Source organism: Miniopterus schreibersii, assembly GCF_964146895.1.
Source record: "Miniopterus schreibersii genome assembly, chromosome: 7".
NCBI lineage: Eukaryota > Metazoa > Chordata > Mammalia > Chiroptera > Miniopteridae > Miniopterus > Miniopterus schreibersii.
In genome coordinates this window covers 49,125,752-49,243,264 of record NC_138108.1, presented here as the reverse complement: position 1 = coordinate 49,243,264, position 117,513 = coordinate 49,125,752, and the positions used below count along the sequence as shown (strand labels likewise).

Genomic DNA, 117,513 nt, shown 5'->3' with positions numbered 1-117,513 from the left:
AAGTTTATAAAATCAATTTTTAAAAAATGAGGCCATTTGGCAGATAATTGAATGATAATTGAGCAAAAATATCATGTTTCCTCAATTATCTAGGCATTACTCTGCTAAGCTAAAGTCAGCATCCGAAATGTATGCTTTCATTAATACAGTTCTGTGACCCACAAATAGTCAAAACCTTAAGTGATTCACTTGATTCTTTTATTCTACTGAGCCATCAGCACTACCAAGATGATATTGTTGATATTATTTGTTCTTATAATATAAGCCTCATCATACTTACCTGGAATAAAATTATAAGTTATTATATAAATAACCAAAATTATTTTAGGTTAATTTTTTCAAAAGTTATATATCTATAAATGTATGGTAACAAATTATATATGTATTGGATGGAACTCTTATGAACTGCTTAATTTAACACATTTCTATGTATCTATTTTTTATAATAACTGAACTCTCCGTGTTTACAAGGCTGTCTGGGGTAACAAGCAAAATACATGTATCCTTTTTGGATGCATGTGCTCATATGCCAAAGTAATTTAGGTCTGATTCAAGACACAAAACTCATTACCTCTGAAAAAATGAAGGCACATTTATTAAATGACCAGGAGAAATTCTACAGTGTGTAGAATGAGAATAATAATACATCAGTTTACAGTTTAATTTTTAAAAACAAGTCCAAGGAAGTAAAAATATTCTTTTAATTAAGATGCTCAAAGAAATAAGAAAAATTGATGCAAGGATTCCTTCAAGTTAGGATTTATGATACAAATATTTTCATCTTTTAACAGGGCAAGCTGGTGTTCACATCTCAGTTCCAAGCTGCCTCTTTCAGGAGGAAACATCAATATTTTTTAAAGTACATTCACAACGCTTTGCCATCACCCTTGCTGTGTTTTTGTAGCACCTATAGCCATAACTGGCACCTGGGGGCCTTGCATTGTTGACAGTTTCCCTCTCATTTCTTTGGAGTCTGTTCAGCAGCTGTGGTTTTACTCAGAAGTCAGTGCTTTGCATATACGATTTCCTGAGACAGTTTGAGTGAGTTGTCTTTCTCAGAAAACTGTGCCATTCTGGCTGAACAGCCCTCCGAGAGGAGCTACAGGAGCCTGGGCAGGTCAGCGGGCTTGGACTCCAGTTCCCAGCCAGGCCGGGCTAGCTTCTCTCCCCACCCCCTCTTACCCCTGCTTCAGTGGCATCACTGCCCACATTTTGCCATCTCTTTAAAGAAGAGAACAAGATTTGCACTAGTCCAGTTAGAAAAAAATAAAATGCTTCCCAGGAAACCTATGCAAAGCTCCCATGAAAACAATTCATAGTTGTCTCAGTGACTGATGTGGAAATGATTTTAAATAATAAACATAACCAGACTGAATAATTCATATTTCTGTAAGGTAATAATCTATTGCAGAGACAGAAGTCCCCACTTAGGGTTCTAGATATGAAATTTGGGAACAAAATTAACCTTAAATTTCTTGATTGGAGTATCTTTTTTTAAAGATCATTTGACAGTGCAGTTTTAAGATAATAAAAACAAAATGGCTTTTAATAAGCTATAAATGGCATGCTGTTTCGCGGTCTAAGGTATAGAGAAACACTCCTTTATGAAGTGGGTCATGTGGGTATATATATGTTGGTGGGCTGTGTTGCTAGCGATTCCATGGTCTTCATCAGTATACCACTGGAGAGAGAAAGAAAAAGGTCTGAATTAGGAGGTCAGTTGTCTTTTTCCCCCCCAATCAATTCAAATGAGCTCTCATGAGCACACAAAGAATAAAACAGGATGTTTTAATTCCCGAATCAGTGTGTGAACTGAAACGTGATCGACAAGGGTGTCTAATCCCCCCTTCTCCCCACCAGAGCTTTTCCAGGGCATACTGTTCTGTCCTACAGAAGGTGCTGAGAGAACTCACTGTGAATTTGGCTTTACTGCACAGTGTTTTAAGGATATGTATATTCTAATAAAAAGATCCAAATCCATTTTCAGATTTGAATCAAAGGACACTTAGAACCATATCAAGCACAGGAGGGAATGTTTATCCCATTAAGCTCACTAGTTTTAATTAAGTGTTAGCAAGTGTCAAATTTCTCCCACACTGTAGTAAGATAAACTGTATTAAAATAAATGAGTTTTTAAAAGGCCATTTTTCCTAATAGATATCAGTAAGGAACTAGAAAAATCTACTTCAGTATTCCATATCTGTGTTTAACATAAGTGTAGTCAAAAGTCAAATGTGTTATTTGGAAACACTTAGATTTTTCACTGGAGTTTTTTTATCTATATGTCTGACATTTATGTAGAAAGTGTTGATGACCTAAGGCAAAAATTTACCAACTCAGACCACATTAAGCAACTGGGACGTCATTATCAGGCAAATATATATTATGGAGACATAAATTAACTTTTAAAAATTGCTTAATTAAAGTATGTTTTTTCTTTGAAGAGTGAAAAAATAAACCTCAACCTCTTATAACAATCTGACCTAAAGGATATTTACCAGGTGTTTTGGTACCAAATGCCTGTCTCGCTCCTGTACAGTGGGCACCGTTTGGATTGAGCACACAGCAGAGTGCGTGTGTTAGAGGAGAGTGCGGGAAAGCAGGCTTTTCTAGCTAATACAGACAGGAAAGCATTTTACACGAAAACATTTAGTGCAACACACATACATATATACACACATACGGATGTGTATTTATATATATATTTATATTTTTTCTTCTTAATCAGAAAAGGTCTTGTGCAGAAAATGAATTTCACTTAATACCTAGAAACCTCCTCCTGTATAAGCAACAGCTACTTTAGCCATTTCCGACTTTATGAAACAAGCCTAATTGTTTATTGCCTGTGCTTGTTTAACAAAAGAGAACATGGCAACTGTAAAACCTGAAGCGTGCTGATTATTAATATTCCACTGTGAGAATGGCTGGTAATACATAAGACAGAGATGGATTTTCATATTTGAACTGAGCTATTATCATGCTGGTTTCACTTCAGAATTACTCTGCCACACGGTTACTGAGTAAGTGATTACTTCTGAATCAAAATAGGGAGAAACTGAACACACGAATAGGAGAGCAGACATGCAGTGGTGTGCTTCTCAGCCCCCAACTCTAATATCATTGAACATCACTGTGTCTGTGGCTCAAGGATATCACTTCCCCAACTTCTCATTGGCACCATAACCCTTTTAATTCCATCCCTGTCTCCTGGGATGGAACAGGATCCCAAAGAGGAGATACACATCTCTCTGATGTACAGTACCCCAAAGAGGAGAAACCAGACCCCACCAGCAAGCGCCCGCCCCTAGCACACAGTTTTGCTCTACCATTGCCTGGAAATCCACTCCAGCATCCACTAAGGCTTTGGTGATGTGAGCTGACTGCTGAAAATGAACGTTATCTGCAGGGAGAGAAAGGAAACATCAAGTCACTAATAGCAGCTCCAGTTTTCTGATACGGAAGGGTGGGAAAGGCCTAAGAAGAAAGGGACTGTTTGAAGTTCCAGGACTCAGCATCCCATTTAGCCCAAGACAAGTGAGTTGTGGAAAGCAACACTGTTTTATTGAAGTAGATGTAACAGTCTTGCCCCTCATGCTTTTGTTTTGTCAGTAGTGAAATTGCAAACCTGTCTGTGATACTAAAAAGTCTAATTAACTGAAACTCACCATCTGCTGTTCCATGAATAAGGAGGTACTTAACTTCTTTAAAATTTTCAGCTCTGCTCATGACTGTTGAATTCTGGAATTGGGGAAAAAAGAATGTCATTATTCAAAAAAAGATCTGCCATAAACTGATTTTTCACTTCAGTTTACAAAATAAAATGTTTTCAGCTGGGGCCCCCTTTGATACAAAATATAGCAAACCGATATTCAAGCAAATGCTGTCTCCAGGCATGGCAGGATACAGAGCCCGCCCTGGGCCTGGGACGCAGGCCTGGAGGGGGGCCGCATCTTCCTTGCACATGTCGGAAGAGGGTACCTGCCACTCAGGCTGCATGCGAAACCCCTTGAGCTCCAGATCCCAGACTGGCTGTGTCCTGTGCATTAGCACAGGGCAGAGTCTCATATTAGCAATGTATGTTCCATGGGCTTATGCTGTAGTTCAGCCAAAAAGTGTATTGCCATGGCAACCGTGTGTCACATGGTGCCATACATGCTACATTTCAAAGAGCCTGTACATAGCATTTGCAACTAAACATACTCTGCAATATGTCACATGAACTTTGGTCCACATTGCTAGGCTCTGGATGAGAAGTGTACCTCTTTTTGAAGCAGATGTTTAAAACCTGGGCAAGTGTAACATATGGGAGGGGGAACCGGTGTAAAAGATCAAGAAGGGCTTTAGGAAACCAGTGGGGTGTTGTCTGCTTCATTCTGTATTGGGGAAAATGCTGCTGTTGGATCAAGTTGTTCCCAAATCAGCCAGGGAAACAGGACCGAAAACTGGGAGGTCAGCCTTTAGAAGGCTGCTTTGTGGCCTCAGGCAGGACTTCCAGAATGAGGGTGGGGTCTTGGATGAAAAAGCCTTTGAAAACATGGAACTGGTCATCTGATTGTAATTCCTGGATGTTTACAAAGTTGGGATGAAGGTAAAAATGTCGCATAAACATTTTAGTGCCTTTGGGAGGGGATGAGCTGGAGTCTGCCTCGACTGTCTTGTTATGGGTTGGGAGGCGAAGGGTCCGAATTCTCGCTACAGGTTTAAAACCAGCCAGCTGGTCCCACAGCATCTTGGTGAGTCAAACTCAACTTTGCGAGAGCCAGGGTTTGTATTTTACAGATATCGCTGTAGCTATCACCAGCACCAGCTTAATATTTTTTATGGGAATGCTGGTTGTCTGGCGGGAAGCTAGATGGGGCTAAGGTCAGAGTGCTTGTATCTAGTCCGGGTTCAGTGTCAATGAGCTGTGCACCTGGAGACAGGCTGGGCTCTGAGCCTTGTTTTCTGTAAAATCGGATGAGAACAACTCCTCTTACTCCCTTACAGAAATAGGAGTCAAGAGACATGGCTTTCTCTGCCACCACCCCTTTTAGTAGATTAAATTGTTGATGCTGATGTGAGAGCACTGTTGTAACCATGTTCCTGGAGAAAAGACATTCTGTCTACAACTTTGAGGACAGAGTTAACCAACATGTTTCAGTTGACAGAGGCTCCCAAGGTCATGGGATCCTGAAAAGCTTAAGAGCGGACGCCCTCCCACTCCTATGCAGGCTGGCTCCACGTGTCCTGACTGTACTACATTCCTGACCCCTGTTGAGAATTTACCCACAAACTTTAGGAATAAATACCAAGGGCTCATTAAAAGTCACACTTTTACTTCATTTTTAAGAAGTGTTTTATCTGGTGAGATGTCCCAGATAATTCATTCATCCATCCATCCATCCATCCATCCATCCATCCATCCATCTCAACATTACCCCATACAATCTTCCACCTGTTCATTTTGTTCACCTAGACAATCAATATTTATTTGTGATATGTACCCCCCTAAACAGTAAGATCCATGAGAAAAAGAATCTGTCTATACTGTTCATCACCATATTCTTAGCATCTAATACAGTGCTAAATATTAATCAAATGAATAAATGAGAAATTTAAGTACCTATATTGTACTATTCATTGTATTTGGTCCCAGTTTTGCAGTGGCAGTGGGAACAGCTGGGGTAGGTGTAATAAAATATTCTGAAATTTACTGAGACATGTTTTGCCCATTTTCAACCCATACACTACGCATTAATAATAGCAGCTAACATGTATTGAGTGTTCGCTCTGTCAGTCACTGCTAAGCATCATAACATTTATAAAAGCACTGCTCTGTCTAATCCCCATAACATTCCTTGAGATCTTGCTTTTTACATGGAGACAACGAGATTTGAAAGTGAGTAACTCCCACTGGGTTCCATCTGTGGGAAGGGGCAGAGCTGGACGCGAAGTCTGACGGAGGAACCCGTTCTCCTCCTGTGCTGCTGGTGCCTGGTCTCCCAGCAGTGGAGCAGCGGGAAGGAAGCTGTGAACGAACTGTCCCGGAATGTAGCGCACAGATACAGCGGGAACCCTTTGGCTCCTGTGTCCCCAGGCTCCCTCAGACTGAATTAATTGGAGGAGATCTTGGTCTGCACAGCCGTGGGAGATTTGCGAGGCATGTTTTCTGACTTTGCCCATGAGGCAGATAGGAGCCTAATGCAGCAATAGGAGCCTGAGCAATTTTCTGTCCTTCAGAGAGGAAAAAGGGTCAAGCTCAGTCTCCCTAAAGGACCTTGTAGGATTCTAAACTGGAGACAGGAGAAGCTGGGGCTTGAACCCCGGCAGTGAACACTCATAACCTGAACCAGGCTCCTCCTGAGCAATCCTTTCTGCAGGTTCTCTTCCCAGGCTGTGCAGAATGTACTGCTGTGTTCTCCACCGTGTTCCTGTCCACATTAAGTCTAGCTCTTTGCTCACAGAAGACAGTCAGCTTTGACACCTAGACCTGCCCCAAATACACATCTGTGTCAGCTCACCTCACCTCCAAAAGCCTCACAGTCCTTCCCTGCTTGGCAGCTTGAGCAGCAAAAGCTGCTCCTACAACCTCCCTGAGCCATAAAACTGAGAAATGCCACCGAAACATCGAGTAATGGTTAGGAGACATATAAATACACAGGACAGTTAGCAAGGAATGTGACAACTACTGGAGTTTGGACCAAAACAGTTTCTGGCTGCCTTTTTTTTTTCTTAAATGGAGTGAATACAGGCTGAAAGAAGACAATTTTTATAAACAAGTAAAACCCCGAGCCTAAGATAAATGTTGTGATGTACACACTGTAGCTGTGATGAACTAGACATGGTGAGAAATGCAACATACTGAGAAAAAGACGAAAACTGTGATAAAAGTGTCATGATGCAAATTGTTTTACATTAACAATATTACACTACAAAGAAAGAAAGACAAATACTTTAATGCAGCAAGAGAAAAATCAAACAAAAGCTTCCCCTGCAACTGCAAGATAAGTGGGCTGTTGCCAAAGCACACTTCCCCTGCGCACGGCAGAAGCCTCCAGAGGGACCTCTCTGTGCGAGGCAGCCCGAGGCACACTCCTGCTTTAAGGCTCTCAGGCTGTGAGAACAGTTTTCCCCCCAAAAAGATGCAGCTGTGTCCCCTTGCCTCAGGCCCTACCAGACTGAGCATCCTGGTTTCTCAATCAAGAAAGACTCTTAAGGGCCCACTGTATGGTGCACTTTAACCTGCAAAAGCCAACACCCAAAAAGCCAAGGAGAGAAGGGCGTGCATGAATTGAAGGTATGATTAGCAATTAGAAACAATTTAATTGTGCTATTTTAACCCACCCAAATTGGATAATCCCCATTTGCCTGTTGATGGAAACAGAAATAAAAAAAGGAAATGGATGACTAAGTTAGAAGCCGAACAGTCTATCACCAACTACTAAAAAGGAAGCTAAGAGTGATAAATGGGCAAGGATGCAATGGTGGTGCAGTTGGCACCCTCCTAGGCTAGAAACTTCCGGAGAGCCCCGCTGCCAGCGACAGCCTGGCAAAGCGAAGTGGGAAGGATTGGTCCAGTGGCAGTGCCGATTCCACAGCATCTCTGCAAGGAGCTTTTCCTTCAAGCCCCAAGGGGAACCATCTGTAGCTGCTCGTTGGATCATGCTGGTTCCTCAGTTACCTTCCAACAAATAAATCTTTGTATTTTTGAAATAAAAGAGAGAGCTGATAAGAGTGGGGAAGTACTGTGAGAAACAGAAGGTCTAACAATTTTGAAGCTACCCCTTGTGCCATCCAGGAACCATAAGGACAGTTTGCTTCTTGAGGATAATGGTGGCAGCTGCCATGTTTTAAAAGTGCACTTCATGGCAGAGGCGCAGGTATCTCATTTAATCCTTGCAATAACCCCATGGGGCAGGTCTGAGTATCCCCATATCTAGATGAGGAAACTGAGGTCCAGATAGCTTACGTAACCTCCCCAAGTTCATGCTGCTAGTAAGTGCTAGAACCCGATTTGGGGTACAGGGCTCATTCCAAAGCCCATTCCCTTCAACATCACGGTCTCGTGTCCCTTCGCATCGCAGCCAGACAACTCATCACCACTTCCAGGACCTTGCAGACAGCCCAGTACTTCAGTGACACATTACCTTGGGCGTACCGACTTCTTTATGCATTCTCCCACTTGAATCTGAGGCCTTATAAATAATATTAAATGATGCTATTTTGGGAAGCACCGTCAACACCACAGAAAACAGAGGCCACCAAAAATATTTAAGAAAACATTAATTCAACCCACAATATCAGATGTTTTACTTGTTTACATCTATCAAACAACTGTCCCCAGGAGATGCCAAGGAAAGGGCTCCCATCAACCCAAAGGGGGGGGGCCCTACCTCGGGCCTCAGCAAGCAACACTGGCTTCTTTAAAGATCACACAGCAGTCAACATTTTATCAGCACTCAACAAACAAGTTAAGGTTTGGCTGAAATCTGAAGGTCTCTCTCCCTTTGGCATATTCTGGGGTAATAGAACAAATGTCAAATCAGTACAAGATGGCATATTTACAGAATTGCACCCTGTTTTGCATAACCTAACGATGCAGCAGTTCTTAAGGACTGAACATTTTAAATCTGCTAGCAGAAGACTGCCAAATCTATGACTGTTTCGCACACTTGCCAGGAGCCTATCAAATTTTGAGCAAAATGCAAAATAAATCTCCTCTACAAGTTAAATCAGTCCCTTCTGCGTGTTCCAGGCTGCCCTCTTCTCCTGGCAACGCAGCTCAGGACTTGGGCCTCGTTTCCCTTGCCCTTGATCTTGCACTTGTGTCTAATGTGTATTCATAAAGCCATTCCCCCCCCAGCCTTATGTCCTGCCCGACTGGCCCCCATTTGGCCTGCTCTTCCCGCAGCCCTTCTTTGGTGCTATCCCTCGGTTCATAGGACCCGCTTCACAAATCCCCATAAAACCAGCCCTGTCTGCTGCTACTGGCTGCCTGGGAGGCTTCGCTGCTTAGTCCCTGTGTGCGGCCCACGGAGGGCACCTACGCTCGCCCTCTCCATCTCCCTAAGTCTTCCCAGAATGACCTCAGGTCAGTGCCCTCTCCCTTTCCCTGCCCTTCAGTATCTGTATGTTATAAAGCACTTTCGGGCCTGTTTCTGTGTTGGTAAAATCGACATAAATTTAGAGCACTTATCTCAGAGAATCTGAGGGAGAAGTGAACCTAACAGTTCATGTAAAGAGCTTAGGATAATATTTGATCATAGATGCTAGCACTTAATAAATGAAAAAAATAAACAACTGAAACTAGATGCTCCTGGTTGAAAGGAGTGGTGGGGAGGTGGAACCCTAGCTTTGTGGCCATTTCCCTTCCCCTCCCTACATGCTTGGGAGGTACCGAATTCCTGGAGCTCCACAGTCACGATTTGGAAACCACTAGTCTTTTTCGTACATATGAGGCACTTTGTCTTATTTATGTTCATGCTTTGTTACCTACTCTCTTTTATTTATCTCCCAGAATTTTGTGGGATGTTTTATCTCACCAACAAGGTAATGTCTGAACAGTTAAAACATCAGCAACCTTAAATGGGTGAATGGAAGTCTACCACATGTTAATATTTTTTGTAGATTTGACTAAAAGACCCATGACTGACCATATGAGAGACTATTCGGCAATGTTAGTCAGAACCCACTCTTCAAGATGTGGCCACAGTCGTTCATTGCTTATTATTGCTACTGGGGGTGAGGGTTGTCTCATGGGCTATCTGATTCCTTTGCTCAAGTCTGTCACCATTTTTGTCTGCTGTGGACTGAGGTTCACTGCAGAAAAAATGTGTACAGAGCAACACTGCCTATTAGCTGTGTTTGTCACCCCTACATTTTGGCTGCCGACTTAGAGCTTCTGGGACCGTCTCGTTGGAGTCGTCAGGAGATGAACGTTTTCCTTCTTTGAGTTCCTGGTATCCTTTAAAAGTGCTCCTGCCTGCGACGTGGCAGTGGTGGGTGATTATCTGCAAAAGGAGTCTGATGGAGTAGCTGTTTTTGTCACTGCATTGGGTTCAGCCTTAGTTGCAAGGTCCCCTCATCTCTACGACAGTTTTGTAAGAATAGGGAAGGGTACTCTCTCAAGATATAGCCTCAGAGGTGCGCACCTTCGTGAATGCATCATAGACTAGCTTTCGGCAGCGCGCAGGCTGAACAGCTATCCGCGGCACCCTTGACTGTGCCACTAGAATTTAAAAATGGTTCCACCAAGTCCCTTTCCTAGACAGTAAGTAGAACCTTTATTTCACAAAATGTGCTTCTCTTAGTGATGTGGATTTCTCTAAATTCTTCCAAATATGGGTCATCAATGACCTAATAATGAATCAGTATCTCATTTGAGTTATATTAAAAATAGTATTCTCTTCCAAAGGCTAATACCCTGATGATTCATTAGCTGGAAACACGGACAAAGATCAGGGCCTTGTTTCTTACACATACTTTGGGCATTTCTATCCTGGACATGCTGAAAAAAGTCATTGGCCAGAGTAAATAAGAATCATTTTCAAAATCTGTCCTTCTGACCCAGGAAATGCACAGGGCAGTGAAAGCCTCTAAGAAATTATCTTCTTTGTCTTTTTAAAGAGGGTGGGAGGATGGGAGGGGGGAGAGAGAGAGAGAGAGAGAGAGAGAGGGAGGGAGGGAGGGAAGGAGGGAGGGAGGGAAAGAGAGGAGGGAGAGAGAGAATAAATATAAACCACCTGGGAAAGAAAAGTAAAAGAAGACAGGGTCCAGAGGGGCAGCTGGGGCCTCGGAGGAAAATAGAATCTTTGAATATATTCTTGCCAGAGACAAAAGCACAGGCTCATTTAAAAAACAAAGGAGGGCAGCTTGATTCTAAAGCCTGCTGTGCACCAAATATAGGCACTTAGATTCAGTTCTCCACTTTCAGAGGAAGCAATAACCAGGGTGGAAAGAATTCTGTGAGTGCATTTGCCTCACTTTCTCCTGCCCACCTTAACGATCGCAGCCCAAATAATTCCTCTGAGTAACACGTTGAGAACCTTTAGCTCCCTGGTACTGGCAGTTTTAATATGTCCATTGCCAGCAATGAATTCCGTGCCAAGAAAACCCGACTCCTGGCGGTGGAAGGATTAAACAGTCCTCGGGCGCCATCTGTGCAGTGAATGGAAGGAGTGACTCCGTGCACCCAGTGCGCGTGTTGCCATTGGCAGTGGGAAGTGACTTCTGTTTACACGGCTACCTCACGCAGCAGGACACCCAAGGGGAGAGGTGGGAGTGGCCACCGCAGCGGGGCGCAGGGCGAGGAAGAGGGGGATCTGCGTGGGAATGAGGAGCCTATGGAAGGACTGAAAAAAAGATGAAATGGCAGATTAAATCAGACTATCCTATAAGGGGAGGCTGGTTAAAGAGGAAACCCCTGTTGGCGGATGTTCATCTGAGGAAGCAGGTTAGGTGCATGGTCTTCCCTTAGATGTCTGGGTTTGGACTTGACCGTACGCTTCTAGGTTCAAAGATTTTTCAACATGGGATTTTAAAAATGAACATTGGACTCATAATCCACCAGCTTCTAGAGTCAGGGTTAGGGTCCTGGGCAGTACACCTTCAATGTTTCGGGAGATGTCAGTACATTGGGCTCTCCGAGAAAGCCCTCTGGCCACTCAGCAAATATGGTATATACCGTAGGAGGGGTGGTTTTCAGACGCAAGCATCCTGGGAGGGTCATGGACAAGACAATTCCATCTGTAAAATGGGAGAAGTGGTGGAGACATACAATTTTTATAACAATGTTTCCCTTCAAAGGGTTTTAAAATTAAATCAGGAAAAGTTTTAAGATTCATACTTCATACTGGGTAATCCAAAGGATACAAGGTTGAGAAACACCTTGAGTAGCTAATGATACTGCGGAGGGGAAATGGGCGTACAAACCAACTATGAGTCCAAGACAGGTAAGTGGATTAGAGAGGTCCGAGGAAGATGTGGCATTTGAAAGGGAGAACAGTGCATGTCTCTTAATAGATGGAGATGGAAAGGAAATGACATTCCAGGCAGAGGGAAAACAGGACAAAGGCACAAATATTCAGAGAACAGTGAACAGTCCAGGTAAACTGGGCCGTTGTAAGAAGGGTGTTGAACGCCCGGTGAAAGTAGAGCACACCAGAAAGGTTCATTAAAGTGTTGTGGGTGGGGGTTAATCTCGTAGCTCCTTGGCGTGTAGGCTAAAGTGGGCAAAGACAGCTAAAGGGAGACCAACTGGATTATTGTAAAAGGGGAGACAGTCATGTGACAGCAACAATGTGGATATGAAGAAGGGAAAGGGCGTCTGAAGCAGCTTATTGGAGGAGAAACAGTGGGAAGAATTGAGGCCACAGTATCATGTGGGACAATTAGCAGAAACGGGGACAGCTTGATTTGTGCATCTCACTTTACAGGTTGTTACTTTTCTATCTTGACTGGAAAACACACACCAGCACAGAGACACATACCTCTCCCCACCTCTCCCCACCAGCCTTGTTAAATAAAGCTGAAAGTAAGAGGTAAAACTACACTGTCTGTGCTTATGTTGCAAAACTAGAAATGTTTAGTTTTATTGTGTTTTGATCAAATGGTTTTAGAATCCATAGTAAAAACATCTTATAAAAATGTACAACTAATGCTCAAAGAAATGTATCAATATGAAACCGGTATCTTGAGAGTTGTGGCACAGATGAATTGTTCTCCTAAATTATTCTTGTTTTGTTTTCCTTTCTTTTAAATTAATTATTCTGGGAAGAGTTTTGAATTTCCTTTGGAGAATGTAAACATCAGATGATTTGCCTTGTCACCTGACGTTTCAGGGTTTTTGACTAACATGACAGAATCAGGAACACTGTGGATGGGCCACAGTGCTAGAAGGGTCCCTCGTACTTAGACTCACACTTCCATCAGCCTCAGTGTGGCTCTGGCTTTGCGGTGGCATCCACACTAGCACATGGGGCTGCCAGTGATAGTGGCACCCAGGCCATATGTCAAGTGCTACAGCCTGTCAACCGAGCAACCTGCCCACTGGGTCTCCTGTAGGGCAACCAGCCCGTTGGTTGCTATTGAGTAATTAGGGTTCAAGGGCTTTTCAGGGTATCGCCCAACTGTATCTACTCCTCACCTGCATTAATCAAATCTAGTGTGAAAAAAACTGTACATATTTAGCTATGAATAAGAAAATTATAGGCTTGTACACACATCTTAATTATGATAATACCATAAAAATTTTAATATATATCTAAAGGTTTAGAATCATCTAGCTGTAAAAAATATGCTGAATTTGACATGTTTTCTAAACTGAAATTTTTATAATTAAAGTAATTATCTGGTGAGGCTTTGTATTTCCAAATGAATGCATATTGTGACCTATATAGCATACGATAAAGACTGTAATTATGCAGAATATAGTAGGGGAAGCTACTGGAGTATCTTTAAACCACCTGTGTTATTTCTTACAACAAGAATTTGTTGGAAATAAAAATATATATATTTTGTAGAATAGATACAATTTAAAATGTTCTTAAACCACTTCTAAATAGGTTATAAAATGGATCTGGTTCCTCATCTCTTACCTTGTAATGGTCAAGGTTGTCTTCTGGAGTTGGGAGACCCATGTAACGTTCTGTGTATACTGAGTCTGTGATGGAGAAAAGAAGAAAAGTTAATTCATACAATTAAAACTGTTCTTCCTTTTATTGGGTTACTTTGTGTGCTTTGGTACGTCTTAACTTTGCATAGGTCTACAGTGTTACCCTCAGAAGTATCTCCCCCAGATCATTTTTATTTGGCTTTTTAATGCAGCCAGACACCTGCTCAGACTCCTGTCTTTCCGCACTCTGCCCTAGCCCGCCCCCACACAGCTCTCATGATGAGGGCAGAGAGAGAGCAAACTAGATGAGCTAAAACCCAATCAATCATCCACCTTCAGGGAAGTCAAATGCTAAGAGGTGAGGAATCTTTATATTATCATCTGATCACCTCAAAGAATCTCAATTAGGAAGTCACTTAATGCCTCAGTTGTCCTGAATGTTTTGGTCCTGACACAGTGTATGTCCTAATTTATAATATGCTGTTACTTTTTGGAACTCTCTAGTAGTGTTCAATTGCTAGTTGCTTACTTAAATCATATTTTGGCAGGTTGAAATTCACTATAATAAAAAAATTCAGTTATCATTTATTTGCTCTATAAACCAGTATCGTCTTAGCTACCCCATTAAAAATGCAAGTTAAACATTAGTTTTCTTTCACTTCGTGGAGAGGTCTCTGTTTTGGTGTTGTAGCAGTTGAGTATTGTGAAACAGGTTACATTAATATCTGCTGAAATGATATAAGCTCTTTTATCTATATATATGGCAGAAAAACATATCCATTATTGGTTTGGTTATTTTGGGTTATTAAACATATTTTTGCCCTGTTTAAAAGAACTGAATCATATATCTTATCTATCATCTATGACATGTATATCATATCATTTATATATTACGTGTATATTATATAACATATATCATATATAATATATATTATATGCATCGTTATATATGTATGCTAAAATATCAGTGAGAAAATATACTGTAGCTGAATTCCAATATAACTTTAAAAATATTAAATAACTGTTTTGAAAGATGCTCCCTTAAATGACCAGATTACAGTAAGTAAAAGTCTAAGAATAATACATTGCCACTGAGCTATATAGGTGTGGCTTAAATTTCACTGTTATTGTACAAGTATTTTAATACTGATCTCATTAATTCTTTAAATGAGTGTAACATCTAAACCACAAGCTTAAGCAACATTCTTACCCTTTCTGTATGGTTGGCATTGAAGATGAAAAACTACATTGATAATGAGTGTTAATTGTTCCACATGTTCTCTTTTGACATGCCCTTTCTATGGAAGTCTAAATATTTTCCTCCAAGATTGGTAAGAGCAATATTTTATCATTTTGATTACAATGAGTACAGGCTATATGACACTAAATTAGAAAATATATTTTAAAGGGTACTTTATGAGATATTCAGAAAATGCTCATATCTTTTTTTTTTTTAATTTAAATATGAGTAAGTTAGGTTGTACATTTGAAAGGGGGGAAAATGTCCTTTAAGGGCAAAATATATCTTTCTTCAAACAGCCACAGACTTCAATTCTTCTTGTCCTAGAACATAATAACCTTTCTTATTATGCTAACCAAATTTGCAAGTGTAAGAAGATGTGACATTTAAAAAATAATATTTTAAAAATGCATAATGCAGTTGTAAACTTTTAGAAATATGCTTTGAAATACCATTTCCGTGGTATCTGATCTGTTATGTAAAATTGTTCAAATTTACACATATATAGGAATTCTAGAAAGTTCCTATGTGTTAGGTTGGTCCATATACATTTAAGGAAGTTCTCTTATCATTACATGTCTCTAAACTCACAAAGTTTGTTTTTATTATTTTATTGACCAGCAGAGGTCTCCAAAAACAAGCCATCCAATAGAATGATTTAAAAAATATATATATATTTTTAAATATGTCTGTTGATTTCAGAGAGAGGGAGAGGGAGAGAGAGAGATAGAAACAATGATGAGAGAGTCACTGATCGGCTGCCTCCTGCATGCTCCCTACTGGGGATCGAGCCTACAACCCGGGCATGTGCCCTGACCGGGAACTGAATCTTGATCTCCTGGATCATAGGTCGATGCTCAACCGCTGAGCCACACTGGCCAGGTGAATAGAACGATTATTAATATTGAGCAGAAAAGTGTTACATGGAAACAAATCCATGGTGTAAGGATCAAATCTTAACTATGTTCTCCAGTGTGTGTTTTTTTAACAGAAAGCTAGCAGTGTATTTTTTTACATTGGCTTTTCTTGATTTGGAGAGGCTTGAAAAAAAGCGTTTAAGATTGGTACAACCATATGTTAGGACATAAAATATTTAATGAGCATATTCATTATCAATGATTGTATCTTTATACTACAGAAAGGACTTGAAGTGGGGTCAGAAGAGACACAGGAAAAAATTCATTTCCGCACCCACCTGTGACTCTTCTCCTCTACCTACTATGGCACTGCTCACTTCCCCCTCCTTGGAAATTGTAGTCTTACATGTGTACGATGCCTGATAAAATAATATTTTATCAACGATGAAGATGACAGTCTAGAGTAGCTTTCACTTACTTAGAGACAATGGAAAAAATAAACCTCCCAGGAGTTTTCTTGTCTCTACTCTCTTCTTTCCACCCAACGCCCTACTTACATTTGATCTTTGCCAGAAGAGAAAGGGACACATGCTTTTTTTATTCTGCTAATATGTGAAGCCCAACACTCAAGTTAGAATAAAGATAAGGAAGAGTTTCTTTATCTGGAGAAATGTAGCAATAGGGATGTCTGGGAATTTGGAAAGCAGAATTTGTTTATAAGATTTGTTGGTAAGAAATTTGGAAAGCAGAATTTGTTGGTAACTAAATGTGTAGATAACATATGACACCATCCAGCCTTTCACAAAAGCAGAATAAGGGAGATTGTTTCATCACGGGTATCCATAAACTACACGTAAGATAAGAGAGCTTATTCACTCTAGAAACACCGAAACCCAAAAAGGAATGGTCCTGTCGTTGGAATGTCAAGGTCGACACTCGGGACCACTTTGTGCTCGATGGTGACTACATACCATAGAATTCCCACGCGGCCACGGGCGCCACGGCGATTCCGCACTTGAACACTCTGCTTCCTGCCCCCAGGACCATTGAGGTTACGTACCCTCCATATGACTAAGGAATGGAAACAGTTATTTTTATGGAGGTAAAGGAATTAAGAACATATGGTGAGCGAGTTGCAGTTTCCACATTTCTCACATCTTTATATACTGTGCCTCTTTAGAGATAGAAAGCATGGCAGAGGAGCTTAAATTGGCCTTAATTGGACAGTATCTAAAGACTACATTTTCAGAGCCCCAGGCCCTTTTCTTAGTACGTGTGAGGGGGAAAAGCATTGAAAAGTTTCTAGGTAGTAGCATTTAAAACAAAATAAAAACAATAAACAATAAATCTTTACTGACTTTGACTCATGAGAAAAGTCTCCCTCCCTCCCTCCTATCCTTGTACCTTCCCTCCTCTCTCCCTTTCCTTCCTTCCTTCCTTCCTTCCTTCCTTCCTTCCTTCCTTCCTTCCTTCCTTCCTTCCTTCCTTCCTTCCTTCCTTCCTCCCTCCCTCCCTCCCTCCCTCCCTCCCTCCCTCCCTCCCTCCCTCCCTTCCCTTTCTCATCATCATAAACAAAGATGTAAGCTTGGCTAGTAGAACTCATTACCTAGAGGTCTAAGACATTTTATTCGGACCTTTTAGATTAAAATGATAGACAGGATTTTCATCTCCAAATATTTACATACAAAAGATATATTCTCCTGCTCTAGGTTGAATTCACTAAGAAACAGATAGAGTGTCATCAGCCAGACAGCTACTCACCCAGCCCCAAATGGCAATTCGTTCCTCGTCCACAAATCCCATTTGTGAAAATTGTCTAAAATACACGGAAGAGGTCCCCAAATTAGTATTACACTGTGTACAGAAAACTAAGATAAATGCACAAATGTGAAGCCCTGACATTTGTTCTCTATTTCATTCTATTAAAAACTAAGATCTATTACTACCAGCAGTCAAATAAACACCTGAGACCGATGTCTATCATTTTTAACTTGAGCCAGATGAACAAGGTTCGCTTTTGTTGGAGTCCATAAAAATCGTGTGTGGGGTGTGTGTGTGTGTGTGTGTGTGTGTGTCTGTGGTGTATGATTCACAGAAAACAAATCCTGGCAGTTTTTTTCACAGCTTTATATAAAAATTTGCAGCCCAGATGCACTTTTCTTTACATAATTGAATTTAAATCTCTCCAGATGTTTTTCACTTTGAGAGAGGCTGCCCTTGCTGTGGAGAAATACAGGGGATAACATCTGGGTAGGGCTTAGAAATGTATCTGAGTTCCCTACCTGAGAATTTAAAAACCATTCTCTAAATGAATCCCTTCTAATGCTGGGATTGATTAGTTAGCTCAGCACCATTAAATCAGAAAGACTCTTTTTCTTGATAGATTAAGAAGTCTTTTTGCCACAAATTGTGTTCAGGATAGGAACCCAGGTAAAGAAAGGAGAAAAATGTTTTATGCTAAAAATGTTCATCTTAGCCTTAAATAAAAAATAACTTATTTACTTTTTGAAAATCTAGCAATTGGGACACAACTTTGTAGCACTGAAGGGTGTGGGAAACCCTTGCTTTGACCTGTATGTGACTTTGAGAATCTGTTTTCAATTGATGATTTATGTCTTAGGCTACCCTGAGTTAAGCAATATTAGCTAAGCAATACTATTAAAAATTTCATGTAGTTTTCAACTCACCATCTTCTTTCTCAGCAAACTTTTAAAACTTAGTATATATATGTACAAAAATGTGCACCAAGTCATGAGTGTACAAGTTGATAAATCTTTACAAAGTGAACATATCCTTGAACAAAGGTACAGTGTTTACTATCACCCAGAAGTCTCTGGATTATATAAAAATCTGGATTCTATAAAAATTTCACCTAAATTTGTGCCATGGTTTTGATTTTATATAAATTGGGTCATGTAGAATGTGTTCTTTCTTGCCTAGCTTCTTCCATTCGATAGTCTGTTTGTGAGATTCATCTATGTGGTTGTGTATAGTTCTTTTTAGTTGCTGAAAAACTATTCCATTGTATAAACACAGTATATCTCATTACATTTTAAAACTGCAGTTGTATATTGTGAATACTCAATTCTGTAATTTTAGGACTGTGTCAGTCAGACTTGAGAGGTCCTAGAAACTATGCCCTTTCTTGCAAAGGACCTATTTGGATAAATAAAAATTTATTTTAAAAGTATTACTGCTTCACTCTTGAACAAATTTGTCTTCTCTTTAATCTAAACCTCTCCTTTTTTGGCTTTAAGGAAAACAGTTAATTGTTGGCAATATAACAGACTCAGGGATACTCAATAAATTGACATCTCTTCAGCTGTTCCTTTTCTTAAAGGCATTTCCTCCACCCATTTAATCATTCATGATTTTTCTACATTTCCTGGTCTATGATTTCACAATATTATTTTAAATCACTTACTTATTATGCTTCTACAGATATCCAAGCATTTGGTTATAGAAACTCAAAGATTACATTTCTCATTTACCAGTTGAATGTAATTGAATGTAAGAGTTAGAGTAAGACCTAGATTCAAATCCCGAGTGACGTTGGCAAATAACCTAACTTAGGAGCCTCCATTTCTTTACCTGAAACATGGAATTCCAACGTCTACCTCCCAAGTTTGCTGTGCAGCTTCAGTGACAATGCAGGTGAAACATTTCCCATGTTACACACACATTAAGGAGTAACCATCATTTATAATTAAAATCTCTCTTAAAAGAGTCAGATCACGTCTATCTATACTCCCACAACTGGAGAGCACAGAATGAAATGTGACTCATATTTCACAAAGCCTTTATAATTGTGAATAATGAGGGTTGTGCTCCACAATTTTCCCAAAATTAGGTGAGGAGTAACCCTCATCCTGCTGGCTGTAGCCACTCCTAGGACTGCATGGCCTTCGCCTTCCTCCATTTTAAATGAACACTGAACTCCTCTACTTAGCCCTGACTGTAGGGATGGTTTGTGTGCTTCGTTAGATGTTTACCCAAGTGTACATTTACCCCTCAATTTGTCCCTGTGTTTGATGAATTTCGAGTCTCTGTTCCTCAAAGGGGGTAGCACAGATGTCAGTTTCCTTTCTAGAGTCACAGGGATTGTGGAAATACCTTTTTTAAACTTTATATAAATCTATAATTGTTATAGGCAGTTAGGCAGACATGAGCAGAGCGGGGATGATGGGCCAGGTACAGAAACTCACCAGGGCAGAAAGCCCCAGGTGCCTAGCAAGGGGCAAATCTGGGAAAACAGGAGCCTCACCCCCAGGGTAACCTTCCCTTCCTTGCATATGCTGGTCATATGGTTTAGACTCCCTGACTTTTTCTCCCTAAAGATAACATCTAGGTCGCAGTTGTGTTTCAGCTCCAGGCCCAGAAAAGCAGCAAAACCAGACAAGTGATGCCATGGCTGCCTCAGGACAGCTGCATTGACTAATGGCCCCCTGCCCTGGTGCTGACCATGACCATGAAAGAGCACCCCTGGAAAGCTGATGAATATTCTATTGAGACCCACCCCCTGAGACCTCCTCTAAGATTTCCATCTGCAAGAGAGGGATAAATACACTCAGGATGAAGGACCCAGCACTAGCTCTTCCCCAGGGGAACATGCCAGAGTCATTCAACTTCCCCCTTCTTCCCTCTAAGGGACCTCATGAGACTTGCAACCAGAGGAGCAATGGGCAGTGGCAGCTCATCCTAGGCTAAGCCCCTGAACCTGTCTCCAAGGCCCCCTTTCCTCTGACTTCCCAGTGAGCCAAAGCAGCCCAGCCTAGGCTCTCCTGTTGCTTCTTCTGTGCCCTTCCCTGTTTCACTGTCCTAAGTATATTTTTCCTGCAGCCAGTAAATTCCTGCTTGCTTTGCTGCACTTTGTCTCTTGATTTAAATCTTTCCTTTAAGAAGACTAGATCCGAGTTTTTTCGCCTCACCAGTAACATACTGACATGCATTTTTTGTCTAAATATGATTATCTCCAAAAAAATCCACCCCAAGGATGAAAGATTACAAATTCATACCAGGACACTTCAAATTCTTTACACTTTAGGAATTTAAAATATAAATCAGGTGGGGGGGTATCAGATGACCTTTGCATTTATCTCCTAGTCACTCACTTGGCTGCTTCAATTTGATCTTCAACTTCAAATGTTCCCAGTCTTCTGTTGATTGCATGCATGATCTTATCTCCTCGGTAACCACTTCCTCTGCCATCAAAGCTAGCTACTATAATATTTTCTGTGCTTGCAAGGTAAGTAGCCCAGTTGAGTGTGAAGGTGGCATCTGCTTTTTGACTACAGGGGCCTGCATACCTGTGGAAAAATACACACACACATTTTTAGCCTGTATGGTTTTCCTGAGTTGAATGGGGAGTGCTTGCATTTCTATTCCTTGTGGACAAGAAGTGTTGATATTTCCAGACCATGAGCCTGAAATCGTGCCAGCTGCTGAGGTGTTCACAATAGGTCCTCTAATACTTGGCAACATGACTATAATGGCTGTGTGTTTCCTTCAAAGATGCCCATCATTTTCACCTTTGAAGACTGTTATCAAACAGACTTCATTGGCCAACATTTTCTAAGTCATATACATATATATATGTATATGTATATATATAAAACTTGGAAATCAAAAAAATAAATTCTCTAGTAGTTGGGATAAGGGAGTTATGAAAAAATAACGAGGATGACAATAAATGCAGCTTTGAAAATACCTTTTCATCTCAGCTTACAAATATTCCTAGACTAAAGTGTATTCCTAGGTTGGAACTTCCTTAAGGACCTTGACTGCTACATGATATGCAGCGAATTTCCTCCACTACTCAGCACCATGTTGTACACTACAGCTCCTAAATCACTGTGGAATGGACCAAAGTATGAATGAACACGATTCTTTAAAACTTCAAAGGAGAAAGAGACAGACTATTGGAAATTGGATGTGTTGTTCAGCATTCTATTTATTAACAAGTTTAACTCCCTTGTATCTGCAACCTTCATAAGCTACAGCCTACTCTACACACAGCAGTGTGCAAAATCTCTCTCAAGCCTTCTTATTTCCCTTTGTTAATCAAGAGGCTCCCCATCACTCGCTCATTGCTTTCCATCTATAGGACTCCTGGACCCAGATCTTCTCCAGTAACTCTTCCCTCCCCAGCCCATTTCTTCTCCTCAGCTGCTCACTGTCCCTGCACAGGTCTGGACAAGACCTGCTTGCAAGCCTTTGCTAACATTTTCCTCCCTCTCCTTAGAGATGGCAGTCAAAGAACTTCAGTTTTACACATATTATTGTGTTACTAAATATTGTAAGCTAAATATTGTAACATTCTAACTTTATAAAGAAGGATGCAGTCATGCATTTCTGGGGCATGCCCACATTTTTTAACATGTGAAATGCTTTGGTTCTTATAAATTTGGTAAAATAATAACTTCCTTTAATAGCAGTTATAAATCAAGTAGCCTAACAGACCCTAACATTAAACAGCAATGTTTTTAAAAATAGAAAACACAGATTTAGACAACTAAGGATGTGAAGAGGGAAATCATTGAAAAGAAATGAGCACCGAATTTACCATTTTAAAGAACTTTTTAAATAGGGAGGCCTAATCTTTACTTATTGAGGAGTCAAAGAAGATAAAATATCACTCTTTTCCAAAGGATCCTTTTTTAGGATTGTGACTAAAGCCTAAAGCAAATTAATGTCACTGTAGTCAAAACTAGGCTTAATGAAAATCAAATAGCACATCTGGAATTTTAAAATACCTCTTTCTTTTTCTTGGAGCTTTTTTGTTTTGTTTACATGGAACTGTAAATACAATGGAACAAGGCTGTATCTGATCTAATATGTGTACCCTTCCTTCATCTTTTTTTGGCTAGTAACAACAGAAAAGTGATGTTGCTGAGCTTGAGCTTCAGTTTTCTCTTCTAGATAATGGGCCAAACAGGACCCACCACATGGGTTTGCTGTGTGAACAAAATAATGCAAATTACCTGGCACGCAGCAGGCACCCAACCCATTTGTTTTGTTTTGAATAAAGGATATGAGTCAAGGTAGGACAGGAAGACTGGCATTGTAGCATTGTGGGTGAAGTTAGCGCAATTTTAGAAGGATTAAAGTTAAATGTATTCCTAATAATTATCAAAGATATTTTATAAAGCTGCCGTATTTAGAATTCACATGAGTTCACAGTTACTGCTCAAAGACTTGTGATTTCAGAACTTTCTTTAAGATTTGAAGAAATTTGGATTATAATGAATACTTTCTTATATCACATATGTTCTCTTCACCAAAAAGAGGAATGGAAAATACCAGGCAGTGATATTTCAGGAACTAAAGAAAAACCTGATGTCCTATTAAAAACAAAGACAATCATGGGAAATGTTGTGGCCAAGTTTGGGGTAAGGAAACTGTAAAAGCTGTTAATACCCATCTTGCTCATTAAGATGTCCACAATGAAAGGATGAACATGGGGACTTGAGAATTCCTTTGGAATTCCCTTAAAAGTTCAGGGAAGCAAATCAAAACAAAATCCATATGCTATTATGATGAAAGAAGCGCGTCTCCTTTCTCCATTAGAAAGAAGGTGGAAAATACATGTTTGGGTTCGTGACTGCAAAATAGAAGAAGGAAATGGTAAAATTGCTGCACAATGATCCAGGAAGAGAGAAAGGATGTGTTTTGCTTTATTTTTCAGTAAGCTACACTAGGGAGGAAAGAAAAGTACAATAGTTAACTTCTGAATTTTTAGCTCCCTCCTCTTGAATACTTACACATCTATTAGTAGAGGATATTTCTTGGATTTATCAAAATGAGGAGGCAAGATCATCTGATACCAAAATTCTAAACAAACAGAAAGATTAATTAGTGAATTAAGAACAATGATTAGCACGAGATTTTGGATTCTTATCTGTTAGTGTTAAGTCATATCTAGAGTTTAACAATGTGTTAAATTAGAATAGAAAAAGAAAGTGAACTGCTTCTATTCAGCATGTTTTTAAGAAATAAAACCATTCTCTTTCAGGTTAAAATACTAGGTCAGATGAAAACAATAAAGTTGTTTCTAACGTATCTATTAAATACATCCGTGCCTTGTAAGAAAAAAGTGCCTTTTAGAATTGCTAATGTTTTGTTTTTATGATTCTGTTCTATGGCATCTGATCTACTTATCTGGTTTGTTTATGGCTTATGTTCTAAATTTGCCTCCAAAATGTTTTCCTCTTCTTGAATTTCCTTGAAGATGTTTAGGATTTTTAGTTGGCCCCAACTCTATTTTAAAATTCTGATTTAATAACATTTTTCTAATTCTTATTTCCATCCCAGACCCCAAAGCCGAGCTCCCATTCTCAGCTGTGTGCTTCATGGCATGAAATCAGGTTTACGTGGAGCAGACTGTTGTGTATGTTCTATATGATCTTTCGCAGACCTGTTTAATTCTCCCTGCTTGATTTAACATCAGTTCAATAAAATGTGTCCATAAATAATGAACTGGTTTCCTTTGCTCCCAAATTCAGAATGATGAGCTAGACTAATAAATCAAAAACAGAAAAAAATGAGAGTTGTTCCATATTTTAATAAGATTACCTCCAGCTTCAGTAGATTTAACTATTAAATCTCCTGAAAAATTTCCCTATCTCTAGAGCTGCTTCTCCCTTACTTTTATCTTTCCTTCCTTACTTTTTTATCTTTGTTTTTGTGTTTTGTTACAATCATTTTAATTGATGAAAAAAAGATTTAGGAGTTAAATCTTTATATAGATTTCTCTTCAATTTGTATTTTCCTGATTATTGTATGCCTTTTAATTAAATGCTTATAAGAACAAAAATTCTAGCATCTATTAGGTTTCGAACTATGAGTTGATCATGTTTTTAATGAATGTGCCAAACCCACCATTTGATCTCGCTTCTGTTTGAATTAGCACTAATTGATTGGAAGTGTCTTAGTTCCACCTTTTTGAAGATGCACAGTCTGTTGTTTGGGGGATTGAGTCTTTCTAATCCCTAAGCCCATGCCCCTTTGCTCCCTCCTCCCAGGCTCTCCCTAGGCTTCCTTTCCTGGAGTTTGAATGGTATAATCACCTCCCAACTGGAGCCTCCCTCTCTGGCAGCTCCCTCCTTCACTCTCTCAGGTTATCTATCCAATCCTGTGGTCTCCCTGACCCTAAAACCTTCTGGAGCTCCCCACTGCTTACCAACTGAAATAGAACATCACATTTCAGTAGTCAGTGCCTTCTGCACCTGGAAGTCCAGTTAGCTCCCCCAAACTCTAAACCCTTGCCAGTTAAGCCTGGTACAAGGGGGGGGGCAGCTCTGGCAGCCCTTGGGAACTGATTACAAACTCAGAATCCTGGGCCCACCCTGACCGGAACGTGCATGTTACAAGGTCCAAGGTGACTCACATGCACATGCAGTGTGACTAGCACTGCTCTAGGCAGTTCTTTAGAATTACCCTACACTTTCCAGTGCTTTTCCTACCATTTAAAATTAGATGAGTTGAGTCTTTTCTATTACTGTCCTATATTTTGAAAAAAAATCTAATACTGTCAACAGTAAAATAAAATAAAATAAAAATAAATCCTGATGGATTTCCGCCTCCTTTATGAGTTGTCAGCCCTTAGAAAAAACAAGCAAGCAACAAAAGTGAACAAATTATAAGATTTCCTCCTCATTGTTAGTGGTCCCTGAATATAAGCCATGATCAAGCAAACAGGCTAAGTAAGGACTAGGCTAACTCTTGAGGCTAGAGGGTTAGGAAAAATTCCAAATTTCTCTACTGACATTGAAGGTTCAACATTTTATAGACAACCCTAATTTTTTTATACAATCATCTTATATACTTTTTATCTCTTTGGGTTAAGGTAAAGTACATTAGGATATCATTAAGTTAAACACATGATTAAGACATATTAGGAGAACAGATTTACTATTGAGATGAATGATGCTCTATTTTAAGACAAAAGAATGTAAAACTAGTAGTTCTTGTGACAGAACATTTCATGGGAAAATAATCTTCAATTAGATTTATATACCCTCTGAAATGCATATTTTCAGATCAAGTTATTGTATTTATTTTTATTTTTATTGGTGTTTTCATGAAAAGTTCTGTTCCAAGAGAAATTTAACTTACTTGTTCCATGCAAACTAATGGTCTTCAGTTCTTTTGTTGGCATCTGGATGTCCTGCAGCATTTTATACAAAGCTGTATTGTTTTCCAGGACTCTCAGTTCTAAACAAATAGTCGAGATAGTGGTAATTCATCACAATGTGAAGAATTTGGATTGTGCAAAGCAATAAAGCACAAGCGGACAACTCAATTCACTGATGGCACTATACATGCGTCAGATTATAAACCTTGTGCTCAATGTCACTGTTAAGACACTCTAAAGCCAAAGAAAATCCCACCACCCTAAGTACACATTGGTCCTATTTATACACACTTTCCTAAAAAAACGAATGGTGAAATAAGAGAGCTTACCTTTATCATTGCTGCTGCTATGCAGAGTATAGAGGGGGAGTTTAGGGCCTGTTAACATAATCAGGGAAAAATACAATTTAGTGTAGTCTTTTTTTTTTTTTTTAAAGGAGATACCATATTCTTCACATATAGCATTTATTACTATTTAACTTTGATAGAATTTTGATATCATTTAACTTTGACAGAATAAATATCATAGTGGATAAGGGGCTTAATAAGTGTTAGCTGTTTCTCCTTCCTTAAAATAAGTGCAATTTGAGTGTGAACCTGAGAAATATTACCAGAAAGGCACAGGGCTCGGGAGAATGAATCAGGAATGAACTTCTGGCCCTGCTGGTGCCCTGGGCACGTTACCATGCCTGTGCCCAACTTCCTCACGTGTGCACCAAGCCATCGGCCGCAGGAGAGCTGCTGTGATTCCCTGCTCCACATCCACGGTCCTGGAGGACCGCACAAGCCCTCAGGCCCCGCACCCCTGAGGGCGGAGCTCGGAGCGACCTCACCAAGGGGAGGGCTGCTGCCCCGCAGGAGCCCTAGAGCCTCAGGGCACATCTGCACCGCGCCTGACTTGGAAGAGCAATTCCTTCCTGGCACGCAAAAGTGTTTTTCTCACCCTCCCATATCTTCACTATTTATCCCAACTGTGGGAGTTGCAGAGTGGAAGGTAATGCATAGCAAAGCTATGTTGTGAGCGATTTAATTTTCTGCATTTGGATAATATTAATTTTTACCTTGGTCAGAACCACAGTGAAAGCATTATACAGACTTGGGGTCTGAATCCTGGCTGACCTGCTCTGTGACTTAGGACAACGTATCTATACTTCACTCTCCTCATATAAAATGAGGATAATATTATCTACATTATAGAGTTTTCTTAAGGATCAAACAAGATCATGAATGTAAAACTTGTAGCACGGTGCTTAGTATAAAACACATGGCTTGGGGGAAGGAGTGTACGGGGGGAGAGGGTCAACAGGGGAAAAGGGGGGAAATCTGTAATACTTTCAAAAGTAAAGATTAAAAAAAAAATAAAACACATGGCCAAGAAATGGTGACTGAAAACAGTCATAGTAAAGAGCCATAAAGAAACCTATGGTAGTAAAGAAAATACACTAGTAAAGAAAGATTCAGATAACTGGTTTGAAGAGCCCTTTTTGGTGAGGAACAGTTCTTTGCAGAATATCCAGATTCTTGTCTTCTTGAGAATTATTTTAGCACAGTGCTTAAGGGAGGGCTGGGGAGACGGAAGCCCCTGTTTGAATTCTGTTGTGCCTTTATTAGCTGTGTGACCTGTGACAGTCCCATTGTCTCTCCTTGTCCAGGTTTCTTCGTTTATAATAAAGAAAACAATAATAACAATAGCGACAGAAGATCGAACAGTGAGCAGGTGCGGTAACAGGCACCATCCACATACATTTTCACATTTAAAAGGGCAAGTGCATAAAATAACAATTAAAAATCCACAGGATGTGCATATATAAGGATGAAGTGCCTCTGCTATACATGAGCTCTGGGATGTGACTGTTTTCAACCTAAAGCAAGCCTCTTGGTTAGAGGGGGAAGGGAAGATGATTAACTCACCAATTATACGTGAGTGAAAAGGACTTTTATGATTTCAAGAACAACTCAGATTCAAAAGGGGAGAATTGAGCAGGGCAGAAAGAATGTTTCCTAAAGTGGACACAGAAAGACTTCAGGGATGGAGATGCTGAGCCAGGACGGTGGTAAGAAGGTTGTCCAGAGAGAGGAGGGACCATCAGCTGGGGAGTGGAAGGGGAGGGAAAGCTCACAAGCTGGGCGATGGAGGGAGCTACTTCAGAGAGACATTGCAGGTACCCGCTGCTGCTAATCTGCCTCCCAGTAGTCAGTTCAAACTTACCTGAACATCTCAGTTGATAGTACTTTGCCTCTTTACTAAATGATACAGAATAGTACTGACATCTTCCTGGATCCAGCTCACAACTAAGACACTTCACGTTTGTATAGTTACTAAGCTGGATTCTGTAAAACCAATGTTGGAAATTGTTTGATTAAAGGATAAATGAAAGAAAGGAATTGAGTAATCCCACATTCCAAGATATCATCGGAATGCCAAAGCAATCCTCGAAAACTTTTAAAAGTAAAAAATATACATTAATTGGTTCATAATAGCCTCAAACTTCCCAGTGTTTGGAAATATTACAAAACATCTAATAAAGTCATTCTCTTTTGTTGACCTGCAGATTGATTTATAAGGAAATAAAAGCATTTGAGAACAGCTTCAGTTTAATATATTAGTTAAGATAAGCCCCCTCCTGCTCCCCAAAAAAGAGTCAAGAAATTGTTCACCAGCTTAAAAGACTCAAGTCAACTTGATAGAGATCTTACTTATAAAGATTTCTTCCTCCTGGCATTTCTTTATATTCATTACTGATGTAATATCTGGGAAGAAAATAAATGAAGTGTATATTAATTATGTTTTTAAGGAAAGTCAAGCACACTCCATTTAACTCAACACCAGCATTAGTGCTCATATGAGTGCACGTGCATTAATGTTTGCCCTTTGGTCATTCTTTCCCGCCCCCTCGCCCCAGAAGCCACTTTCTCGAATCATCTCTAAATAGGAGATTCTTTTCATTTAACAGACTAAAATATCTGAATGCAGGGCTTGCTCCATTAACTAAAGCGGCAAGTAAAATCTCAAAAGAAGTCTTCTGTAAGAAAAATTTAACTGGACAACGAACCTGAAGTTGAGATCCCATTTATCTGTACTGTTTTCCATATTTTCAGTTTTAAAACACAAACTACTATAGGGCAGCAGCCCCATCTTCTTGAGAGCGGCAAAGCCACTTCTAAAGAGAACCTTCAAAAACTGCTTTGGGCAGTGGCCACATTCTTCTGTGGTGAGACCAATCAAGAATTACAAATGCGCCTGAAATTCTAATGAAAATTAACACTCCCTTGCCCACCAACTCGTGGTAGTTGACAACCTCTGCAAAGCTTTCTGTTTTCCAGAGTAAGGCCGAGACACGGACAGATAAAATAGCGGCTCCAAGCCTACCAAAAATTCAATGCCAGCTGAAATTCAACAAAACGCCTGAGTTTGCTAGTTCAGTATTCCAGGATGGTTAAGAAAAAGAGGCTACAGCTCTTCTAATGTAAAGCAGGTAAGAGCAAGAGGTAGAGATGCTTGGTGGCAGGGTATCAAATCTGCTAAGCATATGTGAAAATCATTAAGGCTTCAGCATGTTAAGAAGAAAAAAAATACTGAACACATTCCAAACTGACTACTCTTTCTTTGTATGAGATTTTTCCCCTATTTCTGGGCAAAGAGGGCGTGATTACGATGAGTGCGTTTACTCCTAGAATACTCACAGGTAATCGTTGGTAAGGGCTTCTATCCTGATGACTTCCCAGGCTCCTTTTGTAATAAATCTGCAATTCTGATGGGATTTTTTCAAAAAAAGGGGTTGATTAGAGTCTCTCTCTAATCGAGGTTCAGGGGAGAATTAAATCATTTCTATCAGGAATTCAGATAATCTCAGGTATTTTTCTTGGGTCTCCCCACCCCATTCACCTTACTCCAGACACCACCGAGAGGAATTTGAATTAGTCTGATGATTTGTACATATTCATTGATTTTTTACCAAATGACTTCCACTTCAAGTCAGTTTAAAAAAAAAAAAGAAGCTCAACCTGAAATGAATTGTGTAAGAATACTTACATCCGAATGTATTTGGAAAAAACAAATGTGTTTGTAGCCCTCATCATTGCTCATGATCTTGTAGAAGCTATTCCCATCAGAGGTAAAATGAGGTTCTGCAGGCTTAAACTAGAAAATAATAGAAAACAAAAAACACATTAAAGCACATTAGTCTCATCTCAGTCCCAACTTTAGTTTTAGAAATTACAACACCTATGCTTAAAACCCAGGCTTCATTTGCTTGCCAAATGAAACCAGAGTGTTTCGAAAGAAAATTCTCCTTCTAGAAAATGCAGACAAAAAGATCTAATTCCTAGAGAATTCTTTTATGCGGAGTAAATGACAGAATGCACATAAAAAGGTTTATATAGGATACTCAATACATAGAAGTGGTCACTGTTATTCTTGGACATCTCTCTTTGCAGGATAACTGATTTCTGGTCATAAAGGTGTAAAAATTAGCATTAGTGTTTCAGTGTCAAGAAGTAAATTTCCTCAATGTCACAAATGTGCTTTCTTGAAACAGACTAATATTATTTTTGACTATTTCAGGTTGGAAGGGGTTTGTAATTTGAAGAATTTTTTTTTTTTTTTGGCCTGTCTTTTGCATGGATTTCTTTTTGAAAGTCAGACTTAGAAAGTCTTCAACCATTTCTGGACTACATACCATAAGAAACGTGCCCTATATTTCAATACACAAGCATTCATATAGTTATCATTTTATTATAAGCCTTTTTACTTTGCTGAATAAGATCAACAGTTTACCAAAAAATAGTTGTATGGAAATATAGAACAAAATTTCCATTTTTTACAGTTCAATAAAGATAGTTCTCAGAACAGAATGTAGTTTAAGCAGAAGAGTATCTACCCCAGCCCGAAAGGAATATGTCGCTTTACAACTTCGATTTCCTTACTACATTTGAGAGCAGGTAGGAGATGATCTTTTAAAATCGTTGGTTCGCTTCCCCCTTGATGTTTCCTCTCTCATCAGCTCCCATTTTGGGAATGAAGGAAAATGCTTCCCTGTTCTCTTTAGTGATTCAAAGCGAATTCATTTAGGGAGCAAGCCGAGGCGTGCAGTACACTTGGTGTTCTCATTACAGAGCTCTGAAACACATTCCCCTCTCTAGACCTGTGTTCACAGCCTTATCTTTTTAATACATTTCCCTGTTTCCCCTGGATGGAGTTGTGCCTAGTAGAAATGTGTGAAAAGTGGCATCTGTCTGGTTAAATACAGAGAGGAAAAAACATATTTTTTTCAGAGAGTCGTGAGGAAGTGTAGCATGTCTCTTGCCACGGAGGAAACCACTTTTCGTGTTGGCAAACCTCTCTCCTCTGCCCAACCGATGCCTGAGGAAGGACGTGTGAATGCTCTCCGAGCTCCCAGGCCAGCTGGAAGGGGCCGTGTTCCCGAACCTGGGGGCTCACATCAGTACCCAACGGGATGTGAAATCTTGACATGCTCTGTGTCACTTTGGTTCTCTCTTAAAGAGGGCTTAACAGAAGCGATCACAAAAATTAGGTGAGATTCGTCTTCACGTTTCACATGAGGGGCCACGACGGCTGGAGCTCCCCGGCCGAGCAGCCGTGAGCTTCCTTCCCGGCCGCAGCCACTCGGCGGGCGGTCCCGCGGCGCAGGAGCTGGAGGCCTGGGAAGTCGCTGAGGGTCACCGCGCTTTCTTGGATAAAGCGCTGCCTCTGGGACCCACCCAAGTGGGAGTCCACATGAGTGTGATCGCATCCGAAGAGGGCTTCGGGGGGATTGATGTGTATGCCACTGAATTTCGGCTGGATGCACGTAGTTACATCTCCGTCTGCATTCGTGCAGGCTATGGACGCAAACCATGTTTTCTGTTTCTGAAGCACCTGGCTTCAAGTATGAGGCCAATGAGCACATTCGGCCTTCTGGCCGCCTTTCAGACGGGTGCTTTTAACCTGCCCAGAGCTCCAGTTTGCCTAGAGGATGGTTTTTGTTTTGTCCGCTCATCACTATTGCTTCTTGGCCTTTGGGCTAAGATCAAGCATGTGCTTGTCATTGGCTTTCCACTTGTCCCCTTACTTTTTCCAGCTGAGCATGTTATATATTCTTTATAAAAAGATATCTCTGCAGGGAGCGTTTAAATATTTTGAGAAACAGGTAAACATGTATCTCTGTTATTAGCAAAAAACATAGGGCCCTTGTTGGGTATATCTACATATCAAATAGCTCTGAGTATCTGAGTCATATTACAGAAAAACCTGTAACAAGCACTTACTCTTCCAACCCAGCCAGTAGTACTCGTTTCAATATGTTGCTGTTTCTAGGGAGGGAAAAGAGACAAAGACAGTGGTTTAAGAAGAAGTGAGATACGAATTCAATTCTTTAGACATAATTTGGAGTAATAAGTAAAATTGCACTTAAAATAATTAAAAACGTTCTCCATTCATATATTTGTATCTGTGTTAGTATTTTTTATATAATTATATAATTTACCTCTCTTACCTAGAGCTCTGCCCTGGGTCCATACCCACCTGCTGCCCTGGAAGCCCTACTGACTGGCATTTCAATTCAACAGGTACAGAACGGGGATAATTTTATTATCTTTCTTCCATCCCAACCAGCTTTCCTTATCATTTTTCTCCTGGTTAGTGACCGATTCACCCAAGCCACAGACGTGGGAATCATTCTAGATTCCTACTCTTCTGAGGGGACAGTCACTCCCTCAACCCCTGTCATCTAGCTCTTTGACTTCTCTTGTCTTTGCCCACCACTACTGCCCTAGGTCTTGGCCTCAGGCCTTCCTTGGTACACTGCCCTGATCTCCTGGTTGGAGACCCTGCTGCTCTTCTCTCCTTCCAGTTAGCTCTCCACCCTCTTTAACCCCGAGCCTATCTCATTTGGCAACAGATAGCTCTATGCCATTATGATTCTCTCCTATTTAAAACCATGGAATGGCTCTCATGTCTTACAAGACATGTCCAAACTCAGAATGGCACCTGAGCCTTTTTCTGGACCTCTAACTTCAGTTCTCCCCATTGTCCTTCTCTCTCAACCCTTAGTCCTATGTACCCCCAGACCCTGCATGCTCCAAGCTATTCACACTGCACAACCTCTACTCATAGGGCCTTTTGTGCCTTTATCTGCCCAGCATATGGCACTTATTCCAGAAGGCTCCAGGTCTCCTCCACATCATTCCCATCCCACTGGGTCTGCTCTCAGTCAAGTTGATCATATTTCTTTGCTCTACATTCCTTGTACCTTCCTTATACCCTGCTAGGCATAATACTTTGATATTAGGATGATTTAATTGGCAGGAAGCAAAGAACTTGGGTTTTACAGTTTGCATTCTGGTTGTTGTGTGCCTTTAACAAGCTCCCTAACCTTACTGAGCCTCAGTCTCCACAGCGTGCGGCTACTGTGAGTTTTCAAGAAATGGTAACTATTATTATTGATTTTTTATAATGATATTCCTTACTAGAACATAAACATTTTGGGGAAAGGCATACTGACTAATGATTTATTCCCTTCCCTTCCCTTCCCTTCCCTTCCCTTCCCTTCCCTTCCCTTCCCTTCCCTTCCCTTCCCTTCCCTTCCCTTCCCTTCCCTTCCCTTCCCTTCCCTTCCCTTCCTTTCCCTTCCCTCTTTTCTTTTTTCTTTGTCTCTTTTTCTCTTTTATTTTTTAATATCCAGTGCTTAGCACAGAGCTTGGAATGTAATAGATACTGAATGTTCGTTGCATAAAGAAGTGAATGAATGAATCACAATATAGGGTGCCCAAACTTTCTGAGGGAAGAGTCTGTCCTGCACCCAACCAGGATGGGAACAGCAAGGGTGGGATGGGGTGTAGGGCCCATTACCAGAAAAGCAGTTTGTAGAAGTGTCCCTGACTTATGCCAGGAAACCTATACTAGGCTTTACTCCTCCTGAGAGGGATGGCTCGCAAGGGGTTTTAACCATGATCCACCAACCTGGCTGGTCCTTGTGGTCTCCTGGCTGGACACCCTGCTCCCCCAACCCTGCCCCTCAAGGTTGGATCAACATTTGTATTTGCTTCAATGTTGCCACCCTCTCAGACTGGTAGTTATCTATTTAAACTCTAAAGCTGTTTATTGCTTAAAGACAGTCATAGTGTAGTGTAAATCTGTAGCCTCTTGATGTTTTGTTTCATATATACTCAGCTCGTCATTCCCCATTCCCTGTATTTTCTCTATTGAAATACATTTCATTGACCTCTCAGAGCCCGACTTTCCCAGACTTTTGAATTTTGACATCAAATTCTATCTTCTGGGTTTCAAATCACCACCCTTCCCAAGTGACAGTCTCCAAAACAGTATGACTAGTGAGTGGAGTGAAGTGAAGTAGAAGCACCACCAGATATGAGATTATAGTATCTAAAAGTTAGTCAGGACTACTGCCTCAGGGTCAGACAAAGAGTTGGAAAGCACAGAAACTCAAACTTCATTTCCTGGTTCCCAAACATTCGCTCTCTCCCGGTTTTCGCACAGCCCTTTGCTGATGACTCATGGCTTTAGGAGCAGAATATCCCATTCAACCTTACCACTAAGCAAGGCCACAGTCCACTGGACGCATCATAGTCACAAATATCTATTATTGAATAGTTCTGAATCCTCCGGAGCCACTGCAAAGAAATCCTTTCTTGGGTTACCCATGTCACGTCACACAAGTAGTGATCCCTGGAAGGAAAGAGGAAGGGGAAAATAATTATTTCCAGATCTTGGTACAAATAGATATTCTACTCAATGAAATGAATATTAATGGCAATACAATTTTAAATGGTTGTTGAAAGCATTTAATACCATTGTGAATGAAAAGGGTTCTATGGAAAGTAACCTCACAGGGTGATCTGATCTTAAATTCCTAACTGGTCAGGTGGTGGTGAGTAGTCATGCCCCAGGCATATAACTTCTTGGTAAAAGGTTTAGCTTTGCCTTAAGCAAGCCTTGTTCATTGTTTTAGTGCATCTAAATTAACATGTTTGAAATGTCTCTTTTTAGACCTCTCAGAAGCAAAACCACCACATAATCTTGTTAACTATCCTGTAATCCAACCACAACCTTGCCTTGCTGCCTCCCCCACTTTGAGTAGCTTTCCCTATGTGCCCTCCTTAATTCCAAATTCATAACAGAAGCTACAAACTGCTAATCTCCAAAGCATTTTTTCCCTCAGTCGGGTGAGATCTTGCTTCCAGCTGTATTTTATGTTTGACTCAAAATAATTTTTATAAAAATTTTCTACAGGCTGTGTCAACACCATAATATTATACCTTTTCTTAAAGCTCAAAGGGTAATTTAATTATTAAAAAAATAATAATAATATATATATATATATATATATATACATATATATATATATATATATTTTTAGAGACAGAGGAGGGAGAGGGGGAGAGAGAGAGAGAAACATCAATGTGAGAGAATATCAATTGGTTGCCCCCCACATGTACCGTGACTAGGGATCAAAACTGAAACTTGTGCAAGTAACATTTCTGTTCAAGGGACGACTCTCAACTAACTGAGCCACACCAGTCAGGGCAAAGTGTAATTGAATTTTAAATGGAAATGAAAAAATCTGACAGAAAAAGAGCAGCTAAATCACATGGCGGTCGGCACAGGTGACTCACATCGTGGCTCAGATGTTTCCAGTCCTCACCTTGGCCTTTGGTGGTGCCTAGGAGTCAGGGGCAACATTTCTCCTCGCCTTTCTCTCTTGTGGGAACATTACCAGGAGGCCAGTGACACTGACAGAGTTTTGAGTGTCTTCTGGTAATTTGACATGCTTCTCCAGAAAATTATTCTTATTTGGGTGAAACCACAGCTGATCTTTTTCTCATTTTCATTTACAAAGGGGAATAAGATTAACTCATATCTCTACAAACTTTGAAAATAAAATAATTATATTCTAAAAAAACCTCCCAAGAGTCAAAACGTGAACAATGTGAAGAAATTAAGAAACCCTTTGGTATTTTAAAATAAATTTATACAAATAGAGATATCTCTAGCAGTGCATCCTCCCCCCACATATACCTTTAAAAGTTTTTGGAAGCCCAGCCGGGTGTGGCTCAGGGGTTGAGCATAGACCTAGGATCCAGGCAACTGGGGTTCGATTCCCGGTCAGGGCACATGCCTGGGTCGATTCCCAGTTGGGGGCGTGCAGGAGGCAGCCGATCAGTTACTCTCTCATCATTGATGTTTCTATCTCTCTCTCTCTTCCTCTCCCTTCCTCTCTCTGAAATCAATAAAGATATATTTAAAAAAAAAAAGTTTTTGGAGCTACCTTTTGATGTGTAGTGACATGTACACAGAATTCAGAATTTACTTTTTTCCAAGGACACGGACAATGGTGGGGAGAGGGACTGGGGAGGGTGATGGGATGGGGTGGAACGGGTCATTGGGGAGAAAAAGGGACATCTGTAATATTTTAAACAAAAATAAAATTTAAAAATTAAAAAAAAAAAAAAGAATTTACTTTTCTGCTAGCCTCCCTAACACTATTTGCTCTGGATATTTTATTTGCTCTCCCACAGTGCTTTCATATAACTATTCTTAAATCACTCCTTTCCATTGTCTGATTAAAGCCTGCTTTCAGTCCGGCCCTGTGGCCCTATTCTCTTCCCCATAAATGCCCTGAAACCCTCCCTTGCTCTTTCCTTCACATGCTCCACCCACCCTCCCCTGGTCCCTTAGTGGGCTGCAAGCTCCCTGAGGCAGGGTCACAGCGGCCTCGCTCGCAGGGCATCCCAGGACCTCGTAGAATACCTGCACGAAGCAAGCACTCACTAAAATTCTGAGGGATACAGCACTGAAGAAAGGAAAAACATCCTAGCTGTCCTTTGTGGCCTCACTAGGTCTCTCCTGCCTCAGAATTCACGTATCACTTCCTGTTTCCAGTCCCTTCACAGACACTAAATCAAACAACAGACATTTATTGAGCACTTACCACTTCACTGACCCCCTTTTACAGCTGGGGACAGGGTGTGCTCGTGCACCAGGGTAGGAGGGCCTCTAGGCTATCCCCACACAGGTGGCACTCACTGAGAGAAGACCAACCCCTTTCACCCGGCAGCGAAGCACCTCATTTCCACAAGCAGGGACTCCCCTCCACTTCAGTCCTTTCTCTTGCTTATTAAGAACAGATGGTCACTATTTCGTCTGCATTGCCCATATTCCCAGGTGCCCCCTTTGGTCACCTGTCCTTCAGTCTAAAATGACTGCCATGCTCTAACTCCTTTAGGGCTTACTCAAACATCACCTGTCCAGGATGGTTTCTAGGAAACTCCGCCTTCTATGCCACTCTCACCCGTCTCATGGTGCTTATCCTGAGGTGACAGGCTGCAGGGTCTGAGAGTGCAAACTCTTCACATGCCCAGGAGCAAGGGCTCCCCATTTAGTCTAATTCCACATTGTGCCCAATGCAGAGGTGTTAAATGAGGAAATGGAAAGGCAAATAAATCTGACAGGGAATAAATAATACTTGCAAAGGGAATGGAAGAATGAAACATAAGATAGAAAATGAAACTTTTTGAAATTAACTTTTTAGACCAGGGGTCAGAAAAGTTTTAGTAAAGGGCCAGATAGTAAATATTTTAAGCTTCATGGGCCACATTGTCTCTGTTGCAACTACTCTACTCCGCCTTCCAGACACAGTAAGTAAACAAACTGTGATAGGCAGTTAGACAGGAGCAGAGCAAGGACAATGGGCTAGGTACAGAAGGTCATCAGGGTGGAAAGCTCAGGGTGCCTAGCAAAGGACAATTGTAGGGTGGAACCTCGTCCCCAAGGTGACCTTTCCTCCCCTAGCATAGTGCTGATCATTCAGTTTGGACCCCCTGACCTTTGCTCCTTAGAGATAACATCTAGGCCTCAGTTGTATTTCAGCTCCAAGCCCAGAAATGCAGCGAAACCAGACAAGCAATGCCAAGCCTGACCTCAGGACCAGCTGCATTTAATAATGACCCCCTGCCCTGGTGCTGAGCAATCAATTAGTGGAAACCCTGGCCCTGAAAGGACACCCTGGAAAGCTCCTGAATATTCTATTGAGATCTTCTCCTGGGACCTCCCCTAAAACCTCTACCCTTAAAACCCTTAGGACAGAGGACCCAGTGCGCTTTCCCTCCCAGGAGCATGCCAGGGCCTTCTTCTCCCCCTCTCCTTCCCCTTCCCCCCCAGGCAGTCACCTTTACCTTCCTCACTTCTAAGTTGCAAGGGCCCATCTTTTGCCTCTATAACTTGCTTCCTCAGTCCATTTTTTCCATGAATTACTTCTTCTACCTCTGTGATTTTCTAAATAAATGTTCTCTTACAGTTGGAGTCCTGGCTCGGAGTTCTTTCCTAGCTGGAACTCAAGTACCGAGGTTGCTGAACCCAGGTCCAGTGAGACCCCACCAGTCTAACACCTGGTGCCATTTTCACTACCCCCCAAAGTTCCAATGAAATACCAAAATTTGAAGTCCATGTAATTTTTCCATGTTATGAAGTATAATTCTTCTTTTGATTTTTCTTTCCAACCATTCAAAAATGTAAAAATCATTCGAACTTGCAGATCATAGAAAAACGGTCTGGGAGGCAGCATTTGCCCAGTGGGCCCTGGTATGCTCCATACCAGCAGTTCTCACTGTTTTAGATTAAAAATGCTTTGTACATCTGATTAAAATTATATACCTCTCTTGGGGCGGGGGGGCATCTCCACACCCATGCATACAATTTCCAAGGGTTCCATGGACATCCATTAGGGACCTGGGCTCCAGAAAGAGCCTTTCCCTTTCCTAAAGTGTCCTGGTGGGGGAATGGACAGAGGAGGGGGGAAGAAAACTCTTACACATGATTAGTGGGTCCCCTGATACTGAACGCTTTACCTACTAACCCATAAATTATACTATCGGGTTCGGAAATCAGCCATAGAAAAGTAACTTCTCCCCATTTGAAAACATTGAGCAATGGAATTTGGGAAATCTGCCAGGAAACTCGCACGCATCTGGCATCTTCCCTGCCCATTTCTAGATCAAAGGTCCATGAACCTGTATCCTCCGTTACCTTTGTCACTCTCCATAGCCCAAGGTGCACTCTGCACCCTATGAGTGCCCAGTTAGACAGTTCACCAGCAGGAAGCACAGTAATTTTTTAATTCTAACATATACACACTTCTCTTCAATTACGGTTTCTCGTCAGGATTTGGAATGAGGAGAAGACAGAATAAGGGTGCATATCCCAGCCCAGAGCTGAGATCATGACAGGACCAGATGTCAGTGAGTCATGAAAGAGATATAAGGAAACCAATGGTTCAATGGTACTTTTCACGAAAGGTTGAAGTCTCCTTTTAAAACCAGAAACCCCCAACAAGTAGGATTATCAACTATACTTTACATTCCATGTTGATTTCATTCTGCAAAAACAGAGAGGCAACTATTGAGTAGAATTTGGTTATGTAATGTTGGGGGAGGGGTAGGAGAGGAGCTGGGCAAGCAACTGGACCTCTGCTTGAGACAGTGTCTGCCTACCCCAGGTTTGACGTAGCAGTTCAACCAGCTCTTCTAACTTCTGGAACAGGGTTAGTACAAGGGGAATAGGGAGCAATGGAGTAATTTCTGGACGTAATAATGGGTCACACCCATGTGGAATTTACTAGGTGCCAAGAACTGTTCTGAGTGCTCGATATAAAACTGATGACCACTGTATGTGGAAGGAACATTAGAATTCTTGTTTCGCAGATGAGGAAATGGCAGTGCAGAGAGGGTAAGTAACTTGCCCAAGGTCATGTGCTGAAGAATGCTGGAGCCAGGATGCAAACTGAGCAGCTGGCTTCAGATTTTCTACTCCCAGTCGCTCCCTCTGTAGAACCTCTACCCATCCCTCTGGCAAACAGTGCTAGCTTCACCCTTGTGCTTCTTTTCAGGATAAAATTCCTCACTCTAGGAAATCTATCTATTCCTAGAGAGTGTGTGTAAACTGAATAACTGAATTTGACAAAGCAAGTCATATTTGAATGCACTGGGAGAGACCTGCTTTTGAAAGTCACACTACAGGGAATCCCTTGGTAAAGGGACTGTTGCCTTACAAACAGTAGGTATTTAGTAAATGTCTGTTGAATGACATTAATGCCCTTAATTTGTATAAATGTTTCTTTTGGTATATTAAAGATGCTTAAAATAAGGTATACATAACTAACTGGAAAGAATATTGGAGAGAAAACTGCTACTAAGAGAAAGTGCAGACGGTGCAGTGATTAATTCAGCGAATCACCCAAGGAAGCAGGCGTCCTGCCAGTGCTGGCCTTGGGCTCCATGCCACCCTCTGCTCTGACAGGGATGCCAACCCTCCCAGGGCCGCTGACAGATCGCTGAGGAGAGGAATGGGTGGGGTGAGATGGAGCAAATCCGAGCTCCTAATCTGCCTCCTTTCTGGTAGGTGTCACCAGCTTCCAGGGTACTTCTATCTAGTTCATTCATCTCCTGTGTGATAGTCCCATACCCTGTTGTCCATACTTTATAGACCCAGGGTCACCAACTGTTTAGAGGAGACACAGCAAGTCTTTATCTATTGTGTCCCTCAGGAGCAGAGAACAGGTCATGAGCTGGGTGTGATGGGTCCCAGGAGCCATTAAGCAGATGTTGGGTTGGGTAACCTCAGTAGAACTCTCCCTCCCCAGTCCTCCAGCTGCAGGACACAGAATTTGCAAATGACTGGGAGGAGACAGAACACAGGAATTGCTATGCAAGGTCATTTTGAAGACCATCTTTTGTGCCAACTATATAAACTATTTCACACACACAAAGTCACATGTGTAATGTACCTCATCTATCCATCCACCCATACATGAACTTTATCTATTTATTCTATAAACATCAATTGGGTATTTGCTCTGTCTTAGGCACCCTGCTAGGCACTGGTTATATTAAAGATTGGCCCTTACCTATAGAACTCATTACTTCAATTCAGCAATGTGAAGCACTGCTCTAAATAAAGCAGTTAGGAGACTGATGATTTTACATTATATGTTGTTTTCTCCCAAATATTTTGAGGTCTCAAATTTCCAGCATAAGTAGTCAATACAAAAGCCCAGCTTAACAAATTCAGTCAATTTGAGCTCTGAGTCAGTGAGGGTAGTAGGGAGGCTCACCCTGATTCAGATTCAGGCTTGGGTGCTGGCAGAGTGACCCGGATGCCCTTCTCACTTGTTATCAGGGAAGCACATTCCTGACAAACTGCAAACCAGCCTTATCCTCTTGTAGGATTTCATCTGCTGGAAGCTTGGTGGTGCAAGGTCGTGGCCTAACAGGAAAGTTAGTGTTGGGCGCCTGGGCGGAGGAGGAAAGAATCCTGGCAGGGGCACACTCCAGGAACTAGTGACTGCCAGGCAGCGCAGCATAGGGTGCTGGGCAGGTTACTAGGAGGCATAGCTTGCCTAGATTAACTTGGCTTTGCTGGATCTTTGCGTGAGGCCAGAAAACGGAGCATCACCATGTATTAGACCGTTTTCCACAGAGGGAATCTCAAGGCGGATTTTTGTAAAGCTGGGTCCTTACTGGTATTAACAGACCAGAGCTAGATTTGCGGTTTCCCATATAACATATCCTGTGGCATTTCCAAAAAACAATTCTTTGGTAAAACATGTTCCACACAAATATCCCCATTGAGTGAGGCAGCCCTCATTATGAGTGTGGTGTAAAGAACTACAAAGAATAGCTACAAAGAACTACACAGGCAAAAATAAGCCCTTAGAAATACTGAAGTTTCTTGGGCTCAGAGATTTACTCCTGCCCCTTGGAAAGTGATTTCTAAGTGGGGAGGACTCCATCTCTTCATCTGTGAAATGGCCGTGTAAATGACACCACAGGGAGTATGTGGGGATTAAATGAGAAGGAGGCAGACACCAAGCACAGTCCCAGCCCAGAGGAAACACTCAATATATTTTAACTCAATTATTCTATTATTCTGGCCTGGCAGGTGCTGACTTCTCTTACTACCAGCTCCCACACTAACTTGCTGTGTGACCTTGAGCCAATGAGTTTACCCCTCTGGACCTCAGTCCTCTCACCTGTCTCTCATAGTAGTGTTCTGGAGCCCCTGCAGGTTCTGTCTTATCTCCTGAGACTCCATCGGGGGAGGAGAGAGGGTGAGGACTGGATCTGCAGCCTTCCATGTGTTTTTCTGACTCTGCACTGCTGTGTGTTATCTCACTTGAACAAAGTTTTCAGGGTCTTTAAAAAAAGTTTGCCAAATACTGGTGAGGTCGAAAGCCCCTTTCTAAATGTAAAGTTTTTCAGAGCAGGTGCTCATGGTTCATTCTCCCCTCAGACAGATATTGGTTGTAGACCAAGAGGTCACACCAGGCCCTGCTGCTCTTTTCTTGGGCAGCCCTGCACTTTCCCATGCGGGCTCCTCCCACTTCAGTGCTCTTTCTTCCCACTGTGCCCTGCTGAGATCCTACCTGTTCAATCTGCACACTCTCCAGGATGCTTTCTTTGGTTCCTGGGGTCATGAAAAACCCACCTCTCCCCCTAGAATGCCTCTAGCCTTTTGTTTATACTTCTATCACATTTGCTCTTGGAGTCATTTATCAGAATGTTTTATATCTTCTACCTGATCATAAATCTTAGAAGGGCAGAAGCTCAATCTGAGGACGTTTTTGTGTAAATAGTGGGTGCTCAACCAATGTTGACTGAAGAGATGGCTGGATGGGACCAAACAGCAGATTTTAGAATCTCCAGGTAAATTTTTATACCCTTGGACAAACACAGGAAAAATATATTTTTAAGTTTACTGATAACTGGTCTCCCCCCACCAGAATAAAAAGTTAATGTAAATATTTCTAAACAAGTCAATGGATTAAGAACTACATGGCAAAGCTGACAGCATGCCTGATGCAGTAAAAGCAACCCCGAGGAAGCGGGTGCTATGTATATGGCCCGACTGACAGCGTCAGGAACCTGAGGGCACAAGCTGAATTTGCACAGAGGGAGGCACCGAGCAGAATGCTTACAAGCTCTTTTCTCCAAGTCAGAAAGATAGGTTTGAATACAGAATCCTACTCAGCCATTTTCTCAACCTCTTAGGACTCCTTTATTATCTGTAAAACAGGCATAAGATAATAGTTGTTGGAAAGAGAGAGTTACTTTGAAGATTAATATAATAAAGCACGTGACAGTGCCCTGTGTCTGACACGTAGTGAATGCTCAGTATAGGCTAGTTATTATTGAAAAGCAACAACAGAACCAATAGAAACAGAAGACATGAATAAGGAACCACTTGATAGCCCTGAATTGCATGCAATATGGTGGCTATCTTTACAGGAAAATAACAAGAGGCTACGGGTGTTCAACACCAGAATTCAAATCACCAAGGATTATTTAAGCAACTGACATCCTGAGGCACATCAGCATCTTGAGGTTCCCTAAACGTCACCCACAGCTTCCCTGAGTTTTTCTAGTTCTTAAGAGGACCTGGAGCCAGGCCGGGCGTGGCTCAGCGGTTGAGCGTCGACCTAGGATCCAGGCAATTGGGGTTCGATTCCCTGTCAGGGCACATGCCTGGGTTGCGGGCTCGATCCCCAGTCGGTCCCCAGTTGGGGGACGTGCAGGAGGCAGCTGATCAATGACTCTCTTATCAGTGATGTTTCTATCTCTCTCTCCCTCTCCTTTCCTCTCTCTGAAATCAATAAAGATATATTAAAAAAAAAAAAAAAAAAGAGGACCTGGAAAGCCTGTGTGACCTGACCTTACTCCCATCACTCTCCTCTTCACTCGGATGGCTCCGATCACCCTGTCCTTGTAGTTCCTTTAATGCACCAGGCATGCTCTCTCCGCAGGGTCCTTACACTTGCGCTTCCTCTGCTTGGATACGGTGCCCCCAGCTATCCATGTTGCGAGAGACCCTCCACCCCCTCTCTTCACATCAATGCTCACAGGTCATCTCATCAGAGAGGCCTTCCTGACACCCCTTCCGTTCCCCATCCCCATTACCTTTGCTCTGCTTTGGTTGTCTTCATAACATTTGTCACCACCTGACATTTCATATAGATCTTTATTTGTTTCCCTAGTTCATGTCCACCTTCCTCACCTTGGGCGTAGGTTCCGCTCGGGACTCTGGCTGCTCTATTCATTGTGCAGCAAGATCCCTGAACCTGCCCAGCACAGAGACAGCAAGTGTGCTTAACAAAGAGTGGTTAAGTGAAGGAATGTATGACTGCCAGCCTGGGTGACACCAAGGGAGGATGCCACTGATTCTGCTCGTCATTTTTAAAATGTTCCCCCTGGAAGCTATGCAACTACCCATGAATTTAGGTCAATCGTCTTACCCTATTAACATAGAAGCAGGAGCAGTGATTTGTGCAGGAGCTGGTGCGGTGAGATTGTTGGTATTTACAACAAAGAGCTTTACAGTTGGATTCGCAGCTCCTGCCTAGGAAAAAACAATCATGGAATTGGTATTGACAAAAAATATAACATCATTGCACACGTTTAAAACTCCAAAAATGTCTGCAATACAGCCATAAAATTATAACAGACATATTCAAACAATTTAATGTAGGTAAAATGAACATAAGGGAGGGTCATGAAATGCAACCTTTTCATGTTCAGGCAGAAACATATATAGGCCCGAAACATTCCTGTTTAAATAATAAATATTCATAATTTATGTATACTTTATGCAAACAAGGATACATTTCTTAAAATAATTTCTGGTATTTTGCAAATATATCCTGACTCCAAAAGACAAGAAGTCAGCTGGCTGACCATTAGGAAGAATTCCTTGGGTTCAGCCAAAGACACAATCCACCAGGAAAATTCGTTTTCCTGAGCTAAGAGCCAATAATTCTAATTAGGAAGCCGTCATTTTCACTTCAAATTCAGGTTCACCAAGTTGGAGCTTTACAATAAACCATGACAGAAATCTATAAAACCTTTTTACATACACACATAGATCTTCAACTGACAAATTAGTTAGAAATAATGTATTTTTAGTAAGAACATTTTGTGGTTTGTTTGTTTTTTGCCAGTTTCACTCTTCAAAAAATAACATTTCACTGAAAATACATCTCCATATTTAGTCTCTGATCTTTTTTTCGTTTAACTTCCTCTGTCTTCCTAAAATGGCAGCTCTTCATAAAACAAATTGAGAGAGTTGGTAAAAATAAAAATCCTTTTTCCAAATTGCTTATAGCAAAGCAACTCTTTACTGTTAGATTTTCCTATGGACAATACAGTGGCCTTTATTATTATGCTACTAGGAAGAATCGCGGATCCCTTTTAAATCCCCCTCTTCCTCAGCTTACACTGCTTAAGAAAGCTTTTCAATTTTCATAAACATGCATCCGGAGGGGGAGAACAGCCTTGAAAACCAAGACATGACACTATTATTCCAAATGTAGGATGTGTGAAATTAACACTAGTGCCAAATCTATAATAGAACCACTAAAACTAGTCATGTATCTGTTAATTAGTAATACAACCTGATATATAATCAAGCTTTTCAACTTCATCTAGGGCACATTCCAACTTCCACAAATGAGATGAGCTTGTGATTCAATTATAGCCTCTCTTTTCCTCCATTCAAACATTTTCAGTCCCCCTACCTCTTTCAAAAGCATTTCCCCCATCTTTTTCGGCTTGTCATTCCTCAAAGTTTTTGGAGAAATTACAAAACCTTAAATCACACTCTTTCCTGGGATAATAAAAATACTTTAAAATTGCCAGATGCTGTTGACTTCAGCAAGAGTAATCACAGCAAGCTGTTGAAGAGAGACTGACAATATTTTCATTAGCAGGAAAGGATTAAATGAAACCATTCTCTTCCCATCAAATCACAGAACTGCTGTATGAATAGGAGCACAGACCTTTGGATATGGAATGTGCACAGTCTTTGGGTACTGCAGTGACTCATCAAAGTACATGGAGAATTCAATACGAGGGACTTCAGTGTCATTAAACTGGGCATATGCTAAAAAAGTGCCGTTTGGAGACCACCACAGAGCAGAGTGAGTATTGAAGATTTCCTCTGAAAAAAGACATAAATTGTTCTGTTACAAGAAGTAGATGATAAATTGGCTTTGGCATTCAAAATATTGTTCTCATTAGCTTTAGTAATTACAGTAGAGTTCAACTAATGAATCGCTTTGCATTTGCTGGGCTTCCAAAATCGGAGTAATACAAATGAATCAAAATAAAATCTTCAAGGATAGATCTGGGTTTCAAAAATAAGTAACCCGTTGGATTGTTTTAGAATATTTTAGCACATAATATTTAATATAAGCTCTACATGTTTTTCTTTATCTTATAATCCTCTAAATTTATGCTGCAAAACATACTAAATTTCACATAAGGGCTGATTCTCCTTTATAATTTTCAAACAGTCAACATGCCAACATACTCTCCCCAGCCGGGTGGGTGGTGTGTGGCTCCATGCTATTAAACCAATATGGTGCCCAGAGTTTACTACTCTTGGCACAAACAAGGTGTGGGAAGAATGGATTTAGAATGGCGAGGAGCTCCATGAGACCTCTGCTGAGAAACATCTCCTTCGCCTAGCCTAGAAACTGAAGACTCCCTGGGATTAACACCCTCCTCTGATATATAAGCCGATGGGTGAGAAAAGAGGGTCAGAGAGGGATGCAAAGGAAATGAAAGGTCTTGATTTCCAGAACACTGTTGGATTTGTTCTCAAGCTCTGGCAAAGGTTGCTCCTTCCTATGTTTATTATGAAGTCTATTCATGGGACTTCCAACCGCTAGCTCTTAAAATGCCAGAACCTCTTTTATCAACTGGGAATGGAGGATTCAAGTAGACTGGATAGAGACTCCTATCCTTTATGCAGATTTAACCCACAAATCTTATGTTCTGCTGTGAATGTAAAGGTAAAAACAAAAGCGTAGAAACTTGAACCTTAGAATTAAGAAACAATTTATCCCAATCACTTTTCTGATTCTTGGGGCTTCCTTACAAGTTTTTACAAGTTTCTTCCAAATGCTTATTTTAAATAATAACAATAATAGTAATAGTAGCTACAGTATTAATAATAATAAAAATGCAATAATAAGCAGCAGCATGTAACGAATGCACTAGGCATTGATAAGCAACTGGCATCTATTATTTCAGTTAATCCTCATGATAACTCACTGTGCAGATGAGCAAAGGGAGGCAGTTAGGCTTAAAGAGAGTAAGTAATTTTCCCAAGACCATACAGGCAATGATTGATAGAATCAAGAATGAACCTAGGCTTGTTCGGTGTTGAGTCCATGCCTTTCATTTCCATGCTCTGCTACCCCTTCCTGCCTATTTCAGCATATCTAGAGCAGAAAACCTTCTTCTTGGTAAGGAAGCCTGCTCCCTCTTTGACTAGTTTATACCTGTATCATTGACGTACATGTATGTAGCAGTCTAGAATTTACAAAACACTTATCTAATTTAATCTTCACAGAGATCCCTGGGTGAGTCTATTCACAGCCCATTTTACAGAGAAGGCAACAAAAGCTGAGAGGGATTGAATGGATTAGATTGCAGGCCTTGTGATTCCAAGGCAAGATTTCCCACTAAGAACTTCTTTACATATTTTGTTGATGTCTCACTACTTGTGGCTCTACTCATTGGCTCTAGTCTAAGATCAAGATGCAATTACATAAAATTAATATAATTATAGCAAGGTTATGGTTTTGAAAATTTCTTATAAGTCCAGGTAGCAGGTAGTGCTCTATGTTTTGAATTGGTAGTTATCTGGAATACAGAACGTGTTTTTCCATATCGATGATCTATTAAAATTATTATAAAACTACACCTGGCTGAGAATTTTGGGTCAAGATGGTGGTGTAGGTAAATGCGGTACTTGCATCCTCCCATAACCACATCAAAATTACAATTAAACTACAGAAAAACCATCTTTCAGAACCACCTGAAATCTAGCTGAAAGGAGGTGCTACAACTAAGGAATTAAAGAAGAAGCTACATCGAGCCTGATAGGAGGCACAGAGATGTGGAACAAGCTGGTCGCACACCCATGGGCAACAGATAAAAATCAGGACGTGTATCTCAGCTACAGAGGTAGCCCAGAGGAAAGAGGAGTCCCATCCCCACACCAGACGCCCCAACCTAGGGTTCCAGTACCAGGAAGATAAGTCCCCATAACTTCAGGCTGTAAAAACCAGCAGGGACTGTGGCTTTTTAAAAATATATTTTTTTATCGATTTTAGAGTATTCCATCTTCCATAGTTATTTTCTCTATCCCTTCTCGTACTTGCTCTCACCAAAATTCTCATTATCAGCTCTGAAGTAAATTACATTCATATTCAAGAGTGAATGTCACATAATTAACTTCATACTAGGACATAAAGTATTATTATTATTATTATTATTAAATATATCTTTATTGATTTCAGAGAGAGGAAAGGAGAGGGAGAGAGAGAGACAGAAACATCAATGATGAGAGAGTCATTGATCGAGCCCGCAACCTGGGCATGTGCCCTGACAGGGAATCAAATCCCGATCGCCTGGATCCCAGGTCAACGCTCAACAGCTGAGCCACGCCCTGCTGGGCAAGTATTATTTTTTTAAAAAAGACACATTAAAGTAACAATCAATTGGAAAATCATGAAATAAGACAAAGTGAAAACAAAGATATTAAGAGATAAATCTATTTGAGGGCATGGAATGAGGCAAAGGGCACAAGTTCCAGAGTAGAAGCTCCTCTGGGAGTGACCTTTCACAGTGTGGCACAGGAACCTGTCTGGACCTTGCAGCTTTGTTTGTTCTCTTATTTAAGAACCTACAGACCCTCAAAATGTACTCTCTTTTAATCCCAACAACTCTTCATGGCTGCAGTGGATAAGGTAGACCTGATACATGGAGAAACAGGTGTGTTCTTTTCTAAGTATGGATCCTTTGTAAATGTATAAACCGATTGTAGGAATTTCCCTGTAGGGACCAAAATCCCATTTTTAGAGATAAGCACATATTGGAGCTGTGAAGCTCTTCTGCTTGTGAATGGCTTAGTCCTGAACAGGCAAAATGAGATTCCTCCAGCTTACCTTAGAGAAGACATTATTTAGTGCTAGGGGGTGTCCTTATTTTATCTTACACGACGCTGTTCCTGAGGAAGGGTCGGGTCACAGCTAGGGACTAGGCTTTACCCTGCTCACATTGGGAATCCTGGAGGCTGTGCTGTCCACCAAGTGTTGAAGATGTTTTTCAATTTCTAAGTGACTAGTCTTAGTATATTTCATTGTAAGTTTTAATCAAACACATTTCTTTCAAAAAATGTTTTTATTGATTTTAGAGGGAAAGGAAAGGAGGATAGAGAGACAGAAACATCAATGAGAGAAACATTCATTGGCTGCCTCCTGCACACCCCCTACTGGGGATCGAGCTGGAAACCTCGGCATGTTTCCTGACTGGGAATTGAACTTGTGACCTCTTGTTTCATGGGTTGATGCTCAACTACTGACCCACTCCAGCCGGGTAAACACTTGTTTCTGAACTATGGGAATTTATCTTTCTTTTAAAGTAATTTTTTTTGGTAAATAATGTTATCCATTTATTTAAACTTGACTTGAACTGAGAGACAACCAAAATTTGGTTGTGAAGAAAAACTATATTTTTAACAATGAAAAAGTAATAAGGAGGAGTCTTTAATAATATGAGGCAACTTTGTGAACAGTTTGGAACAGTCTCAAAATGCCTTTTACCTTGGCAACCATAGATATGACAACTGTTTTTCTATTTTCTAAGTCTCTAAAAATGTTTTTATAATATTTCCTAAAACTCTTTGTCCTAAAAGAAAAAAAATCCTTTTTATCATGTTTATTTCTGTTTTTTTACCCATTTTTTCTTAAACCTTTCTAATTATTTTCTTATTCTTTAAAATAAGGAAATTATAATTTGTCTAAGTTCAAATGAACACAAATCTTTTTTAAAACAGGTGTTTTCTTCCCCTCTACTCCCCAACCTCCAAACAATATTTTGGCATCTTTTGGACTGTTGTGGGAGTACTTAGGTTACTTTGGTAACTTCTGGGGTAGTAGGTAGGCCTGGTTAGAGAAACATCTGATGTTAATCTGCAGGCTTTTATGTCTCTGAAAAGCAGAAAAGCTACCTACACAGAAAGGCTCTTTGTAGCAGTAGACTGAAGACAACAGGACCATTGAGAGACAATGAGGACATACATAAGCAGCACTAGCTACTGCTAAGAAATTCTCCTGTGAGAGACCTGGTGTTGTGCTAAAAAAAATCTGATGACAGTATTAAAAATGCAACTTTTTTGAATGCCATTGAATTTCTTCCTTTTTAAAGAAATGTTTGACTATTTTTAAAAACTTACAGATTTTCTTATTTTAAAACACTTTAAAGTCTCTACCTTCATAAACCCAGTCAGTTATTCCATTACTTATTACGTCTTCTTTCCCATTCCTTGTGATCCTCTGACTTGGTGAATTTGGTTCATTTTTGACATAAATATCATTGTTCCAAACATATGCCTAGAAAGAATGAAAATAATATTGACATGTAATAACATGGTATAATATATTTTATTCTGAAGTCCAAAAGAATATTTATCATTTATTTTATCCTAAAATAGTATTGGTGTGCAAGTGTAATGATTATCTTAGGCTATTCGATTTGGGCAAAATGAAGAGTCATTTACGCCCTCCCCTTCATATTCTTGCAGTATCAGTGTACAAGCTATAACCCCAATTAATCTTAAAAACACTCTTAATTTATTAAAAAGAAGGAAGCTGACAGCCACCACTATTTGGATGCTGAAGTACATAAGAAGACCTAGAAGACTGACCACTTCTATAGAATGATGTGTGCTTTGCATTTCTTCTTGGGGGAGGTGACTAAGGGAGTGCACTTGCACGCTGGGAGGCAGAAATTCAACTACTGAAAACATTCTGTCTTCCTGTTTAGATTCTTTTGGAATTTAACATTCTGTTAGCTCTATAGAACATGATAATATATCTATAGCAATACAGAGAAGGTCACAGAACTAGCAGAAAACAAGTATACTTTAAAAAAAACACACACATCCACAAACAACAGCAAAGGAAAAAAAAAAACACAAAAAAACCACAACTAAGCACAACAGAAATTAGAATTTAAGAGCTTTCTGAATATTTTCCCATTAAATAAACAACTTCCTAATAGTAGTTCAGGGACTTTCAGGAACTGTATTTACTATGTTAGACAAGTAAAGTATTATTTTAGGCAATAATATTACATTTGATAAAGTTTTGGCTTCCTAAGTGTCTACTGTGTATCAGAATTAGTAGCTTCTACATATGAGAGACCTGAGCTATTGCTTTTCTGACAATAAAAGAGATTCACTAACCAATTTATGACCCTCTGGTGACCATGTGATCAACTGTGTGTCATTTGGAATCCTTTCTTCTGTAATCAGCTCCCTGGAAAAAAGACAAAAGGAAACAACTACCAAATGAATAAATCACAGTGGGATTTTTGTTTTTAAATTATTACACTAAAAAAACAATATATTTTATGAGGAAGCCACTGACCTTTTATTTAAGTCATAAATGTCATATGAAGCTGTGTAGGAGTGCCTCCATTTCTAGAAAAGAAAACAGACATTTCAGGTTTCTGATATTATTATGCCACTTGCTATAGGAGCTCAAGATGGGAGACAAGGTAGTATAACATTTTACAATTCTCAAATTTTATCTTTTCTTATAATTCCCTATTTAGATTCTTAGAATTTTGGAATTAGAAAAAAACCTTAGAGACCATCTAGTACAAACTCCTCTGGACTTCATCGATAACCTAACTTTGATGTCACCTGTGCCAAGGAACCTTCCCAGACCGAAGTGGGCTAAAGTGCCACTTCCTGTGCAAACAGCATTCTTAGCACTAACCACAGTATGTTAAGTTCAACTGTTTAAGAAGAAGGCAAAATATTTAAAATATCTATAATTCTATTGATGGTGATGATATGGAGAAATGCGTACTTTCCCACACTGTTCATGAAAATATAAAGTATTATAGATATTTTGAAAGCCACCTAGCAATATATATTAAAACTGAAATACATATGAAAAGCAAACCAAATCCAAATAAATCAGAAAAAAAGAAATAACAAAGGTAAAAGCAGTAATCAAGTAGAAAAAACACAATAGACATAATTCAACAAAGTCAAAAATTGGTTCTTTAAAAGACTAAAAAAAATGTTAACATAGTGTGGGAGAAAAAAGGTATGAATGACTAATATCAGAAATGAAAAATGATATACCACAACAGACTATAGACATTAAAAGATTATAAGACTCTATTACAGACATTTTTTGCTAATAAATTTCAAAAGTTAGAAAAAGGGAAAATTTCTCAAAAAACAAGTTATCAAAAATGAGACATGAAAACATGAAAAATCTGAAGCAAAAAAGAAAAAACAGACTTAAGATAAAATATATATATCTACACACACAGGGTGTCCCAAAAAATGTAGCCATACTTTGAATAATTATAAAGGCAGTGTTTATCAAAATACATTTCATTTTCAAAATGTAATAGAATCGGCTATTAAAGTGTATATACATTTTTTAGAATACCTTGTATATATGATTACATATTTGTTCTTATGAAAAATTGGTTTACATGTGGATACAAATGTAAATGAAAAGAAATTACTTATCTAAATGTCTGCCTTCCCCACCGTACTCCTAGAGGAAAGAAATTGTGTCCTATTCACCTTTAAACACCTAGAGCTTGGTCTAATGCAAGCCACACAGTATGTATTCAGGGAAGAAACCCAACTAAAAGAAAAGTCAGATTTTACCTATAAGGATGAAATAGAAGAAATAAGCTAACCCAAGGACCCAGCTGTGCGATCGCAGAGCTGAGATACAAACCAGGGTTCCTGACCTTGAAGAATATTTTCCTCTTATCATTTATCACCTTCTAACCTCTTATGTCAACAAATATTTATTAAGTCCCTACTTTTTTGCAAGTTCTACATTCTTTTTATAATCCTGGATTATTTTGACACACCCCATGCTTGTTTCTGGGAAACTTCTAAGGACAATACTTGCTAGAGCCAAACCATGTGGTACAGGCTAACAACACTGAGAGACTTAAGAAGGTTTGAGATCATTTTAGGATGACAGATATATCCCAGGTTTTGAAAGGAAACCCAACATGTTTGGAATGTTCACTTCATTTTTTGAAACAGACTCATCAATCTATTTAGGATATAAACATTGGCAACTATCCCCTGTGAGGCATTATTAGATAAAACGGGCTCCCTCTTGTTGAAAGGCTCATAGTGGAATGGGGGATATGGACAGATAAATACAAGAAAAAAAACACAAGAGATTAAATGGAAGCGGGTGGGGAGAGGCCTTCCCCACAAATTAGGCCTTGGGGAAGGAAAAAGCCCTATGGAAAAGTGATTCTTGGCCTGAGTTTCAGAGGACTTCCACAAAGACAAGAGGTAAAAAAAAAAAGCATCGCAGAAGAGAAAAGTTGAAGCAAAAAGATAGGAAAGATCATGTTTAAGAGCACAGCTTTGGAGCCTTCGAACTTGAACTCAAGTTTTGCTATAGACTGAACAGTTGTGCCTCCCACCCCTAAATCATGTGTTGAAATCCTACTCCCCGACGCGATGTTATTTGAAGGTGGGGCCTTTGGGAGGTGACTAGGTCATGAGGGTGGGGCCCTCATGAATGGGATTGGTTCCCTTATAAAAGAGACTCCAGAGAGATTTTTTGTCCCTTCCACCATGTGAGGACACACAGAGAAGATGGCCAACTACCATCCAGGACCTCATCAAACACTGAATCTGCCAGGACCTTGATTTTGGAATTCTCAGTCTCCAGACTGTGAGAAATAAATTTCTGTTGTTAAGCCACCCAGTCTGTGGTATTCTGTTACAGCAGGCCCAATGGACCAAGACAAGTCTCCAAGGTGTAATGGCAGGCAAGTTTCTTTCTAAGCTTCAGTCTTCTTTTTAGAAAAATGTACATAATGACGACAATTATCTCAGGTGCATGAGAATGCATGTGAAGTACTTAACAGGGTTCCTGGGATTGTCAACATGTGACTGATAGATAATGCTGCTATTTCTATCTCTAGAGCATTAGGCAGTGAGCAAAGATACTAGGAGAACATCCATACCAGGTGGTATGGAACTTGTTTATTTATGTATTCACTTACTTATTTGTTTATTTTGTAGCCACTTAGAATTGATCATTACTTCTTAAAAGTAACTTAGAAGTAATAACTGATCTTTCTAGAAGCACTAACTCAGTCATGGAGAAACCATGGAACAGGATGTAAAGAACACTGCATAGCAGACCTCCAAGGAAATAGAATAAAATTAGACTAATTTTTGTTGTTGTTCTGGATAGGTTTCTTGAGCATTGATTTGTCAACAAATTTATGCTCCACAGAAAATTCTATTGAATATTCTGGGAAGTAAAATAGAAGATATATTTCTCTAATTTCAATAATCTTATAATTTAGTGCTTTGCAATAAACTTATGAAGAAAGTAAAATAAGCTAAAGTGTTAGAGAGTAAATGGTATATTGTGGGAGAACAGAGTGACAGAAGGCAATGTTCGATAAAGTGGTCCAAGCCAGCCTCGACCTGAATTACTAAAAAGAGAGCAGTTGATGAGTGGGAGAGGAATGTTCCAGAAGAAAGCAATGGCAAATTATTTGGCCCTTACATAGAAAGAGAAGTGATGCTTGATTAAAATAAAAAGCTGTGTACTTAAAGGTTCTGAACTTTGGATCATTGGGTTACCTTGGGACTCCGTAAATCTACCTAATGGCTATGCTGGATTAATTGGTGTTGAGTAGGCTATATGCATCTGTATTTTTAGAAACCTCCCCAGGTCATTCTAAAGGGTACACAGGAGTGAGAAGCACTGGCCAACCATGGTGAACACAGAGAGAGTGGTAGGAGATGGGTTCCGACAGGCAGAATTGGGTCCAGTCACACAGGCTTCTAAGGATGCTATATAGAGCTTGAGCTTTATTCTGGAGGTGACTGGAAGTCAACGATCGTGAGGGTTTAAGCATAGGCATGGCATAATCTGATTCAGGTTTTAAAAGGAGCTCCTTGGATACTGCCTGAAAGAATGAATGACAGGAGGACGGGACAGAGTGCAAATAGCAAAAGCAGTTAAAAACACATGTAAACTCCAGTGACACAGCAAAGACAAATTACCAACGATGAAGGTCCACCAGGGGAATGCATCCGTTAGTGCACATCAAATGGCACTTACTGAACTTGACTAAAGAGTAAATTCAGCTGGCAGTTACTATTCCATTTCTGGCTTAACCTCACAGCCTTTATATGTTAGTCTTTAACATGGACAAACGTTATTCAGTTGTTCTCAACCCTGGTTGCCAATTAGAATCATCTACGCATTGAAAAAAATAATAGTGATGCTGGCTTCACTCTAGAGACTTCAGTTTAGTGATCTGAGGATTGAACTGGGACACTGAGAATTTTTAAAAACTCAAGTGATTTTAATACAGAGATAGCAGTAAGAACCACTGAATTAAATAAACAATAATCCATTAATAGGGAACAGATGTGCTAAAGTTGGCATAGGATTCTGATTTGCTCATAGTTGATAAGTTTAGCAGAACACAGTCATCTAGTCTTCATGTCTAGGAAATGGAGCCCAGCACAGTGAATCCAGGGTAAATATTATGATTGGGAGTCACAGCCCCAAAATAGGAAAAGGAATATGAGATGGTTTGCTTGCCCTGAGTACAGCAGCATTGGTGTTTGAGATAAGGTATTTATACTAGTATTCATCCTTTATTCTAGAAAACAAGCAGAGGTGGGATCCCCAGCTTTATATTTTCTTTTCAGTGCAGAATCTCTCTATAGGTTTTTCATTTTTCTTATGTCTCAGAATTTCCTACAGTTAACAATGGTTGTCAAATCTATGAATAACCAAAGAGCTGCAGTTAAAGTTACCAGCGATTTGCAGCCATCCTAAAAGTGAAGAGGATGTGTGACTGAACTGTAACCTTCCTGACCCTGGGAGAATTTGACATTAGGCTGGGTGACTGGAGGAAGCTGAGTGTCCCTACAGGGCTGAGGCCTCCCCTTTAGAATGGTTTGTACGTGGTGGGACCTGAGGGCTGAGAAGCGATCTGGGTCACCTTCCTTCAGAGTCTCTTCTGAAGGAAGAAGAGTTTAGTTTTTCAAAGCAAATACTTATTGAAAGTTTTACTACATGTAAAGCTGAGACAAAGAAAATAAGAGATTATATTACTGGATGTACAAATCAGACATGTAAATTTACTTTTCAATTATAAGTTCTATTTTGCTATATTTTCAGTATCTATATTATATTACTTATACTTTTTAGTATTTGAAAACACTCACATACATTCTTTTAAAACATTTGTTGGACTTATCTTTTATGAAAGAGAATGATCACTCCTTCTTTTGATGCTGAATTAATGAGTTTTTAGTGCCTGCTATATTAGTAGGTATCAATCTTAAATATACATATCCTGGAAATCAGTTATAAAATAACATAATCATAGGATTCTTAAAATGACACAATAGGAAAACATTTCTTTTACCTTCAGGTAGTTGTACTCTAGGAGAACAAACTGTCTATCAGGAGACACTGAATAATCATTTATAGAATGTCCAAATTGATCCTGTCAATCAAATAGAAAAAAGAACAATTAAACAATCCCACTTAACTGCCATTATTGAGCACTTACTATGTAGAGGGTATGGTTCTAGACATGTGGTTCCCAATCTGGAAGAGGTGACACATTCCTCCACACCAATGACGATGATGTAAGGTGGATGGTGATCGGGGTTAGAGAACCAGGGAGGGAAGGATTAATTTTACCCAAGGAAAGACAGCTGTGAGGGTGGGGATCATAGAGAACTTTCTTGGTAGGGGGAACAGCATGAGCAAAAAAGGTATGCATATTTAGAGACTGTCTAAAGGCTAGGTGTAACCTGAATACAGTATATGGCATACCAGACAAAGTATGAGCTAAGAGAACATCAACTTGGAAAAATAGCTGGGGCTTAAATATAAGAAGCAGAACTATGACTATTTTTGCATATAGATGTACTAAAATCTCATCTGTTTCTTACAAAGCTGCTCTGGTGTCAGAGTGACTGAGATGAGATGAGAGGGGTTGTGTCAGCCCTGGACATGGGCAATGCAGTGGTCCGGTCTACAGTATGGAAATAGGGACACAAATTAGAATACTCACTATCACAAGATGAAACTAGGCCTTGAACCAGGACTCTACAGTGGAAATGGAAATCTGAGAGACGCTTGAAATTGCAGAGGGTTTGTTAATTAGCTAAATATGGGGAAGGACAGAGGAATCAAGGAGGGTCGTGACGTGGAGGAGAGCACTGTTTACCAAGATTGGGAACTCTGGAAGAGGCACAAGATGCTTTCAGTTTGCTAGGAGAGCAAAGGGGAAGTCACTAGTGTAGCTTGGGATACTGAGTTTAAAATGCCCACAGACCATTCATGTGCAGAAGCAAGCAAGCTATTAGAAATAGAGGTTTAGATCTTGAGAGGTTAGTGTTAAAAGTGTGTACTGGAGAATCTTGGCTAGAAAGGGAGTGCTGATGCTGCGGACGGGCATGACGTTCACCGAAGGAGAGCATGCAAAGTCAGGAGCGGGGCCAGCAAATGAAGACAGAGCCCTGAGGACACTTACATTTAGGAGCATGGGCAGAGGAGGAGGAATCGTCAAAGGAGACTAAAAAGTAGCCAAGGCAGGGAACATTCCAAGAAGGAGAGAAAGATCCACTGTGCCATATGCTGCAGAGAGAGTCCAACAGCATGAAACGATAGTACTCAGGATTTAAAAGGTTATGAAAAAAAATCCCCAGAATTTCCTTGAAGTGTGAATTAATTATGTGATTAAACATACAAATGTACTGTTCTCCAAGAAAATGGAGCTGCTTCCATCTTCGGCATTGAATAGCAAGATATTATTTTCTTGTTTGTAGAGATATTCGTGGTCTAAAGAGAGAAAATGGCCAGATCAATATTTCAAGTTGCTACTAAACATCTTCATGAGCTAAAATTGATGCAACAAAAATTTAAGATTTGAGCTTGCACAAGTACTAAATAAGCATTTCCAAGTTTGAAAAACATTAAGTGATGACTATTACACTAGTATATATTCACTTTTCCATCATTATAGTCAAGGTTTCCATTCACATTTTAACTTTTTATAGTACATATCAAAGAAATAAGCTTTCTTTCCAGCTTAACTCCCTTTACACCCTTAGGTAGATAAAGATTCTCCCCCATACGGTTTAAAAAAGCAAGAATATCTTCTCAGTGCCATAGAAGTGTCCCACAACCTAATTAGAATGAACATAAGCATAAAAATTGGTCCCCTACCCCCCCAAATTCTTACCTGAAACCCATCGCAAGTTGTAGGACTTTGTTCTAATAGTATTTTTTAAATAATCAGTTAGAGAGTAGGTCCTGCGACTATCAGCTGTAGCATCATCTGTTGGTTGAAAAAAGAGCCAAATGTTCAGTAAGATGGACTAACCTAAGTTTTGCCTAAAATAAACAAGTGGATCTCTACAATCTACACTGGTTACAAGATGCAAAAATGCACTCATAAAATGCAAAGCATATTTTGAGATTTCAAACTGGGTGGATGGAGTAAAAATGCATTTAACCATTTAAAGCATATGTGAGTGTGTGTTTCACCATATATTAGTTCTACATGAGTAACCTTCATTATGAAGGTCTATATCAGCAATGTCCAATGAACATATAATGTAAGTACATTTTCTAGTTAGCCATATTAAAAAATTTTTAAGACAAAATTAATTTTAATGTCATATTTTATTTAGCCCAAGATATCCAAAATATCCTAATTTTCAATGTGTAATCAATATTTAAATGCTATTACTGAAGATCTTAAACATTCTTTGTTTTTCTCATACTAAATCTTTGAAATCCTGTACACCTTTTACATTTACAGCATATATCAATTTGACTAGACACATTCCCAATCAATAGCCACATGTGGCCATGCAGTAGACAACAGGAGTCTAAATCATCCTTTCTTGAGGCCCTGAGGTCCTCTTTCAAGCCTTCTCACAATGCACAGACCTGTAAGACGTGCTCATTACCCAATTAAGGGAATCTTTGTTTCTATTGTCACTTTTCCTTTACTTGGAAGTTTCCATGAAACCTTTCCCTTGATTCTGTGACAGCTCAGCTCTCCTAATTCACCTACCATTATTTTTCCATCTCCTGCTTTAACTCTAAGGCAGAAATACTCTGACACTCAGCCTTTAGCTTTCTGCGTTTCTCTCTCTATTATTCCTTCCAGAGAACCCCGGAGAATGTGACTTCCTGAGTTTTGGGCATATTTTCCATTTAAATAAATGACAAAATCTATACTTATTACCATACTCTAAATACATTTCCCGTGCTGTGTTGGGCTTTCTTAGATGACTTGTCCCATGCTAATCCTATACCTACCTTATCTAAAATAATTGTCTTCCTTCCAAAACTAGTTTTCCCTAGGGAATTTATGTGGTTTAAATTTTTTTATTGTGGTTTAAAATTTTAATCCAAACCATCCTCTTGATTCTTCCTGTGAAATCTTTTTTCCAGGTATCCCTGGCATCAGTTTCTCTCTAATCCTATCCCTCCACTGCACCACAACTAGAATGCTTTTTCTGAAGTGCCACTTTCATCCTAGTGATCTCTTCCTTGAAAGCTTTCACTGATTTTCCACTGCCTACAGGAAGGTTCAAACTCCTCAGCCTGGTGTTTGTGGCCTCTACAATCTAACATGAGACTCCATTTCCAGCCTCATTTCCACTCTCTTCTGCATGAACCTTCTCACCAAGTCACACTGATCTGCCTACTGAACCCAACAGACTTTCTGAGGCTTTTCCACCTCTGTTCCTTGTTTTAAGCCACTTCCTGCAATGTCTTCAACTGCTTCCCTGGCTGTCACAATTCCCCACCCTCTAACTCCTACCACCTCTTTCACAAAGGCTTCAATTCTGCCTTCTCTGACTTTTGCCTCAACACTACTCATTTGGCTCTTGTAACAATAACTTGTGCTGATAACTGTTTCTCATGCCTCCCTGCCTACCTGTGTGGTCTACACATTTAGGCCATATAGGGCCTTATTTTTTATTTTACTTTTGCATCAACCTTAGCACCTAGCACAGTTCTGTGCCATAGTAAGAAGTTACATATACAAAAAGTTTTGGGGGTTTTTTTGAGTGACATAAGATATCTTCCAACAATCATAGTCAAGACAATGTGATTCTTCTTCCTCAATCCCAGATCCTCCATTGACGACAAACAGCCTAAAGTATTTTTCCAAATTCTCTACTTCTTCCACATGTATGCAAACATACACTCACAAAAACAGCCACCATCATAACATTCCTACAACTGCAATTCTTACTCTGTGGGGATTGTGAAGCCAGCAGTACCTTCGCTTGTTAATTTTTTTACAGCCTGTGGAAAGGTTATTCTCTTACAAGAGATCTTCTTTCAAAATATATCCTTTTTCTTTTTTTTAATATACCTTTATTGATTTCCCAGAGAGAAAAGGAGAGGGAGAGAGAGAGAAACATCAATGATGAGAGAGTCACTGATCGGGCATGTTCCCTGACCGGGAATCGAACCCCGATCGCCTGGATCCCAGGTCGATGCTAAACCACTGAGCCACGCCTGGCCGGGCTCAAAATATATTCTTAAGATTTTATTTCTTTGGATCTTAATCTTATCACAGTCTATATTCTGCCTATAAAACCTTTAGTTTTAAATAGATAAAATTGCTACACTTCACTTTATTACTTAATTTTAAGCCTAGTTTGTTAAATACGTAAAAGAGGTTTTTTTTTTAAAAAAACATCTTTCCTGGGTTTTTTTCTTCCCAAATCAGGCCTGCATTTCACTTCTGAAAGTTAGTAAGATTTGTGTTTGTAAGCAGAAATAGAGCAAATTAATAAAGCCAGCCCTTGGATTTGTCAACATTCAAATAAAAGTAAAGCCTTGGGCCACAGATAATATTATTTGAAACTAATATTGGACTACAAAACTACAAACCTATATTTGTTCACTAAATGGCAATGGACTAGATGTTTGTGTTCCCCCAAAATTCATATGTTGTTTATCTTAACCCCAATGTAAGGGTATTAGGGAGAGATGGGGCCTTTGGGAAGTGATTACGTCATGAGGGTAGAGCCCTCATGAATGGAATCAGTGTCTGTAGAAAAGTGATTCCACCATGTGATGCACAGGAAACAGGCCCTCACCAGACACCAGACACCGAATCTGCCAGTGCCTTAGACTTCCCTGCCTTCAGAACTGTGAGAAATAAATGTTCGATGTTTTAGTCACCCAGACTATGGTAAGTTGTTCGAGAAGCCTGAACAGACTAAGACATATATCCAATAAATAGACATATCACCACAGAACATCTCTCACTGACTCTTGGTTTTGTAAGAAGAGAATGAATTGAGTATCTCTAATAGATCACATACAGTGTATTTACCTAGGTTTCCCAGGATAATACAATTACACCTGGAATATTAAATTAATTGAGGTAAAATTCCCTGTGATGTCACTTGCTGCCCAGAGTGCTATTCATCACATTCATAATGTGTCTCTCACTGAGCACTTACCTGCCCCCCTCAGATACTGCTGGGCTCATTTTCTATTAGGCCATAGCTTTTCTAAACCCATCCTCTCTACCACACTCAGTCTCCTTTCTGCTCATAATAGGCCCAGCATGATTTTGACATCTGCTGATGTTCCAGGTGTCAACCTCAATATAACACTCTTGCTATAACCCATGACACCCATGCCAGGCCCAGCCCGCCCTTATCCAGTGTTAGGTTCACTCAGCTCCTTTACAATGACCATGAGAGTCGGCTTCCATATCCTGGCTACCTAGCCCAGAACAGCACTGCTAAATTGGAGCAAGCAGAGCAACAAATGCTCCTTGTTTTTTTTCCTTGCCATTTGATAAGTAGCACACATTGGAAGACACTTTTGAAACATCTAGCTAAGCGAGTTCTGTGAGATGTGAGTGCCAAGTCCAGGTTTTGACCTTTAGCAAGTTCACAGTTTGCTGCCAAGTTACAACCTATTCTGTCAAAGGCTTAGGGGACAGCTCACGTCTCTCCTTCCTGTCTACTTGCTCACTGACAGGGCACTGCTGTGGTGACAGATGAAGGTCTTTGGCTGCTTGTGTGGTTTTCCTGGTGGGCCTGGGACATGTCGTTCATTTGACTTATCAGTTCAAAGCACTGTGCTAGCCAAGAAGAGCAGTTAATCATATGTTTCCCATCAGCATATATAGACCTCTTAGATTCAAGTCTTCTTCAATTTAAAAATCAAAAAAAGGTTAACGACTTTATGCTTTACTTCTTTGATGAGAGCAACTATTAGGTTGAACCAAATGAAAATGCCATTTTTATCAGTCAAAAGTGGTAGAATAGAAGCTTCTAAAATGGTTCAACCTAAGAATAAATTCTTATAAAAGTGTGTGGTATCCTAATGAATCTTCCCTCACTATGGAATCAAAATCACTTCTGAGTACAAGTAATTCCAGAATGGTAAGATGCAAGTAAGAAAGTAGTGTAGTCCCATGGAATATTCTTGCTTTGATCAATTGTTCCTTAATAGTTACAGGATATTTTGAATATTTTTATACTCAATAATAAACTTTTTATCTGTATTCAGCTTATTATATGATATATAATATTTCTACTTCACAAAGATAAACTGTTTTAGTAAATAAGTGGCTAATGAAATGCACTCTTTATAGCTCATATACTCATAAAGTTGTTAAACACAGGAAAAAGATATATGGTTATAAAGTACTAGTGTTCTTTATGGTAATAAGATATTTTATATTGATGCTAGGGAAATAAAACAAGTGTTATTATAGAATTTGATCGAGTAAAATAGCAACTTGACATAGAGACAGAGGAAGCAACATCAAGAAGGCAGAAGGAGAAATTGACTAGAAGGTTCCTCATTTCCTGTGTTGCCAGCAGCACTAGCAGGCTACCACCCATCTATATTGATTCAACAAATACCAGTAAGGGGTTGGGTCCCTCATGGCTTTGAAATCAGAGACACTGGATTTGAGCCCAAGTCTAATTCTCCCTCTGGGGCTTTGGGAAAATTACTGAGTCTTTTAAAACCTCACTTCTTTTAACCTATAAAAAAGAGAAAAATAGCGTTATCTAGCCCTTAGGGATTTGCCTTGATTAAATGAGATAACATGTGTAAAGTGCTTAGCTCAGGACTTAAAATTCTGGAAGCCCTCCAGATTTGTCACACAGTGTGCTGGGCATTCAGGTTACAAAGATGAATAGAAGAGTCTCTCCCCTGGAGTCCCTAGCAGTGGTGCTGAAGTTAGGAATTTCACTGCAATAAAATAGCCATTCAGTTTCACCATGTTTATATCCCAAAATGATCCTATTAAGAGCATCACAGTGAGAAAATATCTGGGATAAGTACAATCTAGTTATTTGCTAAGTGCTAATGAACATTACTTTCTCTCTTTGATATCTCTAGTACCATCCATAGCATCCACAATGGGAGTCAGTTATACGAAGGGAAAATATTGGATTTAGTGGACTTAAAGGATTTGTGAAGAGTGATGTTTTTTCTGCTTACCATAGGCAAGAGGCATTAGCATATAATCACAATAATCAGATTTGCCTTCTCAACAGGAGAAACATCCAGGTACATCAAGTGGCCTCTGAAAATGCATTGCCATCGCCTTTTTCTACGGCTGGAACTTGTAAAATGTGGAACTGCATATTCTTAGGCATTTACCCTAAAATCAGAGTGTCAGATGACCAAACTTCTGTTAAGGATGTTATTAATGTATTTTTAAAGGTCTACTCTGAAAACCCAACCAAATGATACAATGCGCATTTCCCAGAACAGCAACAATTTGGAAAAAAAGAAACAATTTAATTGGGGAGGGGGTTGTCTGTCCTGACTCCAGCCTCACCTCCTCCTCTTCCTCTCCTGTCACCCTGCTCCATCTACGGTGGCCTCCCGCTGTTCCCCAGACACGCTGGGCCCAGTCCTTCCCCAGAGACTCGGAGCTTGCTGTACTCTGCCTGCAGTGTTCTCCTCAGATATGCCCAAGGCTCGCCACTCCCTCACCTTCCTCAGGTCTTTATTGATATTAGTCTGTCTTCCCCTGACTAATACTTGCAACCCACCGGCCAAGACCCACAGTAGTTTACAGTTCACTCTGCTTCACCCCTGCAAAGGGCCAGGAGACGCAGCGCACACAGGAAGCCGGCACCAAACAGGATGTCAGGGCCGCTGGATTCTTTAAGAACTGGAAGTTGCTTTACGATTATCTTTTCTGATTATAGTCACTCCCTCTTCCCTTGTTAGGACTCTTCTGGGAATAAAGAATGGCCAAACAATATTTACAAGGCTTTTTATATCCTGCTGCAATAACTGACATTAAACCAGGGTAGTCCAAAGCGATGAGAAAGAGTCAGAAGGTGGAAACTTCTGAACTGTACAGATAAAGAACCCACAAGACCGTAAAACATGAAACTGTTTTAACGAAGTTCTACTTTCTCCTGAACACTACTCAAAAGTAGTTGTAGTAGGACACCAATGAAGGTGTTACAATGCAAGCTAAGAGCGCCTAGTGTGTGTTAGGAAGAAAGCTGATTAGAGAACATCAGCATATAAGGAAGTTGGAAGCTCTAATACTGAATCATTCAAGAACTTTCCGGAAAGATTTATAGGCATAATCAACCTCACTACTCTCTGAGCCAAGTGTTTGCCTTCATTCAAGAAAAAAATCATCATTGGGAAACAAAACTGTAATAGAAATTGCCCTTTCCAGCATTCACCAGGCAAAACTCTTAAGTGTGAGACAAGTGTTATTATAGTACCTATCTCTAGGACTGTTAAAATAATTTAAAAAGTTGAAAATACATAAAGAATAATAATTACAAATGCTTATAGAGTTTTTCCAGTGTGCTGGGCTGTTCTAGGTACTATACATTTAACTTATTCTCACCCCCATTTTACAGGTAAGGAAACTGAGGTGCCGATGGGCATGGATAATAACTGGACTCAAGCCCCATGACTGGTGAGCACCAAGCCACATTTGAACTAGGCAATATGGCTCCAAAGCTTGTGGTTATAACCATTTTTCTCAATGGCCTAAGCACCTGGGAAAGTGACTACACATGGTAAATGCTATGCTGGCAGTGTTTGTGAACTGGTATAGATGAGTTAGACTTTACGAAAGTGTTTAAATTGAAATTAATGTCAACAGGCAAGTTGGTAGTAACATTTGGACCTGGGGCATTTGGTAGGTTACATAAGAACATAATTTGTTCTAGTGCTTCTAAGTCAAAGGGCTATCAATTCTTTCTGAAACGCCTGCAGTATTCTCTCTGGACTGTTATTCAGGATGGAAAGGAAGTTGTACCACCCTCATTCTCTCTTCCCCGGTATAGCCGGTAACTCCTGTCATCTTTTTTTTTTATACTCATAAAAAGTACTCATGAAAGCTTTATAACAAGCATCTTTTCTTCCTTTTTATTTTTCATGTTTCCAAGATTTAAAACATAACACAATCCTGAACAACTCAGCACCTGCAGTACACATTTCCAAAAGAGTATGGAGCTGTCCTACGAAAACACTCAGTGACTCCTGCTTTACAGCAAAGATCACCACAGAGCTGATTTTTCACTTCTGCTTGTCCCTTGCACCATTCTTTAATCCTTTCCTTGGCTCTCAGAGTGACAAGTGGGCCTGACCTGTGCCTCAGATCCTCCTTTTCTTGATTCCTTAAGGACTTTGCTTTCATCTCTTCTCCCTCAGCACATCTTCAATTTTTCACTGCTCACTCTTGCCTTTTCTTAAGTACACACTGGGTGTACCGATTTTAAAAACTATTTACCAGACCCTGCGGCTTCCTCAAGCTCTCTCTTCTCAAATAAACAGTCCACATCTGTGGCCTTCATTTTCTCACGGTCCCTCCCTGTGCCTCTTGATCTCTCTCTTATTACTTACAACATTTCTCTCTCCTTGTCACCTTTAATACTTATTTTCTGTACCATATTTTGCCAATTAATCAAATAATTTTATATCATTATTTAAATATTTAACCTGGACTATCTTATCTTAACTAGACTATAAGTAATCTGGAAGGATGAATTTATTTTGACTTTATCAAACATTGGGCATATGCAGGAGGCAACTAATCGATGTGTCTCTCTTGCATGGATGTTTCTCTTTGTCTCTCTTCCCCCTTCCAGTTTCTCTAAAAATCAATGGAAAAAATATCCTCAGGTAAGGATTAACGACAACAAAGCAATCACTGTATTAGTTTTTTATGTCTATATAACAAATGGCCACCAATGTAGTGACTTAATAGAACGTAGACATTAGCTGAGTTCTGTGGGTGGGAATTCCAGCCTGGCACAGCTGGGCTCTCTGCTCAGGGTCACAAGGCTGAAATCAAGGTGTTGGCTGGGCTGAGTTCTCACCGGAAGGCTCTGGGGAGAAAGCTGCTTCCCAGTTCATGCATGCTGTTGGCAGGATTCAGTTCCACATGGTTGTAGGACTGAGGGCCCTGTTTCCTTGCTGGCTGCAAGCCAGGGACTGCTCCTACCTCCTAGAGGCCACCCACATTCTTTGCCATATGGTTGCCTCCATCTTCCAAGTCAGCAGTGGCATGTCAAATCTTTTTTATGCCTCAAATATCTGACTACCCTTCCTCTGAGCAGCCAGAAAAACTGCTTTTAAAGGGCTCACATGATTTGGTCAGACCTGCTTAGGTACTGTCACTTTCTTAAAGTAGGGTATACCATAGAACATAACCTAATTACCAGAAATAAATCCATCATATTCACAATCTCAGAGATCAGGCAGAGATTAGTACATGGGGGGATGAGAGAAAGTTTTGGGAGTCATTTAAAATTCTGTCTACCACAATCACCTTGTCTGTTGAGTTGAAAATAAACTGTAGGAAGTTAAGAAAAAAAATGAGGTTTTTGTAATAATGCAGATGAAAGGTGATGGTGTCTTGGACTAAGGTGGTAGCAGTGAAGGTGGTGAGATATGGTCAAATTCTGAAAGAACATGAAGGAAGAAGTGATAGAATTTGCTGACCAATTGGATACTGAGTGTGAATGAAAGAGAGGAGCTAAGGAGAACTGCATGGATTTTGGCTTTGGCAACTGGAAAAATGGAATTGCTGTTTGCTGAGAGACAGGATGTGCTAAGGTGGAATAAGTTTGGGGGGATAAAGACTTTTGGGAGATGCTACTTGAGATGCCAAAACATCCAAATGGAGTTGTTCGCTTAGTAGTTGCATATATGCATGTAGAGTTCAGGAGAGGGATTTCATCTGGAGATAAATATTTGGGCATTGTCGGTTGTAGTTGGTGTTTAAGGCCATGGGAGTGAGTGAGATCACCTAGTGGAAAGAGGGAAGAAGTTCCAGGATGGAGCCTGGAAAGTGGTTCAAGGTTAGAAGTCAGACACAAGGAGGAACTCCTAAGGAGAATAAAAGGGAAGGTAGAATGTAACTAAGCGAGAGGGGAACCCCAGAAGGAGGTGCAGAAGGAGGGTGGTCAACTGACAGGACATGACATTAGAGACTCAGAGGAAGAGCTGAGCTCTGGATTTAGTAGCACAGATGTTAGGGACCCTGATGAGAACAGAGCTGTTTTAGTGACTGAGTGAAGATAAGTCTTATTCCAGTGCATTTAAGAGGGAGCCAGGAGAGAAACTGCAGACAGTGGTGGTAGAAAACTCTCTGAGGAGTTTTGTGGTAAGGAGAGTAGGGAAAGATTGGCAGAGATGTGGGGTCTAAAGAGGTCCTTCCTCCCTCCCTTCCTTCCTTCCTTCCTTCCTTCCTTCCTTCCTTCCTTCCTTCCTTCCTTCCTTCCTTCCTTCCTTCCTCCCTCCCTCCCTCCCTCCCTCCCTCCCTCCCTCCCTCCCTCCCTTCCTTCCTTCCTGGATGTGAGAGATTACAGCATGTTTATATAGAGGGGGGGAAATGGCGATGCAGCAGGCAGGGGAGGTAGCTGGAGCCCTGTCTTTGAGTAAGTAAAAGGGGACTGAGTCAGTGCACAAAGGAGGGCTGGCCTTGGATAGGTGCTGGAAGAGTTCATCCATTGCCCTGGAAGAGGCAGTGCTGGTGAGTGTGCGGGTACATACAGGCTGGGGGGAACTGGGGAAGTTCTCTTCTGATGGCTTTTGTTTTCTTATGAAAATAGAAAACAAGGTCATCAGCTGAGAATGAGCATGGAGGCGGGGGCTGGAGGCTTAGAAAGAGGAGACACAGGGGAGAGTCCATTAGGAGAGGTTGAGTGAGCAAGTGGGGAATATGGGGGCATTGCCAGGCAGTACCAAAGGGTCACATAAAGTTGGGTTATGGATTTTATTTTCAGTATAGTCAAGCCATTTTCATTTCATTTCAATGAAATCATTTTCATGCAGATTAATTTCTTCCTCCCTGAAAGTTTTACAACAAAGACTTGAGTCATCAATTAGATTTTTGTCCATGTCAGATTAAACAGGAGGTAGCTTCTAGACATTGTGAGGTTATTTTGTTTGCTTTTACTTATTTACTTATTTTATTTTGTTTTATGGCTATAAGTGATTTCAAATGCTACTTTCCTGATCAATTTTTGGAGATTTGGTTTTTACCATGTTTTTTTTTTTAATTAATTAATTAATTTTTTTAATGTATATATTTATTGATTTCAGAGAGAGGAAGGGAGAAGGAGAGAGAGAGATGGAAACATCAATGATGAGAGAGTCATTGATCGGCTGCCTAACCCGCTCAACCCGGGCATGTGCCCTGACCGGGAATCGAACCCCTATCACCTGGATCCTAGGTCGACGCTCAACCCCTGAGCCACGCCTGGCCGGGCTACCATGTATTTTTAAACTCTGTCCATTCTGTTTTATGTTGACTGTTTGTGCCACATTTTCCCATTATGAATTGACATGATATGATAATAATGGCATAATGATAAAATATGACAGTTTATATGTGCTTTTTTGAGAAAATTGAGAGTAATTCCCCTCAGATGTTTCTGACCCACTCTATTGTCTTAGATTAATATCTTAAATGTTGTAAAATCAAATTCTTCCTTTATCACTTTGAATGGCAAGAGAAAGCAAATGCTGGGCTCAAAATGCCCTCAGGATAAAAAAAGGCAGCATCAAAACACTGTTTTTCAATAAACTCAAGTGGTTAGGAAAGAATGAGAAGAGGGGAAGGAGAGAGATATATGCTCAGATTCTTGGCAATAAGAGCTAGCTTGTCATCTATTTTCTTTTCTCTTTTACTATTTATTTATTTATTTATTTATTTATTTATTTGAGGGAAAGACACACACACTGATTTGTTGTTCCACTCATTCATGCATTCATTGGTTGCTTCTTGTATGTGCCCCAACCAGGGATCAAACCTATAAGCTTGGTGTATCTGGATGACACTCTAACCAACTGAGCTCCTATTTTCCTCTGTTAGCAAACTAAATCTTTTTAATGTAATGAAAAAAAGAGCAATAATAAAATATATTATATGCCTATATAAACTACCCTCAATTCTTTCTTTTGCAATTCCTATTCAACTTAGGTAATTAACCTTCTTCTTCCACCTTCCTCTCCTTCCAGAAAGATGAGTCTTGATTAATTTAGTCCAAGCATTTATCATTCGCTTTTTAATGCTTCCATAGCACTTTGATCATTTACTAGAAAGACACTTAGCACTTTTTATCATAGTTAATGTTTATGTTTCCTTTAAAATTGTGAATTACTTGAGGACAAGGGCACTATCTGCCCTTTTTATACCTCTAGTGACCATCAAAATACCTGGCACATAGACAATGCTTAGTAATTCATTCCCCTTGTCAATGACCAGTTTTGAAGTGGACAAGGGACACAAATCTGGCCAATAAGACATGAAGGAAAGTCTGCCTGGGGCTGAAGGGCTTCTGGAAATGGTTTTTCTCCCTGATAAAACAGATTAGGAATGAGGAACAGCATCCCCTTCTGCCTGGTGAAACAGCTGTGTGAGCAAATGTGTTGCTGGAGCATCCATGCTTGACCCTGAGAGGACAAGCTGGAGAACAAAAGCCAACAGCAGTCTGAGAATGGCAGAGTTGGAAGACAGAATGAACCTGGGATCTTGAGGATGTTACTTGATCACTGTGTTAACTGCCTTACTTCTGCACTTCCAATTATATAACATGCTAATAATAAGATAATAAGAAAACTCCATAGTTTAAACAACCTTTGATCAGGTTTTTTGTTACTTGAAGCCAAAAATATAATGACACACTCTTCATAGAGAATCAAGGAGCTGTGAATTGTTAAACAGTACACGTCTGGTGAACTGCATGCCTGCGAGCCAGTCTGATGGCTCCAGGATTGGAAAGCATGTATTTGGGCCTATAAATTATTAACTCTTTAAGCTTGGTTGTTTTCTGTGCAGGCTTCCCTGGACAGCATTTATCATTCGCTTTTTAATGCTTCCATAGCACTTTGATCATTTACTAGAAAGACACTTAGCACTTTTTATCATAGTTAATGTTTATGTTTCCTTTAAAATTGTGAATTACTTGAGGACAAGGGCACTATCTGCCCTTTTTATACCTCTAGTGACCATCAAAATACCTGGCACATAGACAATGCTCAGTAAATATGTGCTGACTTGGAGAATTACTCTCTGTTGACATGTGCATGCTGGGTACATGATGCAGAAGGCCCCCCTGAGCTCTGCCATGGAAAGGGGAAGCCAATTCAGCAGGAAGAGGCAGTTCGGTCAGAGGAATCAAGTAGATTAGCTCCTGTCAAAAGGATATAGTTATGAGGGCAAGAGAACATTCTCTACTTTGATGATCCAGCAAGCGTTCAAGGAGTCATCACTGTTTCTACTCTTCCTCCCTCTTCATGTTCCCATTATTATTACTTCCAAAATACATCCTGCCTTTTTTTTTTTTTTTTAACATCTCCAATGCTACCACCCCTTCCAATCTGTCATCTCTCATCTGGACAGCTCTCCCCCCTCACCCCCCACCATTATGTATATAGGATCAGAGACATATTACAGAAATGGAAATAACACCCTGCCACACTCATGCTTAGAGTAAAGAGAAATACCTTTCTGTGTCCCTCTGTCCTCTCCATCACACTATTTTTGTCCTAGCATATATTACTGTCTGATATTTCTCATGTGCTTGCCTACTACCCACATGCCCCATGAATTGTTAAGGCCCATGGTAGCAGGCTCCTCATCTCTACTGTTTAGGACCAGGTCTTGGTACCTGCATTAACACCTGCCATGCAGGAAACATTCAATACATGTTGAGGAGTTAACAAATATGGCATCAGGCCACTATAGGCCTTAGCACTGAAGAGGTTTAAAATAGAATAAAATAATAAAGAAAACCACAAGAAAATAGAAGCCATCCAGTAAACTCATGGACCTGAGCTTCAGCATGTGGGGCTTTAAAACAACTTAGGAAAACAAGGAGAGGAGATTCCAGCCCCACAAAGATGGCATTAAGGTGACAGGAGCCACTCAGCCAGTTTTGGGGGCCCAGTGTGAATTCAGGGAAGGGATGGGTAATAGTATCCACCTGATAGTCACCTCTCAGACCACCTTTTCCTCCATTATACACTTTGAGCCAGTGTGGCTCCCAGGGCACCAGGGTTGAAGTACCTGCTGGCTTTGGCTCTGCCTTAAATTACCTCTGCTTCTTGGGCCTTAGATGCTGAATTATGTGACCTAAGTTCATGGGTCCACTTACTTCCCTAGTGAACCAAATAATAAAAAAAATTTGTGCACATTAATGTGTACTCTTAACTAAACCAAATGGTTTATCATTAAGTTTTTAAAAAAACTTCTTAGGAAGTTATACTTTTGAAGTACAATATAAAACTTCAAATACTGTACTTGGCAAAAATAAAACAGCTAACTCAGAAGTTCCAATTTTGTGGTTTCAGTTTACTCTCAGGTTGAGAGACACACCCTCTATCGGAGGTCACAATGCAGCTGTGAAGACTAAAGGTAAAAATATTTATGAGCTACTGATTTACAACAATGAAAGTGTTAGCATCAAGCCATAAAGCAATGATTTATCATTAACTTAGAAAAACTCTCAGCAAAGCATTTTTTATACAGTTATTTATGGGAACCAGCAGGCTCAGGGAAGGCTAGAAGTCAAAAGACTTGGATTCCCAAGTTCTAGTACTTATAAAGCCCTAACCTTCTATGCTTCTGTTTCTTTGGTGTATAAAGTCAAGATATTAATACCTCTCTCTGACATGGATTGTTTCATGGTCAGATGAAATAATACAACATGCATTGGAAACAAAACAAGTATAATTCAGTGCAAGAAGTAAACCTGGACCTACTACTACTACTAAAACAATAAATAATACCAGTCAGAAGTGTGGGATGTCAGATGTGCCTATCTACAGCTTTACATAGGAAAGGAAGCAGCAACAGCAGGTGCTTTTCCTCAGAACATTTAGCATCCAGGGATTAGCAGTCATGAAATTATAATATAGGTATATGAATGGGAAGTTGTAACATTTATGCCAATATGGTATCAAATTTTATACTTGATCATAAGCTAACAGAATGATTTGGGTTTAAGAGCACCAGCTCTAAAGTCACATTACCTAATCCCAACTCTGTGGAATTTAGAGCAAGTTACTTAACTTTTTTGGTGCCAGCCTCCAAGATGGCCCCCAGTAATCACCACTAGTATTCATGCCTTTGCGTAATGCCCTTTCACACTGCATCAGGGTTGCTTTGTGTGACCAACAGAATACAACAGAAGTGATGGTTGTATACCATTAGTCACACTTCTGAGGCTACGTCATAAAAGGCATTGAAGCTCCCCTACTTGGTTTTTCTCTTGGATCCTTCATACTAAGGGAAGCCAGCTGTCCTGGTATCCTATGTAGAGGCCCCCATGCTGGGGAACTGAGGGTGCTAGCTAATAGCCATGTGAGAGAGCTTGAAAGTGGATCATCCGGCCCCAGTCAAGCTTTCAGATGAGACCTTGATTGCAACCTCATAAGAGACCTTGGCCAGAACCACCCATCTAAGCCACTTCCAAATTCCTAACCCACAGAAACTGTGACATAACAAATGTCCGTTGCTTTAAGTTTTGGAGTAATTCGTTGTGCAGTATTAAATCACTAAAACACCCTCTCAGAGTTTCTGAAAATCGTCCGTAAAAATGGAGATCATAATAGTATCTTTCTCAAAAGGTTATTGTAAGGATCAAATAAGTATATTGAAGGCCCTCAGCCCCATACCTGGCACACAATGTTGGCTGTTATTACATCTTTGCATACCTTCTTTTCCACAAGCAAGGTGATCTCACATGCATTTACAGTCACATTCCCTGTAGGCCTCAGCACTTTGTTAAGTCATAAAATTTCAAGTATTCAAATCCAGCTCTAGTCAGTCCCTTTATATTGTCTTTCTCTAACCATCATTTGGGCAAACAGTCTTCCCTTTTTCTCTCTGATCCCTTTTGGAACGAGCAGCAAGATGTCTAAGAGAGAAAAATCTAAGGCACATGCTATGGCTAGGGAACCAAAAGCCAAAAGAACCAGCCTGAAAAAGACCAACCCACTGACCTTATGAACACTCAACAATGGTTGACAATAGCTAACTGAGCTAGCTGGAGTCAATTCGAGCTTTTACAGAGCTCACTGTTTAGAAATTGTCCCTGAAATATACAAAGCTTTCATTCAGGCTTATTTCTGTGTTGTAAGCCTGGAATAGATCCTGGACTTCCTCAGGCAAACTTCATAGATGTTATCGTTTCTTTCTCTGATTATTCCTGTCTCCTTCACATTTGGGTTTTCTTTTATTACTGATGGATGGGTGAGCAGTCAAATTTCCTATGCACTGAAAAAAAAGTATTGAGGAAATTTACTGCTAAAGCAGTGCAAAGGAAAAAAGGAACAGCTATGTTCCTAACCCATAATAAAACTCAATAGTAAAACCACTTGACAAATAACAAAATGCAATAATAAAACTACTTGACAAATATATTAAAAACTCAGCCTATAATATAATTTAAAGGGGGAAAGAAATATAGAGACCACAAATACTGAGTGAGAAGGTTCTATTGCCACTAAGCCATGAGGATTTCTATAATTCCATTGTGAGTACAATATACTTATATTTTACTGCTGATTCTCTGGGAAACTGAATGTTTAAATATATAATATCCTTTTTAATAGGATATTTTATAAATTTAAAACAAAATACAATCCTTTATTATATATAAAGAAGGAGGTGAACTTTCAATTTTGCTTAGTGAACAGCGTAATTCCTGACATCAAGGAGTTTTTATTCTAAAAAAAAAAAGGTAATAGTATTTATCAGGTCTTCCCCTCCCCTTCCCTCCCTCCCTCCCTCCCTCCTTCCCTCCCTCCCTCCCTCCCTCCCTCCCTCCCTCCCTCCCTCCCTCCCTCCCTCCCTCCCTCCCTCCCTCCCTCTTTCTGGGTGTGCCCAGTTCTGCTGAAGTCATCTTTTCATATGGAAACACTTAACCTTCTCTTACACCAACCTCTAAGGGAATAAACTTGGGTTTGATCATTTCTTCCTCCTTACTTTTGGCTGTTTGTTTCTTTGTTTTCCACATAATCTAACATTTTGTTCTGTTTTTCTATCAAAATTTTCCTCCTTCCTTTTCTCTTTTATTCCCTTTCCTTTCTTTCCTTTCCATTTATATTTTGTCTCTCCTGCCTCCCCTCTTCTCTTCCTTCCAGGTGTGTGTTTGATTTTAAAACTAGATTGACGATATGAAGGACATTTCTTGGGTAACAACTCTGGATTCTTTGTAAGAATGCTGTCCCTTACAGTGGCACAGCCCAGGAATGGTATGGCTGATTTAATGATTTAACAAAAATGCTGTGACAAGGCATGAATTGTAAAAAGATGAGTTCCTTTTTCTTGCTAAGAGTCCTTTTATAATCCCAAATTAGACCACGTGATCCTGTGTCTCTGTGTTGACACGCAAGGCATTCACCTTTTCTCTGGAAAACCTTACCTCCAGAACCTGAAGTTAACCACTCAAGCCTCCCCAAAAAAGGAGCTTGTTGTGAGAGTTTTGCCCATACTTTCCAAGAAGTGATCTTTATAATCCCAGGGAAGTTTGCTCAACCCTCCTTAAATTATCTTATTGCGTCACAATCATAGGCAAAGACGTGAATCTCAGAAAGTCCCCATCAGAGAAGACATTCTTGAAATATTTGTTCAAATTTCATTTGCAGAAAAACTAAGTACTCTTTAAGGGAAATGAAAAGACAGCCCCTCCCTCCCTAGGTTTCATGAGTCACTCAACAAAACAAAGCATGTATAGTTTACCTGTCCAAACCCTGTGAAAGACCCATACCCCTAGGCCATTTCACTGCCCATCTCGAGTGGTTTATCCAAGTACAGAGTTCCATCCCTTAAGGAAAGTTCTGATAAGTACAGTTTTACCCATCCTTCCATTGCCATGGCGGTGCCTCCAAGACGTTTTGGAGAAAAGCAGCTATTCTAGTTACTTTGATTTGTTTGCATATCTGTTTCCCACTAAACTACTATAAACACCTTGACGTGATCTTTATAATCAGAAAATTTAATCTTTGTCTTCCTAGCGACTAGCACAGTGCCTGAGACATAATAAGACATGTGAATATTTGATTGTACGGATAACCCATGCTTTGGCTTTGTGTGTGTGGTTGTTTAAATATACAAAGAATCACTTTATGAAAAAAGTTAAATTTCAACAGTTTACAACAAAGAGTCAAATATAAGTGGACTGATGCCTGCCACTTAACAGTCTAAAATTGTAGTAACCATTGCTTTAAGTAACTAAAGTCATCATCAATAGGTCAACACACTCAGTTATTTAACCTTTGGCACCTTTGCCCTGGCCCTGAAATTGCCAGGCAAACATGGTTTTGATAGCTCTATAAACTAATTCTGAACAGTCACCTTGAAATCTGGATAAGATACCTTTGTCTACATACTTCCTGGTTGACTACACCAACCAGAGTAGATGCTTCAGTTAGCTGCCCAGAATGTGTAATACTGAAATGAAAGTAAATATTTAAAAGGAAAGTTGGGCCGGATGAGACCCAAACTAGTTATTCTCATGAGCTTGCATCCAACAGTGTGTGTTCCATTATAGGAATGTTGTATGTTAAGAGCTGGGGCGAAACTGGAACAGTAGGCCAAGCTAAAAGAAACGAAGGTGGCTTTAAATGAAAGAACCCACCAAGCATCACTGATCCCCCCCCCCAACATTCTCATGTAGTACTCCAGCTTTAGGATTTAACTCTGAAATGCTTACTTCTTTAACTTCCCTAAGTGGTCAAACAGTTCTATTTTCCTGCATCCCAACTCGGATGGGTTTCCATCATTCCTGAAGGGAAACTCCCTGCGGCCCTGCGCGCTGTCTTTTCTCAAAACAGCATTTTGGGGCTTACTTTCTTGTTCCCCCGCCCCCATCCCCACCCCATGGCATTTGAGATCTTGAAACACTGCCTCCTTTCCTTTTGAAGACCGCAGCCACGGGCATCGAGAAATTAATTTAAATTTAATACAAAGACATCCTAAGACTTTCCCCCAAATTCCGGGGGGCATGCGTTGGTTACACAGAAAGCCTGGCCGAGGCTGCGAGGCTCTTGCAGCCTCAACACTGGAGACCCGCGGAGGTGAACCTGATGCCCCAGCCCCAGGGCCCCGGGCAGCCTCACCTCCCACCTGTCGCACTGGCCCCGGCCCCCAGCCCCCAGCCCAATCCCTCGCTCTCACGGTGGTAACGCAGAACCAGATCCTGGCCTCCAACTTCTCTCTTTCAAATGTTAAACTTACTGCCTCTGCTCAGCAGAACCGCGGGCACGGTGATGACGGTGACGAGCGCGGCGGTCCCCAGCAGTCCCAGGAGCACCTTCCACTGTGTCTGCGGGCCGGGGAGAGCGCGGGGTGAAGGCGAGCCCTCCGGCCCCGGCCTGCGGGGGGTGGGCGCCGGGCCGCCCCGGGGCGGCGGGCTCGGCGGGCGCGCGCGCGGGGAGCGGGGCGCGGGGGCGGGAGGGCCTGGGGGGCGCCGGCCCGAGGTGTTCAGAGCGGCTGCATTTGAACCCACGGCCTCTGAGCGCACTGCCCTTTGCTTCGACTACGCCCGCACGTCAGGAGCCGAGGGAGGGCTCGGGCTCGGGCGCGCGAGCTGCGGGAGGCTCTCCGGGTGGTCCGGGGCTCGGAGCCAGGGTCTAGCAGCAGGTCCCGGGGCGGGAGCAGAGGTCTGGGGATCCCTTCACCTGTCAGAGGGCGCACGGAGCCGCTGCCTAATGAGAGCCCCTGGCTCCGTCCTGAGGGGTTTGGGGCACTGCTCGGGGACAGTCTGGTGCAGCGGTCGCTACAGCGCGAGCCTGGGGCTGGGGAGCCGCGGGCGCGCCACTCACCTTCATCGTCGGCGCCTGGTCGCACTGAGCGCCGGGGGCGGGCGGGCAGCAGTCCCACTAGCGGCCGAGACGCGCGTCCAGCTGGGCGGCTCGCGGCCCGGGACTCACTCGGCGCTCCCCAGCTTCGGGCCCGAGTTAAACATTAGCGAGAGCCAGGCTCCCGAGGTGTCAAGGCCGTGGGGCAGGCTGCGGGAGAAGGCGCGTCGCCTCGGGACGCTGGCATCCCGGCCGGGGGGCGCCCGAGAGGCACCTCCCCTGGGCCGTGCGGGAAGCGCGGGGTGCGGGGATCCCGGGACTCGCGGGAGCGGTTGCGAGACCCCGATCGCGGGGAAGCTGGCGCCCGGCATCCGACGGGGAGTCGAGGCCGCCGGCGCCGGGACCCCGGTGCGTTCTGTGAGGAAGGAGCCTTGGAGCTCGGCTCCTGCAACTCCGCGCGCACGGGCACGGGGACCGAGCCCAGAGAGGGCGCGGGGCTCTGCAAACGCACACAGCTCGCTCCCGGCGGCTGGAACTAAAACCCGGCCTCCATCGCTTGCCCGTGAAAGGTAGGCTGGGAGCAGAGGAGTGTTTAAAGCTTCTGGAAGGCAAAGCGAGAGAAAAGGTGATTGTTCACATATGAATAAAGCTTAGAGGCTAAGTATGTGCATCCACCCTCAGCAGGGAGTTTCTGGCTTGTTGTGCAGGCTTACCTTCTCATCAAGGTGCCAAAAATAATAACACTAACACTTGTGTGGAACTTACTTTCCCCCCAAGCGTTGCTCTCAGCATTTACTGTGTTTGTTTTACAGGAAGGAAGCCTAGGCACAGAGAGGTTGTCACTTGGCCAATTCACGCAGCAAGGAAGTCCTGTTGTCTGAGTTCAGAGCCATGCTCTTAACCACTGCTCCACATGGACTCTGATCTTTTAGTCTTGCAAAGATTTGGAGAAGAGAAAACCGTCAGGAGTTTTCTCTCCCATTATGCCTTGTAGGTATGTTCATCCATCCATCCACCCACCCATCCATCCATCCATCCATCCATCCATCCATCCATCCATCCATCCATCCATCTCCATGTCCCTCCCATTCATTCCATCCGTTCCACTAATATGCCAGTCCATCCCAGTATCAGACTCTTTTTTTAGGAGCCAAGGTAGAGAAGTGGAACAAGACAGATGAGGTCTGTGCATTTGGCACTTTCAGTATAAAATACACAAGTACATTATTTGCATTTGGGGCCCCCCTTTGCTCACTCTCTTGAAGATGTGCTACTTTTACCTTCTAAAAGGCCCCCTTCAGTTTGTTCACTACAGCCGAAAAACAAAGCCTCTCTGTCCATAGTTAGTGGTAAAAGATTAACAATGCAAAGTCCTATGGAGCATTAAAACATGATTACGAATAAATTCTAATTTCCAAACTTTATCTCCATTCCAGACTCTGCTTCTGCACTCAGGGATCTTTTCCCTTCTTGACCACTAGTTGCTTATGATACATACATACATTCACCCACACCCCCCTCCAGAGGCTCAAACTGAACTCTGTATCTTCTCCAACACCCTCAAACCACCCTCCTCTGATCATCTATCTCTATCTTCATTAACAGTGTCTCCATTCATCATTCACAAAAACTGAAAACTTCAGTCATCTCAGGTTTTCTCTTCTACTCTCTTGCTGCTTTCACTTGACTACCAATCCCTCGCCAATTCTGCCTTTACAGGCATCTCTCAAATCCATCCCTTCCTCTCGCTTTCAATTGCTGGCAAAAGTGAGTTAATGTTACTGGAGCCTGTGAGCTGAAGTTGTGAAAAGAGACGGTCGAACAAAGACCACAGGGCATGGTGCCATATTGGGGGCTCAGCGTCACCTCAGCTCTAGCCAGTCTGTACACTCAGCAATGGAGGAAGGAAGCTACAAGTCACATGAGCCTTGGGGTGGGACATCCATGCACCTGAGCCTATGCTTAATCTCCGTGTCCACACCATGGCACTGTACATCCAACAAACCCTGGGGAGGCTGCGGAGAGGTTGGGTGACATCCATGGAACAGATCGTCTTGTTCTCTGGAGGCCATGACTTGAGACACAAATGTCTTCACACTTGATGCCTACTTCAAAAAATTCTTTCACATATCTCCCTCACCCAGACTTCTTTGTCTCCAGTCTTTCGATCTTGATTTTTTTTCCAGTCTCTAGGAAACAGCTGGTCCACACATTAGCCACCACTTATGAGTCAGTGTAACCTTATTTTAGGCCATCTCTCTTTCCATACAAAATGAAAAAGCAGATGTTCTACTCAGAGTTATGTCCACTAGGAAGATTTTTCTTTCTACTGTATTTGATGGCATCCCTGAGAGGGACTATGATGACTTAATGACTGGTACCAACTTTCTTTGCATAAGGTCCACTCTTCTCCCTCTGTTGCTTGATTATTCGGTACTCCCCATGAAACTATAGGTGCATGTGGAGGGAGAGACATTGAAGCAGTGGAAGGGGGCACCAGGGAGTTCAAATTCTCTGCTCATGCGAATTTCTTGTGCCTCTGGAATACTTGGGCTCATCTCCTATAGTGTATACATACCATTTTCACTTAATAATGGGAGGCTGCTGAACATGCCCAACTATCGTTTGGTGGATCAGGTAACAATCAGTTTATTATGGGTAGTTCAGGTTGTATAGTTACTTGTTGTTGTGGGTTGGATTGTGTCTCCTCCAAAAAAGATATGTTGGAGTCCTCATTCCCAGTATTTTAGAAAGTGACCTTCTTTGGAGATCGGGTCTTTGCAGAAGTAATCAGGTTAAAAAGAAGTCATTAGGGTGGCTCCAACACAATATGACCAGAGTCCTTATAAAAAATGGAAATTGGGACACACATTGTCTTCAACAAGCCAAGGAGAGAAGCTTGGAACATACCCTTCCCTCACAGGCCTCAGAAGGAACCACCCTTGTCAATCAATCCCCCGATTCCAGACTTCCAGCCACCAGAACTGCGAGACAATACATTTCTGCCATTTAAGCCACCTGGCTGGTGGTGCTTTGTTATGGTAGCCCTGGCAAACAGATGTACTCGGTGCTCCATGAGCACGCTTTCAGTCTCTACCGAGACCTTGTAGAAAGAGGAGCTGAGGGGAGTGGAGGGTGGGCGAGAAAGGTGAAGGGGAACAAAAGGGACAGACTTCCAGTTATAAAACAGACAGGCCATGGAGATGTGACGCACAGCGCAGGGAATGTCGCCAATAATATTGTAATAACATTTCAAGGGGACAGATGGGTACTAAGTTTAATGTGGTGACCACATCGCTAGGTATATAAATGCCGAATCATGCTGTACACCTGAAACTAATATAATATTGTACAACTATGTTTTAATAAAAAAAATTTTAAAACCACAATCAATTCTGAGGAAGAGGCACTGGGGGACATGGGCAGGGCCGAGGGGGAAGATGCACACAAAAATAAAGAGAAAGAGGAGCTGATTTTCATACAGTGAATAGTCGTTGGCTGTTGTAGCCATCATTCAAGGTGAGCCTCTTAAGTTTGGAGGTATTTTATTAAACATCAATAGACAACTAATAAATTAAGATGGCATGGCTTTGTTCTAAAAACCTTAGGCATATCCTCTGTGATTCTCCTATCGGGGCTTGTTCAAGGCTCTATACAGTATCTCTGGTTGCCACAGACACTTTTAGTAACTGTCGTGTTTGCTAGGTCATTGAAATCTCAGTATCAGGGCAGCTTGCGCTGTAGCCAAGGTCTAAGGAGCCCCCCTCTTGCTCCAGACTCCTAGCCTTATAGGTTACTGAGCAGATAGATGGGTTGGAGAAGCACATCCATTTGTGGTATGTGGTATCTCCAAAATCCAGAGAGTTCTGGCAAACATTGCCCCCCTTTGCGGTGGGCATACAAGGTGTAGTGACTTAACTTTCATTTTAGTGGGCATATCCTGTCATAGTCTAAACCACTGGATGCCCTGAAATTTCCAAAAACCTTCATGGGATTTATTCTCTACTGTGTGGCCACATTTATCTCACTAAAGCATTTAAAGAACTTGTTTCTCACTGTATGTCAGGGCCAATTAGCATTATGTTACCGATGTAATGGAGTGATGTGATGTTCTGTGGGATGGCAAGATGATCGAGTTTTCAGTAGACTGTGTTATAGCAGAGAGCAAGAGTTGACTTAGCCCTGAACTGAGATGGTAAAAATGAACTATTGTCCCTTCCAGGTAAAGGCAAACTTTTTTAGTTGTTCTTTATTAACTTAACTTAAGAGGAAAAAGTGCTCACCAGGTTAATCACCCCAGATACTAGGACGGTATTGTTTGACCCAGTAAAGTTACTATGCCTGAAATGGTAGCTGAGATTGATCCTTGGTCATTTTCCACAGTCCATTTTACTTTGCATGGGCTGAACAGGCAAGTTAATTTAGTATTGGAGAGGAAAACAGCACTCCTGCATATTTCAGATTTTTAGATTAGTGACACCTCTGTATTGGCTCAGAAATGCAGTATTACTTTGGGTTCACCTTATAGTTGTGGAGGGACAGTACCAGGAGCTTCCATGTGGTCTGTCTTCCCTCAGTCTCTCTTCATGGGTCAGGAGAATAAATGAGCCAAGGAATGCAGGTCACCCTCCCTCCCCACCCCCAGAAGCTGGAACACCCAAGGGCATGAATTCTCCCCTAGAGCTTCTAAGGAAGGCACCTCTAATGACAAATGGACATTAGTCCAGTTGGACCCATCTCAGACTTCTGACCACTGGAACTGTGAGATAATAAATTTGTGTTGTTTTAAGCCACTGGGTTTGTGGTAATTCACCACTGGACCATGGTGGTGTTTTAACTCCATAGGAATTAGTATAAACCGAAGGTCAGTATTTAATAGCTCCTGGGCGGTCTCAACTTGTCCCATTTCACAGGACATTTTCAAACGTAGCTGTAGGTCATGCGTGCTTCTGAGGAAGACTTGGAAGATGTAAGGCATGTACTGTGGCAGCATTGCCGGCTCCTTCCTCAAAGGGATCTGGTGTCCATCTCAAACAAGGCATTCTGGGCCTGTGAACTGGTTTGAGTTTGGAAACTTGACGAGAGGCCATACATTTATATTATACAACTTAAGAGAGATTTCTGCACCATACATTATTTTTATGATTGTTTAAATCAAGCCATAGTTTAGAATGCTGCCCATCTACTTCCTTCTTAAGTATATGATAAATGAACCACCGCGTCAAATGCTCTTATACCGGAGTTATCCCTGCAGCTGTCGGTGACAATAGCCCCTATTAAGAACCTGTGGCTTTGGGAGTGGAATCACCTAGAGTGAGCTGTTGACCTGGAGGGATAAAGCCAAAAGCACAAAGCATAAAAAGCAGAAGGAATAAATACTTTGGTCTCTTTCTTTTCCTTGTCTTCAGTGCCTTGCGGGTGGTTTTCCTTAACAGAACCCAACTAAAGGCAGAGGGCATAAAAGCCTTAATAATTTTATTATTATTATTTTTTAAATATATCTTTATTGATTTCAGAGAGAAAAGGGGAGAGAGAAACATCAGTAATGTGAGAGTGGTCACTGATTAGCTGACGCCCCCACTGGGGGTCGAGCCTCAACCCTGCATGCGCCCCGACTGGGAATTGAACCACGATCCTCTGCATCCTAGGCTGATGCTCAACCACTGAGCCATGCCCGGCTGGGCTTAATTTTGTCTTAATATAGGATGCTACCTGCAGGGATCAGTCTCCTAAGGCACTAGACAGGGAACAGAAGAGTAAAGAACATATGTGGGAGCCAAATGAAAACTAACCCGACAAGCAGCCCAACGTCATTATGGTACGGATTATTGCTAAACTGTCTCTTCATAAAGATTGGAAAAGTTCCAGTTATTCTTTTATCTTTCTCCCCACCTTTCTCTCTATATTGCTTAATAATGTGCCTGGAACACATCAGTAGTCAATAAGTGTAGGTTGAATAAATGAAAAAAATGAAATGATAAATGAAGAGAAAATAACGTCAGACCTTCCTCTGTGTTCTTGAGGACTGTAATTGAGGGTCCTATGAAGTGGGATCCCACACTGGAAAGAAGGGAGAGAGGGAGGATGGCATGGAGGGGGGAAGGGAGTGCTGAGGAAGCTGAACAGGTTTTACTCCTTGCTCTCAGCTCTGGAAGATAAGTGTTTTTTGTGTGTTTTTCCTCAGTGTGGACACTCTTCCTTCACCTAATCAGGGAACTCTGTCCTACCCGTGGGAATGACTTCCTGTTGCCCCAAGGTCAAAACTCGTATCTCACATCCTTTGGAGTTCAGTGTCTGTCCAATGTTCCTCTTTCCCTACTAACCATAATTTGGAAGATCATTCTGCTCGCACTTTAGGTAGAACCTACTTAAAGCACAATTCATTTCTACCAAGGGGATATGTAGATTACAGCTAGCTAGCTAGCTGGGTAATCCCTTGGACTTAGATATATGGAAAGAAGAAACTTCAGGTCAAAGGAATAACTATATGCAAAGGCTGAGTGAGAAAGCTGGAGGAGCTTCAGGGAATATCTGTTAGTTTAGTCTCACCAAGACAGAGTATTCTGGAGAGTATTGAGAAATAAATATCAGTCGTGAACATATTCTTCAGTCTTAAATTCAACATTCAATATAGTAAGAATTCACTGAAAGTTTCTTCCAGAGAAAGGAATCCAATCAGGCATAAACTTTAGCTATAAAAATCAGATAAGCCCGGCGGGGGGGGGGGGGGGATGCTCAGTGGTTGAGCATCGGCCTAAGATCCAGGAGATTGGGGTTTGATTCCCAGTCAGGGCACAGGCCTGGGTTGCAGGCTCGATCCCCAGTTGGGGGCGTGCAGGAGGCAGTCAATCAATGACTCTCTTATCGTTGATGTTTCTATCTCTCTCTCTCTCCCCCTCCTTTCCTCTCTCTGGAATCAATAAAGATATGTTTAAAAAAAAAAAAAGAATCAGGAAATAGCATACCCTGGATAGGTAAGAAATGGAAGAACTAGAGATGGGAAAAGCGTCAATGAACTTGATGTCACAAAATTCAATGGGCAAGTGCCCTTCTCCCTGGAGCTTGTCATAAAAGGATTTCAATCATGTAGACTTATACTTGTTAACATGTTACTTTATAAAAACTGTTTCCCAACTGTGGTTTGGGGTGTTTTCCTTTCCACAATTATCAGTAGTAACAAGGGGTTCTTTGTATGTTCAGTGCTTGATAAAGGTCTTTTCTCTTTGTTAGGCTAGATACCAGCCACAGGGGGAGGAGACTTCTCCCCTTCTTTTGTTGATGTGCTCTGGAAATCCTCTGTGTTTTTTAATTTGAAGAATTTGCTTATATTAGCCCCTGACTTAAGAATAACTATATGACATTCTGAGAAAATGTGCTTAAGAGCCTTAGAGCCAGATTTTCACAAAGTGGCTGTGACTATGATGACATCTCCTTCTTAGTGCTTTCTAGGCTGTAAATGTGTGGTGGACATGATGGCAGTGGTGTGTGTGTGAGCCTGGGGTTATTGGCTGAGTGAAGTGGTTGGGCAGTGGTTGCTATAATTTAGAGAAAAGAAATAGCAAAGACCAGTAGAGCATGGCTAAACTGAAAGGAGAGATCTAATTTGCCCTGGAAGGAACCACCTATTCCCTTTTGAGTGCTAGATCACATAATCAGGAAGTCATATGTAAGAAGGTCTCCTGATTTTGTTGTGTGCTGTTTTATGAGTAACAACCATATGAAAAAAAATACTTCATTTTGATATTGGACTAGAGTAAAAAATGTCTGTCTTTTTTTTTTTTTTTTAAATTGTGGTAAAATATACATAACAAAACTTGTCAGCGTAATCATTTCTAAGTATATAGTAATTTATTGTTTTTATCCAGAATTATTCAAAGTTTATTTTAGTGGATAAACGTACAATTTAAAAGGATTCGTTTTGGACTCTCCTTTTTCCTGGCAAGGTAGTGGAGTACAACATAGCCCTCCTCATTGTATACTTTGGGGACTAGCATCTGGTTTCTGCTGTTTGAGTTTCTCTTCCTGAAGGAGATACAATGGAAAAGAATGACTACATGGGAAATTGGGTCTTCCTAGTGATACCACGTGGGAGCCTTTGCTATGGGTGTATGCAAAGACCTTTATTCTGATGATACTGCTTTGAAAGAAGGGGCAGTAGCTGTAGTATTTCAGAAAAAAACTAAACCAACTGGGAAGAAGTTTGAAGGCCCAGAAACTAGAAGGCAAATGCAGCCCAGGAGGGACGGTCAGATGTTACTTAGCTCCACAGCCGAAAGGTATAGTTTTAGGTAGAAGCAGTTACATAGGTTCTATAGCATGTTTCTCAAACCTACTTTTTCTTTATTCTGTACCCTCCTCCACTGCCCCACTTCTATTTTAGATTTTTTCCAAACTAACCCCCCATGAAACTTAAATACCACAGATATACTGTATGTCTGTTTTCTATATCTGTGCTTTATACATAAGAAGAATAGTGGTGTTTTTTTTTTCCCTCAAGAACTACTCTCTTGGTGACCATATTGCCTCTGCTGAGAATGCGTGCTCTGTGGCTCCAACACAAACGTGGCAGTTACGCAGGATCAGCAGAATGTCATTACTCGTTCAGAGCCCCGATTCCAGCATATGATAGACGGAGTGTGTTCACTCTGGGAAAGCTAACCTCTGAAACCTCAATGCTGAGAGGCCGAGTATGCGAACAGACAATGGCCAGACCGTATATGACTATTGGATTCTGATTCACATCCTCTACAGCAATCTGCTAGAGTGAGCTGACCAAGTTGTTTAAGAAAAATTCCAAAAGAAATTAAAAGTGTTTTATTCATATATGATTTGCAAATCAGAGAACGTACGTAGCCCTTGGTATGAATTGAAGACAAGTTGTGAGGTGGGGGGTGGGTACGGAGTGAGAACAGGGTTTTTAAAAGGAGAAGAGTTACTAGGGAAATTAGGTTATAAACTTACATCATTCATTTTGGTGGGGGGCAACTGAACTTTTAATGGTAGGAACAATGGGGAATATAGTATGATTAAGCATTTATCAGCATCTTAGTTTTGGTTTCTTTTTTTTTTTTGGTAGACCAGTTCCAGTACCGCGGGTATTGCTTGTCAACCACACAGGAGGTATGATTTATCAAACAGTACAATCAGCACTGGGGGCTGCTTGCTCTGCAGGTGGCTTTTGAGTCCAAAAGGGCAAAGTTATGTCTTGTAAGCAGCTTCAAAACTCAAGTTGCAAAAATTAAATGTTGGGCCATAAGTTATGATATTAAAATTCATAGAAGTCCTCAAAGTCAATCCACCATTGACTTGGTCAATGACTGGAAGCCTCCTTATTTTTTGCTCTTGCTTCCAACTCAGGATCAGCCAGAAAAAGATTAATATGCTCCCCAATCCAATTTTGTTAGATGCTCCACTTAGAGTCAGCCTGCCTCCTGTTTCCCCAGGCCAATCATCGCCAATCAGAGCATACTTGAAGCTCCCCTTGTTTTCACTACGAAGCACTCTCACTCCCTTGCTTTCCTTTGAGTCCAAATTCCAGCTTATGGTGACTTGCTGTATCAAGCTCTGAAAAAACAGCCTTTGCTTTTGTTCTCATTTAGGTGGCCCTGATTCATATCCATACAGGAAATAAGGGTGCAGCCATGGAATAACTTACATGTTTAAAAAAACACCACAGGTAATTCTCTCATTTCTCCCTTTCAGTGTTTCAATAGCAAGCATGGCTCATTCATTGGTATCTGTTTTTTTTTGTTTTCCAACCCTTCCAAAGGCTGTTATAACATAATTTATCTTGTCTTTTATCAACTACACTATCTTAATAATTTAAATGTGTCCACATTCATTAGCCATTTGACTACAACAGTTAAAATATTCAGAGATGCTTGGAAATGCAGGTAGGAAGTCATTCAATAGGAGCGTTATACATATAAAGACACTGTTACTGAGTTTACCAAATATACATTAACTTTGACTTTGATGGGGCCCAGAAAAAGGCTCAGTGTTGAAGTGACTACTTCTTGAGGATTTCATTAGATTGTTTGTCTCTTTTAGTAAGATTTTATGTCACATCCACCAGTGTGTATTATCATTAATATGTTGGCAGATAAACTAAAAAAGATCTAAGAAGAAATTGAAAAATAGATTGTAAAATTGATTGGAAGATTGATTTTAAATCAGGTCATGTGGTTATGAGTAACAATGAAAGACCACACAAAATCTTTTGGATAGAAACTAGATGATGGATGTAAATATTGAGAAAAATAACTTAATCAGAGGCTCCTCAATCAGAGGCTCTGGCTTCTACTAATGGAAGACTAAACAATTTCAACATGCTAAATCTATTATTTAAAAGATGATGTATATTTTAGAAAATTAAAACATATTTTGAGTATAACTAGTTGTTTATTTACATTTAGATTTGATTCAATCAAGGTTAATATTTATTGAAATGCTACTTTGCAGACAGTGTACTGGGAATATCTTGGTGAACAAATCAGGCCCATCACTGGGATAACAATGTTCACAAACAAGTTAACAATTGCTAATGCATCCAAGTTTGCTAGCAAAACCCAAGACCAAACCTCAGAGATAATTAGGCTTTACTGGCTCCCAAAAAACATTTTTTAGGGGAGGCTGAGGGAAGAGAGTAGAATTCCCAGAGGCTACATGCATGCACTGGGCTATGAATCTGATGTTTAGTGTGGAGGTCCTCTTGGCTCCTTCCTGTAGGTTCCCTTCCTTCTGTTTACCTCCCAGGTCTTGGGGCCTGTCTCATTGTTTCTTCTATGCCAAGTATCCCCTTCAATTAAGTCCCCTCAAGCAAAGGCTCCACCTCTTCAAGCAGTCTGCACTCTCAAACTCCATCTATTCTGATGAACAGACTTGATTAGAAGTTGACAAGATTGAGATATGCATTTTATCTGGACTTTTGGGGCCTTTTTACCAAATACACACTGCACACACCTCCTTCACTGCCCTTACATTATTATATCAAAATGACTGTTGACTTCCTGTCTCTCTTACCCTGCTTTGAATGTGGCAAAGGTGTTTTATTAATACTTGTATTTCCAGAAACTACAGCGGTGTTGGGCTGGAGTGAACTCACCAAAGCCACGAACACAGAAACAAATGCTTCTTCCAAGCACTCAACACACCACCTGGAAGGCAGCGTGAAGAGGAGGAAAAGGCAGAGATTTTAAAGTCAGACAAGCCTGGGCCCGCCATCCAATTATTACATGCCTGTGGGTCTTTTATTCTAACCTGCTTCACAGGGTTAAGGGGATTTAATGAGATAGTAACTTAGTACTCTTTGCAACTCCTTGAAACTTTCAAATGCATCTGTCTGCTGATGACTTCTCCATAGATCTCCTTAGTTGGGACCTCTCTACTGGATTCTGAGCCATCTGGACATCCTGGCCTGGATGACTCAGAGGCCTATCAAAGGCAGTTTAGCCAAGAGTAAGTTAATCATTAATTATTGCTGGCACTACCCCCACTTATATCACCCTCCCCCCCCACACCCCAAATTTCCTTCTCACTGCTCCTCCCCAACCTTCCATATCTACACTGAGCTACTTGCATTTCTAAGAATTGCTGCCCACTCCTTTGTTTCCAGAATTTCAAACACAATGTTCCCTCTGCCTGGTACTCTATTCCCTTTGTTTGTCTTCTGGCAAAATCCTAGTCAACCTTCTGGACTCGAGTGCTATCTAAGAAGCCTTACCCACCACCTGTCTGAGTGACATGCTTTGCCTCTGCTTTTGCAGAGCATGAACAAATGCTCATTCATTTGTGTCTCTTCCTTCTGAAGGTCAGGGACTGAGTTTTATTCTATTTATTCCCAGCAGCTAGCCTGGCACTTGGCGCATCATAAAATTGTTGTGCGTGTCTCTCTATACATGTTCATAGCCACCCTGTGTTCTAAGATTCCATTTTGACTCTGCGTTTTCTTAAGACCTTGCTTCCACCCTATCATGCATTAACACACTTTGCTGCATGTTGATTTTTAGTGTGTAGAAAAAAGTCTGGTCAGCTGTTGCTTGACAGCTGGAAAAACAGAGCTGCGCTGGAGCCAAATAATTTTGTACCTCAGAGAAGTAGGGAGGAGAGCCTCCTGCCTCATAGGGTTGTGTGGGTGGAGGGATGAATCATCGAGTTCTTTGAGTTTCTTGGCAAAAGGTAATCAAAGGAATATTACACAACATGGAGAAATAGGAGAGTAAGCAGACATGAAAAATGACTAAAATGCTGAAAACTAAAATCTGCAAGGCTAAAAATAGTGGAGATCAAGTTTGAACAAGAAAAAGCTGTGGGTCAATGTTCCAGTGCCCTAGAGAGCCATGCACGAACAGGCTCCAGTTTGAAAGATGTTGAACAGATGTTCACAGTCCTCACGGAGGAGAGGAATGTGCAACAGGCGCAGACAGCCCTTTGAGGAGCTGAGACGGGGAAAGACAGCCTGGGCTTCGGCAAAACATTAGAAAAGAATGTCCTCAAGTTCCATGTGACCCAGGCAGAGGGGAAGGGGGTGCTTAAGTAATGATGGTATTTCTTAGGTAGCAGGTATATTTTGAATTTTTCTTTGCCAGTAGATTTAATATCCCAATAAATTTTTAAAACGCATTGCACAATTTTTCTGGAAATTTTGGAAACCTTGGGTGGAATGGGGAGTGTGGGGGGGGGGCAGGCCAGACTTCTGTGGTCATGCAAACAAACAAAAAATTCTCATGCTTCAATCTCTGGCTTATTTGGTAGCTAACACTTGAGAGATAAGTTGGCATAGGAGAGGCAGCGTGGAAGAGTTGCTTACACAGGCAATGCCTCATTCATTGTCTTTTTTGAGCAGCACTTTGCAAGCAGTATTGTAAGGATTAAAGAGGTATACAGAATAAGTAAAACACTTACTAAAGGGTACTTGGTAGGCTCCACAACTGGGCATGGGGCTATCATTAGTATTATTTTTCACTAGCATTATTTTCTTAATTTTCTGGCTAGGATTTCTGAAGGTATTGCCCACCATGAGAAAGATTGATTTAAGTGGATCCCAAAGTCAGAAGAGCTTACGATTAGAATGAAGGGACTGAACCAGTTCCCAGATAGACTCATTGGCTAAAAGGGAATTGTGGGAGTATTTTCATCAACAGTTTGTTCCACAGCCCATGTTTGGGCTATTGAAGGAGGTGCTATAAAAGTATATTGTAATTATTAATGCCTTGTGGGAGGAGGGGAACTGTGTAATAGGATGTATGTTAATCTTTTCTGCCCAAGAAGAATGAATATTCACATTTTATAGGCAGGTACCATGTCTTTTTTTTTCCTTTCTTTTTTTTTTTTTTTTAATTCTCACCCCAGGCCATTGCTTTTCAGAGAGAGAGAGAGAGAGAGAGAGAGAGAGAGAGAGAGAGAGAGAGAGACATGGATTAATTGTGACTGGAGCCAGAGATTGAGCCTGCAACCGAGGTATGTGCCCTTGACCAGAATTGAACCCGAGACCCTTCAGTTTGCAGGGTCTGCAAAATTGGCAAGGGCTGGGACCATGTCTTCCTTTCTTTTTTTTAATTTTAATTTATCTTTATTGTTTATAGTATTACAAATGTTCCCTTTTCCCCCAATTGATCCTCTCCACCTTATACCCCTCCCCCCAGGCCTTCACCTCACTATTGTCTGTGTCCATGGGTTATGCATACATGCATATAAGTTCTTAGGTTAATCTCTCCCCACCCACCCACCCCTGCCTTCCCTCTGAGATCCCTCAATCTGTTCCATGCTTCTATGTCTCTGGATCTATTTTGTTCATTGGTTTATTTTGTTCATTAGATTCCACATATGAGTAAGATCATGTGCTACTTCTTTCTCTAACTGGCTTATTTCACTTAGCATAATACTCTCCACATCCCACCATGCTGTTTAATAGGGTAAGGGATCCTTCTTTTTTTCAGCTGCATAGTATTCCATGGTATAAATGTCTGAGAAGATGTTTGATATGATTTCAGTCTTCTTGAACTTGTAGAGACTTGTTTTGTGTCCTAACATGTGGTCTGTTTTTGAGAATATCCCATGTGCACTTGAGCAGAAGGCCTATTCTGCAGCTTTGGAGTGGAATGTTCTGTAAATGTCAATTAAATCCATCTAATCTAGTGTACCATTTAGAGTCACTGTTTCCTTGTTCATTTTTTGTCTGAAAGACCTAGCCAGTAAAGTCAGTGGGGTGTTAAAGTCCCCTACTATGACTGTATTGCTGTCAATCTTTCTTTTAAAGTCCTCCAGAAGCTTTTTGTTTTTTTACAGCCGGTGTGTCCTTTGTTTTGAGGTGGGTCTCTTGTAGACAGCATATATTTGGGTCTTGTTTTCTTATCCATTCAGCTACCCTATGTCTTTTGATTGGGACATTTAATCCATTTATACTTAAGGTCATTATTGATAAGTACTTATCTGTTGCCATTTTATTTCTTTATGCCTATGTTTCTCATTCTTTCTATTTCAACTTCTTAGTATAACAGTCCCTTTAACATTTCTTGCAATGCTGGTTTGGTGGTGATAAACTCCTTTAGCCATTATTTCACCATCTATTTTGAATGATAGCCTTGCTGGATAGAGTAGTCTTGGTTCCAGATCCTTGTTTTGCATTACCTTAAATACTTCATGCCATTCCATTCTAAACTGTACAGTTTCTGATGAGAAATCAGCTGACTGCCTTATGGGAGCTCCTTTGTAGGTAACAGATTGCTTTTCTCTTGCTGCCTTTAAGATTCTCTCTTTGTCTTGAATTTTTGGCATTTTAATTATGATGTGCCTGGGCATGGAACTCTTTGGATTTTTCTCACTTGGGACTCTGTGCCTCTTGAACTTGTATGACTTTTTCCTTGACCAGGTTAGGTAAGTTTTTTGCCATTATTTCTTCAAACAAGGTCTCCAACGCTTGCTTACTTTCAACCTGTTCTGGCACTCCTATGATGCAAATATAGTTACATTTCATGTTGTCCCACATCTCCTTGTTTTTTCTTTTTGGTTCTCTGACTGAGTGATTTTTTTCTACCCTTCCTTCTAATTCGCTGATGCAATCCTTAACTTTCCCTAATCTGCTGTTCATTACTTCCTTTTTTTTTCCTTTCTACTATGTGATTCTTAATTTCCTTCATAGTTTCTATATCTTTTTTCATGCTCTTGAACATCCTTATGATCAGTATTCTGAACTCTATATCTGATAGATTGCTTATCTCCATTTCTTTTAGTTCTTCTTCTGGAGAATCTTTTGTTCTTTCATTTAGAGCTTGTTTTTTTGTCTCCCCATTTTGGCTGCTTGTTTGGATTTGTTTCTATGTATTAGGTAGATCTGCTAGGACTCCCAGTCTTTTGGATGGTCTCTGATGCAGGTCAGTATCAGACAGTTTGTGACTGGCCTTGAGTACCCTGTTTGAAGTTTTCCACACTCCACAGCTTCTAGTTTCCTCTGCTGGGTCTGGGTGTGTTTGTACAGGATGTCTTTGGGTGTGTTTGCAAACCAAGATACGCACCAAAGTCTACTTTTCCAAGCCTTGTGTCCAGAAGCAAATCAGGCAAAGACTCAAAGCACCCAGAGGCTTTTATTCAGTCTCTTAATGAGCCTCAGGCTGTAGAAACTCCACAGGGTAGGACCAGAGGTTTTCCAGCAGGGTGGGGCAATTGCTCCACCCCCAAGGCAAAAGCTGCTTAAAGGGTAAATGTCTGCCCTTTAAGAGGGTGCCTGCATTTCCAGCCATCTCTCCCTGGAAGACAGAAACTCTGCTGCTTTTCACAGCCAGAGGTTATGTGGGCACCTTTCTCAGTTCTGGTGCTCTGGCCTGAGGAGCCCAGCTTGGAGTTTAGACCCCAGAGTTCTCAGTGGGAACCCCCCAACAGCTGAGATATCCCTTCGGACCTTTAGCTGTTGCCTGTGGGAACCCCCCAGCCAGTCCTCGTGAGCCTCCACACTTCCTACCAGTCTCTATGTGGTCTCTACTTTTCGTCCTTGGTTATGAGGGTGCTCTCCAGCTCCTCTTCAGTTGCAGGTGATTATTCAGGGTGGTTTTCCTGTATTTTAGTTGTAATTCCATTTTGGTCCTGAGAGAGTGTCAGTGTAGCTTCGACTCAACCCACTGCTATCTTGAATCCCCTTTGGATGTCTTTCAATTTGTATTTATAACCTTTTTTTTCCCCCTCAGAGTTTTCAAGAACTAAGAATGCACATATGGATAAAACAAATCCCTAATTTAAGCTACTTGTATTGCTAAACACATGTAGAATTTCACAAATTTAATTCATAAAAGGTATAAATGGCAAATATTTCTTTCTATCCAATGATTTTGTGTAACACCAGGTATGCTACACATAGTAGCAAAATATGGCAACCCTCTGCCCTGTGAAGACCTCCATCTGGTAGGTCTAACCTCCTTCCTGGATCTCAGAGGCTCAAGGGTGCAATGTGCCTACATCCTTACCCCCTGAGTTCTTGCTGACCTTACAGCTGCTTTGAAGCAGAAGTAAACAAGGCATTCTCACTTTTGAGGGGGAGTGAAATAAAACTGTCTGGACAAACCAGTTTCTCCAAGTAAAGTCCACAATCTTCCTGTTTTCCCAAGAGGAGCCTCTGTTTTTCTTATACTCTATTGAAGGCATTGCTGGTGGACAGTTTTCAGTTGCTTTCTCCTCCCTAGTGTTTTGAAAGGCATTGATTAACAAGTTGGTCATTTATCCTTCGAAATTACCCTTTGAAGTTTTATTCAAATACAGAATTTACTGTAAAACAAACCACTCTTTATTATTTTAGTGAAAATAATAAACTTAACTCAAACATACATAGAATTAGATTTCCAGACCTCTTACCTACCCAGTCATCCCTGTTGGACCTTAATTTTTATGGATGGGTGAACTACTTTTACAAGTGGTGAATGGAATATATGTTATAAAGATGTTCCTTTCTTTAGGCATTCATTTATGATTGGGTGACCATTTACTAATTCCTCCTGATAGTGGAAAGAGGTAAAAACAAAACAAAACATGTATGCAAAGATTAGATTTGAACAATGTGAAATTACTGATCCTTGAGCATTCTGACTTATTATAGTATGACAACTTAATATAGTACAACCTAATATGTCTGAGCTTTATTCATCAAACAACACATTCTACACTATGTCAATATAAAATTGACATTACAATACTAACAAGGAACACTTAGGAAGATAAGTTCAAAAATTGTTTTAAATACAACTGCAAAATAGGAAATTAATACCATGTTCCATTCTACAGTAGACCAGTGATTGATGAAAGACCCAATTATGTTTTGTGCCCAGTAATTAAATATTAGTTTTATAATGATAAAAAATATATTTGTTTACTATAAACACTAAAGTCCATAACATTTGGTGAAACAACTATTGCCTTGTCAAAGGTGAATTGTGTTGAGGAGGTTTAGGAAATCTTCCTCTATCTCACTGAAGTCTATGTATTTTAATAAGTAGTGCTTCAAAATTTTAAACTACTCTACACATGAATAAACAGTGCTAACATATGAAATTAATTAAAAATGAATTAATAAAATTATCAATAACTTTAATAAACTGTTATAATGAGAATTCCAAGAAAGATATGAAACATTTTTGGGTTGAAAAAGTTTTTACTGCTCAGCTGAGCATGGCTCAGCGGTTGAGCATTGACCTATGATCCAGGAGATTGCAGTTCGATTCCTGGTCAGGGCACATGCCCGGGGATGCAGGCTTGATCCTCAGCAGGGGGCAGCCAATCAATGACTCATCATTGACGTTTCTATCTCTCTCTCCCTCTCCCTTCCTCTCTCTGAAATCAATAAAGATATATTAAAAAAAGAAAAAGAAAAAGTTTTTACTAATGTCCAAATGTACCCACCCACACACCTCCTTTATGTTTTGGTTTCAGGTTCAGTAATAATTCACAAGTCTGAATTACGCAAAAGAGCTAATGCTTCTTTTCATTTTGTGTGCATGTAATAGTCTTAATAAAGGAGCATGGTGCAGCATAAACACAGGGAGAAAACTAACAAACTCACTAATCATGGAGTAAGTCTTTTTCTTTGGAAGGCAAGAAAATGCAAAATCTTGACTAGAGAGGAAAGAATGGCTTCTCTCCTATTAATTAAAAGAAGTTAGGTTAAGACCCTTAACCCCGTCAAAGATATATATCTTAAAATGTTTGAGTACTTCATTACTAGAGATTTTTCCTCTGGATACTGCAGTTTCAGATTCTTAAAGGAAGAGAGTTATACCTTAGAGCTCATGAGAAGCTTTATTTTCATCAATGGAGAGAATTCATTTATAGTTGTTTCCTATGGAGTTTTGTGTGATAGCATTTGACCAGTACTAATTGTTTCAGTGATTTCCTCTCAATATTCCTGAGAAAAAACAAATCTTATGGACAACCTACAGTGTGCTTTCCCTACCTCACATCCAATCCCTAGCCTTGGCCTTCCCACTTCCCAGCTCCAGGACTCCAGAGTGCAGGCAGGCCACTGCCACTTCTCTTAGTAACCTCCTAGCCTCAGAGTCCTTGCTCTTCTTGTCTCCTACCTGTTCATTAGTTCTATATACTCCACCGACAGAGAATGTCCTCAAATGCAGGTGTGGTCTTAATGTTTCTAATCCTTTGGACATGTCTATAAACTCCTTTGAAACATTACCTCCCCTCCCCACCATTCCCATCACCTTCCCAGGGTGCCCTGTTCTTCATCCAAGCCTTTCCCCATTCAGTACCTTTTCTCCCCAGGAATATTACCCATTTCCTGCACTTGGTTAACTCCTGCTTTGTGAAGTCTCTTAGATGCTGCTTCCTCCAAGTTGTCTTCCCAGACCCTGAAAATCTGAATTCCCTGAGACCTCTACCCTCTTTCTCTGCATAGCACTGACCATGTTATATTACCATTGCCTTTTTGCTCTCCTGAAACCCTTTATAGTCTATAAGCTGCTCCAGGGCCTGGCTCCTTGCTTGTCTTTTCCTCACTGTATTCTCAGGGCTAGCACAATGACTGGTTCAGAGTAGACACTGAATGTATGCTTGTTGAATGAATGAATGAATGAATGAATGAAGTTATTAATACAGACAGAGAGTCAGACAAGCATACTGATATACAACAGTGCTTTGGGCAGATCTCCTATCTTTGAAAAGCTTATAGTTTGTTTTACTTTCTGTGCATTGGAAACTATATGGAATAATAAAAAGAACACACTTTTTAAATTAGATATGAATTTATATCCCAGCTTCACAATTTACAAGCCTTGTGAATTTGAGTAATTTATCCAACCTCCCTGAGACTTAACATATGAATCAGTATGTGGATAAAAGATGCGTATTCCATGGAGTTCTTCTAAGTGCTAAAATGAGATACATTAAACATGTGCTATAATAGGCACTTGAAAATGTTGGCTTCCTTCCTTTCCCAACATGCAGCTTTGCTTCCACTTAACACGAATCTCTGCTCACCTTTTCAGTGGACTAAAGATGCTCCTCCTTCATGTATGTGATCACAAGCCCATGCAATTATAAAAACATATTGAGAAGAGGTTAAGAGAGTTTATATTTATTAAAAACAATATTCATAAATATTATACATTAATCGGATATATATATCAAGAATTTATAAATCTTTAAAGCATTGTATGTCAAATATTCTATCTTACTATATAAAATAAATAAATTTAAAATTATATTTCAGCCCAGCTTGTATGGCTCAGTGGTTGAGTCTTGACCCATGAACAAGAGGTCACTGGTTCGATTCTTAGTCAAGGCGAATGCCAGGGTTGTGGGCTTGATCCCCAGTAGGGGCTGTGCAAGAAGTAGCTGATCAATATTTCTCTCTCATCGATGTTTCTATCTCTATCCCTTTTCCTTCCTCTCTCTCTCTCAAATTAATAAAAACATTTAAAAAATATGTATTTAAAACTAGATTTCAATGGACAGAGCTCAGTTTTATGGTGTGAGGTTCAAAGTAAATTTTGTAGTGCATTAATTTAAATATTAATTGTTTGCAATCGAATAAACTCAAAATTTAAAAATTTGAATGTATATTAAAAATACAATATGATTATATTTTTATACTTGGTAATAATATAAATTTTAAATCAAAATTTTCTTTAAATAATTTTAGTAATTATTCATTTTACTTGCGTAATGAGTTAAGAAATATGCAGAAAAAACTAAGAACTACTTAATTGCTATTATTATTATTATTGTGAAAGTCTATACCCTAAACTAGGACACAACAGAGTGTTGAGATAGCCTTATTTTCACAAAATTTACAACCCATGGCTAGTTTTACATGTTTTCTTTGCCAGCTGAATTGTGGCTGATCATGGCCAAGTGTTTTGATGCTGTTGGTTTGGCTCTTAAATGAAATTGGATCCTGACAACAAAGTTCAAGAAGTATTGTCGGCTTCTCTGCATAACTTAGAAGAATCTCCAAAGGCATATGTACTATTGCCCTGGAAGACATATATACACGAGTACAGTATAACACCTCCATTCGCCTTGCTTGGCAAGTTAATGTGGATGTTCATTTTTATAGCCGCTAACTTATTAGCTGTGGATTAGGTTGTCACTTTGTGTGTTACATTTCCAAGCATAAGAAGTGTGAGTGAGTTCTAAGACATGTGAAATGAAGGATCAGCTCACAAAAGCTGGTCTTGAAGGCATCAGAGAGTAGGGATAAAACTTCATCATGTTGTTCATAGAGCCTGCCAATTCTTTGATTGACAGCTCTCAGTATGGCAAATCTTGAGGGATTGGGTATTTAAATCTAATTACAAAAAAGTGTGATAGAATATGAAAAATCATTCAAGGAAACTGGAAGGCTTTTAAGTAATATTTCTCTATTAATCTCATATACAGAATAAAATTTGATTGACAAGATCTATACAAATAGTGTAAAGGAATTTAGGAAATCAGTACAAAACTGAAAGAAAAATTTTAAACCATGTGCCATAAATGTGCCCTACTTTATAAATTAAATTGCCCCACAATCATATACACAAAAATAAAACATTAAAACAAGTTCTAATAAGATAAAATCCTAACCAGCCTAAACACCTAAAATCTCAGTAACAAGATTCAAACAAACAAAATGTAATATAAATAGCTGCTTTCCTTTGGGAAAAAAAAATATCACAAGAACTTATTACAGAAAAAAAGGATCAGATTTCAAAAGATAAATAAAACAGCTGTAGAGATAAATTTTAAAAAGTGAAAATTGAGAGACATTCAAGAACGCAAGTTATTATCTTGGTATTTATATCTTTGTCATTCCCTTATTAATTTATTAATTCAATATACACATTAAGAGCCTACTGTGATTTAAACCTTTGCCAAGTGCAGAGTTTGAAGATAATGATGGCAAGGTCAGAGTCCAGTGGGAAAGCTCTCATAAAAACAGGTCATAGCAATAGACTGTCATTCAAATATAAATAAAAAGCCTGGATATCTTCTGTTCCCTCAGCCCCCATAGCCATGTTCCACCTTTCTCCACCTTGCTCTTTTCCCTGGATAGGCTGATTTGTATGGACTATATCAACAGGTCCCTTTGGCTCTGGCTGGGTTCAGCCAATGGGGACCTTTGCAGCAGGTCAGAGGGAGGGATAATTATGAGGTAAATTATCGAATCTCCTGGCTCTTTTCACAGGGGACTGCCTGCATATGTTGACCAGTCACAGCTCATTTCAGGAAATGTCTACAAACTACCCATGTGCATGTGCCGTCTGTTTCCTGGCAGCCCCTGATTGATACATTGTGGGAATATATAGGAAGGAATCCTATGGGGAATCTAGAAAGATATCACAAAGCAAATGGTACTTGAGCTGGGTCTTTAAGGAGGAGCAGGAGTTCCTGAGGAGATGGGGGAGAAGTTCAGGGTGGCTGGAACACAGGGCAAATGAATGAAGGCAAGGAAGGAACCAAGACAAACTTTGGGGTGGATTGTGAAGGGCCTTTTATTTCCTATAGAGATGTTTAGCCTTAATCTACAGACAATAGGCAACAGGGTATTTTGGTGGGTTTTAAAGTAGAAGGTGGTTGATAATAGTACAAGGCAGTGTTTCACAAATCCAATTATTACATGCATTCTTTCAATGGAAGTATTTTTAAGAACTTTTTAAAGCTACCTTAATGAATATTTATTTGTATTCCGTAAAGTAGAAGTATACAAAATAAATATTCAGAAATCAGTTGCATTTTTATACACCAATAATGAGCTACCAGAAAGGAAAACTAAAAAAACAATCCCATTTGCAATTGCATAAAGAACAACACTCTAGGAATAAATTTAACCAAGGATATGAAAATCTGTACTCAGAAAATTGTAAGGCACCGAAGAAAGAAACTGAAGAAGATACAAATAAGTGGAAGGATATACTCTGTTCATGGATAAGAAGAATGAACATCACTAAAATATCCATTCTACCCCAAACAGTTTATAGATTCAACTCAATTCTTATAATGGCATGAATGGCATATCATACAGAATTAGAAAAAATATTCCAGAAATTTATTTGGAACCACAAAAAACCCCGAATAGCTACAACAATCTTGAGGAAGAAGAACAAAGTTGGAGGTATCACTTTACCTGATATCAAACTATAATACAAGGCCATAGAAATCAAAACAGCATGGTACTGGCATAGAAACAAACATATAGATCAAGGAACAGAATAGAGAGCCCAGAAATAAACCCATGCCCTTATGATCAATTAATATTTGACAAAGGAGTCAAGAACTTACAATGGGGTAAATAAAGATACTCTATTCAATAAATGGTGTTGGAAAAATTGGACTGATATGTGCAAAAAAACCCCACACAAAACTAGAAAACTAGACCACCTTTTTACACCACACACAAGAATAAACTCAAAATGGATTAAAGACTTAAAAATGTTGGGCTCGAAATCATAAAAATACTAGAAGAAAACAGCCAGTAAAATCTTGGACATTTATTTTTCTGGTATATCTCCTCCGACAAAGGAAACAAAAGAAAAAATAAACAACTGAGACTACATCAGACTAAAAAGGTTTTGCACAGCAAAGGAAACCGTCAACGAAATGAAAAAGACAACCCGCCGAATGAGAGAACATATTCGCCAATGATACATCTGATAAGGGTTAATATCCAACATTTATGAAGAACTCAACTCAACACCAAACAAACAAGCAAGCCAATTAAAAGTGGGCAAAGGACCTGAATAGACACTTCTCCAGAGGGGACATACAGATGGCCAATAGATATGTGAAAAGATGCTCAGCGTCACTAATTATCAGAGAAATGAACATCAAAACCTCAAGGAAATATCACCTCACACCTGTCAGAATGGGTACCATCAATAAATCTGCAAACAAAAAGTGTTGGTGAGGGTGTGGAGAAAAGAGCACCCTTGTGAATGCAGATTGATGCAACCACTGTGAAAACAGTACGGAGTTTCAGCAAAAAATTAAAAATGGAACTGCCTTATGACCCAGTGATTTCACGTCTAGCTGTACTGTATATCTGAGTAAACCCAAAACACTAATCTGAAAGAATATATGCACCCTTATGTTCATTGCAGCATTATTTATAATAGCCTCGATATGGAAGCAACCCAAGTGCCCGTCAATAGATGAGTGGATGAAAAAGCTCTGGTACATTTACACAATGAAATACTACTCGACAGTAAAAAAGAAAGAAATCTTACCCTTTGCAACAGCATGGATGGACCTGGAGGGTATTGTGCTAAGTGAAATAAGCCAGTCAGAGAAAGACAAGCACCATATGATCTCACTTATGTGTGAAATACAATGAATAAAATAAACTAACAAACAAAATAGAAACACACTCATAGATACAGAGAACAGAATGATAGCTGTCTGAGGGGATGGGGTTTGAAGGGCTGAGTAAAAAAGGTGAAGAAATTAAGAAACACACACACACACACACACACACAAACTCATAGCTGGGTCAGCGTGGCTCAGAGGTTGGGCGTCGACCTAGGATCCAGGAAATCCAGGTTTGATTCCCAGTCAGGGCCCACACCCGGGTTGTGGACTCGATCCACGGTGGGGGCCGTGCAGGCGGCAGCCGATCAATGACTCTGATCATTGCTGTTTCTCTTTCTTTCCCTCTCCCTGAAATCAGTAAAGATATATTTAAAAAAACACACAAAAAACTCATAACACAGACAACAGTATTGTGATGACCAGAGGGAAAGTGGGGGGGGGGAAGATAGAGGACCAAAACTTTTTTCAGGGTGTATTGAAATTATTTTTATTATAATATGTATCCTATATATGTCAGCTTTAGCTAGATATATATAAATTCCTTTTGCTTATCATTTTTATACAACTGAAGAACACTAATTTACATAATAAATAAAAACAAAACCATATGAATTCTAAAATTCAAATAACATTAACTTACGGATCATGTTTTGCTAAAATAAATTTATGAAAAGAATGAATTTCATTAATCATAAAAGGGTGCCACATAACGCAATACCTTGTGTTTGTGATGATTTCATTCTTTCACTTCTTTTTGCTGTTCCAACTATTGTGAATCTTTCATCTATACAACATGCTGTGAGGTCATTTGACTTTCATTTAATGTACTAAGTCTCCCTCCAAAGTTAGCTGCTTTAAACAACCATTTTATTATGCCTGCGGATTCTGTGAGTCAGGAATTCAGACTGAGCGCAGTGGGGATGGCTTGTCTTTTCTCCAGAATATCTGAGACTCAGTTGAGAAAACTCAATGGCTGGAGGTAACTCAACATCTCCACTTTGGTAATTGATGCTGACTGTTGGCTGGGACCTCAGCTGGAGGGATCAAGCAGAGCTTCGACACATGTTTTTCCAGGCAGCCTCAGCCTCCTCCCTGCACGGGACTCTCAGGGTCATCAGGCTTCTTACATGGCAGCTCAGAGCTCCCAAGTGTTGCAGCTCACAAAGTAGAACTTGCCTCACGTTTTCTAACCTACCTTCGGGAATCAAGAAAGGTCATTTTCACTGTATTATTGGTTACAGGGAGCCACAAGTCCACCAAGATTCAGGGGGAGGGGACATGGACTTCGTGTCTTGATGGGGAAAATGTTAAAGAATTATCAGCTACTTTTTAAAACTACTATGGCCCATAATAATTAATATTAGTGAACACAAACAGATGTTGAACACTAGAAAAGCACTTTTTTTTTTTTTTTTTTTTTGCTTATTTGGTGGTCATCTGGATGATCCAGACAACTCTTATTAATAGAATAATAACTGGGATTTTGTTTTCTCCTTAGGCTCTAAAATTAGCAGTTAAGTTCCAAATCTGAAAACAAATGGGTGATATCTTCCATTTTAAAGGGTTTACTATTAGATATTTGGTACAGCATTTAAGATTTTAAAAATGGCGAAAAGACTTTGCTTTCTCCTTTCCCATGGAAGACAGAGTGCCATGAGGCCCCCATAGAGAAGCATATAGCACTCGTTACTCTGCCACTATAACACATGCTAGCATAGCGAAAATGTCACTCTGCCATCTGGACATCTACCTATATACTTCACCAGCCAGTTGCAGGCTACCTAACCTTGGCAAAGGGCTAATATTGAACACCACTCGCGGATCACTCTGAATCTTCTCAGTTCACCACTTCAGCCACTATTGTGGTAAGAAGTTTCCACACAGATTTACCAGCTTTCTACAGGGGCAACCTGACAGTTCCTTCCTTGAAATTATCAGTGTCCCTGGCTTATTGACCCAGGGATTCTTAGATGCCATAGCCTTGGGCTCCTGTGAGAACCAGGTTGGCACTTATGCATGCACAACCTGGAGGTGTGGGAAAATGAATGCCCACTGAGCAGTCTTTTACCAAGAGGGTGGGAACTGATGGATCAGTGTTTGTCCTGTTCATTACCTGGCATTGTCCTGATTTGCATTTTTTCAAAAGGTTCCCCAGAAGGTCCTGTGGGATTGAATGCCAGTCACGCATAATGGTGGCCAATTTACAAACACATCTTTTTATTGTCTTTCCCTCCTTTATTCTTCACTCTCCCAGGCCCTAACCTGAACTTACTTTCCAAATAAACTACCTGCATGCAACCCTTTGTTCCAGGCTCTTTGGGAAGTAAGTCCATGCAAGCCTTCAGAGATCCAGACTATGACAGGGTCCATGGAGCTGCTGGATGAATTCATAATGCAGGTGCCCAAGGAACATTCCCCCAACCCAAGACCAGCACTGGGGAGAAAGAAGGAGTATCAGAGAAGCCAGGCTGGGTGTTCTGTGATCTCGAGGCCCCAATCTCTGTCTATACCTATATTGGTCATCTGTCCATTTCTGGCTGTAGCGCTCTTTAGTGGCATGGAATCTAGACAAGGCATAAATGAGTTCTATAAACTAGAGCTTCATTGTCATTTAAAATACTTGTGTGTGCTGTCCAACTTCCAACATGGATCCTAACGATTCTTGTTTCTTTAAATTCATGCCCCTGCATAGTCCCCTCCCACTTTGCATAGGGCTCACTTATGTAACCAGTAGGATATCGCAGAAATGATAGAGTATGAAAGACATTGTGGCGTCCACCTTGTTAATATCTTGGATCACTTGCTGTGAGGGAAACCAGCTTCCATGCAATGAGCAGACATTTGCGGAGATGTCTGTATGGCAAGAAACATGCCTCCTGACAATAGCCGGCACCAACTTTTCACTTGTTTTAGTTTCTTATTGCTACTATAACAAATTACCACAACTGTAGTGGCTTAAACAATCCAAATTTAGTATCCTACAATTACCAGGGTCAGAAGTCCAAAATCAGTTTCACGGGCTGAAGTCAGGGCTCTGGCAGGGCTGGCTCCTTCTAGAGGTTCAGAGGGGAGAGTCTGTTCCTTTGCCTATTTCAGCTTCTCTGGGCCTCCTGCACCCCCTGCAGCCCTTCCTTGCCTCACTCCCACCTCTTCACTTTGTCTACTACTCGCCGTAATCCTTTTGTGATTACATTGGGCCCACGTGGATAATGCAGGATAATTTCCCCATCTCCAGATTCTTAATTTAATTGCAGCTGCAAAGTCCTTTTCTCCATGTAAGGTAACATATTCAGATTCTGGGGAGTTGAACTTGGACATCTTTGGGGGTCATTTTTCAGCCTACCTTACCACTCTGTGAGTGAGCCACCTTGGGAGCTGATCTTCTAACCCTCTCCTGAAAACCTGACTGCAACCTCCTGAGAGGCCTGAGGCACAAATGCCCCACTAAGCCATTCTTAAATTCCAGATTCATGGACACTGTGGGAGATAATACATTTTGGCATAATTTGTTACCCAGCTGTAGGTAATTAATACAAAATGGAAAATTTCAATAACATTTAAAATTCCATTTCCATGGGAGATATTAATATTAGATTTGTTAAGGAAAAATGCCTTTTGGATTCCTTATAATTTTACCTGTTGAAAATACTTGATTAGTTCCAAATAAATGGTTTTTAAATTTCTTATCATCTACTTAAGTGAATAAAGTTTTTGTTGATGTCAACTCCCAAGAATGTAAAGAGATAATCATTTAAAAATCTCACTGGGGAGAAGTGAGGAAGAATAGAAGGTGGCTGCTAATGAGTATGGAGCTTCTTTTTGGACAGAAAAAAATGGTCTAAAATTAGATCGTAGTTATGATTGCACAGTGTGTCAATACATTAAAAACCATTGATTATACAATTTAAATGGACAAATTATGTGGCATGTGAATTATATCTCAGTGAAGCTTTTTAAAAAACATTATTCAAGCATAACTAATCTATGAGGTTAGAAGTTGGGATAATGATTTCCTGCTAAGAGAGGCAGTGACTAAGAGAAGGCACAAGTGGGGCTCTGATGCTGCTGTTTTTTATCTGGCTTTTGGCAACATGGGTGTACTGACTTGGTGAAAATTTATTGGGCATTTGCAATTTGCGTGCCCTTCTGTGTATTGTACTTCAATAAGTTTTACTTCTTAAAAAGCGCACAAAGGAGCCTAAATGGTATTATGCAAATCCTAGTTCTCAGCGATATGTACAGAAGTACCTAATTGTCACTACTAGGTCAAACAATGAAGGGGATGCCTAGAAATGAGAATTGTAACAGGGACAATGACTTTCAAAGACTAGATAGAGAGTGATTTACTTACCAGTCCCGTAATGAGCCCTATTCTTTCATAATAAAATAATTTATTTTAAAAGGTAAATATATTAATATGACATTTCTAGAAATACATAATTATAATAGTTATTGTGGTAAAGTCTTGTTTAAAAAAAGCATGGGGCTACTTCACTTTAAAAATCTAATCTAAATATCATGTTCAAGGAAGTAAGCTCAAGTTTCTTAAGATTTTGAAAAGATATTTTGACATCTTATGGAAATTTAATATTTGGCATCCTCCCTCATGCACTGTGGTGTGTTTTTGTCACACTACAATGGCATAATATAAAAAAAACCATAATAAATTTTGTATCAATCTCCCAAACTTCTAGAATTCTTTTATGATACACCTATGACTATATTGGTTTTATGAGTTTATGAAATATTAAGAAACCTCTAGGGCCATGGTTCTCAAAATGTGGATGGCAAGATCTAGGAAGGATTTGAGATTTATCTTACTTCAGGCTAATAAGTTAGCCTACCATGGTTTCATATATGCTGGTGGAAGACATGAGGCACTAGGGTCAGAGGCTAAGAACAATTTATTATTCACAACCATAACAACAGCAAAAGTATCATTGATTTTGTACTGAACTCACCAGACCTCAATTCTCACATGGCAGCATGAAAAGTGTCAGGTGACACATGCACCTGCAATGAACTGTTACAGGGGAGGAAACGAAATCTTTTATAATGGGTATTATACTGTTTTATAATGAACTTTGCCCCAGAGAAAGACATTTCTTTATTATATTTGACACTAAACAAAACTGCTCTTTTCTCTGAAGGGAGACACTGTCTCTATTTTCCAAGGTTTTCCACAATACAAACTTTTTTTTAAAAAAATGTATTTTTAATGATTTCAAAGAGAAGAAGGAAGAGAGAGAGAGAGATAGAAACATCAATGATGAGAGTGGCATTGATCGGCTGTCTCCTGCACATCCCCCCACTGGGAATTGAGCCCGCAACCCAGACATGTGCCCTGACCGGGAATTGAACCGTGATCTCCTGGATCATAGGTTGATGCTGAACCACTGAACCATGGCAGGCTGGGCAATATAAACTTTCTTGAAAAGATAGTGATCAAAGATGATTGCTGTCTATGCTGTAAAGATACAGAAACACAAGAGCCTCATGGAGAAATGTCCTCCAACAGTTGATGGGAACTCTAAAGTTCCTTGATTCCTTACATGGGGGTGTCAATGAGACCAAAACATTAAATATTATTAGACATTATTTGCCTTTTTCACTCTTATTCTCTCATGAGTGTACAGTGGGGATTTTCAGAGGCAACATGAGATGAGATGATGTCATCACTGTGATGGCTAATAAAAGGTGTGTGTCAATATTTATGTGTTTTAAAGATTTATTTGTTTCAATTTCAATAGAAGGAACCACATAAGTAAAAGCTCTTTGGAGGTATTTTTTTAAGAGGGAAAGGAGTCCTGAGATCAAAAGGTTTGAGAACTGCTGCCCCAGGAATATCATCAGAAAAACAAGACCTTGGGAGTGCAGTTTGTATATATCAGTCCTCCCCTCTGAGTAGAAAGGAGGCTCCAGGAAAATTGCTTCCAGACATTGAGGATGCCCTAGGAAGGGAAGATCAGTCTTTCCTGAGCTGTATGCCAGTTTAGGCAGTTGATTGCTGAACTGCTACGATCTTAATTTGAGCTAAGAGATCAGAGATTTGGAGAGAGATGACAGAGTAGAGTGAAGAGCCAGCAGTGCGGTTGTTGGCACTAACACCCTTTGGTGTGGCAAAGGCGCATGATTCTCCTCTGAGTCATTTGAACACCCCGTAGTCAGTTTCAACCATCTTGTCAGTACCCCACCCGAAAGGACTGGGGTGAAGAAGTTGCAGCAGCAAGAGGCTCTGGGGTAGATCACCGGGGAAAGAAAATGAAAGCTGTGGACATCTACTAAATACTTGACAACTTGATTGCCAAAAGAAAAGAAAAGAAAATAGAACTGATTTGTAATTTTGGCCAATTTGTGTAGTGTGAATTCTCCCACTGTAGCTGATTTCAAGCTATCAATGGATTAACAACCAGCTCACGTAATTTCTGAAAACTTTAACAATTGGCCAATATGGGCTGGCTCCATAGGGACTGGAATAAGTTAAGCTGGATCAGATGTCCTATACCCAGAACTATACAAGAACACACCATGCCCCAAAGTGAATTTACACTGTGCCTCAAAAAAGGCAGTATCTGGGCTCCTGCCACATCCAAGGAATGGATAAATAACCAATGTAGACAAGAGAGAACCACAACAGCACCCTTTAAGTAAGACCCCAATCATCTCTTTCCATAATTCCTATGTCCCCGACTGCCCACATTCTCACCTGAAATCTGAAAATACTAAGGAAAGGTGAGGATCACACTCCCTGTGCCCTTCAGGTTTCAGGCCATGGGGCAAGCAGCAGGGGCTGGGGGAAGGGGAGAAGAACCCCATGAGAGTGAAGTTTTAATTCGATTAAAATGGACTGGACTGGAGGTAACTGAAAGTAACTGGAAATGAAAGGGTTTATCCTAGAACAAAGGAATATGGGGGTTGGAAAAAAAAATGTTTTAGGTTTAGGCTCCCACCAAGTTCAGATTGTTTAATAAATCATAGTAAATTGATTTGAGGTTTATAAAAATAAAAATTATTAATCTTCTGGATAACTCACAGAAAGATGCTCTAGGAACAGACTGAAATGTGGAGGTGAATTAGGAAACTAGTAATTGTCCAGAATTCAAGGCTGAAAATCTGATCTAAGGAAGTGGTAGATGGAAGGTTGAGTGGAGACTGGGGACAGATTCAAGAGGCACAGTTGCCCCACTGGGTCATCAGTGTTGTATGATGGGCAGGAACCAAAGTGTTAAGATTGACGTCTATTTTCCAACTTGGAAGGCTAAATATAGTTTTGTGTTTTTGGAACTAAGAGTTTTTAAAATTGGCATGAATTTAGAAGATATTATTCTACATGTATATTGAAGTTGGAAGAATCCTATCTGAATAATAAACTAAGATAAAGATGATGAATGTGTCTCACAGTGTTAACATTTACTAAGAGCCATGCTAATAACATTGTTTTGCTTGTTTTAGAGCTTTATATAAATGGTATAATATTCTGTTTGGTCTTCTGGGACTTAATTATTCCACTCATTATGTTTCTAAGATTTATTCATGCTCAGTTGTGTGTAGCTGTAGTTCATTCATTCCCACTGATGAGTATTCTATGGGGTGAATATATCATAATTCACTTATCTATTCTTTGTTTGAGGGATATTTGTGTTGTTTTCAATAATGTGTACTGCTATAAAGATTCTCCTGGTGCCCACATCAGGGATAAGATGAAGAAGAGGACAAGGTGTTTAAAATATTTTAATTCTTAATTTGTGATGAACTTCATAGGTGTTTATTTGTATGATTTGTAATTTGCATATATTTGTTGTAGATTCTTTTGTGTCCACCAAAGACTACATTGTAAAAGAATAAAACATTGTTGTGGAGAAAGTAAGTGGAAAGGGGTGAGAGGGGATGTCGGGCTGGAGAGGAAGGGCTGCAGTGTTTCATGGGGTGGGCAGAAAAGACTCACTGGAAAGGGGACACTGGGCAAGACCCAAGGGAGGTGAGGGTGTGGTCATGAGGAGACCTGGAGAAACTGTTAAAATATAGATGCCGGGTAAAAAAAGGGAAAAAGACTTTAACAGCTTTTAAAAGGAATCTGTGGGGAGAAGGGAGGGGCATAGAATCAGTTATAACAGCTGTTCCCATCCTTCCTCTTGAGTTTCTCCCCTGGCTGTCCAGTTGGAACAGCTGCTGTTGAGTGGGATTTATGGCTTCTAGAAGCAGACCTCTGCAGCTAACTTCATCAAAGTGGGGGAAATCCCCTTTCCTCTTAGCTTTTGGGGCACACACACACAGGCACACTCGCACAGACACACATAGGACTTCATCAGAATATGTAAACATAGAAATGGATCCATTTACAAGATACAATTTTTTCTAAAGAAAGTAAAATAGAGCCCTAACTGACCTCAGTATCACTTCTGTACTGAAAGTCAAACCTGTCTGGCAAACTGTACCCAAAAGTTCCTCCTTTGCATCTTTGAGTAATACCTAATTGAGTAATGTCCTAATTTCTGTTCCTCATTAATCCTCAGGCCTCAGCCTCTTCAGGCAAATGCTTGGGGCAAAGAGCTGAACTGTGGGCTTGCTTAGGTGAACAGATGCTTAGTGAGTTTGCAGAAACTTTTCCGGAGAAGGTATCCTTGTCTTCAAAACACATCAGAAATATGTCCTGGCTTTCCCTAGATCTCCTCACATCACATGCTCTGTGGGAAAGTTAGTTCTTCCACCCAGTTCACTATGAAAAGTTTGATAATAGACCTTATAATAAGGCAATGAGATTTTTATGTTTTAATTTTTTAACCCTCAACCAACAGCATGTTTTTAAAATTGATTTTAGAGAGAGGAAGGGAAAGTGAGAGAAACATTGATAGTCTGCCTCCCACTCCCACCCTGACAGGGGATTGAACCCTCAACCTAGGTATGTGCCCTGACCAGGAATTGAACCCGCAACCTTTTTGGTATGCCGAACGATGCTCCAACCAACTAAGCGACCCAGTCAGGTGAGATTTTAAAATAAACTTTAAAAGGGGTTACTAAAATTATCATGCCTCTAAAATCAAGCCAAAGAGTTAGTCATTTTCCTTAAAAAGCACTGTAACAGGTACAGTTTCATTTCCTAGTAGATGTTAAAAACTTTCCCATTTTTCTCTTATATTAACTAACAATGCTGCTATTGATAATAAGATATGGGAACACTCATGCAAGCAAACTCCAAGTCATCATAAAGGAGCCCAAGCATTTGTTGGTGGTAGAAAGATACTTTTGGCAAGAAAGCACCTGCAGGTCTACGGCAGGGAAAAAGAGGTAGAAGAATCACTCTTAAAGCTTGGGTTTGGAATTGGCACTTGGCCCTCTATTCATATTTCATTAGCCCAACCAAGTTACATTGCCAAGCATGATGTCAAATATGTCACAAGGTTTAATCCCACCATGGTGTGGGGCAGCCAATATTTGGGAACAACAATATAGCTAGTCATATTAAGTGACCTTGAGAGAGGCATTTCACCTTTCTGAGCCTCAGCCTTCTTCTGTGCACAGAAGATGACGTAGCCTTTTACCTCTCAGGGTTGCTTAGAAAGTAAAACGAAGTAATGCATTTAAATGCCATGTAAGTGTGAGAGTTAGAGAGCTAAAATACTTCCCCAGAATTGCTCTATCTCAAATATTATCATCTCAAAAAGCTGTGAAACTTTTCCCTCTTTACTTTCTTATTCAATACAGGAAATAATCATAAGAAAAAATATATACATTTTCAATAACGCTGTTTGCACATGTGAAAAATGTATCTTGTCAACATTGAAATTTTATCTTAATTGTTTCACTTCCAAAAAAGTTGTGTGATATAGCAAACCTTAGAAAGGTAGGAGTCTTCTCATAGCTTTTGGCCTCTGACCCCTTCCTCCTGAAGAAAGGCATGGCAGTGACTGCTTGTTTTCTTCCCTTGGGCCTTCCAAAGAGCCTCTGCCATTGCCTACCAGTCTGTGGCATTGTGTTGCAGAATTTGAGAATCGGGACAGGCTGTACCTCAAGGTCATAAGGAAAGCAGAGGGTAGAGTGATCAGAACTCTGTCATGGAGAGGTGAGATGGTTTTCTCTTGGGAATTGAAAGAAAAGCTTTTTGGGACTGAGGTCATAGAGACTACAAGCAGGAGGAGTTTTTCTAGGGGATTTCAGTAAAGGAGGGTACAGAAATGCAGAATGTAAAGGATTTGACTTTGAATCAGTTAAGATGACATTTGTCTGCAAGCACAGAAAAACCTCTGAATTATAGCAGCTTACCTGAGACAGAAGGTTGTTCCTCAGTCAAGAACCATAGGCAGTTCATCACTATTATGGAAGTTCCATGATCATCAAGGACTCGAGGTCCTTTCCTCTTCTTGTTCCTACATCCTTAGTGCGCTCTCATGGTCCAAAGTTGGTGTTTCAGTTCTAGCCAAATCATCTGTACTTTTGCCAGCATAAAGGAGGAAGGAACAAAGAAGTCCTGCCAACCTCCTTGAAGGAAATTTTCCATGTGTTGCACCCAACACTTGTACTTAAACTATTGCCCAGAACTTAGTCACATGTCTATACTTGGGAAATGGTTTATTTTATTCCAGACATCCAGCAAAATCAGGAGTTCCACTTCTAAGGAAGGGAAGAGAAATGGATATTAGGATAAGTGACTAGCAAGTGTCCCATATAGAAGAGAAAGAGAATTTTAAGGTAGTGTTTTAAACTATATATTTTTATATTTTTAACAGTCCTTAAGAAATGCAGAACTTGAGTTATTTTGAAATAAAATCGTGGTTTCTGTACTATATTTCATTGCCCGTGACATTGATTTGAGGCTGAGCCACATTAGCCATGGCTCAGCACTAATCTGGCCACTAAGTTCTTATTTCTGGGGGCCACCCACGGGCTCCTCCCACTGAAATGCCTTTCTGTTTCCATCTATATAACCATCTGTGAGACAGAAAAGGACTTCCTCCCACCATCATTCTAATTTATTGGATTCCTGATGGATAGCCCTATCTCTTTTTTTCATATACAATGAAGATATATATATTTTATTATATTTAGTCTCTTACTGTCTTTTATTACTATAGTCCTTTTTGAAAACTTGGGACAAAGTCTTTCGGAGCTAGGTCAAATGATATCATAAAAGTATCATGGACAAAAGCATTTCTCTCCTAAGAACTTCTGTGTTCCAGGGCAAAGCCCAGGGACCTTGGACTCTCTCCTATGTGAACTTGTGGTTTCTGCTCATAGGAGAATTTACAAAATATCCTGTCGCCTTGCTCCTCTTATATAAGGTTATTAATGTTGAAGTCCTGTGAACCTCACCTCTAACTACCTTGAAGTCTTTATTTTCATTTTTACCAAGTATCATATTAGGAGTCTATGCGAATTTGCCATTTTCTTATGATAGTCTTGAAAAGCCCAAGTTTCACCAATAAGTATACAGATTAACTGTTTACATTTCTTTTCTCTCAGGATGTTGGTTATGATTACATTATAATACATTTTTTGTTATAAAAATACATGTTCAATGTAGGAAATTTGCAAAAGTATAAAAAAGGAAAAATCCACTCATATTCTAACCATCTTAACCGTGTTCAATGGATTCTTTCTAGTCTCATTTCTATGTGTTTCTATGTGTATATATGTGAGTGTGTATACATATGTGTTTTAAGCAAAACTGGTATAATATTCTACAAATACACTGTTTATGTGTTCTGCTTTCCACTTAACTTGAGCACTTCCCATCCAAAATATTCTTTGAAAGCATATTTTAAATTGCTGCCTAATACTTAGTTATATATACCACTATAAATCCACTTTAGTAGGGATTTTTATTTTTTGTTGTTGTTGGGTTTTTAAAAGTGAAATGACTTTAACAGCCACATGGCAAAGCCAAAATGAGTAGTCAGGATTACAACTCTAGTTTCAGTGTTTATTTAACTACTATAAGCTTCTTGAGGTTAGGAATCATGCTTGCTTATCTTGGCTACTCTCAATAGTTAGCCTCCCACCCCCCAACCCCCAACAAACCTCACCTCCCAACATTCATGGTCTTGGGTAGTCCTCTCCCACAGCGCATCTGGGCTTGTCCTGTGTAACCAATAGGATTCAGTGGAAGTGAGGCCAAATGACTTCTGAGGCTACACCATAAGAAGCCTTGCAGTGTCTGCCTTGGCCTTTTGTGTTCTGGAGGAATTCTTAAGTCTGACTAGCTGGGGCTGCTTGGCAGTAAGGAGGCCCATCTTCACTGTGCATAGGCCATAAGGTGAAAGAGACAAAGAAGGCTGAGATAGGAATATAGAGATGGAGATATCAAGAGATATATATGTCTGGCCAAATCCAGCTGTTCCAGTCATCACAGATGTGAGCAAATGAGTCAACTTGGATATCCAGACCAATTTAAGCCCCAACCACTATCTGACTGCAACTACATGAGAGACCCTCTGTGAGAGCTGCCCACCTGAGCCCAGTCAACCCACTGATCTATGAGAGATCAGAATGAATTTTAATGTTAAGGCATTAAGTTTTGGGGTGGCTTGCTATACAGCAATAGATAATCAAAACTCTGCTATGTTAACTCCTGTATCTTTAGCATCTAGCATGAGTCAGCATACATGGTATATTGTAGATGACTGGAAAACATTTGTTACATAAGCAAATAAGCTTACGATATCACTTGCACACACACACACACACATACTAAAAAAGCAAGTCCCTTTTTCTGTTGTTGTTTCTTGTCTTCGTCTTATTTCTCACTGGACTGAATCGGTAAGGACTGATAAGGTATTTGAAAACAGAATAAAGCCAAATGTAATAAGTGGTTCATTAGAAAATTTCCTTTCAAAATCATTTATTATTTTGTTTGGGAAGCTTGTTTTTTAGCAAGTACAACTTGGTTTTGCTTTGAAACTCCAAAATTAAAAACAAGAATCAGGCTGTGGAAACAGTGTCATTCCCTTGCTCGTGTTCCCACCACAGTACAAGGAGGACAGGTGAGGTGTGACAGTGGAGGTGTCACGGAGCCAGTGCACCTATAGCAGGTGCTTAGGTGGATATGTTAAATATGGGGACAATTATGGTTTTACATGGTTCTGGGACTTGAAATAAGAAGACAAGAACTCGAATTGTTTTCACTTACCTTGCTCAACCCTATTCTTTACCCTCTTGTGGCAAAGGATGGGTTTTAGAAAAAGAGCCAAGGAAATAAGGTCAGAAGGGCATAGATATAGAAAGTGGAGGAACAGGACATTCTCCTGCAGTTTGCACTTTCTTTTTTAAAAATATAACCTCATTGATTTCAAAGAGAGGAAGGGAGAGATAGAAACATCAGCGATGAGAGAGTCATTGGTCGGCGGCCTCCTGCATGCTCCCTGCTGGGGATCGAGCCCGCAGCCCGGGCATGTGCCCTGACCGGGAAACGAACCTCGACCTCCTGACTCATAGGTCAATGCACAACCACTGGGCCATGCCCGGCCGGGCAATCAGCACTTTCTCCAAGGAAGAAACAATCACAGGCCTCTCATGAAAAGCAGAGCAGTGTTTTTTCTGTTTCTCTTTTCTCCCTCTCCTCTCCCTCTGAAGCTGAAGTACAGGATACACTGCACGGAAAGTTCTACAGAATAAGAAGGGACAGTGGCCTTCCCCTGAGTTGTAGAAAAGAACTGGGACCTTGTCTGGGAGACAGAAGTGTGTTCCTGATGTGTCCTAAGTCAGGGGCTGTGGGAACAAATCTGTAGGCGTGACAATCAGAGTTTTTTTTACTTCAGAATCAGAAAGTCCCACTTCTCTGCCATAATAGGAAATAATTAATGCAAAGAGGTCAGCACAGAACAAATGCTCAACAAATCTTGTTACCCTGTTCACACAGCAGCACGAAGGAGCCTCGGCGCTAACTAGTGCAGCTGCACAGTGTCCAAAGAGGCGAGGTGCAAGCATGAAATATCATCTAAAAGAAGGAGTGTCCTTAGTCAATAACCCTGTAATAACTATGCATGGTACCAGGTGGGTACTGGAAATATCAGGGGGAACACTTTGTAAAGTATGTGATTGTCTAACCACTATGCCATACACCTGAAACTAATACAAAATAACATTGAATATAAACTGTAATTGAAAAAAATTTTAAAAATTTGAATAAATAAGTAAATGGTAAATAAAATAAGGAACATTCTATGTATTGAATATCAAAGCCCCTTTAGCTCTGAGATAGGCCCATCGTGTCGTAGGGGGCATCCCTGCCACCCTGAACTTGTGCTGTCTTGTTCTAAACATTTAAAAACATAACAAGCGTAATAGAACTCCTAAAGAGTATTCTCATGACTGCAAATTTTATCCTGAGGGAAAATTTTAGTAGAAACTACCAGCAGCCATTTGAGACTTCTATAAAAACAACATGAAACGCCCTGAAAAAGGTGGGCCTGCTTAGTTTGCTGCCAACTTTCTAATTCACAAAGGGGCGTGCTCTTCTCAAGGTTGTTATTGAAGCCTGGCTGCTTGCTGTGTACAATTGGAGACACCTGGAGAGGCTCCTTCTCACTGTGAAATTTTCTAACTAACCCAATTCTGACTTCAGCTTTCAACATTACTCTGCTCGGATTACCCACTTTCAACAAACAACCCTCTGGTTCTCTTCTCCCAGAAAATGTGGGTGCCGAGTGGCTTTCCGAGGTGTGTGTTACTTGGTCTCACCCTGGAATAGAGGCGATTTTGCCTTGTTCAACTTCAAAAGGCCCTGTTGATAAATTGATTTGGGGTTCTTACTTAAATATTGAACAATCCAGCTCATTATCACTTCTAGTTTGTTTTAAAAATGAATTTTTTTATTACACCCACTAAATTCACACAAAGAACGTCCAATTTCTCCTTAAGCAATTAAGAAAAGCACCCAGATGTAATGTACAGTATAAGATATAGGGTCAATAATATCGTAATAACTAGTTATGGTGACAGATGGTTGCTAAACTTATTGTGGTGATCAGTTTGTAAGGAATATAAATGTTGAATCACTACGTTGTACACCTGAAACTAATATTGTATGTCAACCATAATTAAAAATACATTTTTAAAAAGGATATATTTTCGAGCAAAAAAACACGCAAAAACCACTCAGAGCACCAGCTGCAGGAAGGCTGAATACTGTGGCATGATACAACGTTCAGCAATTGTCCCCTCTGTCTGGGGTCTTGTGCCTTTGTCCTACCAGGTCAGAATATTCAGCTGTCAGGCCACCTGTGGGGTCTTATTGCATAAACGAGCCAGATTATGTCAGACTAACTCTGAGTGATCAAACTCAGCAGGCTCATTTGTGAAACAGTGGGCCAACTTAAATAATTTACAATGAATCAAGTGCCAGGTCAGACCACAGAGCAACTGCTGCTAATTGGAATATTCCGTCATCCACAGAATATTCACTGATATTATGCCAAACATTAGTGTTCCTTCAAGCATAGTTTGAGAAATGCTGAGTTAGACAACATGCATTGAAACAATTTCATTACATTATCTCTACTCTAGGATTCAGCTAAAAATCACTCCCTCCGGGGGCTTTGCCTGACTTCACAACAATTTACCTCGAGTGTACCACTTACCCTGGAATGCAATATGTGAGTTACCTGTCTCTGTTCCCCCTTGGACTGTGTGCTCTTCAAATGTATTAGCCACAAGTTTGGCTTTGTAGATTAAATGAATGAACAAATGAGTAAATAAATGAATGAATGAGTGTAGCGTCAGATGTGTGTAATAATCAAAGAATATTGCACATGGTGAGTAGCTGTATAACCCAGGACTTTCCCTGCGTGGTGGTGATGGTATTACCCATCTTGCAAGGTTGTTGAGGAGAATAAAACAACATAAGCCTTATTATTTTATTCAACAACCTTATAATTGAGTTGTCCACTCTAAGCCAAATACAGTGAAAATATTCCAAAGTGCTAACAAGTGATGTTTCTATTTATTTCATAATAGAATTTGGTTGGGAATGCCTCTAACTGTACATACACCACTAGGCAGGGCCATTTTCCATCGCTCTCTAACATCCTGTTTTGGGATTTTCCAGCTAGGAATTCACATTTCCTCATAGGTTACTGGTATTATTACTTTGTAGTATTATAACAATATGAATGGTCCTTTAGGGAACCTGGACCGTGAGCATTTTGATGACCTTACTTAGTGATCAAACTTTGTTTAATTTGGACTTGATGCAGGAAAAAGAAAAGAGAAAAAAAAATTCATAGATTTGTGTTTTAATAATTAAACATAATCATTTAAAGACACAATGCCATTCTATTTTAGTTTTTTTTTTTTTACTTTAATTTTTATTGCACTTGGTGTGTGCCAATAACCAGAGCTCAGTTTGGGTATGGAAAACAAGTTTCATGGAAATCTGAACTTATATTTTTTTGGCAGCTGCATATCTAAGAGAAATGTAAGAAACATTCTCAAGATTTGAGACTATTTAGATTTTTTTAAAGTATGTATTATGTA

At 40.4% G+C, this 117,513-nt stretch overlaps 1 protein-coding gene across 1 annotated transcript; it reads right to left on the bottom strand.

Moving 5' to 3' along the window:
- Positions 1-569: 569 nt before the first annotated feature.
- DPP4 (dipeptidyl peptidase 4) lies at positions 570-77,720 on the bottom strand. The gene is made up of 26 exons (XM_081142148.1): positions 77,293-77,720; positions 76,706-76,793; positions 58,202-58,297; positions 57,707-57,798; positions 56,372-56,452; positions 51,325-51,377; positions 51,141-51,213; positions 50,166-50,286; positions 45,661-45,821; positions 44,122-44,225; positions 34,370-34,505; positions 32,087-32,131; positions 29,853-29,960; positions 29,504-29,571; positions 28,517-28,570; positions 28,029-28,150; positions 26,150-26,197; positions 25,802-25,900; positions 23,449-23,518; positions 20,800-20,994; positions 17,450-17,504; positions 16,660-16,759; positions 13,575-13,639; positions 3,666-3,738; positions 3,327-3,400; positions 570-1,681 (listed from the first exon to the last, which is right to left on the bottom strand). The coding sequence occupies exons 1-26, from the start codon at positions 77,296-77,298 to the stop codon at positions 1,580-1,582; spliced, it is 2,289 nt and encodes a 762-aa protein (XP_080998274.1). The 5' UTR covers positions 77,299-77,720; the 3' UTR covers positions 570-1,579.
- Positions 77,721-117,513: the final 39,793 nt, after the last annotated feature.

Coding starts and splice junctions, on each gene's coding strand:
- DPP4 (XM_081142148.1), bottom strand. Junction 58,298..76,705: donor GGTTCTGCTGAGCAGAGGCA/GTAAGTTTAACA, acceptor TTCAACCAACAG/ATGATGCTACAGCTGATAGT. Junction 20,995..23,448: donor TATCCTCTACTAATAGATGT/GTAAGTATTCAA, acceptor ATTTTTCCACAG/GTATGCAGGCCCCTGTAGTC.